General features: G+C 35.3%; 6 protein-coding genes and 1 pseudogene across 7 annotated transcripts; 5 read left to right on the forward strand and 2 right to left on the reverse strand.

Annotated features, from left to right (window-relative positions):
* The first annotated feature begins 14149 nt into the window (after positions 1 to 14149).
* Positions 14150 to 22267, forward strand: LOC133797728 (exocyst complex component EXO70A1-like). Its single transcript, XM_062235745.1, has 12 exons — positions 14150 to 14489; positions 14838 to 14933; positions 15519 to 15724; positions 16373 to 16627; positions 17288 to 17426; positions 17510 to 17722; positions 18656 to 18861; positions 19321 to 19521; positions 19627 to 19726; positions 20946 to 21055; positions 21167 to 21313; positions 21533 to 22267. Exons 1-12 carry the CDS (start codon positions 14328 to 14330, stop codon positions 21648 to 21650), a joined length of 1953 nt encoding a protein of 650 aa, XP_062091729.1. The 5' UTR covers positions 14150 to 14327; the 3' UTR covers positions 21651 to 22267.
* A 1749-nt stretch (positions 22268 to 24016) lies between these two features.
* On the forward strand, positions 24017 to 26795 carry LOC133797729 (mediator of RNA polymerase II transcription subunit 7a-like). The gene is made up of 6 exons (XM_062235746.1): positions 24017 to 24298; positions 24560 to 24716; positions 25106 to 25175; positions 25905 to 26071; positions 26226 to 26299; positions 26455 to 26795. The coding sequence occupies exons 2-6, from the start codon at positions 24582 to 24584 to the stop codon at positions 26513 to 26515; spliced, it is 507 nt and encodes a 168-aa protein (XP_062091730.1). The 5' UTR covers positions 24017 to 24298; positions 24560 to 24581; the 3' UTR covers positions 26516 to 26795.
* Positions 26796 to 28788: 1993 nt separating this feature from the next.
* Positions 28789 to 33881, forward strand: LOC133797730 (uncharacterized). 2 transcript variants are annotated; one of them, XM_062235747.1, is made up of 7 exons: positions 28789 to 29120; positions 29242 to 29350; positions 30379 to 30462; positions 31227 to 31266; positions 32396 to 32464; positions 32573 to 32682; positions 33320 to 33881. In XM_062235747.1, exons 1-7 carry the CDS (start codon positions 28877 to 28879, stop codon positions 33453 to 33455), a joined length of 792 nt encoding a protein of 263 aa, XP_062091731.1. In that variant the 5' UTR covers positions 28789 to 28876; the 3' UTR covers positions 33456 to 33881. The 2 variants fall into 2 exon arrangements, with proteins under 2 accessions (XP_062091731.1, XP_062091732.1); XM_062235748.1 differs by having other exon boundaries at positions 28797 to 29030.
* A 16618-nt stretch (positions 33882 to 50499) lies between these two features.
* Positions 50500 to 53867, reverse strand: LOC133797731 (protein SMAX1-LIKE 3-like). The gene is made up of 3 exons (XM_062235749.1): positions 52443 to 53867; positions 52053 to 52272; positions 50500 to 51959 (listed from the first exon to the last, which is right to left on the reverse strand). Exons 1-3 carry the CDS (start codon positions 53636 to 53638, stop codon positions 50754 to 50756), a joined length of 2622 nt encoding a protein of 873 aa, XP_062091733.1. The 5' UTR covers positions 53639 to 53867; the 3' UTR covers positions 50500 to 50753.
* Positions 53868 to 55095: 1228 nt separating this feature from the next.
* On the reverse strand, positions 55096 to 56775 carry LOC133795587 (uncharacterized). The gene is made up of 6 exons (XM_062233041.1): positions 56724 to 56775; positions 56521 to 56622; positions 55994 to 56071; positions 55848 to 55918; positions 55676 to 55738; positions 55096 to 55589 (listed from the first exon to the last, which is right to left on the reverse strand). Exons 1-6 carry the CDS (start codon positions 56773 to 56775, stop codon positions 55293 to 55295), a joined length of 663 nt encoding a protein of 220 aa, XP_062089025.1. The 3' UTR covers positions 55096 to 55292.
* A 13284-nt stretch (positions 56776 to 70059) lies between these two features.
* LOC133797732 (eukaryotic peptide chain release factor subunit 1-3-like) lies at positions 70060 to 73814 on the forward strand (annotated as a pseudogene).
* Positions 73815 to 114903: 41089 nt separating this feature from the next.
* On the forward strand, positions 114904 to 116215 carry LOC133797733 (transcription repressor OFP13). Its single transcript, XM_062235750.1, has one exon. The coding sequence runs from the start codon at positions 115138 to 115140 to the stop codon at positions 116050 to 116052; it is 915 nt and encodes a 304-aa protein (XP_062091734.1). The 5' UTR covers positions 114904 to 115137; the 3' UTR covers positions 116053 to 116215.
* Positions 116216 to 144179: the final 27964 nt, after the last annotated feature.

The following is a 144179-nucleotide window of genomic DNA, read 5'->3' on the forward strand; positions in this document are numbered from 1 at the left end:
ATGTCCAACCATGCCACAAGCAAGGCATGACCTCGCTCGGCATTCTCCCACATGATGCCTCTTGCACCGAGTGCACATATTGGACGATTTTTCCAACTTTCTTTCTTACTTGTTCCAATAAGTGGAGATACCACTATCTGAGCTCTATGCTCTCCAACACTCTGTTGCCCAACTACTATACTCTCAACAGCAAGAGCCTTCTTTACCACCTGAGCACAGGTAGAGACTTCATGCACTGGGGCAACTCTAACGCCCTGAGCTATTCCAGGATTCAACCCCTGAATAAATCTTTCCTTCCGAGCTATATCTGTGGGTACCATGTCTAAGGAAAACTTGGCCAACCCATCAAATTTAGTAACATACTCGGTCACTAATGCATTACCCTGAGCAAGACTCAGAAATTCATTCACCTTGGCAGTCTTAGCCATATCACAATAATACTTCTCATTAAACAGTTGCCTAAATTATTTCCAGTCCATCACAGCTGTGTCTCGTGTCTGGGATACTACCTCCCACCATGTCCGGGCATCATCCCGCAGTACACATGTAGCACAGATCACCCTATCGTGACCTACCAGTCCCATACTGTCAAGAATGGAGCTAATCATGCCCATCCATTGCTCAACTCTGAATGGATCTAGGCCTCCCTCAAAGATTGGAGGATAAAACCTCAGGAATCTTCCACAGAGAAATTCCCATTTGTTCACAACCCCAGGCTGAGCTGAAACTGATGCCACCCCTGGCATAGGAAAGGAAGAGGTACTACCCAACAGACTCCGTTGTTGCTTCAAATACCTGATCTCTTCTTCCTGCCTCTGCAATCTTAATTGCAAATCTGTAAGCGTCTGCTGAACATTCAAAGATGCAGACGAAGAACTGATACCCCGGCTGTAACTCCCAGCCCCTGTATAACTATCACCAGGCCTCATACTCTGCCTTGAATATAAACCTGCTGATTAGATCTGCAGTCAATAATTTTACCCATTAATCACAATAACCATATCAAGAGCTTTTCCCCACGGGATAAATCTTACCACACCATAACCATAATCCACTTGCAGTGCTACAAACATGCCCATGGCATTCATACATACCCATAATTCCTGCTCTTCCAATGCTCAAACCATGCTTCTAACCCCAGCATGCAATAACACAATTATATATATTCACAGAGAAGGTAACCATATGATCACAGTCATATATACATATATATTCACGGAGCATATAATCATATAGTCAAGAGCCAGGCTCTATCAGAATCTCATGCTCCCTAATACAATGTGCAGGTAAATCATTCACATTTTATTTACACAGCTATACACATAGCTACAGAATTAGTTACCATTCCTTGAGTGAAGCTATCTTCAGTGATGAGTGTACATGCCCAACTTGTCTTCAGGAACCATAAACCTTGGCTCGCTCTGATACCAAGTTGTAACGCCCCAAACTCCAGGGACCGCTACAGTGTGCCTTGTAAACAGTGCTAAACTCGCTAACTGAGTCATTTGGCCAAAATCATGAACTAAGTATGATTAGCGGTTTAGGGATTAAAAACTTTGGTTAAGATGCAACGTTTCACTAGAACGTTTAATATATACATTGGGATCCCGAAAATAAAGTTTCAGAGTCTATTATAGAAAATATTTACAACAGGCCGTTCTAAGCGGCAAAACAGGGTTCACCCCTAGTTCCACTTTAAACCTCGGCCGTGGTGGACGAGCAGCTGCATATGTACACGTCATCACCTAAGCTCTCCAACTCAAGGATGGTCCAGCTTCCTCTTGTCTTTACCTGCACCACGTAGCACCCGTGAGCCATAGCCCAGCAAGAAAACACAACAAAGCATGATATAATATCAACAACGATCATAATAACCGTTCAGGACTATCAGTCCAAGCATATAGGTGACAATAGCCAAAAGTCACAATAATGAGCATCGCTCCCCCTAGCCATGTGACGATAGGGTCACCAGGGCTTAACTGATAAGTGATTCTTTCATAAGTTTAATCAGGACAGGTGCATGGTGAATGGTCACTAACATAACCTTCCTCCCGACTCTAGAGTCGTGCTATGGACAACGTCCCCTAGCCATGTGGCAAACAGTCACCGGGGTCATATACCTTGGCTATAAACATCTGGTCATAGACCAGGCAAGTGCTTATAAGTTCTTCGACCTTAGAGTCGGTCCCGTATTAATGCCATGGAGCTATTCAATGCGTGATCATCGACCTTAGGGTTGGTTTGGCATTAGTGCCTTAGAGCCACTCAATGCGCAATTCTCGACTTTAGAGTCGGTCCAGCATTAATGCCATGGAGCCATTCAATGCATGATTCATCGACCTTAGAGTCGGTCTAGCATTAATGCCATAGAGCCATTCAATGCATGATTCTCGACTTTAGAGTCGGTCCCTTACTAGTCAGTGTCAAACACAAGTACGTCATGACACCAATCATATATCACATGTTCCATATCCATAAACAGGGTATCCAGCATGCTTACTAAACATGTATTAGTACAATTAGGACCATGCATAAACACAGAGGCTCAAGCTCTGGACGATATCATACTCAGTATACAAAGCATGTCCTAATCACATGTTTCTCATGCATCATATGCAATATATCCAGTAATCCAACATGCATCAATAACACCCATGCATGTCACGCTTAATAATCAACCAACATGCATCAAGGATAGCCATGCATGTCATACTCAATAATCAACCAACATGCATCATAATAGCCATGCATGTCATATTCAATAATCAACCAACATGCATCAATAACAGCCATGCATGTCACATATACACAGGGTGCAGTTTTCTTACCTCAAAGTCGAGCTAGAACGATTAAAAGAACGACCCTTGAGAATGATCAACCTTTAGTCCTTTAGCGGTCACCTAGTCATAACCAAATATAAGGTATCATCAATAAAAATGATCAACATAAGTTCCCAAACCAATATCTAGCCTCCGGGACATCAATCCCCACTTAACCGGGTACTAGGTTCAACCCCGAGGCCTATGGTAAGCATCCCTAGGCTAAAAACACAATTTTGGTCAAATCTGCCCTGATGGGCCGCGGCTCATCCCCCTGACAGAGGCATTTCTGCCTCAAAAGACACCTTAGGCCGCGGCACACAAAAGCCAGGCCGCGGCTCATTACCCAGATCAGCCAAAAATCAGCAACGCACTAGCTCGACCTCCCCTGCATATTCCCTTAGAACCAAGCCTTCAAACTAGTTCCAAACCTTCTCCAAACACTCAATTAAACCTCTAAACATCACCCATAACTCCCCCTCATCAAAACCCAACCAAACATACACAAAAACTCCCCTTGATTCCCTCTTTCTACATCAAAAATCACAAGCTGAAAACCAAAAGGAAAACAGAGCATAACTTGAATTCAATGGCTAGAACTCACCTTAAAAACGATTTTGAATCCCCTCAAATGTCTGAACCAAGTTCCCTAGCTCCCACCTTTGATCTCCTAGCTCAATTCCTCAATTTGGGCTCTCAAAAATCAAAGAAAAGTGAAGGGAGAAGCTTGTACGGGAGAGAAAGGCAGAGAGGATGAGGATAGCTCTGTTTTATTATATTTCCACAGCCTTCTAAAACTCCCAAGGCTGATATAAATCCTTAAGGTCAAAAGACCATATTGCCCCTAGGCCAAATAAACCCCTTTAAAGGCTTCAAAGGGTAAAATCGTCATTTCCCGCCTATCTCGTTAATTATAATTAACGCTCTCCAATTCCCGCTATTCTCAATATTCCCAAATACCAATAAATCATATCCCATTACCCTTTAATTCTCGGTAATGCTCTAATCATTAAATTCACCCCGAGACTCACCTCGAGCCCCGAACTTAAACCCGTTATGACTAGACCGAACACTTACATCTCATGATCGTCTCATGTCGATAGCTCGAACCAATCCACCTTATAATGTGCCTATATTAATTAATCACAATCACGCAACCAAAATATACAATTACGCCCACAGTGGCCAAATTACCAAATTACCCTCATAATTGACATATGAGCCCATATGCATGCATTCACCATCATGTAATAATATAATTCACGTGAACATGCATATAATCATTAAATACTATAATAAATCAATTATGGCCCTCCCGGCCTCCTAATCAAGGTCCTAAACCTTATTAGGGAATTTGGGGCATTACAGTTTTTGTGTTTACTAAGTCATTTCTGAGGGCTTCTAGTGACTAAGTCACTCCTTGAAATGAAAAGACTAAAATGCCCCCACTTATTTCCTTGTTCTCTAATGCCCTCAAGGGCAATTTAGTCATTTGCCATATTTCCCGCTAATCTCAATTAACACCTCCTAATTTCCCTATTAATTCCAATATCCTCGAGTAATCACCATAATTTCTCATTACCCGATAAATTCTGATAATGTACTAAATTACCAAAATACCCATGGGCTCACTCTAAGTCGGGTATTGGACCCCATTGTGACTAAACCGCTAATTTGCTCACTAGGATTGTCTCGTGCCAAGCAACCCACATAATAATGTAGTGTCAATCATAAAACACATATAGTTTCAAATATGCCGTCAAAATTTACGAAAATGTCATTCTAATAAGAAATGGGTCCATATGCATGCTTAATACACCTAACACATGCAAATATAGTCATATTATAATATAACTCACATAATTCACATAATCATGCATATAATCACATAATTAATTCAATTATTGCCCTCCGTACCTAGGCCTAAAACCAAGGCACTAAGTCTTACTAGGGAAATTGGGACGTTATAGCTAATCTATCAAGCAATCAACTTTTGTAACCACTCCACTAACTAGAAATGGTCACGTCAGCTTAGGACAATCGTTCAAGTGGGTTGTCTAACATTTTTCGATTTAATTATATAACAAATCAAATTGATGGAGGAACATCTCCAACATCACAAGGGGTCATTTGGTATGAGGAGTTCACAATTTTCATATTACTGTGAAAGTTGAGGAGGATAACTTGATTGTTTAGAAACTTGCATCACTGTGTTTGTTTGTGCATTGGAATTTAATCTACGATTCCTGGGAATATCACTTTCAGTATTTGGTTGTACATATGAATCTATCAAGTTTTCCTATTTTTATAAAATTAATATAATAATATATTTTATCAAAATAATAAAAAAAATTATAAATAACAAATGACATTTTAGAAAATTACCAAAATTTCTCAAAAATTATAATTTATAAATAATTTTACTTATGAAATATTCTTTTAACAGAATTTAAAATATATAGTTAATAAGTACTAGAATCTAGTATACTTTTTAAAAATACAAAAATACATTTATTTTATTTTTAATAATATTTTATTTATTATTTAAAACTAAAGTAATGATATAAAAACTTTATATATTAATTTATTTAAATAAACAAACATTATTTATCATTTTATAGTTTGATAAATGTATATTCATTTTTATATTATAAGCTTCAAAAGCAAATTAAGTCATTAACTAAAAAATTATTAATTTAAGAATATTTTTTTTTAATAATAATTTAAAAGTGTTTCACATTCTCATGTATTTGAAAATCACCTACCAGAAGAGTTTCATTTGAACCAAAAATCAGAAAAAGAGAAAACTACTGGAGTACAGTTTCCCGAGTTAGAAAATTTTAAACTTAGTACCAAACATAAGAAAATATTCAAATTCTCATTACCAGATCTTAAATGTTTTCGAAATATATTCTAAAGTTGAGTTGTTTAGTCTAAAATTATAAACCACATATTGTTAGGGGAAACAACATCTAAAATTATGTCTTATTTCCTATCTTATCACATACTTAGGGAAGGAACCAACTTTTTTTTTTTTAAATATTTTTCGCAAGAAGGCTTGAGCCCGGTCTCTAATTGTCTCCATGCCTACAGTATGTTATATATTTCGTTTATTTATCTATTTCATTTTAACTATTGCTTAGTCTTTCGCTATAGACTGAGTCCCTAACTAAGGTTAAGCCTATGATCTTCAAGTCACATTGACATATTTGAAAAACGACGTATTGTTTATACTTAATAAATAAAACAGGATTTGGTATTTTCACAACTACACTGAAACCTCTATATAAAAATAGTTTGGAGATTAAACTAATTATATTCTAATTAAGATGTTATAATTAAATAGATGTATTGATTTCAAAAGATTTACAAACACACAAAAGTATCAACTTTAACAACAATAACAATAAAAATTCTCTAATAACTATTACATATTTAAAAATAATTTCAGTAATTTATTATGGAAGAAATCTTTGATTTTCTCCTTTGAGTGCAAATAAATGATATAATATATATTTATTTGATTCTACACATAATTATTACTAGTATATTTTCTTAATAAGAGATTTAAAAAATGTATAACTAATTACATTTTAGATATTATTCTTATTTATAACTGACTTAAATTGATACCAAATTTTTTTTATAATAAAATAAAAATTATTCTTATAGATATTTTACTTTATAAAAAATGAGATTTTTAGCATGTAGCAAGAACTTTATAAATTATTGACCTATGAGTTCACGCTACTACAAAAAATGGCAATTGTGTTAGTTAAACGCGTCAGTCAACGTAATTGACTAACACTGTTGACAAAAAATTAGCATTTGTAACAGTTGGACACTGCCACAAATGAGGGGGCAATTGTGTCATTACATACACTGACGCTGTTTAATAAGGTCGTTTGCGTCAGTGACCCACTGACGCAAACTGGTCGTTAACGGCATCAGTGGCCCACTGACGGTAAGGGGACGTTTGCGTCAGTGGGGCACTGACGCAAACGCACATTACCGTCAGTGGGTCACTGACGCAACTGGCCCACCATTTCACTAAAACCCTCCATCGTCCCAACCGAGACCCATTTCCCCTAAAATTTCAGAAAACGCTCCTTCAAAAACCGGTGACGCCCCAACCGACTATTACCCATTTAGGTACGTTTTTATCCATTTTTTTTTTTCAATTTTAATGTAAAAAAAATGATTTATATATGTTTATGAAACTTATATATAGTTTTTTTTTTAATTTTTTGTATAGATTTTGTATTTTTGAAGATTATTGCTTGAAAACCCATAAACTTTCTTGATTTTTTTGAGTTTTCTACTTCAAGAACCCACATTGCTCAATTACCACAAGTAAGTGCAATTTTATTAATTTTTGTGATTTTTTTTATAAATTGACATAATTTCGGATTTTTTAATTTTTGGATAGTTTTATATTCATGATTATGTAATTTTTTTAGGTTTAAACTTTGCATTTTAATATTTGATTTTTTTAGAATTTTTTTATTATAATTTTTTTTTATTAACTTTTTTTAATTTAATTTAATTTCGAATTTACTTATATAAATGAGTATATATATATATATTAACGGATATATTTTGTATAAGTTTCATTTTATTAATTGTTTAGTTTGATTATTATTAGTAAATTTTTGTTTATATTTTGTTAATTTTTTAATTTTATTTTTAAATTTTGGGTTTAATTGGTTAATTATGTATATATTAAAATTTTTTATTTTTTAAGTTATATTTTATTATTGATTTAGTTAGGATATTTATAGTCGATTTTTCTTTATGTGATTTTTAAGTTTTTTTTAAAAAAAAAAAAATTATTTCGAATTTAAGTATATAAATGAGTACATATAACAAATTATTTGTTTTCTTTAAGCACTTTATTATTTATTTAGTTACAATATAGCTTTAATATATTTTTCTTTATATTTTGTTAACTTTTTCATTATTTTTTTGTTTATTGTTATATTTGAGTAGGTATTTTGTTGACAATTTTGTTGGTGAAATCAAACTTTGGAGGATTTTATATTAGAGGTAATATTTTAAACTTTAATGTATAATTAAGATATTGAACTTAGTAGAATGTACGAATTATAAAATAGTGGAGATAGGATCTGAGACTGTGTGCTGTGGGAATGCCAAGCGTTTGCGTCAGTGTGGTACTGCCACAAATGCCAGTTTGTGACAGTGTCCCACTGATGTAAATGACATTCTGGTTTGCGTCATGGGCAGTTGCGTCACATATCAACCTGACGCAAAAAATCAATTGTAACAGTTATAAATTGACGCAAATGACATTTTTTGTTGTAGTGTAATTTCACAAATGACATTCAAAAACTAGTTGTTTTACTACTTAGGCATGGGTTTCTTTCAACTTTGATAGTAGACTACATTACAATTGAGATGGCATAGAAGGTCTATTACTTTAATTTGACATGGGTGTCCAAAATACAATATAAATCAATGTATTACGTTATTATACATACAAGAATTGGATTAGATAATAAAATTAATAGAATATACATGTATTAATTGTGTATAAAGGTCAAATAATTGGTGAAAATGGACTTTTAAAAAAATATGAATTCATAAAATGATATTTGATAAAGTAGTATTTCCAAACATACTTGATATTCTATCAAATTGGCTCAATTATTTTATAAAATGACATTAAGTAAAAAAGCTATATTATAGGATCATAAATAAGTATTTTTCCTTCGTGAATCTATTAAGATAAACTTTATCACATAACTCTAAACAATCAATTTTCTATTCTATTTTTTACTGGGCGCCACATCCTTCTTTTGAATTTAGATTTTAGAAGGAAAAAAAAAATTGTGTATTAAAAATTAGAGAGTCTATACGATTTTTTTTTTTTTTTGAAATAGAGTCTATACGATTTTAGGTACATGTGTTTTAGTTAAATTTTACAATGGATTCTCTGTTATAAAAAATATATTTTTGAGTCATGGGTTTTATCAAATGGTTAAAAATAGCTCTTAACCAAAATTTAGTCAAAATATTTCAAATATAACCCTATACAGATTGATACCCGTCAAAGATCTACACATTTCTTAAGTTAATGATCCTGTAAATAAAGTCTCACATCAAAAATATTTTGGCATAATTCAAATTTAAGGTACCATTTTTAAATACTTGACAAACACTTAGTCCAAAAATATATTTTTTAAAACAATTAGTCCATCGTAGAATTAAGCTAAAACACAAAGACCTAAAATGGTATAAACCTTTAAAATAAAGTAGTTTAAATAATCAATGCATAGTTTTTCTCCTTTCATGCACACTTAGCTAGTGATGCACACGAGAAAGGAATTACCGAAGAATGTCTCTCGCATCCCCGTCTCTGCCCCCATCCTCACTTATTTCTTCTCAGGTGCAGGGTAAGGAATCCCCGTTGGGGGTAAAGAATCCCAATGCGAAACTCATTTATTTAAAATATAAATTAAAATTTAAAATAAAAATAGTGAATTATATAAAAATTAAAATATTACATAATTTTTTTGGTAAATCAGAAATTTATTGATGCCAAACAAAACCTTACAAATAAACAGCACCTAAAACAGGCATGGATATGTCAACTCTTTACAATATATGTCTTTATATTTACAAAGCTTCAAACCATTCCCAATCTGTACATGTAACTTTTCCCAGCATAATATTGTATATTCTACTCTTAACATCATTAAGTATAGCTTGTATTACCAATTCCACTCTCTTGACTTGTTGAAGCCATAACACCTCATTCCTAGCTTTCCACACCTGATACACAACGGCAGCAAGAACTTGCTTCTTGAACCTGTTCAATTTAGCTCTCGAAATCCATCTCATCAGGCTATAAATTGTCTTTGCTTTAGCTCTCCAACGCAGCCTTGCTTTGAGACTTTTAATACACCTGTTACTAAATGGGCACTTAAAAAATAAATGCTCAATATGTTCTTCACTTTGTCCACATAATAAGCAGCTGTTGTTTGGTACAATGCGAATTTTATGGAGCCTCTGCTTCGTTTTCAACCTGTCCAGCCTAGCCAACCACAAAATAACACTGTGCTTTGGTAAGTTAAGCCTCCCCCAAACCTCATTGCTCCATGAAACACGAGTTTGAGAAGGACACACCATCAAATACCCTTTTTTAATAATGTAATCAAATTGAACAAATTGACCAGCAGCTATGTAGCTTTTAAATTGCTCTTTGACAGCCACGATCTTCTTCCAATACCAACTGCTTTGTGTCGGGGCAGTATATGCCCACCAATCCGTATCTTTAATGTACACATTGTGCACCCATTTTACCCAAAGGTTGTCTTTCTTACTAGCCACAGCCCAGATGTATTTCCCAATGGCAGTAATATTCCAACTCAAAATGTTCCGAAATCCCATTCCTCCCTCACTTTTTGGTTTACAAAGCATGTCCCAAGCCACATTTCCCAGACCCATATAATCCGAAGTACCCTTCCAGAGAAAAGCTCTACAAATAGAGTTAATCCTTTTCAAAATTTCCTTAGGAAATATCATGATCTGAGACCAATAAGAATGGATTGAAATGAGCACTAAGTTGATCAACGTTATTCTTCCAGCATAAGACAAATTACGAGAGCTCCAAATTCGAATTCTAACAACCATTTTATCTAAAATACTTTCACAATCCTTGGCTGAAATTCTTTTGGCACAAATAGGGATCCCCAAGTATTTGAAAGGTAACTCACTTCTACTGAAACCAGAAGCTTCCAAGACTCTTTGTACCTCTTGCTCTGTCATACCACTGCAGTATACAACTGATTTAGCCTCATTTGGATGAAGACCAGATGTTCTTGAGAATAGCTTCAGACCTTGCAACATATAGTATATGCATTTAAAATAAGAGCACATCGTCTGCAAAACTCAGGTGGTTTAATTGCAAACCTTCACATCGTTCATGAAATTTAAAGTATGCTTTCTGTCCTATTTTCATCATGATACGAGAAAGATACTCCATCCCCAACACAAATAGAAGAGGAGACATTGGATCCCCTTGTCTTAATCCACGTTTTGTTGAGAAGAAACCGTGTAGCGATCCATTGAACATCGAAGAAAACTTTGGTGTAGTCACACATTGCATAATCAAATTTGTGAACTTTCTTGGGAACTGGAAAGCAGCTAGCATTTCTTCCAGGAAGTCCCATTCTATTGTATCATAGGCCTTCCGTAAATCAAGCTTGATCATACAATTGGCCTTTGTATGCTTCCTCCCGTAATGTCTAACAAGGTCCTGACAAACCATGATATTGTGGGCTATAAATCTCCCATGAACAAACCCCCCCTGATTTTGAGCTACTAGATCAGGAAGGATAAACCTTAGTCTATTACAGATCATCTTCGTGGCTGCTTTGTAAATAACATTACAGCATGCTATCGCCCTGTAATCACTCACCAAATTTGGGCATTTACTCTTAGGAACAAGAGTCAACACAGTAATGTTTACTTCCTTCAAAAGCTTCCCAGAATGTAAGAAAGAAAGAATGGCTTCACTTACCTCTTTGCCAACAATTTCCCAATTATCTTGAAAAAAGGAGCTACTATAGCCATCTGGTCCTGGAGCTTTGCTAGCAAGAATGGAGAATATTGCTTGCTTCACATCCTCCTCTGTATAGTCTGCTATAAGTATTTGAGCCTGCCTTTCCATTACAACAGCCCCTTGCATCACAATCTCTTTTATAACACTTCTTCTATCACTCATTTTAGTTGCCAGGAACCCTTCATAAAAATCGAGAAAGGCTTCTTGAACCTATTCAGGTTGATCTAACCACCTTCCAGATGCATCTGTTATAGAGTAAATTCTGTTTTGAGCTCTTCTTTCTCGGATACTTGCATGAAAGAAAGTCGAGTTTTCATCTCCCTCCTTAAGCCAATGCACTTTTGCCTTTTGCTGTAAAAAAGACTGGTATGCTTTTTTTGCTGCCACATACTAATCTCTAGCCTCCTTCTCTTTCTGAATTAAATCCTTATTCAAAGGATCTTGCTGTAAGGCTTCTTGAGAATCCTGGAGGTTCAACCTCATTCTCATTTCAGCACTAGGGATATCATGGAAATCTTTGTTATTCAAGTCTTTGAGCATCAACTTAACTTGTTTTAGCTTGTAGACCAACTAAAACATAGCAGTCCCATGAATTCCTCTACTCCAAACATTAGCCAAATTCTTTTTGAAATTAGGAGCATGACTCCACATTCTAAAGTACTTGAACGACTTCCTCCCATAATTCCTTTCCTGATAAACCGAAAGCAAAGCAGGTGAGTGATCAAACAGATCTTCATTCAGAAAAAAGACTTTTGCTTCAGTATAACAATCTAGCCACTTTTGATTAGCAAGTACTCGATCTATTTTGGAGTAAATACGATCATCACCTTGTTGCTTGTTACTCCAAGTGTAATAATTGCCCCTATACTTTACATCTTCTAATTAACAGTGCTCTACACATTTTTTAAATTCAACAGACTTCCTATACTTCACTCTAGCACCAATACGCTCCTTCGAATTCAATATCTCATTGAAATCGCCTAGTATTACCCACAGTTCCGTAGTACTAACTGCTTTTAAGTCAGTCCATAACCTCTTACGCTCCTCCTCCACATTAAAACCATATACAAAAGTTACTAGGAAACCACAACCATTCATAGGTTTAACTAGTAAATGAATCATCTGACTTGAGCAAAACAAAATATTCACATCAAACATCCTTGGATTCCAACTTACAATAATTCTTCCTCCACTATGCCACGCATTATTAGCCGTAAAACACCACCCAACAAACATTCTAAGGTACAAGGCCCCTAAATTCAAAGCCTTGACCCTTGTCTCAAGGAGACCAACCAATCTAGCTCTTTCTGTAGAAATTAATTTCTTAACCTCATTTTACATAATTTAAAAATACTAAATATTGTCCCAAATAAAATTTAAAATCTTTAAAAAGTTACTAATAGACTACAATAATACATAAAAAAGGTATAAAAACATAAAAAATTAAACAGAGCCCTATCGAGGGAAGGAGTGCCATCCATGCCTCAGCCTCATTTAACATTTGGAGACAGAAAAGTATCCCCATCCTCGCCTCGTTCCTTATTTAGACAGAGATTTCTCTCCCCATTTGGGATGGGTCCCTATGAGGCCCCATCTCCGTAGAGAAAATGTGCATCCCTGCACTTGACACTTACATAATGTTATAAATTATCCAAATTTTATAGAGTAGACACTATATTTTTATGAATGAATTTCATTTTTTCTCCTAAAAATGTATATTTCTTGCATACTACTATTTAGGGTTGCACATTGGATGAGTTTGTTGGGTTCGGGTGCATTGGGTTTGAGTTTGTTGGGTTTTAGATGTGGCAAACACATAGTGAACATGTCTGAATTGTGATCAGATTTGCATCGGGTTCGGGTTTGTCGGGTGTTGTTGTTCGGGTTTAGGTAGGATTTGCATCGGGTTCGGGTTGAAAACATAACTAAAACAAAATCTTAATGTGTCGTTGCTGGTCTGGTTGAGGGAGGGAGAAGCCAAGGCTCGAAGTTGAGGGCCCTCTCTAGGTCATGGTAAGTGGTCCTCCTCGTCGGTGTCGTAGGTGTGTGAGATTGAGAGAGAGAGAGAGAGAGAGCTTGAATAGAAGAGAAGAGGGGTTGTGTTGTCACATGTCGGTGGCCAGTGGTTGGTGGCCGTGCTTGTGGCATGGGTGTGTTTTCTTGGCGTCGTTGATGAGGGAGAGAGAGGGTAGAGGTAAGTTTTAGCCGTTTAGGAATTTAGAATTTTTAAGGTTCTGTTTTTAATTTTTTTATTATTAATATTTAAAAAAATTTACGAGTGGGTTTGAGTTACACACTCGAAGCCAAATCACCTATACTTGAACATTCGAACCCGACCTGATTGTGCGGTCGGGTGGATCCCAATCCAACTCGAATTCATAGCTTTTGTCATTTTTTCGGGCTTTATGGGTGCGAGTCGATCAGGTCCTTCAAGTGGCAGGTTTTGGGGTCCAGATGTGTAGCCGTGCTACTATTTGAATGTGTTTTGAGTAAAAATTTTATTATAAATTTTTTTCTCAATCTAGTTTGTGAAAATGATACTCTATTTAGTCATAAAAAGAAAAATGATACTGTATTAGTAAAAATATATAATATAATTTTTAAAAAAGAATAAAAAGAAAAAGACTAAAAAACCAAAATGGGGTAATTACTAGTAATTAGTAGTAAGATATGAAATTAGCAAGTAAAATTAGACTTAAGAGAAGACCAGCCAGCCAGCCTGTCAAACCATAGGCATCAAGACATTGAGACGAATAAGAATGTATTCCCAGCGAAACGTCAAACTGGGGCTTCTTCTTTGGTCCATCATCGGACTCACCATACCCAACTAACCACCATCTCAATATCTTCGACTTTAAGCTTCTTCAAACTACCATCTCCTTTTCTCTCTTCTCTCGTGCTCAATTCTTGGAAAGAAGAGCGAGATGGGGGTTGCGGCAATGGGGGCGGATCTACTGAGCGAGAAGGCTGCCATGATGAGAGAGTCTCTTCAGAAGAGCCAGACCATAACCGATAAAGTGGTCACCATACTTGGCTCCTTCGATCACCGTCTCTCAGCCCTCGAGACCGCTATGCGCCCTACTCAGGTGGGTTCCCTTTCTTCATCTTGGTTTTTTCTTTCAATGTTTGGTTCCTCGGAAAATATGAGTAGGAAACAGAAAAGGGTATGCAAAAAGAGGCAGTTTTTTTGGGAAGGAATTTGATCATTTGAGTTGCTCGTTTTGTTGACTTCTCGTTTACTTTCCCAATAGCAGCGAACCGAAAATATGGGTCTTTCAAATCGTTTGTTCTTTTTGCCTTTTTACACTGATTTATCTGCAATAAAATGGCAGATCTTGGGGAATGCTGTGTTGTTTTGTTTGCTTTATTTCATAGCTCCGATATTGCCGTTTATGGAGTTTTTATTGGGTTTGCTCTAATTCTGCCCTGTACAGATTAGAACTCATTCTATTCGGAAAGCCCACGAGAATATCGATAAGACTCTAAAGTCTGCAGAAGTTATATTGGCACAATTTGATCTTGCTCGTCAGGTTGGTACTTAAGATTTATCCGTGTTTTACTTTTCTGTAGCTTTGATTATTAAGATCATTTTCTTTTTGATGTTTCGAAGTCTAGATTTAGCTATCTTGTTTGTTTAGTTGATTTTTATGTTATCTTAATTTATAGTGGGGTTTTATACAAATGCACCTATAGAATTGTATATTGGAAGTACACGATTACATTTAAATCTTAAACTTAGCTGGAGTGACTGTTAAGACTTTCTTCAGATTGGTTTTCATAAACCTTGCTGAATAGGTGTCACTGGAACTTTTATATTATTTTATTAATATTTTCTATATGTATTGCTTGATGGATACTGAATGTTTTGGGATTTTTTTCTTTGTAAGATATCTCTGGTTTTGTTAGAGGTATATTGGGCTTTCTACTAGGTTTGTGTATATTTGACGTCTTTTGCAATCAAGAAATTTATTAAAAAAGTGTTTTTTTTTTAAATGATATGTATTCTAATGGATAAAGTTAAACTTCAACCTTACCACTTGACATGTAAACGCTCTTGTCAATGACGTTATGATATACATTTTATGAGATTAGTTGTTTTATTTTCCAATACACAGGCAGAGGCGAAAATACTCAGGGGGCCACATGAGGACTTGGAAAGTTATCTAGAAGCTATCGATCAGCTAAGAAAAAATATCCATTTCTTTAGTAGCAGCAAAGGCTTTAAGAGTACTGAAGGGGTTCTCAACCATGCAAATGGTTTACTGACAAAGGCTATTTCAAAGCTCGAAGACGAATTTAAGCAGCAGTTAACATCTTACAGGTTTGTGCTTCCACACTTATTTGCTTTTCTTTCTTATTTTATGTTTAGTTATACTACTATGGTATTGTCACCACTTTGTTCACCTTTCTAACTAAGTAGTCCAATGTTTTAAGAATAACAACTTTGTGATTTCTAGTCTGGCGTCTGATTTTGATCAATTGACATTTTGTATAAGCCGGTTTTATTGTTCTCTGGAAGAGGTTGCTTGTTTCTGTATTTTCTTGTGTAGTTAACGCGCAACATTCTTCATAATTTTAGGCTATTGCATGCATTTATAAAAATCCTACTACTTTGCTAATGATATTACTTCACCCACCCCTTTATTTAAAAAGCTATTGGGAATGGATGTTACACGTAAGTAAGTTTTTTAGGATTTTACTTGTTTCTTAGTAATATATATGCTCTAACATTTCTTTGGTCTATTGTTGCAAAAATGCATGATAAAGTTCTTATTTGAAATGAATGACTACTTAATAGAGGGAAAAGTGGCCATTTTCAGTGCTGGTCTCAACAATGATGCATGTAAATTTAACTGATTCAGGGAGCAGGATTAAGCTTGTGTGGTAGAGCAATTATTGCACTTTGTTTATCCCTGCAAGTAAACTTGATTTCTATTTTTCTAATATTTTTTCTATTCTGAATTTCTAGCAAACCTGTGGAACCTGAACGACTGTTTGATTGTCTTCCAAACTCACTGCGACCTTCAGGATCTCCTGGGAAGCATGGTGATTCTAGTGGAAATCACCACCCCCATAACCATTCAGAACATCCAAACCCTGACTTGGAAACTGCTGTATATACGCCTCCTACTCTTATTCCACCAAGGGTTTTGCCTTTGCTACATGATTTAGCTGTGCAGATGGTTCAAGCTGGTCAGCGACAGCAATTGGTGAAAATTTATAGGTAAATAGGTTATTTTGTTCTCAATTATTACATAAGAATTATTCTTCTTGTTTCTATTACATGAAGAGATGATGCAAATAAGATAAGTACACAAACACAAATAAGAATACATCGCTAGTGATGGATATACCGGCAATCAAGATCAATTGGAATGTTGATGATAAAATGAAACTAGTAAAAATTGTTGCAAACAACAGATATATATATTTTTATGGAAGACTTCTCAATGGTTACTACCCATAAATGAGTGCTAACAATTATGATGATGTGGCAATATATATATATTTATATTGAGAAAACTTTTGAAGACTCTAGAAAATGGCATATCCTTAATGATGCCATTGACTAATAATCTTCATATAAGTGTCTATATGACGAAATATGACTTGTAAGGTGGATGCATTGCATGGTTAGACAAATCTGACTTATTTTAGGGAAGACAAGTCTGACCTTAAACATGTAATCTAGGTGTGAAAAACTCTTTTTATTCAATATCGTAGCCTTCTTCTCTGTGAAATTGTGTGGTGTGAAATTGCACACCATGTCATTTTTCTAATTATTCTCTGTTTCATTTGATTCTCTAAGCATTCGTGTGTCAAATTAAAATCAAATAAGTGTCAAGACATTGCAAGAAGTTTAATAATTTTGCATTCTACTCAGGGATTCCCGCTCTTCGGTTTTGGAAGAAAGTCTTCGCAAATTGGGAGTTGAGAAACTTAGCAAGGAAGATGTTCAAAAGATGCAATGGGAAGTTTTGGAGGCTAAAATTGGGAACTGGATTCATTACATGCGCATAGCTGTAAGTACTCAGAATTTGATGAAATCTTAAGGCTTTTGTTTTTTGGGGTTAAAATATTTAACTAGTCTTGGACACATGGACAGGTGAAATTGCTCTTTGCTGGGGAGAGGAAAGTTTGTGATCAGCTATTTGATGGCTTTGATTCTCTAAGTGACCAATGTTTTTCTGAAGTCACTATTGGTAGTGTTTTGATGCTTCTTAGTTTTGGTGAGGCAATTGCTAGAAGCAAGAGATCTCCAGAAAAGTTGTTTGTTCTTTTAGACATGTATGAAATAATGAGAGAGCTTCATTCAGAGGTATCAATAATGCTGTCAATTTTTCTTTGCATCATTGTTTTTTTAAATAAATAGTATGTTTATTAGAATTTTTTTTAATAAGTAATGTGACGAGTTATAGAGCATTATTTTATAAAAAAATAATGTAAGGAGTAGAGGAAAAGTCTACTTAACCCTTTGATGAAATTTGAATGTTGCTAAATGAAGAATGATTGTATTGTATAGTCATAGTATGTCAGTATCCCTACTTTAATAATGCAATTTCAACCATTCTTGTTGGTAAGAATTTTTTAGTCATCTAAAGATGCTGCTAGAGCTTCATTACTTGGAACATGCTCGGCAGACTTAGGACTTTTAGGTTTCAATAGTTTTTTTTGTGTTAAAATAGGCTTCAGCCAAAACAAAAGAGAAACAAAATAACTGCTTGTTTTGCATGAAATTTTTTCTAAACGTTTTCATGCTAATGTTAGAGTGCATTGTGAAATTTTGTTAATTTTCATCCCTGAAAATGGTGAGTAAATATCTAGATACCATCAAACAAACTTGCCTATCCAATTTAAAAGGAGATTCATTTTTCCACCTACCATGGGAATAATTCTTTACCTCTCAGTTGACCACAGTCAATAAGAAATAAGAATCGTTACACAAGGGTTGCTTAAATGGTTAGGCATGTGGTTTGCTCCAATAAAGTCTGAGGTTTGAGTACCTCCCTAGCAATTGCTATAGTTTTCTGGTCCCGTAGTATTAGGCATGGAGCCTTAGACATAAAATAATATAAGAAATAAGAATTATTCTGTTAAGTAATCAGTGACTGATTTTATTGCAAGGTCATAATGCCAGTCATGCAGAATCTTATTCGTAGGTGTCTACTGTCTAGGTGGCCTTGCTTGCATGTTTAGGGTACTTTTGTTGCATGATAGGTTTATTCATTACCTTGTCTGAAATCATCTGCAGATTGAGACAATTTTCAAAGGAAAAGCTTGTGCTGAAATTAGAGAATCAGCATCAAGTTTGACAAAACGGTTGGCCCAGACAGCTCAAGAGACATTTGGTGATTTTGAAGTAGCAGTTGAAAAGGATGCGACCAAAACTGCTGTATTAGATGGAACTGTTCATCCCTTGACAAGCTATGTGATCAACTATGTGAAGTTTTTATTTGAGTAAGTTTGGTGGACCTTGCTTTCCCTATACTAAAGAGCAAATCTGTAAATTATAGTAATGAATCCACTGTTTGTAAAAACTGCCATGTATTTATGTGGTGAAATTGTTTATTCTAGTAATTTTTCTTATAACATGGAAAGTGTCAATCTGCTTTACTTGTGCCTTTAAGTATCTGTCTTTTGCTAACATAATTTCTTACCTCTTGCACCAAAAATTTAGTTATTCATTTTTCATTGAAACGGGGACATGACATATCTTTTTCTTTCATTTTTTGTTTCATATGATTTTTATGAATTTAGGCACGACATCTTATAACATGGAAACTGTTGCTTGGGTAATTTATTAAGAGTTGGCATGCTATATATTTAGTTTGGATGGATTGACCTTTATTTCTGTGTATCTTTTGATTGATGTGAAATTGCATGTCTATATGTTTGACATGAACTGTTGTTTTGCAGTTACCAGTCAACCTTAAAGCAACTTTTCCAAGAATTTGAAAATGGAGGTGAATCTGGTTCGCAGTTAGCCTCAGTAACAATGCAAATAATGCAGGCCCTTCAGACTAATTTGGATGGGAAGTCTAAACAGTACAAGGATCTTTCTTTAACTCACCTATTTCTTATGAACAATATCCACTACATGGTCAGATCTGTGCGCAGGTTTGTCTCTTGTTATTATGTTCAGAATATTTATATGGACTTTGCAAGCTTGATTTACTTACATAGTTCTGTTTCTTATTTTTATTTAATTTTATCTTGTTTTAGATCTGAAGCCAAAGATTTGTTAGGAGATGATTGGGTGCAAAGGCACCGGAGGATTGTGCAGCAGCATGCAAATCAATACAAAAGGATTTGTTGGGGAAAGGTGCAGTTTTCTTGACCCAATCATTCTGCAGTTCTATTGACTTTACTATCTAAATGTGTATTTTTTGTAATAACAAATCTGTGTTATAATCCACTTTGTTCTTATTCCTATTAACTATATTAAGTGTGTATTTATTCATTCATTGCTTGGTCACTGTCTGCTATTTGGTGCATTGGAAATTTGATCACTCTGAACAATTATGATTGCTCATGTAGACATGGTGGCACTGCACGTGGCTGTAAATATGTGTGCTTTTTTCATTATCTGTTGGAAGTATTAGACATTGTTGCTATTTTTTTCTCTTTTGGTTGTCCAAAGAAACCAGGCGTTTTGAGTTCTTACCTTCTTGGGACTCTAGTGCAGAATGACAACTAGGAAGGAATTTTGGGTAGTTGGGAGTTTTTGTTTGAAGCTTTTATTGACTCTTTTTTAGTTTTTATGATGATAGGTTCGTAACTCTGCTAGACTTTTGGGATTCTAGTAGAGTTCTATCATATGATTTTGATTATGTTGTGTCGTTTTAGGATATGATGGTCTTTTTTTTTTATAAATTTATTTTTAGGGTAACATAGTGTTTTGAAAAGGCATACTAGGCATGGACAACAAAAAAGGACTAGCTTTTACGAATCATATTTTGTATTTGAGAGGTTTTTTCTCTGATTTTCTTTCAGTGAATAAAGGGGTCATCCCCATCTCCTTTGCTGCATCTGATTCCATGCACAGAGTTCTTCTTTTATCATATGGACAATACCAATTTACTTGGTAGATCATATGGAGGATGTGTTTTGTACCAATGGACCCCTGGTCTTCATCTAAGTGCCTAAGTTTTGGCTTGTGATAGAAGTGTATGATGCTCATTGTATGACAATTGTCTGTAGATGGCGAAGAGATTACTTGCAGTACTTACTGAGGCTATCCATTTATAGCTTGTTTTCCATTTTGTCAAAATTAACACGCACAAATCCCATGATTAGGATCTTGGTGATCTTTGTCAAAATTAACACTTTTACATATTGCAATTTTGACTTTTTTTTTCCTCTTAAACATAGTTTTTGCTGCCATAACGTGGTTAAAAATAAGAAGTTTCAGTATTAGGGGGAATAAAATCTCGGTTTTGGAAGTATAACTAATTCTCTTAGCAAGAATGTCGCCTTCTAATTATTGTCTGGAAAGCTGGGTTTTGCCTGCAATTCACTGATGGTGTGTTCTCTTTTTCCAGATTCTGCAATGTCTCACTATTCAAGGTCTGACCTCATCCGGTGGTGGTAGCTCAGTTGGGGGTGATGGAGGAAACAGTAGCGGTGTTTCAAGAGCATTGGTTAAAGACAGGTTATAATTGGAATCAACCATGCAATACATCTATATTATTTTCCTTTTCCATTAGGCATGCCTGGTTCTCATAAATCTTTTGACTTATCTAGAGAATGTAATTGATTACAGGTTCAAGATATTCAATATGCAATTTGAGGAACTTCATCAAAAACAATCTCAGTGGACAGTGCCTGACACTGAGCTACGTGAGTCACTGAGGCTTGCAGTAGCTGAAGTACTATTGCCTGCCTACAGGTCTTTCGTAAAACGATTCGGGTATGCTCCGTTTAAACACAAGCATTTTGTTGGAGGGAATAATTACAAGTATTTCTACCTTGCTTACATGCATGCATGCATGCAATGAAGCTGGAAATTTATGGGAATATCCTGCATGTACAAAATTCATCAGGGTCATATGAACTCTTTATGACAATTTTAGGCACATTGCTAAGTTAACTGAGAAGATATGCATTGTTTATATTTTTTTATTTTCAGGCCTTTGGTTGAGAATGGGAAGAACCCCCAGAAGTACATAAGATTCTCAGCAGAGGATCTTGAGCGAATGTTAGGTGAATTCTTCGAGGGAAAAACTTTGAATGAACCGAAGAGGTAGATGGAGGTCTAGTTGGTGAGGCAACGCACTGACAGTGGACACCGACCTCCCTGAATGGCGCATGCTTCATCTTTTATTCTGAGAGTTTTTTTTTTCGCATTATTCCTTGGGTGGTATTTTATCATGATAAGGTTGCGGTATTCCAAGATTCATCTATCTATTGGTTGCTGAGAAGGGCTTGTGTTAAGACAAGTACAGGTAGGTGATGGTTTACTGCTCTGCCGATCACAAATAAAAAGGGGTCTGTTCTTTCACAGAATGCTATTGTAGTTCCTCCCTCTGGTGCGTGGCTATTGTTCAGATCAAGTGTATATCTGTATTAATTAGTGTAAGCAGGTGGTTTTGTATATTATTTTTTGTTGGGTTTAAAGTTTCATGAATACTTGTAGTAGTGATAGATGTTATATCAAAATCTTGCTCGGGTGCCATTGATTTGTTTGACAAGTGGACGGTAGATATTTATTTTATAGCTTTTTGAGTCATAAATAATAATAGAAATGGAGAATGGAGAGAGGGAGGAGTGTTGTTTGTAAAGAAACTCCATACAAAGGTTTTGCATTATTGTTGTTTGTTTTCTTGTCTTTTTTGTATACAAATAAACCTTCGTTCCTATGTTATGTTCCTTTGACAATCTTAGACGTGGAAAACAACTGACCTAAAAGTAATTGTTTTTATTATTATTATTATACTCGAACATTTAGTCACACAAGAAAATAGGAGGCTAGCAATGTCTATTAATCAGATTATGTAGCGCTTTAATAATCTTTTATATCGATAGATGTTAAGTGAGTGTGATATTGATGACTTGTAAACATGCACTTTGTTGTTGTTGGATTTTGGTTATAACACAAATAATGCTAGTAAATAAATAAAGCTTGGAGCACTCAAAATATATATATGCGAATACTTAAATAATAAGGTAATAAAACAAGAAATATATAGTGGTTTGGCAAACAAAGTGTCTACGTCCATTTGAATCTGAAATGTGATTCGATTCATCTTGCTTTTTGGATTGATTTGATTCATCTTGATTTTTGGATTTCCTATTTATATGCAATAGTGTTTCGTTACAAAATATAGTCATTATCTCACCTTACAGAAAATAATAAATAATACATTAATTATAATAATAATAATTTTATATTAAAAACATATGTATTAACTACATTTTTAAGGATGCTAGAAAGTTCTTGAAGTAGTGACACGTTCATGTAAGATGTACATTCGTGGCATATGTCTATATCCTCACAGAAATATTTTATTTTTCCTATAAATTATAGAACAAGCTAGATTCCCTAATAATCTTTGTACAATGCAAATTATTGGGTTGATATATTTGATAATTTCATTTGAATTTACTTTAATAAAAGGTTTATATAATGATTATATATGTATATATATATATATGATAGTTTATTAAGCATAAAAATAGTATCACGATACATATTATCTTCTTAATTACTTATAATTTGTTTCATATATAAGCTATATTGAAGTGAAGGTGCATGAGAGTGTAGTTATATCATGAATGTCATTATGCACCTGATTATTGAGGTTCATGATTAGTATGGTCTTTCTCTGTTATTAATTATTCAACTTATTAGTTAGCTTATAATAATTAATCAAAGTAAATCATACAAAATTCTAAAACTATCATTAATTTGAGCTCACTCTTGATTGATTAATGATTATCTATATGTCACCTTACATAAAATAATGAATACATTAATTATAATAATAATTTTATATACGAAACATTTATTGTATTGTTTAGTAACACTTAAAAAAATAATTTTTTATTTAATTAATTAAAAATTTGATAATTAAACATTTAGTAATTCTATTTTTATTTATTATTTTTTAAAATTTTAATTAAAATTTATTCAATTTTAAAAATAGAATTTTTTTCCTTTCAATTTTTTTTAAATAATTTTTAATTTTTTTTTTTTTTTAATTTTCTTCTTCAAATCAATATTTTATATTGTTAAACAAAAAATAAAAATTATCAAACGCGTTTATTATTTTTTATTTTTAAAAACAAAAAACAAAAATAATTATCAAACATATTTTTATTTTTTAAAAATAAAATATCATTTCCATTTTTATATTTAAAAAATTTAAAACAAAAATTTTACCAATATTAACTATAATTTTAAGGATGCTAGAGTATTATTAAATAAGATAAATATGTCCCTATCCTCGAAGAAAAATTTAATTTTTTCGTATAAATTATAAAACAAGCCCTTAATAATTTTTTAGCATCGCAAATTATTGTATGATATATTTGATAAATTCATTTGAATTTGCTTTAATGGAAACTAAAAAAGAAAAGAAAAAAAACAATGATACCATTCTCTAATCACTAATCCACCATTTTTGTGTGGAATGTTTTGTTTCGTAACGTACCAATTTAATATAGTGTAGAATTTGGTGCTCCCCACTTCATATTTCTCACCATTTTGGTACACACGTTTTTATATTTTGTACCAATATGGTGCAGCAATGGAAATACAATGGAGATTCTAAACCAAGGCTAGACTAGGGCTTTGGTCTGTTTGGTAGTCGAGAAAAAGAAAGTGAAAATAGAAGAGAAAGTTTTCCCTTTCTTTGAGCAACTCTCGTTATCCAAATTTTGTTTTCATCAGCAGGTTCGTCATTTGAAAATTTCCAGATAATTTCTATTTTTCTTTCTTGTTCGGCAATTCTCAGTATCCAAACAAAATGTTAAAAAATTACCAATAAATTTAGTTAATTACTTCTTTTACACTGAATTTTTTTTCTCTTTTACCATTTATAAATTAGGGGTTAGGGTTTTAATTGAAATTTACTTTTTTTTTTGAGGGATTGAACTTTACTTTTCTTGTATCATCTAATTATGAATTTTTTCATCGAACTTGATCGGTGCATAGGTTTGGGTTGCAAAACCTAGCAATGGCAGCAGCTACCTACCCGCCACCACCGCCATATTACCGTCTCTATAAAGATTATCTTCAAGACCCCAAATCGGCTCCGCCTCCTCCTCCGCCAGTAGAAGGAACTTACGTCTGTTTTGGGAGCTCCTACACCGTGAGAATTTTCCCACTTTTCTCTGTCTCAGATCTCAGTATTTTTATCTACTTTGGCAATCAGAACGCTATTTTTCTTTTTAGATTTTATCTCTCATTTATTATTTTTTAGGGGAAATAAGAACAATAAATGAGAATGATTTGAAGGATTTTTTTGGTGAATCTGCTTAGTATCCGAAAATTGTGAATGCAAATTTCTACTTTCAATTCTGGATAATTTGTGTTCTTAATGTGGTCGCAGATTTAGCTCGATTGGTAACTATACCGATTTTCAATGTTGAGGTTTTTAATTTGAATCTGAAATCCTTTAAAAGAAATTGTGTTTATAAACATTTTTTTTTGAAGTTTGATTCAATTTCCATTTTCTTATTTTCTTGTGTTATTGTGTAGACTGATGACGTGCTTCCAAGTTTGGAAGAGCAGGGTGTGCGGCAGTTATACCCAAAAGGACCAAATATTGGTAAGTAGTTTTTTTTTTGCTATGGGATCCTACAGCTTTGTATCATTATCACGGTAATTACTCCTACTTTTGAGAGCTCACGAAAGTTTGTTACTTAATTTGATATGGTTTATCTCCAAATATCTTGTTTTCCTATAGAGGTTTATTGAATTAGACTTGTTGATTCTCTTATTGGTTTATATACGATTCCTTTCATTAGCTACATTTCAGAACTTGGGAAAGTTTGTTTGGTATAAATATGCCCGAAACCATGTATGATCACCTAATATTTTGTTGTCTTTTAAAGTTTGGTTGAGTTTTACATTGGTTAAACCATGATTTCTTTGATCAGCCTTTATGAATAAGAAAACGTAGATATAAAAAGATGGATAGGGCACTGTTTACCATTGTTAAAAAATTAGCGTTCGATGCTAGTAATTTTTTTTTTGGCCTCATTTGGTTTTCAGACTTCTGTTTGATTGATAATGAATAAGTGGGGTCCGTGGGGAAGAAATGAGTAGCATATCTTATTTTTCAAACTGCAGCTCTTCTCTCCATATATATTTGATATATATATTTCTTACTGAGATATGAAAGCAGTTTTCAGAAAATGTGAGGCTGTGTTTGGTCTGTCCATTTTCTTTGTCATGGTTATTTTGGTGTTTTGCTCTTATTTACAACTAGATTATGTATTTGTTTGATATCTTTGTGCAGCTTTCTTAACTAAAATAAACTTTGATATCTTTTAAGATTTTAAGAAGGAATTGAGGTCACTTAACAGAGATTTGCTGCTCCACATTTTGGAACTCGCCGATGTTCTTGTGTCTCGACCATCACAGTATGCAAGGAGAGTTGAGGATATATCTCTTATATTCAAAAACTTGCATCATCTCCTCAATTCATTGCGGCCTCACCAGGTAAAATATTGTGAATATTTGAAAGTTGAAACATCATTTCTTGGCTTCCATTAGGACCATTACAAATCTCTTAGGTACCAGAACGTCAATTCTTGATCTGCATTGCAATTCATTAGAGAATCTACTTTATAATAGTGGTGCCATTAATCTGCAGGCTAGAGCAACACTCGTTCACATTCTAGAACTTCAGATACAACGTCGTAAACAAGCTGTAGAGGATATTAAACGGTATGGTTTCAGTGATTTACCGAGTTACTCGATTAGTACTTACTAAGATGAAAATGTTCTCTTCTTGTTATTTTATCAGGGGCATTGAAAAGGAAAGCTTTTCTTCCCATTATTATTTGTGAACTTTTTTTTTTCTTTTTCTGATACTTGTGTAGGAGGAGAGAAGAAGCACAGAAACTTCTCAAGGAGTCCCTAGGAGCATTCGAAGCACACTAACTAACAGATGAACTATGCTCTTATGGCAAATTTGTTTACTTCCATTGTTGTTCTGCTGACTTAATTGAACCTTCTTCTAGTATTAGGTGCGGTTGTTACATATCAATATTTTATGCATTAGAATTAGATGTCTTTCTTCTCTTCTCTTCTTTTTTTTTTTCTTTCTATCCTCTGTTTTAGAAAGTCGAGGGTTCCTTGTATATCAGTATATATACTCTTCCCTGTTTCCTTTTAAACAAGTTCAAAGTTAAGAAATGATATAGCATGTCGGTTAACCCTATTTTGACCATTTCTCCTGAATGGAGATTACTTGATGATTTATATTTCTTTTGAATTTAGATTCTTAAAATAGTTCACTTCTCTTTCATTCTTACGTTAAGTGTCACATTATGGGGAGGATATTTTATAAAACCACAGGTCTTGGATTCTTTTAAGTTCATTAATTGTCATTTTTTTTATCCCTGGTCGATTACCTTGTGTTCTCTTCTTGGTTTGTTTTTATTTTGTATCAAGTTTCATTTAAGATTAAACGTTTTCTTTGTAAGAATTTGGAGCAAATGATCAATAGATTCTTCCCAATGTGTGATGTCATAGAAATTGTGAAATAAGTTTTTGTGATGAGTTGCATTTCAAGTTACCATATCATTTTTGAGTAATGATGTGTGCATTCAAAATATGCACATAAATATTATACATTAGTTTTAATAAATGTGATTGGTTAGACTAAACTGTTACATTACTGTGTGTAATGTTTAAGTGGACGTATCATTACTCATATTTTTTTCTTTCTTGTGAGATTTATAACCACTTTTAGATTTAATATGTTTTTTTACTTTTATACTCCTGGGTGTAATATATCTTGGGCGCCTCATATGGCCGATTGAATTGAATGTTGGTATTCAATCTTTAGAAGAAAACATGTTGAGATGACTCTTGGGCGCTTTTTATAGGTCGATTGAATGTTGATATTCAATCTTTGAAGAACTTTCTAAGTTTCTCGTTGGTTTCTCTTAAGATCAGTAAAACGTCTATTGACCCAAATATTTGGTTGAACATCGAAGACTATTCGTCAAAAGGCTCCAATGGTGCACCATTTTCAAGAATGACGCGTATATTGATGGGATTAGCCAATGGTATAATGATCTTTGTTTGCTCACATATTTTCATTTAGGAATGAAAATGTAATAAGTAGCAAGACTGAGCATGGGTTTTGGCAGTTTTTTTTTTATTATAAATTTCAAATTTCGGTTTTCGGTTCGGATTGCTGCGATTTAAAAATCAACCGACCTACTTACAACACTAAAAAAAAAAAATTGATCGATTTATATTGCAGTTCAGTCAGTTAAAACCGCCCAAAGCGAACTTGATTTTTTTTTCTTTATTTATTTATTTTTTAAATAATTTTTAAGGAAATTTAAGTTTAAAAAAATGTAGATTATTGGAATCCATTTTTTTAGCTTTTTTTTAATATGAAATTGATTAATTTAATTTGTCAACTTTATGATTTGAAAACCTAAATACATGGTTATAATGTTATATCCACAAATTTTGAACCTAAGCATATTCGGTCGGTCTGCGACCAAATTATAAACCGATCGATTTAATGTCCGTTTTCGCCAATACGGTTTCAGTAGTTTTTGGTTCCGTCGGTTTCGATTTTTTCAGTGTTCGGGCAGTCGGTTTTAGCAGTTTATTCGATTTTTTTGGATTTTTTGCATAGTCTTAATAAGTGGCTCCATTTTTTCGGGTACTTTGTCATTAGATATTTTAACAAGTTTCTTGGACATTACACATTTTCTTTGTAAGAATTCGTAGGAAATGGTCAATAGATTCTCCCCCCAAACATGCTCGGTCAGCAAAGTGAAAGCAACTTTCAATCTAATATGGTGTTGTTTTCCTCATTTTGGAGTATAAGGAGTCGCACCAAATATTAGACCAACCGATATGACAATTTAAAAAGTAGTATTACATTAGTTGGTTTAATATTTTGATCAATAATTTTAGTATACTTGTCGTTATTGTTTGACATAAATACAAAAGAGAGTAATGATATGTGTACTAAAATTATGCATTAAAACATTACACCAACCAACTAACATCGCAGTTTTATTTTACCAATAACATTTATTTATGTACTATTTTAAAATTAGTTTGAAGTCATTTTGTATAAAATTTTAGTGAATAATTTTTGAGTGGACATGTCATTATTTAATACAAAATAGAGCGAATTTAGCATCAGAAAAAGCAGAAAAATAATAAGGACAAAGTCAAAATTTGATTGGCTTGAGCTTTGGTATAGTTGCGTATAGAACAAGAAGTGAACAATGGACAAGCACTGTCCACGTAGCGCGCCATGAAGCCATGACTCTTTTCCTTCATTTCCGTACGTTGACAGTTCCCCATGCCTCTTCTTCTTCCTTTGTCCATCTTCTGAAGCTTTCATCGTCTCCTTTCAATTTACAATATCACATTGCAAACCGTTTGTTCCTCGAGAAAGTTTCAGAATCCACAATGGGTATTGCAACCTCCCAAGCTTTGGCTGCTTTCTTCTTTTCCTATCTTTTCTATTCTTTACTCTCTCCTCCATCTACTCTTCATTTTGGATGTTGGTTTTTGTTCTCCCTTTCCCCCTTTTATTTATTTATATATTTTTTAGATTCTTCATCTAAAGATAAGTAGCAATAGTATTTTCATTAATGGTTTTTTTTTTTTAATTTTGATTAAAGGTAAAGAAGCTGAAATTGATCGAATGACAGAAGTCTGCACCAAGGAGACATGTGATTTCATCTCAAGAAAGCGCTTATCTGATGATATAATCCCTCACATACTGAATCTGTATGTCTAATCTCTCTCTTTTCCACACACACATCAGATATGTTCCTGTTTTTGGATCATCTATAGCGTTTGAAGAATCATATCTATTATGTAGGATGATTAATGAACACTTCTAGTAAAGGAACCACTTGGATCAACTCATTCTGATTATGCATTTTTTTTTTACAATTATTTGTGTCTTTGTCAATCTTCTCGATAAGTTAAATTATAATCATAATCATTTAAGATTTGTTGTTATGTGCACAATGAACTTAATTGAGCTGGTGATGGATGAGACCACTGGACAATAAGCCCAAGTTGAGATTGATAATCATTATTTTTGTAGAGGGATTTCAAAAAATTAAGAAGAAATTAATGGCTATCACATACTATTTCAGGAGGAAAGAAACGCTAATGATACTCTAGGTGAAAGATACTAATCCATGAAGAAAAGAATCATAAAGGGAAATGATTTTGAGAGGATTGAGAAGGGATACAAAATTATAATTTCCCCATTTCAATAATGAGTAATGCTAGGCACACACTGATGTGACATGTGTTTTAACCACATATGAAAAATTGCAGACAATTTTCATGATTATGTGAGACTTTCTTTACAACTTGTATCATAAACGTGTAAAAGAATTACCAATTGTTTTCTTCCCATTATGGTCTACTACGAGTAAGTAAATATGGTCCAAAATTCTTTATTTCTTGAGCTCCTCGTTTCTTTGTAATGGATCTTATGCCAGAGTAAGAAAAAAAAGAAAGTTTTATGGTTTAGGAGTAAGCAGATTATTTATAACAATGGAAGTAGAAAGCCTGAGCACAAGTCAAATTCCTAGAAGAACAGTAGGAAATGTAAATGGAATATGCTGATCTATTGCTAGACGTTAATGCATTTGTGGTGCTTTTGGGAGAATTAGTCCATTTGATTGTATAGTTGAATATAGGTGAGTTATCATGTTTAAGATGGCAATTAAACCAAATAAAAACTCTCACTAGTTTCTGTAAAGTTTTAAGGAAAAAATTGATTTTAAATGTTTCAGATATGCTTCCAAAGCAACGCCACAAGACTTCGAAATCTATGCCCCAAATGCTTCATTTGAGGACCCACTTATGTGTGCTCATGGGTATGTAATGTTATTATCAAATATTTGCTACATATATATAGAAACCAATCGTCTTTTGGATTGTACTTTCTTATGGAAAAATGATGTTCGAACTAGTCTTACATTAAGTTATTTTAAAAAAATATTGTTCTACTTTAAAAGAAGTATAGACATAATTTTGAATGAGAAAGCATGCTTTGTTTGTTTCATCCAAGTATTTCTGAAAAATGAGACTGTATAGTTGGTATATACTCCTTGCATTATTTTGAACTAGTCTAAGAAGCATGTTCTGAGATAAAGTGAGAGCATGGTTATTAAATCATTTTGAAGAGTTCTTTAAGCCTCGTAAATGCACTCACTAAAATTTTGAATATTTGCTTTGGTAGTTCTGCTGGAACCTTGACTTGAAAACACAAAATAGGGTGCTTCTTTCTGAAATGTAGACTTGTAAATAATCATGCATTACATTTTAGGTAAATTCTGATTGCTAACATTATGTTATTTGATGAAAAACACTTGATTTTAATAAATTAACATAATCTGTCCTCATTAAATATCTCTTAGGGGTCAGAAGTGCTATCTAAGCTGTTTCCTCGTGTTGCAGGCATTTTTGTAGTTTCTAAGAACATGTTACTTAGAATATCTCTCATGTAGTCATTAGTAGAAATACATTGATTGTTTCCTTCTGTTACCAATGATTGTTATATCTTTTTGACATCATTAATTTTGTGAGTCTGACATTTGTCATATAGTTCCTTACAAGATTTCTTATACTGTTTTTGCAGAGTGAAGCAAATCAAGTCAGCATTTTATTCACTTTCCAAGGTTTTACTCACGTGTTGAATTGATGATAAACAGTGAAATCATAATTGGAAACCCACCTTTCCTTATATGTCAATCTGATTAAAGCAATTTTTTTGCTTTTTACTTGTTCCAGCACCCACAAAAACCCGTAGTTTTACCATGGAATAACTTTTATTTACAACGATAAATATTACAATGAATATGAATTCTGCTGGCAGTATCAGCTATATTTGCAATAATAGCAATTGCATCTATTAGACTAGTTAAGTTCAGTATGTGTACACATGTCAGAGATACCCACCAGTTTCATTTGGTGTCATGGCTATTATCAAAGAAATGCTTTGATGAATCTCCTGACTTTTGGCTTATAAATCATTAAAGCAATAGCTGGATGATGGAGAATATGACAAATAGAGTTTAGATTATTGAAACAACATCGTGAACATGATAATGAAATAATAATAAGTCAAGGACATGAGGTTTTTATCTCTTCTAAGCCAGAATATTCATGATAAGCATCCAATTCTGTTCACTTATGTTAGAAGAAAGAAAATTTAAATGATGCGGTATTGTGTACTAAATGGACTGCTTAGTTGTTAGTTGCAGTCTCTTATTATGTTGTGTTCGGTTATTGGTTTTTGCTGAGGTAGCTGAGTTAAATGGGTGATATATTAGTAGCCAGTTAGAAGGGAAAGACAGGTAGTTCTTTTTTTTTGGATAAGTCAGTTTGAATTTGGGAAGAGGGAGGCCTGCGAAACTAATCTGTAATTTTCTAGGGTTCAATCTCAAGATTTGCCACATTTCATTGATGAATTGGAGCTGTTTGGTACCATTTTTATTATCTAGACTTGTCTATATTTCAAGAAACTGTAGGTGAGAAGAGTTCTATTTGTCATTGCTGCTAACTTTTATTTGAACTCATCCATAACTTCGGTCAAATTAATAGATTAGATGCTCAGTTAAATATTACAAATACATATTGATCACCCTTGAATGGTATACGTTTTGATCAGACAGAGCAATCATCATACTTTAAGTACACACCCCATGTTTTGTAAATTTCAGCGTTCTTTTAATTTTTTGTTAATGCTGTTGTCATTAAGTGTTTTCATTCATTTTACCTTCATCCTTATTTGTATGGACTTTTCAGGTCTTTGGCGAATCCAAAATTGTGGATTACAGTGTGAAAGAAAGTTTGACTTCACCCCAAAATGGAGAGGTTTGCATTACATTTGTAACAACATTAAATTTTGTTTCATTAATTTAGAGATGTTGATTTCTTGGGTTGAAATTTACCTTTTGATTTCAATTTGTGTAATGAATCTAGATATCAATTGATAACAAGCAACAGTATAAATTTTTGGGGAGAAACATAGATATGATATCCCTCATCAAATTAAATGTCGTGGAAGGAAAAGTTGTTCGCCATGAAGACTGGTAAGCTCTCAGCTGAATTCTACTGAGCTTTTACTGAATAAAAAAATATACTAAATCATACACAGTATATCTTGTTTCCTTTAATAAAATACTAAACACTGGCTAAACCTTTAACCCCACTAGCTTCCTTTTAAACAAGATAATGTACCAGAGCACTTACTTGATAATGGATTGTTTTGGTAACTTAATTAGTACCGCCTGAAAATTCTGTCCTGCTCTGTTTGACACCATAGATGTTATTTTTCTACGTCCTTGAGTGTGAATGTATTATAACCAGTGGCCGGGATTTGAATTTATCACATCGTGATACAGTATCAAAGTACTATGTGCACCTATATAACTTAGTTAAACCTGCATTATGGTATTGAAATTGGTCAGACTGCCGAGCTTAAGCTGTGTGCCAGTTTGGTTTGTTTTAAGATACTTGTGTATGTGGACCATGGTATGAGAGTGACAAGACATGCTTTATTCCAAGTATGATTATATCCAGTGTTAAGTCATATTATAAATTGCTAATTGAGTTGTTAAGCATATATTCTATCAACTTTTGGAAATATTACATAGAACTTTGTCAATAATATTTTTATCTAGAATTATGTTTGCCAGCTTATTGAAGTATAATATGATTCTACTGTAGGTGGGACAAGAAGCCTCTTTGGAACAGAGAATCCGTTAAGCTGCCACTTGTTGGTCGATTTATCGAAATTACTCGTAGAGGTTCTATGTTAGCAACTCATGCAATGATGGGGTTTGGGAAGGATCCAACCATGTAAAGTCACTTGAGTAAGATAAGATTCAAACTCTACCCTTTGCTCATTCAAAAGAAACATAAGCAATTTATGGTTGAGACCCTAAAGTTTCCATTTTCTGCTAAGGTTGTGCTTGTGGTTTGGGAACTAGACCAGCTGTTTCATGAATTAAACATTAGTTAATTAGGAATCTCATGAACTAGAATATGTAAGTAGTATATAGCATCCACAAATAGTTTTGATGCTTTAATTCAAACTAGTACACACCAGAGAAAAATGTCTTTAGAGATCCTAAAACTATTTTCACTTTCATACCATCTTTATATTTCTCTTTAGTCCTTTATTCCCCTTTTAAATTTGAAGCTAAAATGTAGTTCATGATTATAACTTGAAAGGTGTATTACGATAGCATTTTTATGATATAAATTTGGTGAATGTGTATGCCTTAAATTTATGAAAATGAAGTAAACTTCTTTTAGTTCTGGGAGTTTGGTTTAAGTCAGTCAATGACTCGGTGCACCGTGCACATGGCAGAATCTTTCACTCCCTCTAAAACTGCTTTAAAGTAAAGAAAATGACCAAACAATGATTGAAAGCAACATCATAACATGTAAATCAAAAATCTCATCACATTCTCCTCAACTTTGTGCCATCTTCTTCTTTTTGACTGGTCATCTATAACACAATACCTTTGCCTTTAAACTTAACAACCCACCAAGGATAGACTACCCTCTCTCTCTCTCTCTCTCTCTCCCCTTCTCTCTCCAATAATTTATTAATGCTTGTGATCCTTCAACTTTGTGAGAGAATAACATATGAATCTCATGATCATTAATAGCCAAAAAGTTAGAGAGTGAGGATAATTACATATTATTTCAATTATAGAATGATAATGCATATATGGTTTTGGGGATCCGAGCTAGAATTTCCCTTACTTTCATGCACTATTTTCTTTGTAACATAAAAGAAGAGCTTTTAAAAGATGATGCCCTTGTGGTAAACAGCCGTTACCTGCTCTCTCTCTCTCTCTCTCTCTCTCTCTCTCTCTGTTTCCTTCTTTCCACAAAGACTGCAAAAGCTTAACCTGTGGAAACTTTGTCTGCTTGCTATCTTTTGATAAAAGCCACAGCTTCTCTCTTTCTCTCTCTTTCTCTCTATGAAAAGTTTGAGGTGTGGAGTTTAGTAGTTTTTGGATGAGACAGAGTTGTAATTAAATAGAAAAGATGCACTGCCCTTAAAAAGTTTGATTATATATGTATTGATTATGATTTGAATACTTTTATAGCATTAATGAACCCTAAAAAGAATACAAGAAGAGAGGGGGCCATATACTTTTTTATATGTGTCTCTTTTACATTTACTTTTTCTCAATTGTAATCATTTCTAGATCATATTTCTAAGATCATATGTCGATGACGGCTAGACCCCATATCTTCTTTGTAATCAAACAACCTTTAGAGCCCATTTGGTATGTGTACTTCAATTATAGGTGGTTCAAGAAAAATAATGTATACATATACATATATATATATTTTATATTTACCAATAGCAAAAACTACAAGAAGAATGTTTTAGTGTCATATCCCTTTCGTTGCATCTTGTTGTATAGCAATGGCCCCTCTTGTTTCAAATCATAACAAGTGGAAAGCCAAAGGTATGAGCTAATTAATGTAAAAAAAAAGAAGAAGATAATTATGTATTCAATCAATGAAGAAACAAATTCACTTTATTTGTTGTCATGTTTTGATGGCATAGCCAATCATTTTCATAATTTAGATGACCACTACAAAACTCAGAAGTGATTAGTCCTTCTACGATATATGGTTAATTTTATATATGTAAAAAAATGTTGTTTTAATTAAATTTGCCTCGAGACATTCACTAAAGTTATATTTTGGTGTGGTTTGACATCATTAAGGTAAATATTTAATAATGCTTTTCTCATTATCGATTCAGATATTCTAACAAAAAGTTTAATCTTCCGAATAAATATATATTGTTGTATAAAACAAATCCTAGGTAGCACTTTGGTTGGTAACTAATTAATTAGCTGAAGACATAATTAAATCTTATAGCAAATAAACAATCTCCAAAAACTAAAAAGAGTTCAAAAAGGTGATTACATTTCAAACTCGATGTATTACAAATACGACCTCAAAACTCGTCTTAAATTTCATTTCTAAATTTAATAGTAAAAAAAAAATCACCAAAACACATGTGTATATTATAATTACAGCCATATAGGTCTGAAAGTCTGCGCAGAGCTATACATATTATATACAACAAGCTTTTCAAATGGAAGTTCATACAATACAATAGGTCCAATTATTTTTAGTTATATCATTATACTTTTTAAGAGAATTAATTAAACACACAACAACAACAACAACTACAAAGCTTCATTTAAATCTTCAATCACACGGATAATATATACCTATGATATAGCTTATTATTATAATTATTAGCTTTTAAATGAAAAACTCTATCTATAATCATTTAGTGGATAATAATGGGAACGAAGCTCGAGGTGTTGTCTTTATGTGACGATGGCTATACCAATTTCTATCCTATATTGCATTACAAAAAAGAGAGACAATATGATTGAGTATGTTTCTGGGAGCCATTCCCATTACTACTCTTTCTATTAAATTTAATAAATCTCTATTTATTTTACAATTTTTTATTAGTCTAAATAAAGGAAACAATACTTTTGAGTCTATGACATGATTAATTCTTAGCCTTGTATAGTTGAGATATTATTAATAAACAATATGAATGAAACCATCATGGTTATTATTATTGGGTTCCTATTTTATTACCTATATTGCATTACATGGTTTATCGTTGTATTTATATATATGTATATTGAACTAGAAATGAGCAAGACTTTGACTAATTAAGTTAGGTAAAGCATCTTGGTGGTATCATATATATTCAAAAGCTTCAGATCAAATCTTCACTGAGATTAATTAGAATAATATTAAAGAGATATTGATTTTGTAAGGCTCAATTAATAAATAAATATCATGCAATTTGTAAATTAATAATACTATTATAATGCATGTTACGATTGGTTAGCTAGAAAATTCTTTTAGGTCAATTACTCTCCTGGAACTTAGCTAAGAAATTACGTATTAATAAGCTATGGACCAGAAAAATACTTTTTTTCAATTATTTAGAGATAAACATAGTATTTCTTTTAACATTTATTATCGTTCATTTTTTAATCAGAAATTAAAACGAATTGTGAATATTATTCTCAATATGTTTGGTAAACTATACCAAGAAAATTCTATATTGGCCCGATCAGAACTATATGTTTACCCCTATAATAAGTGTTTGTGTATATATATAAATATAAATAATATATATGAAAAGTTAGTTTGGAGGTTTCTTTTGTTAAAGTAGAACAGTGAGATAGGGTATAAAGTAGAAAAAGGCTTTGGCTGGTTTAGGTAGAGCCGTACATCTAAGAACTCATCATAATGCTAGCGCTATCCACCCATTACACATTATATTGATGAGAATGTTATATTGGCTCCAGCTTAGATCAGATAGGAACCTAAACAACTGCTAGCATATGCCTTAGATGGATTGATTACTGTTCATGCCACTCTACATATGTATATAATATATGCAAATTCTTTGGTGTACCCCTATGGTGTTTTTGGCCCGTAAAATATTTTTGGTGAATTTTTTTATGATTGTGTATATTGTAGTTATTTAGAGCATCTTGTAAATTTTCAGAAAATTCTGAATAATTTACAGTACCAAAAATAAGGTTCAAACATATTACCTTCCACGCGCATAAAAAAAAATTAGTCACTCGTGCAATAATCTATTTTAAATCTAGTTTTCGACACTGTAAATTATTTATAATTTTTTAAAAATTTACAAAATATTCTAAATAATTACAATATATACTGTCATAAAAAAAAAATTGGCTCAAAATACTGCCGAGTAAAAAACACCAGGTAATGCACCACTGTAACTCTTTTGGGATGCATCCAAAAATTACCCTATAATATATATATATATATATACATACATGTTTGTAATCATGTACCTATATATTTAAAACAATATTATATATATGTATATATATATCTGCCCTCACTACGTATAGAGACGAAAGTATGTGAATATACTTTTATAGCAAATTAAATATTACAGCATATTGTTAATAATTATATAATTAGATTATAATACATGGGATCTTATGTAAAAAGCTTTGTGTACAACTTCTTAATTATTATATTAATGTATATGATAATCTATAGCGATTATTTAGTTCTGAATGTAACATATCCTATTTTATTTTCAAAATAAGAAATAAATTTAGGACTAAACTATTATATACTCAATTCAATCATGGGAAGTAGTTCTTATAATGATATGCTAAGCAATATAATAAGACTTAACAATTGATGGAGTAATTGTAAGTGCCATCCATGTGAAAAGTTAAATATTCTCCATTTTTTTCCAATTAATTATACCTTCTTTCTGACTTGATGTCATTCATATAAATATATATATATATATATAAATATATAACAATCTATTTGTTGTCATATAATTATTATTAGGTTTGTGCAAGCTGGTTCTAAGAAATATAGACTAAAAAAAATACTCACTTTAGTCACAAATATTGTGACAAGAGTTGAAGAATTCGTGATTTTATATTGTTAATTAATGATTTTTTTTTTTTTTGGAATTTAATCATTTGGTATCTTATATTTTTGCAAAGTATTATTTTAGTATTCTCTGTTTTCAATAATACTCACATAGTACTCTGTATTTTAAAAGTATACATATTTGATACCTTAGACTCAGATTTGATAGATAAAATTTTGTCAATATGATCAAACTGTCATCAGTTATATGTAATTAAGTAATTAAATTTAAATTTGGAACTTACATTATTGATAACAGTTTGATTAAATTAGTAAAATTTTATTAATTAAATTTGAGTTTAAGGTACCAAATATATATTATTTTAAAATACAAAGTACCATATGAACATTATTGAAAACAGAGGGTACCAAAATGATACTTTGCAAAAATATAAGGTACCAAATGATTAACTACTTTTTTTTTTTTTTTTTTGTGAAAAAAACATTTGTTGCTATTAAATATGTTTTAGTTGCAATATATCTTCCTTTCAAAAAAAGAAAAAGAAAAAGAAAAAGAAAAAAGAAGTTACAATATATATATATATATATATATATTAAAACATATTAAAATATGCGACCACATATATATTGATTATGATGTGTGATGAAATATTATACTGAAATGACAATATTAATATATGGTCAAAATAGTATGTGAAAATAATGTAACTATTGGTATGCAAGGAAAAAGGAAAAAGGAAAAAGCAAAATAATTATTATGTCGTTAAAGTGAGCAGAGTATACTTGGGAGTGACTTCAGAGGATTCCAATGGCTTCTATACTCTATTATTTAAAATATATATTATTAAAATTCTATTTTTTTTTAATTTTTATATACACCATATATTAAATGATTTTATTTTAGCTTTTAATAATTATATATTTTTTTAGTCTTTTTTATTCCTTTCAAATATGAAATAACGAGGAGAGAAAGAAAGATTGGAGAGGAGATATATTTTAGTAAAAAAAAAATTGAAAGAATAAATAATTATTTATAAATGTAGAGAAGACACTAAAATTATATATAAAAAAATGTAAAATTAAAATGGGATGAAGTGCCCTTTTGAATTGTTTTTTCCTTTATATATATATATTTTAAAAAAGATCTATTATACAGTTGTAAGTACCACCGACTAAAGATATATGACATATAACAAATTTTGTGTATAACAAAAAAAAAAAAAATTGCAAACCACAAATTTATTTTTGGGCCGTTTAGTACGAGGAGGTCACAATTTTCATATTACTAGGAAAGTTGAAGAGGATAATCTGATAGTCTGGAAACTTACATCATTGTGTTTGGTTGTGCACTGTAATCTTATCTATGATTTATGCGTATATCACTTTCTGTATTTGGTTGTGCATATGAATCTGTTAAGTTTTCATATTTTCATAAAATTAATATAATAATATATTTCATCAAAATAATTTATAAATAATTTTAGTTATGAAATATTTTTTAACAAAATTAAAAAAAATACATCTATTAAATATTAGAATCAAGTATAATTTTTAAAATTACAAAAATACTCTTATTTTATTTTTAATAATATTTCATTTGTTATTTTAAACTAAAGTAATGATATAAAGGATTTACAAATCATTTTCTTTAAATAAACAAATATTATTTATCATTTTATAGTTTGATATATGTATATTTGTTGTTATATTATAAGCTTCAAAAATAAAATAAGTTATTAACTAAAAAAATATTGGTTTAAGATTTAAAAATAATAATAATAATAATAATTTTGAAGTGTTTCACATTCATGGGTATCTGAAAACTACTTGTCAGATGTGTTTCACTTGAACCTAGAATCAGGAAAAGTTAAAACTCCTAGAGTACAGATTCTCAGGTTATAAAAACTTAAACCCAATACCAAACATGAGAAAGTGTTCAGATTCTCATTCCCGTGTCTAGATTTCTGCATACCAAACGACCCCCTAATGTTATGCCGAAGACATCATTATCATAGAGGTTATATATGTAAGAAAATTGTAAACAACTGTTGTTTTTTATTGTTATAAATGATATTATATATATAACTGTCTAAGTTTTTTCATATAAAAGTGAGGTAGTAGTGTTTACTTAAAATTATTTACGATTAAAACTAAAGATATTTGCAGTAAAAATATTCAATGTTTACATAATGTAACATTTAGATACTCAAACTTATTTTTTTGACGGTAAAAATACACAAAATTGCTAAAACGTTGCAGTTTTACTACCCAAATAGTTAAAAAAAATACAAATGTATTTAAAGTTGTAAAAAATCATTACAATTATATGAAATAGAAAAAAAATAGTCTAAATTAATTATAAAATTAAAGAATAATTTTATTTAATGAAAATAGTAAATAAATATTTTTTTTATTATAATAAAGTTTTTTAATAAATTTGTTTCTCTTTTAATAGTTTTTTAATTAGAGATATTTGCGACGAAAAAACCTAAGTTTTTCAATTTATAACACTTAAATACCTGAGTCATTTTTTTTGCGGCTAAAGTACATTCCGTTAACATTTCTTGGCATCCGTAGGTATCTGGCCTTAAGTACCAGGTAAGTGCCTACGTGGCACTTCTTGATTGGTCTAAGTGGAATTTCTATTTTTTAATTAAAAAATTCATTGAAATATTTAAAAATTAAATAAAAATCTAATAAAAAAATAAAAAATGATTTAAAATTCATATTTTAACTAAATTAAAATTAAATATCATTGATTAAAATCCCTAAAACTAAAAATCTAATTAAAAATAAAACAAAAATCTAATAAATAGATAATTAAAACATTATCAAAATTAAAATAAATTTAAAACAATTAAGAGCCAAAAAAGGAATTGTTTCTAGATTTACAAACCTAAGCTTGTTCATATTCACAAACCTAGATTTACAAGATTCAAGCTAACCCAAACTCAAGAACAATTACAAAGTCTGTATTCCCAAATCATAAAAAAAATTAACATTTCAATCGAACCACATAATCAAAACAAATTTCAAAATTCATAAAAATATACAAACAACTTAGATATCAGATTCTTCAAATGAACAAAATCAATTTTAGAATCAAAACTAATCTTAAAATCTGTACAAATCAATGCATTTATTTTATCATCATCAAACCATTGTTCTAATTATCTTCAACACTATCAACATCATTATTCATATAAAATCCCAAAACCATTTTTCATCTTCTTCAACAATTATTGGTACCATTTCACATACACAGAAAAAAAAAAAACTCCATGAACAAGTTGAGATCACTGCAGCTCTTCCCTTCCTGTTGCTTGCGAGCCTAGTCGCCCAATGTTCCCAGTCCATGAACCAACACCGATTACTCCAAGCACACTCAAATCTCGTTGAAAACCCAAATTCTATTGACTACCTAGAACACCTGATCCCATTGAACACCCAAATCACGTCGAACACCTTAGCTCCATGTAGATTTGTCATCACCAGCTCCAAATCCATATAGATTTGTCTTCTCTAGCCCCAACTTTGACTAGAAAAGCACCAACCCTACCAACTCTGACCATCGATCTAAGAAGCCCCGAACTCGACAGTACTATTGCCAAGATCTGAGAAGCTTGCAAGCCTTCGTCTCCGTCACACCATAACTCCACCTCGTTGCACTGCGAGTCACCCCAAAACTCCGGTGGTGGTGGACCTGAGAAGAAGAAGAAAAGGGAAATGAAGAGAACAAGCTTCGATTTTTCATTTTTTAAGTTCTTTTAGTTTTAGATTTTATTAGTTATTAACAAGATTTTTGTTTAATTTTTTATTAGATTTTTAGTTTTAGGGATTTTAATTAATAATATTTAATTTTAATTTATATATAAAAAATTAATTTCAAATAATTTTTAATTAGACTTTTAATGATTTTTATTTAATTTTTAAATATATAAATGGATTTTTTTAATTAAAAATATCCACTCAGACCAATCAGAAAGTGCCACATAGGCACTTACCTAGTACTTAACGGTCAGGTACCTACGGATGCCAAAAAATGTTGACGGAAGGTACTTTAGCCACAAAAAAAAACTTATGTATTTTCACTACAAATATCCCTTCTAGTTATTGGTTTTTTTTTTAACTATTTTCAATCAAAAATATTTTTTTCATTAAAAATACTATTTTTTTTATTTTAGAATTTATTTAAGTTATTTTTTATATATTTTTATAACTTAAAATACATTTATATTAATATTTTTTTAACTACTTGGCAATAAAAGTACAACTTTTTAGCAACTTTGAATATTTTTGCTACCTACAAAAAAAAAAATAGTATTTAAATGCTACATTTTAACAATTTTAGTATTTTTTCTGTAAAAGAAATTTTTTAATATTTAAATGTTACTTTAAATATTTTTGTCCCAGATATCCTAAAATTAAATACAAATCATTGTTAGTAATTAGTGTGTGCAATTTAGTTGTGTATCAATCAGTACTCTATAATTAAATGCATTAAAAAACAGTATTGAGAAGTCACTTCAAAAAGAAAAAAGAAACAGTATTGAGAAGAAAACTATAAGAAGTTATATTTGATAGTGGAAGTAAGTTATATTTAAATTGAATGCACAATATGATTTCTAATGTCTTTCTCTGTTTACAATTGATGGCATTATTATTATTATTTATTCTATTGACCAAAAGTTTCCACAAAAAATATATTTTTAGATTGTAATATCAACATCTCCAATGAATAGTATATAATTTGTTCTAAATTATGTGCCAATGATATATTCGGTTTATTTTTTGTATTTGTACTTTAATGCACTAGTTGTAAACTAGCTAAAAAATTCAATATAAGTAATAATATTTATTGAAAATATACAAAAGATAATTAATTTTTTTTATTAAAAGATAAATTAAAATTTTATATTAATAAGGGGCAAAGAAGTAATTTAAAAAATGTGATATTATTGTGAGCCAAATTTGACTCATGTTATATTTAGTGTCAAATTTGATACAATTTTTAGTATGTGCCAAATTTGGCCTATATTTTAGACCATTATTGAAATTCAATTTTATAAAAATGAGCTAAAAATTACTATACACTACTTTTATTGCACTACATTTAAAGCCCTAGTGTTACTAATAATTTAGTAAAAAGCAAATGTTGGGATGAGAATGTTGTCCTTAAATTCTCTGATTATATAAATATATAATTATATATTAAACAGTAAGGGAATGTTTTCCTCATTTTAATAATTCTTTTGTTTGAGAAAAAAAATGGTTTCTTTTAGGTTGGGGAAGGTATATTTAAGCTAGCTTCAAATTGACCAAGCTTTCTAAAATCGAAGTAGAACCGGACTTTTCTCTTTATCCCACTTTTTTCACTTTTCACTTTTCTTTTTTCTGTTCAACACTTTTTTTTTTTTAATTCAAAATTTCAAATTTTACTTTGTAACCACCTTATACCTTTTCCTTTTCTCCTTGGATCGGGAAGCATTTAATTACTTTATATTTATTTGTTATCACTTTATTATGCCATGAAAAAATGGTATTTATTACATCAGTACATTATTATTATTATTGACATTGGTCAGTGAAAAAGAAAAGTTGAATTTATTAGGTTATGATAGGTTATGAAATTGGTCTTTTATCAAAAAAAAAAAAAAAAGAGAGATCGAGAAGAGAGAATATATTATTGAAAGAAAGTGAACTACATTATAATTATGATCAGGTGCTTTCAAACTTAGGATTGATATTTATTGTTATATAAATTTCTTATAGAGTAACATGATCAGGTACTTTGAAATTCCTTCAGCAACATTTATTAATGTATCGTATAAATATAAATATATATTATATAAATATGGTTATATTTATGTTAACATATATGGAATCACTTTCATGATTATAAAGTTAAAATGTCTTTATGGTCTAAAGATAGATGCTTGTCTTTGTATCTACTCGATCTTCTTTAAGCTCTTTTATCAACTCGGCTACTTCTCTTTTTAAAGAAGAGAATGTTAGATTTTAATTAAAACAAACGAATCAAACAGAAAGTGCCAAATATATCTACTTCCAGTTCATAAAAGTAATTATATTATGCTATATATAGCTTCTTATTGTTTTTTCCTCAATAAATAACTTTATAAATTTTTTTTTCTTTTTCTTTTATTTTTAAGAAGAAAGTTATAAAGTTGAATTTCCTTTGCACAACTCTTACGTTTTGAATCGTACTTATTGCAACTTGTTTTTGTTTTTTGTTTTATTTATCATAAGATATATATTTATTTATGAGACGACGAAAAATGAATAACTCATTATGTATAGAAGTACGATATAATTTGCCATGAGTGTTGCCATGAGTGTTACATAACAGAATCATCTTTCTTCATTTTGAAAGAGAAGAAGAGAAATTTGAGTTTTTATGCTTAATGAAAGTAAAAAAAAAATACTAGGTATTTAAATCATTTAAAAAAAATACTAATTCTTTTGACAATACTCAAAATACATTTTTCATAATTTTTCCCATCTATTTCATCTTCTCTCTTCCTCAACCCATTCCTCTCAATTCTCTCTAGAAAAAAATCTACAGGCAAGGTAAAAATATAATAGAAATCAATGTAACGACAAATATTCTTCACTTAGGACACTAAAATACTACATTTCAAATAGATTTGGGCATGATTTTTTAGTTTTTTTTTGCGATTTTTTTCAGATCTGAAACTTTAAAATCTGCAGAAAATCAAAGTAGTTCGATGGTGCTCGATGCCAGCTCGATGGGGCCTTTAAAATCAAGATTTTCATGAAAAAATCGATGTTGCTCGATGGTGGTTCGATGGAGGTTCGATGGTGTTCGATGCAATTATTGCAAGATATGTAATTTTTCACTCGGGTGTCCGTTTGTGGTGATTTTTTTTTATTTTGAGTATTTTTTCAAGATCTACACGTATGAGATGTGTATATACATATTTGGGAAATGTAAATCTTGAAATAAATACAAAATGCAAAATGCAAAACATACCTCATGTTCAATATATGTTTTGGTATGTTTTTAAGTTATAAACTTTGAAAATGTGTATGTGAATATCTAAAACGAGTAGATCTCAAAAAAAATACCCAAAATAAAAAAAATCATTCCAAACGAACACCCGAGTAAAAAATTATGTCTCTTACAAGAATTACATCGAAAAAAAATTCATCCCAAACGGACATCTGAGTGAAAAATTATGTCTCTTACAAGAATTGCATCGAATCACCATCGAGCAACCATCGAGCAATGTCGATTTTTTCATGAAAATCTTGATTTTGAAGGTCCCATCGAGGTACCATCGAGCAACCATCGAGTTGAGCATGATTTTTGAGTTATTTTTCAAATTTTAAACTCTGAAATTTATAGAAAATTGATTTTGCTCGATTGTTGCTCGATACCACCTCGATTGGGCCTTCAAAATCAAGATTTTCATGAAAAAATCGACGTTGCTCGATGGTGGTTCGATATAATTCTTGTAAGAGACATAATTTTTCACTCAGGTATCCATTTGGGGTGATTTTTTTTATTTTGGGTATTTTTTTGAGATCTACACGTTTTAGATGTACATATATATTTTCAAGTTTAGAACTTGAAAAAATACCAAAACATATCTTGTACATGAGGTATGTTTTGCATTTGTCATTTTTTTCAAGATTTACATTTCCCAAATGTGTATATACATATCTCATACGTGTAGATCTTGAAAAAATACCAAAAATAAAAAAACAAATCATCCCAAACGGACACCCGAGTTTTGGGTATTTTGGGTATTTTTTTGAGATCTACACGTTTTAGATGTTCACATATATATTTTCAAGTTTAGAACTTGAAAAAATACCAAAACATATCTTGAACATGAGGTATGTTTTGCATTTGTCATTTTTTCAAGATTTACATTTCCCAAATGTGTATATACATATCTCATACGTGTAGATCTTGAAAAAATACTCAAAATAAAAAAACAAATCATCCCAAACGGACACTCGAGTGAAAAATTACGTATCTTGCAAGAATCACATCAAACATCATCGAACCACAATTGAGCAACATTGATTTTTTCATGAAAATCTTGATTTTGAAGGCCCCATCGAGCTGACATCGAGCACCATCCAACCACGTCGATTTTCTGCAAATTTCAAAGTTTCATATCTGAAAAAAAAAACCCAAAATCATGCCCAGATTTATTCGAAATGCAGTATTTTAGTGCCTTAAGTAAAGAATATTTGTTATTACTTTGAGTTCTCTTATATTTTACCTTACCAATGAATTTTTTTTTCTAAAGAGAGAGTTGAGAGGAATGAATTGAGGGAGAGAGATGGAAGAGAAAAGAGGAAGTGGATGGAAAGAATTATAAGAGTGGTATTTTGAGTATTGTTAAAAGATTTAACATTTTTTTTTAATAATTAAAAGACTCATTTTTTTTTATTTAGGACACTTCGTTAAGTGTAAAAACTCAAATTTCCCTTTTGAAATGTCTTTTTTCTTCTTCATTAAATATACATTTAAACAAAAATAAAAAAAATGTTTTATTATTAAAATAAATTGTTTACTACAACAACAGTACAATACACATTTTTTTTTGACAAACAATACACACAATTTTCCTATATTAATTAATATATTCTCCAAGAAATAAAACAACACAAGTTATACCACTACTATATATATCTCTCAACTAAGTGAAAATTCACTATCAATTAGAAGATTATATAATATGTGTGTGTGTGGATATCACATCACTAGTTAAGTTCTTCAACCTGTGAACCCGAAAGACCTTCTTCGTCGTATTATTAAAATCTTTCGTGTGATAACATAATTAAGCTCAGATATATATATATATATATATAAAATATAAAACAAACAAAATATCGATTTAGATTCTTATATATGTGTTACAGGAAAAACAAGATGAAAAGTATTTTATGGGAATAAAAAAACCTCATATGAAATGAACATTGGAAATCAAAAAATAATTACGAAATCCTATCGAACAGAGAAAGAAGATATAATAAAAAGAAGATAAAGTTTTCATGAAAAGAGTAGGAGGAGACTACGTATATAGACTTTTTCCCTGCTTATTTATATATATTCTAAGAGGCCATATAGCTTAGTGAAAAAATTGTCAGATTTCCAATTACATCCTTTTTTATATATGCATTTTATTTTCACACTAACTCTATTGATTTTTGTTCATTGTTCTACTTTAATATGATATATATGTATATATTACTTCAATTGTTTTTGTTATTATTACTTCAAAAAAAAATTCCTTTATTATTATTATTATTGAATATATGTGATATTAACATAGACGACCAATTCGTTCTAACATTAATTTTACTTATAATATATACTACTTCAATTCTTTTTTATTATTAGTACTTCAAAAATAAAATCCTTTATTATTATTATTATTATTGAATATATATATACGATATTAACATAGTTGACCCAATTATCTCTAACATTCTCCATAATTTTCAAACTTATATTTTCTTTTTAACTTACTGATTTTAGTGTGCGCTTATATTTATGTAATAGTCTATTTTAAAATGACGTGACTTAATAAATAAATTAACTTAATTTATTAACGGGCTTAATATTGTAAGTATGCTTACATTTTCTTTATATATTTCTTAATTGCTTTATTTATTTATTCAACTATTATTAACTAGAATGAAACCAAAATCATCTTCTTTTGTTTTTCATTTTTTTGTCTTTGAGAAATAGGTAAGGTATTTGCCCCTAAAATAATTTAAAAAATTAAATATATATAGTATTATAAATTTAAAATGTACTAATTTTAAAAGAAATGTATAAAACTTAATTAATTACAAATATTAGACAAAAATGAAAAAATAGTAAGTAATTAGAAAAATATATTAAAAAAGAATAAAGAAGAAGAAGGGAATATGTTGTTTTTATTTGTAACAATTTAGTTTTTTCTTTTGTTTTTTTTAACTTAAATGTATTTAAAATGAATTTTAAATAATTTTAGCCTTTTATTGAATTTTTTAATAACTAATAAAAAAATATATTTGTAAATTTTTATAATTAAAGAGATACAATTTAATAATTATCAAAATTTAAAGACAAAAATATTAATTATTTTATACAAATCTTAATAAAAAGAATGATAATATCGATAATTATGGAAAAAAATTAAACCTACCGTATATTTTATATTTTATGCACAAAAAGGATCAAAATTACGTACTGAAACTAATATCCCATTATTATTATTATTAATTTAAGACAAAAGTTAGTTGTAAATATTTCAAGAAATTAATAATGACACTTTTGTAAGCGCATGCGCATTTCAACGTTTGGAAAAAGGTGTGAGTACGCTGTTGATATCAATAAAATCGTCTGAATAGGTAGGCGCCTGCAACATATTTTTAACATATATAGCATTTACACTTTTTGGAGTAAATAAATAATATGGAATGAATATATATATATATATTTAGTAGAATTTCACTTTAAGCTTTTAACCACTATCCTTATTGTTACTGTTATTATTATCCATATTTGAATAGTTTTTGGTGCTATTTATAATTACTGTAGTTATTTAGAGTATTAATGTAATTTTTAGAAAATTCTGAATGGTTTTCGGCACCAAAAATCAGGTTTAAATATGTTGTTGCATGCGTGACTAATTTTTGTATGCATGTAGAAATTAACATGTTTGAATTTAATTTTTGGTACGGTAAACTATTCAAAAGTTTATGGAAATTTACAGATGTTCTAAATAACTACAATATACATGGTCATAAAAAAAATCGCACCAAAAACTGTTCACAGATTAAGAAGATAGAAAAGCCCACCGATATGACTTAAAATATATAGAAATTCTCTATATATTTATACTGAAAATATTTGTATATATACATGGACTGATCTAGAGGAGTCTACAAATATGTGTATATATATTATCTTTCGATGCAAAAGGCGAACCATGCATACAGCAAGGACTTCACTAGCTTTAGGGAACATTTACAAGTGGGAACACTATTTAGGGTCATATATATATATATATATATATATATACTCGTATTATCACCCTTTTCGAGCCTAAGAAAGCAGTATATACAACTCCACCCAACACAACTAATGATCAATCCAATCCGATCAACCAAAACAGTGTATATATTTGTGGCTGTGGTGGCCCATATATGAATTCATGTACACTAACACTTCCTCAGTACGTAGTACAAAAACATCTGCTCATAACTAGTTAATTAGATCTAGATGAGGCTATAGTTTTTTTTTGGGGGGGTTGGCTTGAAATGAAAGTAAAAGTACGTACAGCATGAAGAAGGGACCTGTTCTGTTCTGTTTACTTTGCTTTAGTCTTTATAAACAAGTTCTCACATTTTGTCACTATTTCATGCATATTATAATACACTATATATTAAATCAGACTACGTACGTAGTAGTCCTCTTCGTTTTGAACTCTCGTAGCTACTGTATATGCTTGCTGCGCGTGTTGAAATACTATTTTTACTCCAAATTTGAATGTAAAATATTCTCAAATCTATACCTTTTTTTTTATTAGTGTGTGCGTTGTATTAAAACCAGCATTATAGATTTTTAGCATCTTTTCCCCACCTTTTTCTTTTCATATATTAATTAATAGAGATTTAATTGTGTTTCTTTTAGAATAATGTTATGACTTTATGTATTAAAACACTTTCTAGTCTATTATATTACCACTAGATTTATATATATATATATGACATTATAATCTTTATTGTGTATCCATTAATAATAATTACTATGTATAAAAAGTACATTATTGGTCCAAAGCCACATATACATATATATTGTGTAGGGACGTGGCATAAAAAATTAGTCAAGGAAAGGAGTGTGTATGGAAGATCACATATTGGGATTAGTAATCATACATCACGTTACTTATTGTCAAAAAGAAATACAAGCTAGTCTTCTCTCTTCTGAATTAAAAGACTCAAACTGTGTTGCTTAATGCACTATCTTCCAACTTTATTTAAATATATGGTCCACAGTGGGATTACAAACTGTGAGTGACCACTACTAATCCTAATACTATTCATTAATATCTTTCATTTATAATCACCCATGATATATTTATATATATATACATTAATTACCACTCAAGATTGTAATGTATATGTTCCAAAGAACATTTTATAAATTATAGATATATTTTATAGGTTATAATACGAGAAATTAGTGAAAATTATATTTTTTTTAAATTATTTTGTATACTGACTTTTGATAATTTTTTGTAAAATAATTTTTGTTTAAAATTCGATTAATTGTTCAACATTCTAAAATTTTTGCCTAAAATACCCTTATAATAACGACGTGTGAGTCGAATAAAAAAAACATAAATTTGTTAAAATCTCACTTTCTATAAAATAAGGACGAGTAGAGAGAAATATACATATTGTCTTTAATTAATTACTCAGTCTATTTATATTCGTCACATGTTCTTCTGCACGTAAAAATACAAAGTGAACAACATTGTGTTTTCCTAGGTGAGTCCCATATACCATACCACCAACCAAGCACTTGTAATAACCTAAAATGTAATTCTTAAATTAAAAAGAAAAAAGAAAAAAAAAACTGCAATTAAAAGTTAACTGATAATAAATTAAATCCCATCCCTCCCTGTTAAAATTCTTAAACCAAGAAAGTAAATTTCCTATCAACAGCTTCCAATAAACCAACGTGGGAATCTGAATCCTCATCATGATGATCTTCTTCATCGTCATCATCTTCAAATGCAATATTCAAGTCTAGTGAACCACAGGGGCTTTTGTCCTCCATGTCAGCCCCATCATTATTATTCTGATCTGCTTTCTCTGTGATAATTACTGGATCAGATAATTTTTGGCCTCTTGTGGGAGAACTGGCCCTGGAAACTGAACTGAAACTTTCACAGCTGAAAACGACAATGGCGTCCTTGAGGGGAACAGTTTCGCCATCTGGAAGTGTTATTCTTCCACTTTCGATGGCATTCTTGATACCCTTTTGAGAATAATAGTCAACTTCTTCCAAATCTTCCATGAAGAACACTCTATGTGGATTCTGATTCACTGCTTCACCAAACCTTTGTACATAACTGCAACCCGATTCATTTCTAGTCCTTTTGTTCTTGGAATATTCTTCAGTTGAATCATCAGCTCTCGTTGATGATGAAAAGCTGCTCAGACCAATCGAGACAAACTCATTTTGAGAGCCAAAAACTTGCTTGGCCAACGTTCTTGCAATCTTTTCTTTCCCTTTGGAATCAGCACCAAGAAAGAAGAGCCAGCAGCTTTCTTCTTTCTCCTCCTTGAGTTTGAATTTGCCTCTCCTTTGGCTCATTCCTGACCGGCACTGAAGAATGGTTGTGGCAATGTCAGGAATGATACCTTTCTGCCATGGCACATTCTTCTCCATCTCATCACAAAGAATTCTCAGGTTCTCGGAGTTTAGCTCCTTGAAACTTGGAAGATCTTCGTCTTGGTCCTCCTCCATTACTTCACTTGAAGAAGCTGAATTTGGACTCGAGTTGGGATTTGAAAGGAGTTCAGGTTTAGCTGCAGCTGATTCATGGTTTCCTTCTGGAATGAACATTTTCACATTGCTTTCATAGCCATCGTCACTGTTTTCCAAAACCCAGAATTGGTACTCTTTTGGTGACTGTTTGGGCCCTAAAGTAACTGGCCCGCTCTGGTGAGACTGATCATGCAGTCCCAGGTCGCAATCGTGAGATGAGAAAGGCTTTGTAGGAGATAATGATGAAAAGTTGAAGGGTTTTTCAGCAAAGTTGGAGTACTTAGGGCCTGAACTGCAAAATGAGTTCCATTTCTTGCATAGATCCCCAACTGTGATACAATATTCCTGCTCAAGAGTAAACAAAAAGAACATTAGAATGATGATCATTTCAATGATATATAATTACCAACTGTGTAAATATTAAATTAATGTACAAACCTGATTTTTGCTAGTAGCGTTTCTTTTGCTCTCTTCTGTGCACTTTTGGAGCCATGAGGGTAAGGTTGAGACAGTACTGGAGTTGGTTTTACGTTTGTCAAGATTACAGGAGCAGTCGGCAGTACAGCAACTAATGTGCTTATTCTCTTCAGCAGTTTCAAGCAGTAGCTGACCAGACTTATCTTTGGATGCCTTGATACTGACCTCAGCTTCCACATCACTATAAGAATAACAACAATATATTTAGTATCAATCATACTTACACAAAAAGAATAAAAAGTAAATAGTGAAAGCTGAAATGTGTCCTATCTAAAAATTCTTCAATAATTGATACGTAAAAGTAAAACCTTAACTATGAACTTCAATAATCGTATCATAAAAAATTATTACCTCTCAAACTTGAGACTTAGGCTCAAGCTTCCAACTGGGATTGTAAGAGGATGAAGTTCCCAAATCGTCTCCAGTGAAGGATGGCCTGTTTTGCATTTCATGTAAGTTTGGAAGGTTGAGATTCCCATCAGCCACACTCTACCACTGGTGTCCCCTATTCCGGAGACCAATCTTTTAAGCTCCATGATTATATGCTCCATGGCAAAGTAGGAGGTTCTTCTTTGCTGGGAACAACTGGACCAGAACTCAGAAACCCATGAGAGATCACCTAAGTACAAGACAACCCCTCTTCCCATATAGCTTTTAACAACACACCTAAGCTCCATCAGCTTCTGCTCAACCTCCTCTTTTGAGATATTTCTTAAGGAGAAGAGAGGAAGACTGATGAACTGCAAGTACCTGTAATTCCCAGAACTATTTCCTCTCTCAAACGTCTCCATCACTCCCCTGGCTATACCCTCTGCTGCGGCCAAAGACTCTCCCACAATAACAGTGTTTTTTCTCTTGTTCAACATGACATTCAACACATTATTCACATCCTCTTGTCTAATTTGATCAAAGGGTTTGCTAACCGAGACCGGAAACTGACTAGAAGGTATGGACTGAGACACGTGAGAACCAAGACCATTAAGAGGCTTGACACTCTCCTTAGACTGACCATTACTACCGGGACTTTGGGAACAAATCTCCATAGAAACAGCTTGCTCTACTCTACTTTTCACCAGGGTACTAGAAAACCCAGCCTCTCTCATCACTCTACTAACACTCGGATCATCTAAGATAGAAATGATAAGCTGTTCCAGCTCTATCTTTAAAGCTAAGATAGGCTGTTGCTGGTTCTCAACAGAACCACGGCGCTGGTGAGCCTGAGCGCGCTTGAAGGCAGCAACCAAGGCGTTGGAGAAGGAAGGATTAACATAGTGTGGGGCTAACAATGGGCTAGGACTAGATGCCGGGAGGCGGTTGAGAGCCACATTGAAGCAAAGCTCCAAGGCTTTGCACTGAAGGGGGTGAGAATGGCACTGCAAACAGGCCTTCCTAAGAAGCCCTGTGGAGGTTGCAAGCATGGCACTCGCCACATGGAGAGGAGTTACTTGGGCATGGCCTCGCCGTTTTGCAAGGCTAACAGCTTGTTTTACTAAGCTGGTAGCCTCAGCAGTAAGAGCCTGCTGTAATGTGCAAATTCCTCCTCTCATTCTTTTTGATCAAATACTAGGTGAACTAAATTTTTTTTGGCAGTGGATAAACTAAATACTTGTATCTCCAGGATTTATGTGTCAAGGGAACGAAGGAGAAGAAGTACTATTACTAGTACTACTTAAATATTTATTGTTTTTGGGTTAATGGGGTTCATTTGGATATTTAAAGAAAAATGTGGATGTTGGGATATATTGTAAGTGAAGTGGCTATATGGTGTGTGTGTATATATATATGGTTTTTATATTAGCTCGAGGAAGAGTGAACGGAGTGGTGTAAAAAGATATTATGGGATGTGGGTTTTGTTCCTTTCTTGTTAGTGAGGGAAATTTTGGCTTTTGTGTGTGTGAAAGTGGCCTGCATGTGATGCAAAACTTTGCTCTTTTCTCTCTCTCTCTCTTCGCTCTCTTGATATAAAGTGTTTATTGGGTAATCAAAAGTTGGTCTTCTCAACATTGTGGGAACTAAATAATATATTTTCAAAGCACTAAGATTAAGCTTTAAACACTATGAAGGGAATAATCACTTTTACTTCTTTATAAAATCAAGAGTAATGTGTTTTGGAAGAATAAACTCAAAAACCCAGATTGTGCAGCTAAAGAGAAAAAAAGAAAAGAAAAACGGAAAAGAGAAAGGGAATGATATAAAGCTAAGGAATGGTCGTCCGCCAATTACGAGGACCTGACCAAAAAAGAGTGAGAAGACTAGTGTTGTCTCTTTGAAGGGATTGAGAACTGTAATGGTGTTTCCTCTTTTTTCCTCTCTTTATATTTTTTATTTATTTTTTTCTTTTCTTTTCCTCTTTTTTCCTTTTCTCTTTTTCTCTCTTCTCGAAGAAGAGGAATAATGGCTTTGATGATTGATTGTGGATCAGTTGATGATCAAACCACAAAATTGCATGAAAACCATGTAAACTAAAAGTATACTCCTCTATTCTACTCTTCCAAAAAGTTTGGCTTTCAGGCTTTCCATTGTTTGAAATCATTAGTATTTCTTTGCCAATCTCTACCTTCGAACGCATTTTCTTTCTTCTTCATTTCATTGTTAATAAATTCTGAATTTGCAGCACTTCTGTATTTAAATGCAGCCATTAATGATATGTACTTGTTAAGAAAATGCTGGTCTATTGATGTTAATAACACTTTTTGAGGTAGGCAAAGGTAAGTATCCACTTGGCTAGATTTTTACGATGTTATGGTATGTACTATGTCGACTAGTCAAAGAATTAGTAAACAACTATTAAGAATCAATTCATGTCAAGCCTCCTGACAATTTTTGGGCCCAATTGCCCGATCATGGTTGTGTCATCCTCTTTTGTTTTCATCTCTTGTTATGTCTCCTTTTTTTCTTTAATAAAGTTTTCATACTAAAAACAAAACTGCAATGCATTAACATTGTTGGATGGATGGCCAATATTTGTCAAAATCTAACGAATAAAATAAAAGTAATTAGTTTCTTACATATACAAGTTCAAAAAAGATGATGGATGAGACAAAAAGTTAACATGCAAGAGGTAGGTATACTTGTTGAATTATTGTACTAAATGTCTTGCCAAAATAATAATGATACTAATACAGAATAGGAACTGGTAATATATTTCAAGCACAAATTTCTACAAGATTGCATTTCAAATCCCTTCTAATTTTTTTATGACTACTTGAAACTGCAATGGCAATCCAATGCTCCATAATATTCTGCAATTACTTGTTTGCAGATATCCATATCAATAATCTTTGACTGTCTTTTTGATTTATTCCTTCCAATTTCATTGGAAGAATTATCTTTGGCAGACGTTTCCTCGTCATGGTCATTACTAATATAGTCACTGTCGCCATCATCCTCATCGCTGCTATCATCTGATTCTATTGGCTGATGACCAGCAGCAACTGCAGATTCAGCAGCAGCAACAGCCTCTGGTGTATGAAGATCGGCAATGCCCAACATCAAATCCTCTAAATTGAGATGTGTCAAGAGATTCAACTCAACTCCTAAATTCCTTAAGCAATAACAGCAGAGAAAGAGGAAGTGAGAGATACCATTTCAATGATTTGAGATTCATTTCCACTAAGCACTTCAATATCATAGTTTTCAATGTTGTCCTACAATAAGTGTTCAAGTAAATACCAAGTGGTAATAATAAAACATAAAGATATTGCTTTATCTTGTATTATAGAAATCTAGCCTCAATGGTAAGATTATTATGCCAACCTTTGCATCAACCTGCAATCTTTTATTAGCTTCTGATAGCACTCCCAGAAAGTCTTTTACCTTTCCCAGAACTGCAACAACTCAAACAAGCTAAGCAAAATGACACATATTCTTTAGAGGACCAATTATTAGCAGTTTTTTGGCACCTTGTGGTTCAATCAATCTGGTGATTGTAGAGTATAGAACACCACCAAAACCTTGATCACCACGAGGTGGAATTTCAACTTATACATGCCAAAGAGCCTCGCCAAACAAGTATATCCCAGAACCATCAATATCCTATTTTCTTTTGATTCTTAATTATAGAATTGCCACCTTTCATGAAAAAATATGCTTTCCCTGCAAAACTTCTGCTTCACTAATTTGGATCATACAGTTTTTTAGGCAGCAAATAAAAACCATTTTAGCCAAGAAAATTGCTGATATATAAGAATAATACTGAAACTTTGTCCAGAAAAACCATACACGTCAAAGTTAAGAGAAACCATAATCAGAAAATTGTAATTAACAAAAGATCATAGAGATCATAATATACTTCCATATAGACCTGTCTATTCATCTCAATCATCAGACGAAGTATCAACGCTACACTATGGCACATTCAATTCAGAAACTATTAGGCAACAATTTTCGAACATAAACTACTTATATACCAAAAAAAAAAAAAGAGTACCTTGGCTCGGAGGAAGAGGTGCAGTAATGGGTTGCCCACGAGGATTGGTTTTCTTTAACTGAGAAGTCAGTGGGGCATTTTTACAAATAAGTAGAGCGGGCTCTGTACACAGAAAAGAGAGTACCTGAACTGAATAGGCATGGTAATGAAATCTACAAAAACAGAGGTGGTACTGTGAGAGAGAGAGAGTAGTAATAGCTTACCTACGGGTATTTCGTGCTCCAAGTGGAGAAGCTCCTTGCTGGTTTTTTCCATCTCCGACGTCCTATAATGCAATTTTTGCGAAGGTGGTGGGAGAAAGGGGTTTTAACTTAAACCCCCACTCTTGAGTCTCTACCTACCTACCAATAACTGTATTTGCACCCAAAAAATATATATATATTAGGCAACCCATTAATTAAAAAAAATTAAAATTTATTTTTACACTTTTTCTTAATATTTTTTTTTGACATTCTTTAATTTCATTTTTATAAAATTCAATAATTTTATTTTATCTTGTTTTTATAATTTTTTAGAAAAAAAAACTCTTACTTTAACAAATTTTTATATTTTTTGTTTTAATTTTAATTTTATTTAAATATTTAAAATATATATTATTTATATATATTTTTTAGAATATGAAAAAGATTTTTAAAAAAAATAAACGTGAGCATTGAAAAAAAATATTAAATATTAATTTTTAATAAAAATAAAATGTTTTAATCAAATTTTAAAAAGCAAATATAATAACCATAAAACAAAAGAAAAAGGAAATAATTTATAGCAACCTATGCAACGGGGTTTGGTTTGGAATTGCTAGTTTTACAGATAATAACAAATTTCAAAATACTTATTTAACATTTATAATACTATAAGATTATTCTTCAATGCAACCCTTCAAAATGGTGGCAAATAGAGAAATTTCAACCAATTATTTTTTTTATAGTAGGCATTTCCAAAATTAACGGTATTATTGTTATAACTGCAATATATTGAGTTATAGTTTATTTATATGCGGAAAATAAAAATGATCCCACCTATGTATTCATTTCTAGAGGTTGCACCAAAAAAAATTTCAATACTATATTTATAAAATAAAAAAATAATACACATATAAAAGGATTTATAATTTATAAAATAAAAATATTTATATAATACATTAAACAATACAAATTTGGTGCAAAGCAAATAATACCGCCATTGTTTCCCTCGAATTTTTTTAATCAATAAATTTCTACCTCATTATCTATCCCATTTATTTGGAAAACAAAAATTACACTAATAAGAAATGTCATCAGAGTACATTGCCTCGTCGAATCAAATTGACATCTCTAAACATATCTCTACTCCCTCGCATCGAACACATGATATAACGTTAGGGATGTAAATTTTTCCTACGTAGATGGACCCCATGGGTACCCACGCCTATTGGGGCAATACGACGGGGATTCACTACCTAAATGAGGAATGGGGCAGGGAAGGGGCTATTTTCAAACACCAAATGTTAAATGGGGTGGGGACGTAGATAGCACTCCCCACTTTGATGGGATCCCGTTTGATTTTTTATTAATTTTATAATATTTTTAAAATTAATTTTACATATTTCTTTATGTGATTTTGTAGAATATTAGTAATTTTAAAAAATTTTAATTTTATTTTGTACATATTTAATACTTTGAGTGATTAATATAGTGTAATATATATTAATTTTAGGTAATATATTTTTGTTTATTTTATTTTTAAATAAATGGGTACCCGCGGGGATTCCCCACTCCAACGGGTATTCCTCACCCCACTTCCGACGAGGAATATGTGAAGATAAAGATTAAAATAATAAATGAGGATGGGGACGGGGACGGGGTGCACCCCGCCAATTACCTGTCTCATTTCCATCCATGTATAATGTGATTGATGATGTATCAATTTTTTTCTTCTTTATATATTTCTCGCACCTACTTAAAAAATGGTTAGCAATTAAAAATAATGTGGTTTAGAAATCTCACTTAGTTTTTATATACTGATATTACTAAACCAAAATCTTATAAAATGTTGAAATGATTTATTAATTTTTTAAAAAAATAAAAAACAAAGTTAAGTAATAAGGTCAATCTATATATAATAAGTGAAATGACTTACAAAATTAATTCAAACAACTAACTTAAATATTGCGAAAACATATATAACAAGTGAAATTACTTACAAAGTTAATTCAAACAACTAACTTAAATATTGCAAGTCATTGATGTTGTGGAATTTCAGTATAGCAATCGTAAACAAATCTCTTCTATATAAAAAGTGTGTAGATGATAGAAATTCTTGGTTTTGACGGTTTGTTTCATTAACTTTAATGAAATATTCTAAATATTTAACAGAATATTCTAAATATTTAACGAAATATACATTTAAAACTAATTAGAAATAGATATTTCTGAATTATATTAATATAAATTTAAATTAAAATTTTATAAAATATCATTATTATAATAATATATAATACAAGAATAAATATTTAATAATTATATTAATATAAATTTAAATATTATAAAATAGTATTATGATTATAATATGCAATCCTAATTTTTTTACTAATTATATTAATATGAATTTAAATATTACAAAATATTATTATGATAATAATATTTAATACAAGACTATATATTTAATACTTATATTAATATAAATTTAAATATTATTATAATAATATATAATATATAATCTTAATTTTTATTCAAAAAATTATCATTTATGTTTAAAAATCATATTGTTGACGTCGTTTTTCGTCTACTTCGGAGTTGTTTGGTTGCCTCTGGGTGCTTTCGGTCCAATGTTCAAGTGTTGGTTCCGAAGACCTTCTCCGAAAATGCTTCTCTTCTCCGATTTTGTTGGGTTGCGACAGATTCAAATGTGGGTTTTGAAAGTATTTTTGGTTCGGGACCGAGAGTGAGAGGGAATATAGAGAGACCAAGGGAGAAAAGAGAGAGTCGGAACAAATGGCAGGGGTATTTTGAGTACTAAGGTAAATAGTAGGACCAAAATGAGATTCATATAGGTGATAGGGTATTTTTTAAATACAATCCACTTATATGCATTAAAAGTCAAATTTTCACTAAAAAGTGATAAGTTGTTTATGCCCAATGATGAGATTTTATTTTTGTATTGATATGTGAGTACATTGATTTCATTTTGAGCCTTCATCTTTTCTGTTCCCACCATCATTGGTACACACCATCATCTCCAAAAGTCCTTTATAATATTGTTACTAAAATATTACACAATTACAATCATAATTAGTTTAGATTGATATTCCTTGGATCATATGCCTCCAAAGGCAAGTTGGGGTTTATCTGGTGAAATTGATAACTTTGATATGACTTTTCCATGTCATTTTGATAACCGTTGCAATGACGAGGTTCACTATGGCCGGGGTCCAAGCAAAGATGAGATGGCGGGATGGCCAAATCGGGCACCAATATTTTGTAGACCTCATGTTGGCTCATGTTATGTTGGATACTCAATGTGTAAGATAAAAAGTTATGCAAATATGTTATGTTGCAATTCAAATATGTAGTGGTTTTGAATCCATTTCTAGTCTTTTGAACAAGAAAGAATTGGCTTTGTGGCACTACAAAGTGAATATAAAATTAAGGCATTGCCTGAAATGCATGGCAAGAGGCTAGACAGAGTTCTAGAACAGCGTTGTTACTCAAAGAGGAAGTAAATCTAAGGTATAGTCTAGTGTGTTCGATATATTGATTCATTTGAGAAAGAAATGGTTAGCATTCTTAATTTTTAGGTGCAAGTATTGATTTTTATCATGTATGATTTTAGTTACATGCATATCCCATGCTTGTAGATTATTATGAGGAGTTTGAATTACTCAATGAAAGAATGTGTTTAATTAGCTCAAATCTCTCTCTGGCTTAGTTCTTATCTCTAGTTAAACTTCCTTTGCTTGTGGGGTTAAACTTTAAGTTTAGACTTTATTGATTTTGTGTTATCTCATTAATAGATATTAAGTATTGAAATTTGAGATTATTTGGATATTATTAATATGATCTTTTTTATTATAATTTTCTTATTTTTTATTTTTTGTGGTCACAAAAAATATATTTATTTTTTAGTTTAGAAAATAAAAATAAAAAAACATTTAAAAAAAAAGTTTACCAAACTTGTTTTTGGTGTTTACGCGCCGACGAAACCACCTTTTGCCGGCGCCTTCCACATAACTCGTTGACAAAGGTTGGAAAAATTTCCCGCTAGCACGCGCCAAATTTTGAGGGGAATTTTCCTGCGTGTTGAAAATGGAGCCAAAATTTTGGTGGGAAAGGATTTTGCTGACGCAATTTATTGCGCTGGCAAAAGTGTGTCGCACACAAAACGCTGCGTTTCCATTTATTTTTTAAGCAGGGACTTTTGTCGGCGCATCGAAACGCGTCGGCAAAACTCTCTCAGAATAAATCCCCAACCCGAGCCCATTTCTTCCTCCCCTCTTCTCTTTTCTCTTTATCTCTCCATTGGTGCGAAAACCTCCGCCTCCACCAACGGGTATGTCCCTCTAAATGATATTTTTTGAGTTTTTCTCCCTCTAAATCTATATTGCTTTGTCCCTATTTGTTTATAAATCTCTTAAACAAGTTTTATCATGCAGAAAATTGTTTGGATCCACATTTTTTGGGTTTTTTTTCCTCACCATTCCGACATTGCTACCGCCAATCTCCGCCCCTACTCTTAGGTATTACATTTTTTTATAATGTTTGTTAAATATTAATATAGTTTTCAATTTTTTGTTAAAAATCAATATAGTTTGTTATTTAAAAAAAATCAATATAGTTTTTTATTTTTGTTAAAAATCAATATAACATGTTTTATTTTGTCAAATGTGATATATTGATAGATTAGGTTGATATATTGATTGAATAAGTAAATAATATTGATAGATTTTATTTTTCTAAAATTTATTTTTTATTTGTCAAAGAGGAGATTGTGGTTAGAATTGAATTTGTAGTTTAATTTATTGACTTGTTTTTGTTTAAATTTGATTAGATTTTTTTTTTCAAATCTGTTTTTCATTAAAAGGAACAAAGTTTGCAGGAGTATTTGCAAATTTCATTTGTGAAAAAGTATGTTTCTATATGTATAATTTATTTTTATTATTGTGTTGAGTTGAAATTACTATATGAAATGTTAATATGAATAGCATGAGATAGGTAATATAAATAACATGAGATAGGTAATATGAATCACATGATCATAAGTAATATGAATAGCATGAGATAGGTCATATGAATACGTAATATCATGTTAGTATTATAATTGGTAAATTAATAGCATGAGATGGATTAAGTTTACAATAAAGTTGTAAGAAATATATCTATTTTTTGTTTATGAATGTCTTAATCTTATTTGACTTTAGAAATAAGAATATGAATATTATTCTTTGTTTAATAATATTTCAACTGTTAGAAGAGTTTGAATATCTTAAATATTCATCCGTAGTGAAGTAGGTTCTGAGATTAAATATTGTGTGTTGCCGTGATAACGGAAAATTTATAACTTGTGTGTTGCAGCGAAGTAGGTTCTGGACTTGTTTGTCTGCTAGAAGATATAAGGAGAAAATCTATTATAATTTTGTACTTGTTGTTTGTTGAATTGATAGGTACTTGTAAAATTTGGAAATTTTATAGAAACAGAGGAAACTCTGTCCAATTTTCTCTTAGGTTTGTGAACCTGATAGTGATGGAGTGAGTAGGTGGATTAGGACACATGCACATTTTTCCAGTTTTTGATCTTCGATTAATTGTTATATAGAAAACTATGTCAAACGATCAGAGTTGGATGACTGCAAACAAACGGTCCGTAGATTTTAGGAGAGGCATGGATGAATTTGTTGGAGTCACTGAAGCTCACCTTAATTCTTCTAGAGTTACTCGATGCCCTTATAAGAAGTGTCTCAGTGCTAAATTGCATATTCCACAAATAATTAAGATCCATTTGTTTGTAAATGGCATTCAACTACATCGTACACAGTTTGGTTTTATCATGGGGAGTCTTTTTCAAACCCGGTCGAGGAGGATGTAGAGAATGACGAAGACGAGATGGCAGATGTGTTGGTAGATTTATTAAGACAAGATCCCAATTTTGATGAATCAACCAACACACCTTATGGATCTTTTCATGATCCCCCATCGATGATAGTTGTAATGCCCCACGTCACTATGGCTGCTTCTTGGAATGACGACTGGCCCTACAAACCAACATAAGTTTGTCCAGCATGCTTTGTCCTCACTCGCACGCTTCCTAGGAAAACTTCCCAGGAGGTCACCCATCATGAGATTACTCCAGGTCAAGCACGCTTAACTTTGGAGTTCTCAAGTGATGGGCTACCGAAAAGAAGATGTATCTTGTTGGCATAGGTAGTACTGTGAAAAGAGACGTTCTTGAATTTTCTAGATAGAGAAAGGGAGATTTCAGGTTTGAAAGTTCTAGGAAATTTCTGGGTAGTTTTGAGTGCTTGAAATATCTTTCCTATGATCCAAGGAACGTTTTTGACGTGACAAAAGGGGCTAAAAATGTCGTTTTAAAAAATTACAATTTTTCACCATTAAAGTGGGTGTTATTGAATAATTTCAGATCTAAGGGAACATGAGAGGTTTCGGGTTTGTTTGAAGTGTTTAGAAAGCTTAGAAGGACCCTAAGAAGTGTTTTGGACGTGAAGAAATGGATCAAAAAGCTCTAAAACAAATTTTTTCATTTTGCCACCATTTTTGGCGGTACATCAGCGACGGGGAAGACAACCACGATCCGCCCATCATGGGTCGATTTTCTTGAGCTTCAAGAGTTTTTTGAGGTGCTGATATTTTTTGGAACAACTTCCAACCAGTTTGGAGTGTCATAAACAAGCGGAAAGAGGATTTAGAATCTCGCCGACGACAGAGAAGAAGAAGATTCCAACGAGGCTCCGGCGAACCCGATCTGGGTGTTTCCTGATGTGTTTTTTTGGTTTTTCAATCTTAAAAATTAGTACATTAATTTTAGAGCATTTTTCAACTGGTTTTATATCTTTATGATTTTTCTTTGAATTATTATGATTTATTAAAGTATAAATAAAGATTAATTATGAAAAATATTTTTATTGTTCAGAAAAATATGATTTTATGTTTGAATAATATCTGTATGATTTAGAATGGTTTTGTATGTTTAGATTTAAGTTTTGATCGTATTTGATAATTTTCTTTAATTATTTCTTTTAAATATGTGATTTAAGGAAATACATGTGGAAAAATTATTTAAAGTATTCTCAAAATTCTGGGAATTTTTGTATAAGTTTAAAATGAGATTCTAAGGCTCTCTGTAATTTTATCTCGAATTTTTATCATTTATATAATTTCTATGATTTATTTTGCTTGTTCTATATTTTAAATATGAAAAATATTAATGCTACTGTTCTTAATCCTAGGTAATGATTGTGTGTTACTGTAGAGTGTAGAAACCGAACTGTATGGTTAGATTCTATTTTTAATCATTTATGAATTTTCTTGAATTAATTTTTCTATTAAATTAATTAAGAAAATTAGTTATTTTGCCCAGAAAATTCTAAAATTATTTCTATAAGTTTATTTTAGATTTTTGAACAGTACTGTATGTTAGTTTGATATTTTTGGGCTGGTTGTATATTTATTTTGATTATTTGAATTTTATTTGGGAAATTGAGGAAAAATAATTTATAAATGTTAAATATTATTTTTCTTGTCTTATATGAGTCTTTGCTCATTATTTGGGGTTTTGGAAAGTTGTTTGTTAAATTTTTTTGTCATGTGATAATCTTTATAAATTATTGAGTCTTTTATGTAATTATGATATAAAAATGCATTTTTGTAATTTTCACATAAAAAGTATTTATATGTATTTATGCAATACGTCAGAAATATCATTGCTTGTGCATGTGACATGATGCTTTGAATCTTTGTGAAAAATGATTTTAATTTACGTGTCTTGCATGTTAAAATTTCATAGTTAAATTATTTTGATAATTAGGGTTTCGAAATAAAACCCTAACGTCTATTTTTATTTTCCCTGAATTGTCATTATGTAATTGGACATGTAGGAGCTAGCGGTCCTCAATGTGACACAACAAGTGGTTCGATACACGTCAGTGGACAATTTACTATTTAAGGTAAGAAGAGTGAACATCTGCGCACATGGTGTACGTTATGCATACAACCTTGATTTCTTATTTGGTAGTTATGTAATTATATTGTGACCTAAATTATTGCATTAGATTGACTAGCATGAGGATAGTGCTAGGGATTTTATTTAGTAGACATGCTTAGATGATAGAGTAGGTGTGCTACTAGATTCTAGCTGCTTGTGTGAGTATAACACTTGCATGAATTATCTTGGGTGTGTATAACTCAGGATAATAGGATGCCACCACGAAACTGCCGAGTGTGAGTACAGCACAGGCAGGGCAATGATGTCTCGAGGGAACGATCGAGTGTGAGTACAATGCAAGCTAGACTAGGTGCCGCCGTGGGAATGCCGAGAGTGAGTACAGCGCAGGCAAGGCAGATTACATTTCATGTCCGATCAACATGACTTGTTAGTATTTATGTGTGTGAGTGTAACACACATTATGTTAGTGTGATATGGTGCTTATATATCGCACGATGATTATTATGTTTATGATGTTTATTTTTTTTTTTTCTAGTTTGGAGAGTTATGTCCTACATAGATCTTCTTACTGGACGTTAGCTCACAGGTACTCTGTGTGCAGGTAAAGGCAAAGCAAAGTAGTGAGTGGTGCGGGCTCGAGGCATGAACGGAACATGTTAGAGGCTGGGCTCCAGTTATTTTATGTTTTTTATATTTTTAATTTTTTCAGACTTGAACGATTATTTTCTTTATGTTGTTTTTATTAAACTTAACGTCCAACATTTTTATTTTTAAATAATGAGATCTCGTTGTCTATTTTAATTTTAAATAAATATTTTCTTTTAGTGTCTTAAAGTATTTATTGTTTATTTTTTTAAATGGACTCCCTAAGTAACGTCTCGAGAAATCGGGGCGTTACTTAGGCTGGGAAATTGTGACAATCAGAATTCCGTGATCTGCAGGGGGAAAGACCGGGTAAAAGCTGTGCAATCCCACATCGCTTGGGGAAGGTCAAGTGTGATGATTCTAAGATTGTGTAGGTATGAGACTACACAGTTGAAGAAGACTTAAATGGAGTGATGGGTACTACCTATGCCAACAAGATGCATCTTCTTTTTGGTAACCCATCACTTGAGAACTCCAAAGTTAAGCGTGCTTGACCTGGAGTAGTCTCATGATGGGTGATCTCCTGAGAAGTTTTTCCAGGAAGCGTGCGAGTGAGGACAAAGCACGTTGGAAAGACTCGTGTTGGTTTGTAATGCCAATCGTCATTCCAAGAAACAGTCATAGTGATGTGGGGTGTTACAAATGGTATCAAAGCCTTGACCCAGCCGGAAGTGTGGCCGACGGGGACATCAGACCCCTAAGGATGGGTGATTGTGATAGTCAGAATCCCGTGATCCGTAGAGTGAAAGATCGGGTATAAGTTGTGCAATCCCATATCGCTTGGGGAAGGTCAAGTGTGATGATTCTAAGACTGTGTAGGTATGGGACTACACATGTAAATAGGGCTTAAATAGATTGATGGGTACTACCTATGCCAACAAGATGCATCTTCTTTTCAGTAGCTCATCACTTGAGAACTCCAAAGTTAAGCGTGTTTGACCTGGAGTAATCTCATGATGGGTGACCTCCTGGGAAGTTTTCCTAGGAAGCGTGCGAGTGAGGACAAAGCATGATGATCTGTTTAAGGAAATGGGCACTGCATTTTACCGAGGTTCCTCAAAATCGGCCCTCCATGCGTTGGTGAAGCTGATGCATTGCAAAGTTCTTAATAGGTGGAGTAATCATTCTTTCGATCAACTTCTTAGTATATTGATTGAGATATTTCTTGTGGGAACAAAATTACCAAAGTCTCATTAAGAGTCGAAGATGAAGTTGCGTAATCTTGGTTTAGGTTACGACTCAATTCATGCATGCAAGCATGATTTTGCACTTTTTTGGAAGAAGAACGAGAAGAAGGATGTATGTCTTGTTTGTGGGGAAAACAGATGGCAAAACAATAGCGGTAAAGACAAAAGGGAAAAATAAAAATAAAAATAAAAGTTACCAAACACATTTTTATTTTTATTTTCAAAAAACGAAAAACAAAAATGGTTACCAAAAGCATTTTTATTTTATAAAAATAAAAAAAAAACCTAAAACAAAAATATATTTTATTCTTGAGTTAAAAAAATTTAAAAACAAAAATTTTACCTAACGCAACCAATAAAAATAAAATGAGAAAAATAGATAAATGGATAAAAATAGAAGAAGAAGAAGAAGAAGAAGAAGAAGAAGAATGGAAAGAAAAAAAAAAGATGTTGGAAAAAATTGGTAGAAAAAAATGAAAAAAAAGGAAGAAAAAAATAAGCAAGGAAAAGAAGAAAGAAAAATAATAAAAAAATAAAATTATTTTCAAAATCAAAGCAAACATAACTATGATAAATAAAAATGTGGCTTAATTATATATATTTTCAAATTTTTGGAAAAAAAATCTCATAAATATGAACTTCCAAATCAAAACCTAAAAAAAAATAGAAAAATAAATGCCCATATTTTTGTAAAACAATCTTAAAATATCCATAAATATGAAGAAGAAAAATCCCTTGAATAAATTTATATTATGATTAAAAAAGAGAGATTAAAATGTAGAGATATTTGTGGTGATTTTTTTTTTTTTTAAATTAACTATTTGTTATATTATATGTACTAGATACAAGTAGCGTGCAAGACACGTTTCTTTAGTTTTATTTATAGAATTTATTAATTATTTTTATTAAATTTATATTAATGTCATATAAATTTCAAATAACTATCCTGTTTTAATTAAATAATTTATTTATTTTGAGAGTGACAACAAGATATTATATATTATATGTTTAATGTAATATTAAATATTATACATAGATTTTAAATTTAAGCTTCTTGCTAGTTTTTTTTAAAAAATAATTTGTTACTAAATGACAGTAGATTATATTATATGTTTAATATGATATTATTCTAATAAGTGAGTTTAAGTTTAATTAAATTTTATTTAAGTTATAAAACGTATAATTTTATTATTTTTAAATAATTATCATTGTAAAATATCTAAAAAAATCTCATATTTTAATTTATTTAATTACTTATTATTTTTAAATAATTATCATTGTAAAATATTTCAAAAATATCATATTTTAATTTGTTTAATTATTTATTTTATTTTATTTAAGTTTAAGTGATATTTACAAAATACCGTTAACTATAATTATATTCTGTTAAATATACAAATATTCTGTTAAAGTTAACATTAAAAAAAAAACCTTTAAATCTAAATTTTTTTTTATCTATACAATTTTTATATAGAAGAGATATTATTTTGTTATAAAAAATACATAATATTATTAAATTGGTGATGTAATTTTGTCAAAATAAAAATAAAAATTGGTGATGCCATGCTTTGTAGGTGTTTTCCAATAACCTTGATCAGCCTTTGCACACTTTGAAGCCGATATCCTAACAAACACAATAGGAATATCATATGTTTATTGTTAAAAAATAAATAATAAATAACTTTTTTGCCCCCCGAACTATGATATTGTATAATCGTGCCCCCTGAATAATTTGCGATGTTAAAAATTCTCCCCGAACTATACAAGTTACTAAAATATGAGATTTCTGTTAGATTTCGTCCTATGTGGCTAACAGATTGATGACGTAGTATATTGTCTGTTGATGTGACAGTGCCATGTGTAGAATAATTATCAATTGTGCCCCCCGAACTTTGACCACTACCAAAATTATACCCTTTTTATATAAAAAAAAAGATATATATGTGTTGACGCCGTTTCTCGTCAAACAGTAAAAGAAGAGCACGTAAACAATGAATGACAATGGCTAAACGAAATAAAACAAATCAAACACGCGATTTTTACGTGGTTCAGCAGTTAAATCTGCCTAGTCCACGAGTCTCTGTTATTAATCTTAAGATTATCTCTGAAAATTCCTTAGCATGAATTCTTCAGAGTTTTCTCTCAAGGATCAGAATTTCGGTCATTTACAATGGTGCATGGCTTCTCTATTTATAGAGAAGGATGCAGAATACTATCCCACATATTTTGGGTAGTTACTCTTTTGTGAATAAAATAAATGGCTTTAAATGCCTATAATCAGATATAAAAGGAAACGTCCTTGAAGACCAGGAAACGCATAACTGACCAAATAATATCTCACAATTCTTGGGGATTTACATTAATAAATGAGGATTACATCTCATATTTATAATACTTGTAGATATTCAAGGTGATTATCGCGTATCTCTAAGGCTTTAGCATCCCAGGTCTCACGTCATTGTTCGAGCTAATGGCATCTCCCGAGATCACGTGTCTTTCGAGATCGTACGTACATCTAGCTCGAGACCCCCGATCCGAAGTCGTCCCTGAAGATGAGTGTGTTCTCGGAGCTACCTTTCGAGATCGAGACCATTTCGAGCTCATATATATTTGAGGTCATATATCGTACTTTGCAGGCTCGATATACAATCCTGGAGCATACTTCAATCCTTACGAGACCATTTGTTGCGAATCCAACTTTCGATGTCATATTTACCATGGCTCGAAATCTGGGTATAACAATATATTTTTTCTTAAAAATAATAATTAAATCCTTAATAAATAAAATTTTTTAATTATCAACAAATAACTCTTTTTTTACTTTTTCTTTTACAATATTAATTAAAACTATTTTAGAATGAACATTTAAAATAAATACTAAAACAAATAAAAAAACTTTAATTAAAGAAGTGGATGAATTACTTAAATAAATAAATAAAAATTTTAATTTAAGAGGAGGACAAAAGGGAAAAAACTTTGTTTTAAGATTTATTTTTCAACTTTTATATTAAAATATATTTATTTTATATTATAAAAGAAAAGAAAAAATAAAAAAAATTATTTGCTATTATTATATTTTTATTTTTTGAGTATTTGAATTTTATTTAATTAATTTGAAACTTTTAGTATTGATTATTTTCTTAATTATTTAAAATGATTTTTTTAAAATTTTTTTAAATTTAAATTAATCTTAATAAAAATGACACAAGTTGGTAGTGGTCAAAGTTTGGGAGGCAAAATTTCTAATTATTCTACACAGGGCACTGCCACATCAAGAGACAAAATACTATATCGTTAATCCGTTAAGCACCTAGAACGAAATCTAACAGAAGTCTTATATTTCAGTAACGTGCATAGTTCGAGGGAAATTTTTAACATCGCAAATTATTCGGAGACACGATCATAGAATGGTAATAGTTCGGGGACAAAAATACTATTTATTCAAAAATAAAATAAAAAAATAAATATGTTTATAAGGATTAAGCAGGGATTATCACGCAAATAAAGACTATTAAATAAAATCCAAAAACAATAATAAAGACGTGCTCGCCAAGAAAGTTGGACTATAAATTACATGATTCTTTCCCTTTTCAATTTTCATTCTCTTGCTTGGAAAAGTCGAAAGCCTTAATTCTCATAAGCAGGTTTGTTTCGATCAATCTAATTGATACTTTATACTTCTATTAAATATTTATTCTTATTCTTTCTTTTTTCTTCCAGTGTTTTTAGTTGTTTAATTTGATTTATGGGTATTTTTGGTAAGATTCAAGTAAGAACAAGTTTAAGTGCTAGTTTCAAAATACCAAGAAGTACTTAATTGTTCTGATCAGATAGTGTAATTTTATATAAATTATCATTGCCAAAAAAATTATATAAATGTATATTAACCTGATTGTAACTTCGATTTTGTTTTAGCCCTATCAAAATTTTCTTTTTTTGGTTGTGGGGAAGTGTTAATTTTGACCTAGTTTCCTCAAAACCAACCTGACCTTATTTGTTCTGTGTAAACTAATTACATGTGGTAAGTATCTATATCATGTCTCATTGTACTCTTTGCACTTAGCCATATCAAAGTCATAATCTATAAATTTCTACATATGGGTATGCCGCATATGTCTTGATATCAAATGTTGACTTTTATATAAAAATCTATATATATTCATATACATGCTGTATGTGTTGGAGATTCTTTTGATTACTTGATCTTGTTTTTGGCAAATCTTTCTGATGATTGCAGATGATTTCAATTGCTTGATATGTATGTGAGATTGATACAATTCATATTTTTCCATTTAGATAAGCTTTCGGTTCAGTTAATCTCAGATATTCCAATGGCTGATTGTAACGTAACCGATAATTACATTGAGATTTGGAGAATGAAGAAGTTGGTTAAAACACTTGAAGCTGCTAAAGGAAACGGCACTAGCATGATCTCTCTTATCATATCTCCAAGTGATCAAATATCTCAACTTACTAAGTTGCTTGGAGAAGAATTTAGCAATGCTGCAAAAATCAAGAGCAGGGTGAACCGTCAGTCTGTGTTGGGCGCGATTAAGTCCGCCCAGCAGAGGCTCAAGCTGTACAACAAGGTTCCTCCAAATGGACTTGCCTTGTATACTGGAACAACTGTCACTGAAGATGGGAAGGAGAAGAAAGTAACTCATGAAATTGTACCTTTCAAGCCCATCAATACTTCACTATACATTTGTGACAAAAAGTTACATACAGAAGCTCTAACTCATCTCTTGGAATCTGATGACACTTTTGGATTCATAATAATGGATGGTGGCGGTTACCTTTTTGGGACATTGAGTGGCAACACTAGGGAGGTGCTTCACAGGGCCACAGTTGATCTTCCTAAGAAACATGGCAGAGGAGGGCAGTCAGCGCTGCGATTCAGCCGGCTTAGAATGGAGAGTCGCCACAACTATGTGACCAAGACGGCAGAGAAAGCAAGTGAATTGTTTATTGATCAAAAAACCAACATGCTTAATGTGGCTGGACTTGTTCTTGCTGGATCTGCAGACCTGAAGGCCGACCTTATGTGCTGCGTTTGACCCTCGCATTCGAGCCAAGATACTAAAGGTGGTAGACATCTCTCATGGAGGGGAAACTGGTTTCAATCAGGCAATTGAACTGTCTTCTGAGATTCTCTCCAATGTAAAGTTCATAAAACAGAAGCTGTTGAAGGAGAACTTCTTCAAACAGGTTGAGCAAGACACTCAAAAATACGTCTATGGTTTGGATGACACAATGAAAATTCTTGAATTTGGCACAATTGAAAAACTCATTGTGTGGGAGAGTTTAGATATAAATAGGCATGTTCTGAAAAATAGGCTGACGGAAGAGATTATTGTGAGGCACCTTAACAAAGAACAAGAGACTGACCTGAGTAGTTTTCGGGATTGGGCCACTTCATCTGAACTGGAAACTCTGGAGCGTATGCCTCTGCTTGAGTGGCTAGCCAATGAGCACAAGCAGTTGGGCTGCTCGTTTGAGTTGGTCACCGATAAATCACAAGAAGGTTCAAAGTTCTGTAAAGGGTACGGTGGCATTGGGGGAATTCTACGCTACCAGCTCGATATAAGCTCCTTTGATGAGTCTTCTGAAGATTCGGAGTAAGAACAGTACTGCTAGAATTGCTTCAACTCTGAAGTAGTGCCCCCTGGCGTGTTGAACAACTATGAGGATTTCAGGCCACATTAGCAGGATTGAATTTGCTCCATGTTCTGTCGTTATTTTCTGCTTTTACTCTTAGTGTGCTCTGTTTGAATCCTGTTGCATTTGCATCTTTATTCTGTTTTTGGTTTATGGTTCGTCATTGTTTAGATGTTTTCGATACTGTGTTTGTCTCTCCTATATTTCCTGTTCACTTGGACTGTGTTTCTTGTCTTGTGCCATGCACTGATGCATGAGTAAGTCCTGTGATGTTTTTTTCTCTATTTCGATAAAGTTGTCTCTGCGTTGCAGAGGAATTCACCAGCCAAAAAAAAAACAAGGTACCTTTTTCTCTTGTATGTTATATCCATATATGTTAGGTTTGCTCATTCATTGTCATCTTTTGTGATCTTAGGATTTTACGTGAAGTATTACTTTAACTTTAAATTTCAGGATCTTAATTCTCAATTTTCAAGAGTGTAGCTTTAGCACTAAACAAGCTCTGATAAAACAAAACGATATGAGACCAACATTTTATAGGACAGTTATGCTTAATAACTTCTTGGATAAATTAGATTTGATGATCATGCATTACCAGTGGCCATCTCGCTTCTGAGTTAGACGATTTGAATTGTGTTTGAAGATTTGCATATATTTCCATGCCTATTTTTTTTCCTTTTATGCTAGGATCTTTCCATGTTTTTTTCCCTTTTTTGGTTGGATCTTTTGATGTTTTCTACACTACTCTTCACATGAATACTTTTATATGCACTAACCTTTTTTTTTCTCTCTACACCCGTGATAAATTCTTTAAATTTCTTTTCATACACTTTTTAAATAATTTTTTAGTACAAAATTATCCATTAATATATTTTTTTATTTTCTTATCTTTATAATTTATTATGTAAATGAAATAAAAATAAATTTAGCACTAATTTTATTTTAAAATAAGAACAAAAATAAATAATTTAAAAATATTATCTTATTATAATCAAATTCATTAGTGGAATCACAACATTTAATATTTCTTATTGTTACACTCAGATTTCGAGCCTTAAGAATTGTGATCTCGAAAGCTGGATTCGTCAGGAATGGGCTCGTTATGTCTGGAACACGTGTCTGCCACCTAGGCACCGAACCTACAAAGCAGGGGCAACCTCGAAGATGGTAGCCTCGAAATCCTCACAAGCTCGAAAGACAGACATTGAAGTACGTCTATTCTCGGATAACCTCGGATCAGGGGTTCCAAGCCTGACATAAGTATGAGCTCGAAGCCACATGATCTCGGGGAAAATGCTATAACTCGAAAGTCATTAAGAGACCTGGGTTGACACGGCACTGACGATGTAGATCGATAACTTTGAATATCTTATTGAGTCATTTTGGAGAGACGCAATCTACATTTATTGTTGTGAATCCCCTATAATAAATGGATATTTATTATTCAATTATACGCCTCTTGGTCTTCAGGGAACGTTTCCTTGTATATCAGAGTTACAGGCTTTTAATGCCATTAAATTTATTTACATATACATAATAACTTCTTCAAATGTGTGGGATAGTATTCTGGGATCTCCTTTATAAATAGAGAAGTCATGAACCATTGTAAATGACCGAAATTTTGTGATCTGGAGAGAAACTCTGGAGAATTCATTCTTGAAGAATTTCTAGAAATCATCTTAAGTTCTAATAACAAAGACTCGTGGACTATGCAGAGTTAACTGCTGAACCACGTAAAAAATCCTGTTTGTCTTATTGTATTTTACTGGCCATAACTAATTATTGTTTACGTGCTCTATATTCACTGTTGACGAAAAACGGCGACAACAGTTTGATGCTTTCATTGAGAGCCTTAAGCATTCATTCCCTGAACAAGTTATGGCCGCTAACGTTCCTGAAGAAAACTATCCGAGACGCCCTGGGAAACAGCCAATGATGAACCCGGATGCTAAAGAGAGAAGCAAGTCCTCCGATTCTCGGGGACCACCCGCACCTCCAAGGGAAAAGGATATGTATTACAATCCCGAGCGGTACGTTCCCATTGTGGAACTTGAAAACCAGCAGCTGAAACAGCAGTTGGCAGAAGCCAACAAGCGGAATGAGGAGTTAGCAAGGATAGCTGCAGAGGCGCAGGCGACTCAGCCCCCGCCTCCGCGTGAAAACCAAGCTCCTCCTCCGAGGGACGTGCATGTTCCTCCCCGCAGGCCTCGTGGGCGCCCACGAAAGAATGCTGCCACAAGAAGGCCGGAACAACCTCCGGCACCAGCAGAGCCATCCGCTCCCTCGAGACCCTAAAGAAGTACCCGAGCTAGGGCCCCAGTTAATCCACCTGCGGAGGTACCAGCGGGAATTGAGAACAACCGAGCCCCTGCAGAGGCTTGGACTCAAGTCCCTGGGAACAAGCAGAATGCAACCAACCCATCTTGGGCAAACTCCGGACCGTCCAGACCACGAAATGGGTGGCAGCCACCGTCGGCCATATGGTTCCCTCCATCGCCTATAAGATATCCTTCACCTCCTCGCAGGAATGCTCAGCCAGTTCGAGATGAGGACGAAAGATGCGCGGGGAAGAGACAAGGGAACAGGGAAGCTTTCCGGGAGCGGAGGGGCGCCCTATCTGAAAAAAGTCAAACGTCCCGGTCTCGCACGACAGAAACGAGGCGGCACGAAAAAGACCCATCTCGAAATAATCATGCGACAAGTCTTACTAGTGACGACTCTGGAGATACCAGATTAGTCAGTATGCATGATTGAGGTCAGAAGAATACTGGGAGCCACAGGAATCGCTCCGACCTGCGGGAACATTTGAATCAGAATCGGGGTAATGTTAACCCGACGAACCAGGACCTGAGGGATCGCTTAAACAGGCGTAAAGACCCCCTGCGGAGGTGCAAACCTGGAATTGTGATCGACGACAACCGATTCCAAACAAGACCCCTCGCAGACCCGGTCCAGGAAAGAATTGATCAGTTAGAAAAGACCTTCAGACTCTTGAAAAATGAGCAAGGTTAGGGTCGATATGAAGATTCTGATAAGGAGCTTGAACCGTTTGCTCCCCATATTTCTAACACTCCATTTCCCCAAGGATTTCGGATCCCTCACGTCCCAACATTTGAGGGAAAGTCCGACCCGTACAACCATTTGAGTACATTCAATACCATAATGAGAGCAAGTAACGTGGGTTACGAGCTCAGATGCATGTTATTTCCAGCATCGTTGACAGGACCAGCCAAAAGCTGGTTCGAAAAATATAGAAGACAGTCAATAACTTCTTGAGATCAGCTGTCTAAAGACTTCAAGAAGCAGTTCAGAGCCATGATGGGAGTTAGACCAGAGGCAACAACTCTGACTAACGTTCGGCAGCAGCCAGGTGAGACATTGAAAAGTTACCTTACAAGGTTTAACTTGGAAATTTCCCGAGCTCAAAATGTGGATGACAGCGGTCATCTAATGGTTGTCCAAGCTGGAGTAATTCCAGGAAGTGCTCTCTGGGACGACATGCAGAGAAAACCGGTGAGGTCCTTAACTGAGTTTAACAAACGAGCACAGAGGTTTGTCAATGTAGAGGAAGCGAGGTCGACACTTAATGTGACTTCCCAGCTCGTAACTACAACGATAAACGTAAACTCTGCCTCAACCTCGACGGACCCACCAGCTTCAAAGCCTGCTGCGGAAAACCCTTCCAAGAGAAAAAAGAATGAAGGGAGTAACCCCGAGGCCGAGAGAGGAAAGAAAAAGAAGGGGGAGAGATATTTCTTCGTGTACAGAGTGTACACCGAGCTCAACGAGTCTCGGGAGAACATATTCCTGGCTAATGAAAACCAGGTCCTCTTCAGGCATCCAGACCCAATGAGAAATCATAAGTCCAAGAGGGACTCCAGCAAATATTGCCGATTTCACAAAGACACCGGGCATACTACTGATGAATGTCGACAGCTGAAAGATGAGATCGTAGGATTGATCTCGAGAGGTTATTTCAGACAATATGTCAAAAACCAAAATGCTAATCAGGCGTCTACGAGCCAGGGGGCAGCCGCGCCACAGCCTACACAAAACAACAATTCCCGAGCCAGGGAAGAAGATAGGCCCCCGCCGATCGATGGAGAAGACGTGATAACCATCTCGGGAGGGCCTCTTCTCGCGGGAGTGGGCATAAATTCCCAAAACAGATATGTGAACGAGCTAAGAACTGGGGACGGGTCTCCTTATGAACCCGAACCTAGAGCTCCTAAAAATCAAAAGATAGAGTCTCAGCCAATAATCTTTATTGAGGACGACGCGTCCCATGTTTAGTTTCCTCACCATGATCCACTGGTCATCACTCTCCAGCTAGCAAATAAGAGAGTTCACCGGGTTCTCATAGACAATGGGAGCTCAGTTAACATTCTCTATAAGGCAACCCTAGAGAAAATGGGACTCACTCTTCGCGACCTGAAAGCATGTGCGACAACACTGTACAACTTTTTAGGAGAAAGGACCGCTTGCATGGGATCCATCGAACTGCCCGTAACCTTGGGAGACTACCCAGTCTCAACAACCAAGATGATGGAGTTCGTGGTAGTAGACCTGCCTTCGGCCTACAACTTGTTGCTCGGAAGACCCGTCCTAGTAGGGCTGGGGGCAGTCTCGTCTGTTAGGCATCTCGCCATTAAGTTCCCTACTCCTAGTGGCATCGGAACTTTGAAGGGAGACCAGTTGGCCGAAAGGGAATGCTATAGCATCTCCCTAAGAGGAAAGAAACAGACGAATGCACAGACACTCGTAATTGTTCAAAATAAAGATGGGACAATCTTGGAGATAGATGAGGAGATCGACCCAAGGGTGGAGGAGAAAACTGACCTCGAACCATTAGAAGAGCTTGAAGAAATCAAGCTCGAAGAGTCAGATCCTTCCAAAACAGTAAAGGTCGGGAAACACCTCCAGGAAGAAACCAAATAGCAACTAATTTGCTTTTTGAAGAGAAACCAGGATGTCTTCGCATGGTCACATTCGGACATGGTAGGAATAAGTCCGAACATAACGAGCCACGCGCTAAACATTGATAAAAGTTTCCCTCCGAAGCAACAAAAGCAAAGACAGCTGGATGACGACAGGAAGAAGGCACTGAAGAAGGAGTTCGACAGGTTAAAAGCAAACCGATTCATTAGGGATGCTTTTTACCCTGATTGGGTAGCCAATCCGGTGTTGGTCCCAAAACCTAATGGGATGTGACGAACCTGTATTGACTATTCGGACCTCAACAAAGCTTGCCCGAAGGACTGTTTTCCCTTACCAAGGATTGACCAGCTCGTGGATGCCACGACGGGGCATGGACTGATGTTGTTCATGGATGCCTATTCTGGATATAACCAGATTCCCATGCATGCCCCCGACCAGGAACATACGAGCTTCATAACGGACAAGGGGCTATACTGTTATAATGTCATGCCATTCAGGCTCAAAAATGCTGGGGCCACATACCAGCGGCTCGTGAATATGATGTTTTTAGAGCAGATAGGGAACAACATGGAAGTTTATGTTGATGACATGCTTGTCAAGTCTCAACTTAACAATAATCATGTTGATGACCTCGAAGAGTGCTTTGGCGTGCTCCGGAAGTATAACATGAAACTAAATCCTCAGAAGTGCTCCTTCGGGGTATCTACAGGAAAATTCTTGGGTTTCATTGTAAACGCTCGTAGAATAGAAGCTAACCCAGACAAGATCCAGGCCCTGATCGACATGCCCTCACCTCGAAGACACAAAGTGTTAGGAAAATATTGTTTTGCCTCAATGGAAATGGTAAGATAATGTTACAACTCTATGCAAAATATTACAATGGACAAGATTGATTAAATAAAGTGTTACAACTCTATAACTGAAAATACAAATAAAACAAAGGAAATGAAGAAGATGATGAAGAAGAAGAGAATAGTAAAATACAACTCAAAACAAAAGTTACAAATAAAATAAAGTGTTTGGACCAAATGAAGAGATTGCAACTCTTAAACAAAATATACAAGTAAATAAAACAAGAGAATAAGAAGAAGAACAATAGAATAAAAGGAAGAACATAAACCACAAACAAACTCTCACTTACACAACCTAAGTGAAGAGGATTGGGGATCACCAACTTGAACAAGGTTTAAAACCTTTGTCCAAAAGCTTATTTCCCCCTAACCCAAGCACTAAGGGATCTCTCTCAGATTTTGGAAATGCTTTATGGAATTATCAAGCCGCAAGGTGTTTCTAGCCAAGTGCTTTAGTGGATAGAAATGGTGTGTCTTACAAGTGAGCATTAGGCTCCTATTTATAGAGTTTAGAGACACCCTTTGAATTTCAAATTCCACCAACCCCCATGGTTGTTACCAATGATTAATTGGGTGTTTTATGGAATTTAAATAGAGATTTGGGAGTTACTTGGTTGTTGGAAACGTTCAAAATTGGATAAAAACCTAATTAGTATGAATCTGTCAGCCACTAGCGCCTGGTCAGTTTCAGCAACCAATTTTTTAAGTTTTTTCCAAAACGTTCCAATTTATTCCCACTTGATTTTGTAACTTCCATACACAATATGGGAGTTAAAATCACATCTCTATCAGCCATTTCTCATATGGCTTTAAGAAATTCATCTCAATATTGTGTAACAACAAATCTACACAATAATGGGTGATATTTAGGAGTTACAAATTTGTGATGAATTTGTAACACCAAATATGTTACATGTTTGAATATTTCACATATATCCAAATAATGTAACTCTCTATTATATGTTACAATATGTGACACTCTATGTCACATTTATTTAATCTAAAACATTATATTATAAAATAATAAAATATTACATTATATTATAAAATAATATAACATTCCCCCACTAGATTAAATAGTCATCTATTGTAACACTTATTTAATCAATCATTATATTTAAAATATAACACAAAGATGTCCAAAGCTTGACCGGCAGGATAGCGGCACTAAGTAGGTTTATTTCGAAATCTACAGACCGTTGCCTTCCGTTTTTCAACCTTTTGAAGGGAGGCAAGAAATTTGAATGGATGGAAGAGTGCGAACTGGCCTTCCAGGAGCTTAAAAAGCACTTCGCAGAACCCCCCATCTTATCAAAACCTATTACGGGAGAAGTATTGTACTTATATCTTTCCACTACCGAACACGCAATAAGTGCAGTGCTCGTGCGAGAAGAAGAAAAGGTACAGAGACCCGTCTATTACATCAACAAAAGATTACTGGGGGCAGAGTCGAGATACCCCTTGATGGAGAAGCTAGCTCTCAGCTTAATTCATTCATCTCGTAAACTTTGACCCTACTTTCAGGCGCACCCCATCCATGTATTGACTGATCAACCACTTAGGCAAGTCCTGTCTAAACCGGAGGCTTCGGGTCGACTTCTTAAATGGGCGGTTGAACTCAGACAATTTGAGATCACCTACCACCCGAGGACGACCATTAGGGCAGAGGCATTGGCAGACTTTATAGTGGAGTGTACTGGCATGACCAACGATGAAGTTTTAACCCCGACCCACGAGTTGTGGAAACTTTACGTCGATCGGTCATCTAATGAAAATGGATCGGGGGCATGGGTCATTTTGATTACTCTCGCAGGGAGCAGATTTCATTCTGCCTTAAGATTTGACTTCAATGCATCGAATAACGAGGCCGAATACGAGGATTTACTGGCGGGACTTCGTATAGCCAAGGAGCTCAAAGCTAAAGCAATACATTGCTACAACGACTCCCAGCTTGTGGTTAACCAAATCTTGGGAGAATACCAGGCTCGCGGCACAAAAATGGCAGCTTACTTAGAGAAGGCAAAATCCGCATTGGAACATTTCGAGTTTTATGCGATCGAACAGGTTCCCCGAGAGAAAAATTCAAATGCAGATGCCTTAGCTCGGCTCGCTACTTCCGTCGAGAATGATGAACTAAACGTTGTGCCAATAGAACACCTCTCGGAACCTAGCATTAACGAGCCGGAGGAGGAAGACGTGTGTATGATTGAGTCCGAGCCTACCTGGATGACCCCGATAGTCGAATATCTCGAGACCGGAGTCCTTCCAAAAGATCGGAACCAAGCTTGAAAGTTAATGTATTAGCTTCCCGGTTACACCATTTTGGACGGAAAGTTGTATAGGAGGGGATATTCCATGCCATTACTTCGGTGCGTGACTCCACCCGAAGCCAAGAAGATCATTGAAGAAATTCATGAAGGGTTCTGTGGAGACCACACTGGGGGGCATAGCCTGTCCAAGAAAATCATACGCCAAGGTTATTTCTGGCCTACCATTAAATCGGATTCTTTCGAGTACGTAAAGAAATGCGATAAATGCCAGAGGTTCGCCACGGTTCCTCGAGCTCCACCATCCGAGCTGACCATGATGACTTCCCCATGGCCATTTGCGGTATGGGGAATAGACCTCATAGGTTCTCTCCCAACTGGCAAGGGCGGTGTAAAGTATGCTGTAGTTGCCGTAGATTACTTCACAAAGTGGACATAGGCTGAACCGTTGGCAACGATAACTTCCAAAAAGTTCCTTGACTTCGTGGTGAAGAACATCATATGCCGATATGGGATGCCGAGGAAAATTGTATCTGGCAATGGAACCCAGTTCGATAGCGACTTGTTCACCAACTTTTGCGAGAAGAATGGAATAATAAAGAGTTTTTCGTCAGTAGCTCATCCTCAGGCGAATGGCCAGGTCGAGGCTGTAAACAAAACTCTCAAGAGTTCGCTAAAGAAAAAGTTGGAGGAAGCAAAGGGACGATGGCCCGAAGAATTGCCCCAAGTCCTATGGGGATATAGGACTACAGCTTGAACATCAACGGGACATACCCCATTCTCTCTAGCATACGGTTGCGAAGCTATGTTGCCTATCGAGGTCGAAATTCCTACAATTCAAACTCACATTTATGACCAGAGCTCAAACCATACTTAGCTCGAAGAAACCTTAGACTTGATCAAAGAAAGAAGAAACGAAGCTCAGCTGAGGAATGCTGCCTACCAGCAACGAGCTACCAGGTACTTCAACAAGAGGGTTCGAGATCGAAAGTTCGGTGTGGGAGATCTGGTGCTAAGGCGTGTATTTTTGGCAACACGAGATCTAGCAACTGGCGTGCTCGGGCCAAATTGGGAAGGACTCTACCAGATAGAGTCAGTCATCCGCTCCAGTGTCTACAAGCTAGCGAGATTGGATGGGAGCCTGGTACCGTGAGCATGGAATGGCGAACACCTAAGACCTTACTATCAATAGTGTAGGAAGGATGTTGCCTGTAACCATGCTTGTGTTATCTGTACTGTTTTGCCTACTTTTGGATTTTGTTAAATAAAGAGTTATTTCGTCTGATATAATTTATTTTTGCAATCTCTCTTAATCTAATAACCTATGGTCACATTCATAGGATATTAAGGGGGCATCATTGGTATATATATATATATATAAATACCACCAGCTTGAAAAATAAATTAAGATATACGAAATACATAAATGTTTGGATATAACCAAATACGTGGGCTAAGACAATTTGGATATAACCAAATTATTAAAAACACAAGTGTTTGGATGTAACCAAATGCACGAGCTAAGGTAGTTTGGATAAAACCAAATTATCAAAAACATATAAGTGTATGGATTACAAACCAATCACAACCTTAAAAGGTTTGGAGCAAACCAGCTAAAACTAATCGACGATAAGTTGGAACATAAACCTACTTCGAGATAAGTCGAGATCGAGGCTGGAGTATCTTATAAAAAATAGTTTCGAACTCATAATCTCGGAGAGATAACTGAGGATGAGAAAAAGTAACTAAACAATAAGATATAACTAAACCGTTTGTATTACACACCATACAAGTACATTCGAGTTCATGGTTAAAGTAATATCCGACCTTGATGAATGACGAGATCGGAAGCGGATAATTCGAGCAAACGGTGCATGAATGCATTGAGCTTCGAGCCTAAATCCAAACTATGTTTGTACGAATAAATAAACATACGTGATTCTTTAATATAAAATGTGTAAAATATTTCAAACCAAGAAATGAAAAGCATGAGAAATTGTATCAGCCCTACGGGCATAAAATAAAACAATTACAAAAATAAGAGGACGTAGCCCCGAGGTGAGGTTCAAGAAGGAGCAGTTTCCTTGGCCTTCTCAGCATCAGTGACACTAGACCCCTCAGGACGAATAGCATGACTATCCTTCTGAGCAGCCTCCTTAGCGGCCTCCCGAGCAGCCTCCTCCGCCTCAAGCCGAGCATTCCACTTATCGAGGAGCTTTGCCTCAAGAGGACCTAGGAAGCTGGTATCGAGGTCTTCATTATTGGCCCACATTCTGTACATGGTCAAATCAACCGCCTAGTCTTTTTTCTCTTTGTACTCGGCAAGGAGGCGGGCCTTTTCACTCTCGATTATATCAAAAGTGGCGGCCTTGTCTTCTTCGAGCTTTTTATTGGCCTCCTTGAGCCGGGCGTTCTCCTTCTCAAGCTCCGCGAGCTTAGCGTTCCGCTTCTCGAGCTCAGATGTCTTGGCTTTAAGCTCCTCAGCTCCTGTCTCAACTTTTGCCTTTGTCACCTTCAGTTCATCACTCAGTTTGAGCTGATGATCCTTGGCCTCCTGAGCGTAGGATCTGCTCGAATGAACCTCATTGTTCAGATTATAGTTGAGTTGAGCAGAGACAGCAAGAGCCTGACATACAGAGAAATCAACATTAGCATACGGACCATCTATAAATATAGCCAGCAACGAAAAAAGAAAAGTTACTGCGGGGATGAGCTCGACACTCTTCTCGTAGAGTGTGTTGCTGTCTCGGGCCTCGGTCATAAATTTCCAGTGAGAAGCATCAAAACCGCTAAAGCTCTGGCCCACTCGGGACAAAACATCTGAGCCTAGTGTGGCCCCATGGGACCCAGCAGCGTTGTCAACTACATACTCCTCGACGTGAGTAGAAACTGACAACTTGTGGGTTCGGGAAACAGAGGGATTTTTGGGAGGAGGACCGAGCGTCGAATGAACAAGGATGGGAGGATGGGTCTCAACCATAGTGGATGTCCCGACCTGCGAAGTCGGTTCCATAGCGGAGCTCATGGCGGGCGGAGCTGGTGGGGGAGGTGGTGTCTTCTCAGTCCTTTTAAGGACCTTGGCAGGCCGGTCTATTTTTCACGATCCCCTGGGGCGCTTGCTCCTCTTGGCCCCACCACTCTCGAGAATACTGTCGAGATCGGAGTCCATCTCACCTACACAGTCACACGACAGTATGAGTCATCAAAAAAGAAAGAAAATATATATAAAGTAACTCAACATCACACAAGTATGCAAAGTGATGAAGAGGCGAGTGGAGAGAAACCTAACTGGAACTCTCCTTCGAGCTTGAGCTCGGAGACCATGAAATTCCCCCATCTTTAGAAGAGGCGGGGGGAGTACCTTTCCTAAACGTGGACGTCAACCTTGAAAGGTCCTTATAGTCATTGGTCCCATATTGGACGGCTATTCCATTCCATACCTCGTTCAGGCTATACATAGTATCGTATTGCCCGAGCCAGCTATCGAACCTATGAACCCGTTCATCTACCCAAGTCCACACATAGAAGTGGTTCCTATCGTCCTGGCACAACACTAACCTATCGGGTTTGTGTTTTAGTAAGGTGGGGGACGACTTTTTCGAGCTTAGGATGACTGTACCTTGATCATCCGAGTCCGAGCTCGAGGCTTCATCGTTGGCCTCATTCCCTTATTGTGGGCTCCTCCGGCGAATTGGAGGCGGGGGCCTCACCTCACTTCTCGAGGGAAGGGCGCCTGTTGGCAAGGGCACGAGATCCCAGCGGTCGTATTTTTTGTTAGACCAGTCCGAGGTGGACTGGCCATCTTCCAAGAGCCCGCAAGCTCAAAGTTTACCTTCATGCAAAATGTATGAGAGTGATCTCCTGCCATAAGGTAGTTGAAGCAGGGTCTCCCTACGCCCCTTCATCTCGTCAGAAGGAGTGGGGCGATGATAGTTGGCTGGAAAATAAAATACATTTCAACTAAGTATAAGCCTATAGATAAATGTTCGAGCACAGAGATAAAGGAGGTGGGACACTTACGGATCCGTCTGAACGAATATCATCGTGACGGAGACAGGCCATCCGTCCAGAAGAAGGCCTTCTTGAAATCAGGAGGATGGTTGGGAAGGTCCTCAAACATATTTTTCTCCTTTGGGTAGCTCGAGAGGTAATAGAAGCCATCTCCTCCCCGAGCTCGGGAGGGATTACTTTTCAAACAAAAGAGATACAAGATCTCTTCTGGCGTGGGTCCTTCCCATTTCAGCTCGTTGTAAATCGACTTCAGGGCAGACAGAACCCTATACGAATCGATGTTGAGCTGGAATGGAGCCAGCCCAACGAAGTCCGTGAAGTCCTTGAAGAAAGACTTCAAAGGCAGTAACGCTCCTGCCTTCATATGCTCCTGGCTCCAAGCCGCACACCTCAGCTTGTTATCAGGATTTCCATCTCCTGGGGCGCGACAGCTTCGCTCTTGGGAGGTAGGAGCTCGGCACCTCAAGGAGCCGGACAGTCTGAGACCATGGAAGGCCAGGATATCATTTATCTGACCTAGCGAGGTAACTAAGCTCCAGTAGTGCTCGGCCTCGAAGAACTCCCTCCTCAGCTGCGAGGTAGAGGGCTCCCCCATTAGTGAGAATTGAAGCTCTCCCGGGTTGTACGCGATGGTCACTTTTAGCCTAGGGTCGAGGGGGATCGGCCTGGGCCTTGAATCAGTTTTCGGATAAAGAGCCTCTCGAAGGATTCTCCTATTCTTTTCTATGACCTCGACGATTTGGCGGCGATAGTGAGCTCGGGTTTCATCCTGTTCGCGCACGAGATCGTATTCACGAATCAGACGTTGGTTCCGAGCAAACAGCGATTCTGAGCTCGGAGTTTTTGGCGAGTACGGAATTGCCAGCAGCGACCCCCATCGTTTTTCCAGATTCTGTGACATCTAGCGAGAAAGAAAAAATGGTGAGAGCCATGCATGCAAGGAGTCAAAAATAACGAGCTTGGCAAGACAAGCTCGGAAATGGCTTGGGTACGAAACGAGCTCGATCCTGGAAACCCGATTAAGGGTCAGAACGTGTATTCCACGAGAAAAAGGAGGGGAATGGATCTAATTTTTGAGAATTCCAAAATATCAGGAAAAAAGGTGACGGTTATTCAGAAATGGTAGTCTTGGGTATCGTGCATTCTTTAAAGCCAAGATTTTGTACTCGATATCTTGGTGTGCAAGATATATCTTTTAAATTTTGAAAACCCAGAAAAAAGAGACCTTGTTTGAGCTTGTTCCACATCAAACTGGATTTGGAACCAATGGCTTAAACCTAGCGTGGAAACTTAAACTTAAATGCCTATCGGCTAGAGCTTCCTAGCATTTCAAACTAAAAAATAAACGAGTACATTCCCAAAAATAAAAGAAGACAGACAGAAACCGGCATAAAGGAAAACGAAAAGATCATCAGATACTTACACAATGATGACGATTGCAGAGAAATCGTTGATTGAAGGAGAGGCTGCAGGTATAACCTTACGGTCTCGAACAAACTGGCAGTCCTTTGTTTCTTTGGCTGGGAGAACATGCAAAAGCAAAAAGCTCTCTGGGATGGCTTCTGGTTTTGTCTCTTTTCTTTTTTCTCTGATGAGTGTAAAATAAGAGGAAGAAGATGTCCATGGCCTTATATATAGATAGTAAAAAGTGGTAAAAAGGGATTAATCTGAGCCATTGGCCAGAATCCTTATAAAATCCGACGGCCAGGGACAAATGACAAGATGGTACCGAAAAGGTGGCAGGCGAACGATCGTGGGCGGATTTCCAAGGTACTCGAGTACCCTGGATGAGCAATACCCAACTGACACGTGTCCACCCTCAAGTATGTGTGACGGTGCAGTTCCCGAAGAAAGTAGTTCAAAAGTTTCCTTCTCATAGGATTCGAACAAATACTTTTGAGGGGGCAAAATGTTACACCCAGATTTCGAGCTTTAAGAATTGTGATCTCGAAAGCTGGATTCATCAGGAATGGGCTCGTTATGTATGGAACACGTGTCCGCCACCTAGGCACCGAACCTACAAAGCAGGGGCAACCTCGAAGATGGTAGCCTCGAAATCCTCACAAGCTCGAAAGACAGACATCGAAGTACGTCTATTCTCGGATAACCTCGGATCAGGGGTTCCGAGCCTGACATAAGTATGAGCTCGAAGCCACATGATCTCGAGGAAAATTCTACAACTCGAAAGTCATTAAGAGACCTGGGTTGGCACGGCACTGACGATGTAGATCGATAACTTTGAATATCTTAGTTAGTCATTTTGGAGAGACTCAATCTACATTTATTGTTGTGAATCCCCTATAATAAAGGAATATTTATTATTGAGTTATACGCCCCCTGGTCTTCAGGGGACGTTTCCTTGTATATCGGAGTTACAGGCTTTTAATGCCATTAAATTTATTTACATATACAGAATAACTTCCCGAAATGTGTGGGATAGTATTCTGGGATCTCCTTTATAAATAGAGAAGTCATGAACTATTGTAAATGACCGAAATTTTGTGATATGGAGAGAAACTCTGGAGAATTCATTCTTGAAGAATTTCTAGAAATCATCTTAAGTTCTAATAACAAAGTCTCGTGGACTAGACAGAGTTAACTGTTGAACCACGTAAAAAATCATGTTTGTCTTATTGTATTTTACTGGCCATAACTAATTATTGTTTACGTGCTCTATATTCACTGTTGACGAAAAACGGCGTCAACACTTATAAAAATTAAAATATGTATAAAAATTTTATCAGAAGTGATATATTAATTAATATATAAAGTGATATATGTTTTGAAGTTGTGTTAAAAAAATTGTATTATTTTTTAAATATTAAGGAGGATATTTATATTAACTTATTAAAATTATATATTTAATAATAATTAATTAATGAAAAGAAGGTGTGAAGAGAAAAATGGGGGTGCCAATAGCAACACCTTTTCCTTAATTAGGTCTATCTTTTAAGATTATCAATTTAAATTAATTTTAAAAATCACATTAAATAATAATAATAATAATAATAATAATAATAATAGGATATGTAATCATTTAGTAGTATGTGTTTTTATAAAGTATCGCTTCTGTTCCATGTGTTAGCAATAATGCTCATTTGTTTCCATATATTTTGAAATCGTACATATTTAATACTTTATATTACGAAATCGTACATATTTGTTATATTAAACTCAAATTTAATTAATAAATTTTTGTTAATTTAATCAAACTGCTCTTAATTATATGAGTTCCAAATTCAAATTTAATTACTTAATTACATAAACTGATGTCAGTTTTATCATATTGATAAGTTTTTATTTATCAATTCTGAATGCAGAGTACCAAATATATGTGATTTTAAAATACATGGTACCATATGACATTATTGAAAAAAGTACAAAAATAATATTTTAAAAAAATATAGGATACCAAAAAAATAAATTCTCACAAAAAAAGAAAGTAAAAAGGAATCAATCCGTGCGTATCAAGTACAAGGGGCAAGTTTATTTTCAATTAAATATATTATTTGATGACAAAAAATTTCCTTGTTGACTTGTTTCCAAATTTTAAAAAATAGTTGGCCTTTATTGTGTTAATACTGACAGTTTTTTTTTTTTTTTTGATATTATCTTGACTTTAATATTGTATATACACATATATTCTCAAAAAGGAATTTGATCAAATCCCTAATTGTCTATTTCATCTATTTTTATTCGGTCAACAACGGTCTAATTCTCTCACTTTCTCTCAAATCAACATCTTTCTTTCTTCCCCCTCTTTCTCTCTTCATCTTTTCTCTTTGTTTTTTATGCTTTGATTTTTTTGCAGCCATGGTGAAAATGCGTGGAAGTGCGTCACGGTCCCTCAAAGACTCGAAGGCTGCTCATATGACGACAACACCCTCATTCACCAAGAAAAAGGCTCGCAAGAGCACTTTGTCTTTGCCTGGTCTCAACGATGCAACAATCACCACGAGCAAAACCGTGGTGATTTCGGACCTTGAGGCCCCCAAGGCTCCAATAGACTCTCCTTCAACAGCGGCTCTGCTCGCTTCTATCCCTGGGTCTTCCAAAGATGCCCGAGCATCTTTCTCCATCGACGACTCTGATCATGAAGGTGCCTCGGCCAAAACACATTCGGACTCATCCATTTCCTTTGATGTTTTAGCACCCAAGAAGAAAAATAAAGAGTGGTTCCAAGTTTCCTCTTCTCGAAAAATCCTCTCAGTCTAAAGGCTCTATTCAATCTCCCACAGGCTCTACTCCAAGGTTCCCTCTCCCAGGGGTTCCACTCCTTTGTCCAAGTTTCGAAAGAAGGCTAAGAAGATACCTCCACATTGTTCTTCCTCTTAGTTCGACCCATCTGAGGAGTTTGTTCCCTTTGAAGAAGATCCCATTGAAGATGATGCCACTGCCAAAGATGAGGTTGCATCAGAAACCGAGTCTATCCCATCCTAGCACCTTTTTGTTTCTCCAAAATCTAAGGGCAAGAAAGCTGTGAAAATTCTAGAGCTACAATCAAAGGGACTCGTGGCTTCTAAAAATACCCCAGGTTCTGTTTTCAAACCCATTCTCTGATTGTTTTTACTTCAATGAAAATAAGGAAAATATGAAGCATTATTTGTGAAAAAATGTTTAAATTGTCTTTTCACAGTGTTTTTGGGGTCTTGCTTACCATTGAAAAACAGGGTTGGTTAGAGTCTCTTACTGATTTGGGGGTTATGTCTCTCGGGTGGTTAAAGAATTTTATGTGAATCTCAATGATCGAATTTTTATAAGGAATCCTTTATTTTTGGCAAAGTCTATGTCCGTAGTAATTGGTATGTTTTTACTGAGGCTGAGATTGCTAAGGCTCTAAATTTGCCTCCTAATATTGAATCTGACAAAGTTGATTTTTATTAGGATCTTGTGTTAATTGAAATGGTTGGTCAAAAGATATAGTGGGAGCCCAATACCACTCTTAAGATTTACGATCTCACTCATTTTTCTGTTGTCTTTCACAAGTTTGCAATCAACAGTTGGCAACCATCTACACATTCCTCTACCATCACTCAAGATTTGGCATTCTTTTTGTTCATAGTTGGGACTGGTGATCGCATTAATCTGGTTGCCCTGATTTTTTTATCAAATTATGGCTCTAGCAAATGCCAAGAAAAAGGGTCAGCATCTGGTGTTTCCATGCTTGATCTACAAAATCCTTGATTCCCAAAGGCCTCCAAAAATGGAGTATGAATCCTTGACTGTTGCTCCTACTTGTGCCAATTACAAGGTGAAAGAAGAATCTAGCTCCGCTTTAGTAAAAAAGATGAAAGGTATATCTCTGCAACATGAAATTCAAAATTCTGTGTTGACTGACCTTGCAGCTGTGAAAGTTGATCTCAGTTCAGTTCAGACCAGTGTTGACAACCTCGATCATTGTCTCAATTCCATGGAAGACTTGCAGCATGTAACGCCCTGGTTACCCCAGAACAGTTACGGTGAACAAAAAATTTGACTCACTACCCAAGTCCTTTGGTTAAAAACGTGCTTCTAAGTGTTATTAACAGGCTAAGGTGGAAAAACAATCAAAATGAAATGATATATTTTATTTAATACATAAAAATGTTCATGGGCCCATCAAAAACTTTTACAAGTTATTTACAACTCAAAATGGTCATTACTGTTTCAAATTTACAAACCCGCCGACCTAAGCGGCAAAAATAGGGTAAACCCCCTAGTTCCTCTGAGAACTCCTTGGCCGTGGTGGTCAAGCGGCCGCATATGTACACAACACCACCTAAGCTCTCCACTCAAGGCTGGGTGAGCTTTTCTTTTCCTTTACCTACACCAGATAGCACCCATGAGCCAAGGCCCAGCAAGAAAACACAATAACACATGAATATAATATCAACAATGATCATAATAATCATTCAGAGCTTTCAGTCCAAAATAGAGGAGTGACAGTCGCAAAAGTCACTAAGGTGGGTTCCGTTCCCATTAGCCATGTGACGATAGGGTCACTGGGGCTTTTGATAAGTGATCATTTCACTAGCTTAAACAGGTTAGGTGCATTGATGACTAGTCACGAACATAACCTACCTCATGACCATAGAGTCATAACCATGGAATCCCGTTCCCTAGCCATGTGACAAGCTGTCACCTAGGCCTTAGACTCTGGCTCTGAGTAACTACTCTTAGACTAGTCAAGCGCTTATAGGATTCATCGACCTTAGGGTCGGTCCAGCATTAATGCCTTAGAGTCATTCAACACTGATATCGATTAGATCTAATCTTCATTCGGCCCTGCGTTCGGGACGCTTATGCCGTTTCTGACTCTTAGGTCAGTGATACGCGACCAGTGCCGTCCCTGACTAATCAGTGCCATACACAAGTAAACAACATTTGCTAGCATTTAATATGCAATCAATGTCCACATTTATCAACCAACATGCCTCAACAACAATCATGCATGTCATATACACAAGGTGGAGTTTTCTTACCTCCGGTTCGAGCGAGAAATATAATAAGAACGACGCGTGAGAACGATCGACCTTTTGACTCCTTAGCAGTTACCTAATCATAACCAATTATAACGTCCATTAATGAAAAACAACAATGAAAGGGTCTTAACCTAAACCCCACTCTCGGGACCTCGAAACATGCCCACACGGTGAGTAGATTCGATCCCGAGCCTTAAAGTTTGAAACCCCGAGCCAAAAACCCTTAAAAACACTCAAAACGGGATTCTGGAGGAATAGAGCAACGCTACAACGCTGCTCCCTAGCGCCTAGGGCTGGCAATTCGTGTAAACGTGTCAGATTCGTGTCGACACGATTATGACACAACAACACGATTAGGTAAACACAAACACGACACGATTATTAAACGTGCCAAAAATACGAACACGACACGATTATTAAACGGGTCAACACGACACGAACACGATAATGACACGATTAATCATAAATATATGAAAAAAATCATAAAACCTATGTAAATGATTCGTGTTATCGTGTCTGACACGATTATGACACGACACGATTATTAAACGGGTCAACACGATTATGACACGACATGATTAAGGTAAACACGAACACGACACGATTATTAAATGTGTCAAAAACTCAAACACGAACACGACATGATTATTAAACGTGTCGTGTTCGTGTTTACCTTAATCGTGTCGTGTCGTGACCCAAATTGCCACCCCTACTAGCGCCCCAGCGTTATACTCAGAACCCCCAAACCGCCCACATAAATCCTGTGTAGCGCTATAACGCCCTCTGATGGGCGCTGTAGCGCTACCCCCAGAACAGTTCTCCCCTGAAACCTCTTTCTTCGACTCCTTCAATTCCAACCTGATTCCAATGCTTCCAAATCCCATTTTTGTTTCCAAATGAACCCAAAAAACATCCTCACATACCCCAAGCATCACAACCACAAGAACCCTAGCCAAAACTCCCAACAAAACCAAGCATCCAACCTAGAAATCTCAGCTGAAAACCAGAACTAAAACAGAGCAAAGCAGGGATTTTAATCGCTAGAAACTTATCTCAAGCTCAGCTTATGATGCTCTTCAATGGTGGAACACACTCCCAAGCTCACAAGACTTACTTCCCAAGCTTGAATCCTCAAAAATGGCTCAAAAATCACAAATAAATCAGAAGGAGAAAAGGTGCGGGAGAAGCTCTTGAAGTTACTCTGTTTTTCTACTTCTTTCTACAACCTTAATGGCTTATATCTATCCTAGGGGTGAAAAGACCAAAATACCCCTAGGTCAATTAAGGATTTCTAAAGGCTCCCAAGGGCAAAATTGGTATTTCCCACCTATCTCGTTAATCATAATTAACGCTCTCAAATTCCCGCTATTCTCGATATTCTTAAACACCAATAATTCATATCACGTTACCCTTTAGTTCTCGACAACGCTCTAAACATTAAAATCACCCCGAGACTCATCCCGAGTCCCGAACTTAAACCTGTTATGACTAGACCGCTAATTAATATTTCAAGATCGTCTCACGCCGAATAGCTCGAACAAACCCACAATATAATGTGGTCTCAACAATATGTCACCGACATGCATACAAATATACAATTACACCCTCAACGGGCTAAATTACCGAAACACCCCTGTCATGAAATGTGGACCCACATGCATGCATTTAATCATATTATAATATAATTCACATAAACATGCATATTATCATTTAATGGCATAATTAAACAGTTATGGCCTTCCCGGCCTACTAATCCAGCCATTAAACCGCATTAGGGAATCTGGGGCATTACACAGCAGTTCACTTTGGAACAACTCTCTGGTCGTCTCTTTGGCACCATAGTACCACCGCCACGAAAGTTTACGTTTCTTTTTATTTTTTGTCTCAAATAAATAACAACAAATTGTGTATGTTGTTTCTTCTCTTTATGTCTTTTGCACCTCTTGATAGACAAAGATGGGGAGTAGCTAGTTGTTGGTTATGTTTTGGATATTTGCCATGTTTGAATTTTGGATGTCTTGGCATTTCAGATATGCCTTGTTAAATGATTTGTTTTGAGTTAGATGTTGTTTGCAGGGGGAGTTTGCACATCTAACTGTTTCTTGCAGGGATCTTTTTAGCAAAATAAAATATATGTCCTTTGTTTATAAAAATGCCAAAATGGGGAGATTGTTAGGATCTTGTTTGACAAATATTTTTTCTAGACCATATATTTTATTTTCGAGTAAACAACCATTTTGTACCTTATGTTTTTATTGAAATAAAGACTTGATACCCTATATTTTCAACAATGCTTATCTGGTACTCTGTAATTTGAAATTGTACATATTTGATACCCTAAAATCAAATTTGATCAATAAAATTTTCTTAATAGGCCCAAACTGTTCTCAATTATATGTAATTAAGTAATTAAATTTGAATACAAAACTCATATAATTGATGGCAGTTTGGTCATATTGAGAAAATGTTATTGATCAAATTTGAGTCTAGGGTATCAAATATGTACGATTTAAAATTACATGGTACCAGATGAACATTATTGAAAACATAGGGTACCAAGTCTGTATTTCGATAAAACACAAGGTACCAAATGAGTATTTACCCTTTATTTTCTCATGATTTCTATGAATTAAGACTGGATTTTATGTGTTGTAAAAAATGTGTATGACTCATTATTGAGTTGTCAAGTTTTAACTCTTATATCTATATAAAAGGATTCTTAATATGGTATTTAAAATCCTTGAAGATATGGTCTTATATGATGATTTCGTGTAGATTCAATCACATATTTTCAGGATAATAATTGATCTGATTGTGATTTATTTTTTCAAATGAATCTGGACTTAAATCTGCACAGGTATAGAAATTACCTTGTCGGATGCTCAATATGTCAAGACAAAATCAGACAGACTGACAAATTATTTCCTTATAAAGAAATTCGTAAATCATTGCTTTATTGCTCAAGATTGCAAGAGAGCCTATTCTGAACGTACAATCAACTATAAATAGATAGCTAGAGCTCTTGAAAACTTGTCTCTCTTATCTTATAAAAATTGATAATATATTTTGAATTCTTTAGAGAGTATTTTTTGTTGTTTTTGTAAAGACTAAGCTGTTCACCTTAGTCCTTGGTATTGTGCCATGTGCACCTTTGTTTCGTGTATACTTCTTGTTCTTTGTAACAGGTTTTCGTTCTTGTGATCTTCAGGAGAAGATTTCTTCAAGACTCTCTTCAGGAGGAAGAGAGCACTCGTTATTCTTTGAAGGGAGTTCAAGAGAATCAACATTTAAACAAAATCAGATTTGTAAAGAAAAGTACAACAAGATTGCGACAATAGTTTAAGAGGGAGTCTTACATTGTTTAAGTCAACGTTTTTGTACAATATTGTTATTTACTAATTGGTTTATTTTCTGGGTGTGACCCCGTGGATGTAGGTTATCCGAAAGGATTTCTGAAACACGCACTACTACAAAAAAAAATAATTGTGTCAGTCAAAATGCGTAAGTCAACGCAGTTGACTGACACTGTTGACCAAGAATTAGCATTTGTGGCAGTTGGGCACTGCCACAAATGCGGGGGCAATTGTGTCATAACACACACTAACGGCGTTGAACGGGGCCGTTTGCTTTAGTGAGCCACTGCGCTGTTAACGGGACCGTTTGCGTTAGTGGGCCACTGACGCAAATGATCCGTTCAGTAAATTAAGCCCCATTTCATCCTCGACAGAGCCACATTAACCTAAAAACTTTCAGAGAAAAAATGGAGAGAACCAGCGGCACCCCATTCGGTTTTCCCTCATTTTGGTAAGCTTTTTTCATTTTTTTTTTCAATTTTAATATAAAAATAATGATGTATATATATTTATGTACCTTATACATAGTTTTTTTAATATTTTGTATAGATTTTGCATTTTTGAAGATTATTGTTGAAAACCCATAAACTTTCTTAGTTTTTTGGAGTTTTCTAATTCAAGAACTCATATTGCTCAATTACCACAAGTAAGTGCAATTTTATTAATTTTTATGATTTAAATTGAATTTTTGTGAATTTTTATTTTTATAAATTGACTATATTTCAGTGGGGTACTGCCATAAATGCCAGATTTGTGACACTGCCCCACTGACGCAAATGTCAGTCTGGTTTGCGTCATAGAATTTCGCGTCACATATAAAACTGATGCAAAAACTCAATTGTGGCAGTTATAAACTGACGCAAATGACCATTTTTGTTGTAGTGCCGTAAAATTCGCTTGTGTCGATTTTTACTTGCTTTCTATTTCTGTTTTGACAATTTGCACAAATGTGGTAACAAAACATTAATATGTTTAAACAACGTATTATATATTCCACATTTTACAAATTATTTATATTTAATCACTTTAGGTATAAAATACGGAATTTCAGTTAGAAATTTAAATAATGCGGTTTAGATAAAACTTGAGTTTTTATATACAAATATTATTTAACCAAAATCCTAAAAAATGTTTAAATGATTTACTAATTTAAAAAAAAAAAAATAATAAGCAAATTTCATTAACAAAGCCAGTCCAACTACGTACATAATAAAGTGGAATTTCTTACAAAGTTAATTCAAACAACTAACTTAAGTATAACAAGTCATTTCAGTACGCAAGTGGCACAATCGTAAGCAAATAATAATAATAATAAAAATAAAGTTCGTTCCTACAAGAATTATTGATATACTTGTTTTTTTTTAATAATTTGTTTATATATAACTTTTAATATATTGATAATATTTCATACGAAATTAGATTTCAAGAGATAATTGTTAAAGAAGAAGATGATGAAGATGATGATGATGATGATGATGCAATATGTACACAATTGGGCATTGTGTAAAAATGTAAAGGTTCTTTTTGAGATCTTTGGCAAGCTGAAATTAAGATGAATTTAGGGACTCCGTTGATTGTTTATTTTTATTTTTTTGGGGTAGATTTTATTATGTTGATGATCTAGGTAGGTAGTGTGGTTTATCAATAGCTAAATTACTATAAAGCCAAACAACGGTGGCAACAACAATAAATTTGCTTCAATGGATGCTTCTCCTCGTGCTCCCATTGAAGATTCTAATCATGCTTACTTTCTCAGCAATAGCAATCATCCTGGGGTAAACATGGTTTCTCATCCTTTGATCATCAAAATCAAAATTTATAATTCTTGGGAGTCGGTGTTATCTCCATGGCTCTTGTCATGAAGAATAAGTTTAGGTTTAGGTGAAATTACACTAAATATAAGATTTTTTTTTTAAATTTTGAAAAATATGGCAGTTTTTTATGTTATATTTTTCTTTTACATTTTTAGTAGTTAGTTTTGAGATTACTTTTATAATTTTTATCTATTTGTATTATTTTTTATCATTTATATTTTATAAAATATTTTTTTTACATAATTCTTTGAAGAAAAAAATCTGATACCTTCATCACCATACTTTTTATTATCATTTCTTATTATTTTCTTCAATCAACATTTTATCCGCAATAACTGGTTACCACTATCAAAATAATTTTTTTTTTTGTGATAGTAATCCTGTGTCATTGTTAATTTTTGAGTGATGTATGGTGTGATTATAACAATAAAAATCAGTTTTATTTTTTAAGTGGTGTTGTACCATTATCAAATGAGTTACAACTATAAAATAATTTTGATTTTTTTAGTAAGAAAAGAGAAAAGAGAGAGAAATATCGTGAGGGAGAAAAATGAGAGAGTGAGAGAGAGTTTTGTCTCTTTATGATTATGGTAATCTATAGAATTATCATATTTTAAATTTTTTTTCTTCAAAACTTATCATATTTTGCATAATTAATTTTTTCCCATAATTATAGAAACTGTATTTATTTTTATCATATTTATGTAAACCTCTCTTAGGTTTATTGATGATATATATACTCAACCTTACTCACCACATACTCTAGACATAGGCGAACCAAGCCTTTGCCTAGACCCCTAAATTAGAAGGTCCAATTTTTTTATATTAAAAGATGAGAAAATTACATTTTATATGAGATTTTCAATAGAGTGTGCAAAAATGTGGTTTATAAAAAAAATCTATGACTTTTTCCAGAATTTTTACTTTTTATGGGTTTATTTTTCCATATTTTTGTATAAAAGTTGATTTATGTCATAGTTTTACTCTTAATCAAGTTTTATTAATTTGGATGGGTATGTCTGTCATTTGCTTATTATTTTTTTAGTTTGTTTATTTTTTTATATAAGTAATTTTATATTAAATTTTTCGTTGGTTGTTTAGCAATTTGTTTTTGTAATATGAATTGTGTTTTTTATTTATTATAAACATTTTTTCCATTTTTTTAGATTGTACGTTTCTTTTTCAAATCCTGGGTAAGGTAACCAGTTACTTAATTGATATTTGACAGTTATGTAAAAGAAAATCATAGAATTAGGTTAAATAACATGTACCGGGAGGGGTAATCAGTACCATGAGAGGAGTAACCTTTTGTCATAAGAGGGGTAACCAGTTACCATAATAAGGGTGACGAGTTACTTATATTAAATTTGAAAAAGGAAGAATACTCCTTTAAAAGAAACATCAAATTTGAAGGAAAAATAGGAAGAATACTTCATTTAAAAAGGAAGAAGAAGTAATTATGATTTTAGTAACATAAGTGACCAGTTACCATAAAGAACCCAGAAATATACACACATCAGAATGTAAAGGTAACCAATTACCCCCATAAATATACACATAAAGAACAGGAAGGTAACCAGTTACCACAGACCTGAAGATAGAAAAAAAATCAAATCCACCTCGTTTCTCTCTCTCCCATCTTCTTCTCTTCCCTCACCAAGAACCCTAGCCGTCGTCTGCCTTTATGCCGAATGGGTTTGTGTCTAAGCCACCTCCTTGCATCACCTTCGAACACGAACCACCTTTCTCCTTCGCCCCGTCGTTTTGGATCTTGGTGCGCATTGACACCACGACCGTAGCTGGAGGTGGTTCGCTGTGGAGATGGTGGTGTCGCACCTGGGCCCATGCTCAAATGGGGCTACCGAATGGAGATGGTGTCTTGGATGGGTGGGGCTCGGGTGAAGCTGGAGTCTCGAACAGTTGGGGTCTCAAACGGTTGGAGCTGGGTTCGGATGGTGGGGCTCGGGCGGAGCTGGGGTCTCGAACGGTTGGGTTCGATTGGGGTCATGTTGCTCAAAGCAATTACTTAGTGTATACAAATCTCAACTACCTCAATAACATAAATTTTTTGAAGTGTGTTCATAAACAAAGTCTCAATAATATTGACTACAATGGATGTAGATCTCATTAAAGGCCGAACCACTATAAATTTTTGTCTCTTTAATTTATTATCCGCATTTATTCTCTTGTTTATCCCAATATTTCCTTTGATATTTACGTACAAAAAAACTCCGTAATTATTATTATATTAGTTGACAAAAATTTCAATCAACAAGTTTGAGTTTGGTTATTTATTTTCGGTGGGTTATGTGGTTTTTGGATTTTGAATATGATATTGGTATAGTGTGGGAATTTTTGGATTTTTACCTGAACTCGACCAACTCTATTTCATATCCAAATTCAAAGGCTTTTCGTAGAGGTTTCGATGATATACATTCCTCTAACTCAAACTTTGACAAATCTAGATCCCAAAATCTCAAACTTGAAAAGCCCAACTCATGTACACCCATAACTACTATCCCAAAAAGTGGGAGGGATATCTATATAAAGCAAGAAGTATATGAAAGTTTTGGATGGGTTAGAAACCATTACAACAAAAAATGTAACTATAACATTATATTAGAAATGAATGAAACGACCATAATTTTTCTTAATATAATATCAACACAATAACATAACTAACAATAAGATACTCCGGTTAAGCCAGCCAAATCCATCAAACTCATACTCAACATAAAAGCTATATTCATCAACATTTCTCTAGTATTCTTTTAAGGTTTTCGATTTCGACCTACATAAACAATCCAAAATTGAATCTGAAAAAGTGAATTTAAGAGGTAACAAAATCGATCTCAAATACTGGTAGGCAACTATTTGCTACCCTGCGTTTTTGCAAAGTATCATTTTGGTACCTCTGTTTTCAATAATGCTCATATAGTATCCTGTATTTTAAAATCGTACATATTTGGTACCCTAAACTCAAATTTAATTAATAAAATTTTACCAATTTAATCAAACTACTGTCAATTAAGTAAGTTCAAAATTTAAATTTAATTACTTAATTACATATAACTGATGACAGTTTGATCATATTGACAAAATTTTATTTATCAAATCTGAGTCTAGTGTATCAAATATGTATAATTTTAAAATACATAGTACCATATGAGCATTATTGAAAACAGAAAGTACCAAAATGATACTTTGCAAAAACATAAAGTACCAAATAAATAAATTCCCCTAAAATACCCATAAGTTAAGGCACAGAAAGAGATAATATAAAAGTGATAGATTTTGCATATGTAGATTTTTTTTGTGAAAATTATATTTTATATGGGTTTTTTAATAAAGTTTTAAAAAATATAGCTTTTTTTTTTTACAAGTATTATTTTATGTCTTTTTAAAACTTGTATTCCCTTTTATGGGATTTTTCCCCATATTTTTGTAAAAAAATCATTATTATGCCATATTTTTGTAAAAAATCATTATTATGCCATTTTTTTTTTCTCATAATCGAATTTTTTTTAATTAAATTTGTCCATACAAACTAAGAAAAGTTTAATTACCATATTTTTGCATATTAATAGCTAAAAAGCCATATTTATGAAAAAATCTTTTTTTTGACATTAATCTTTTTAGATCTTAAATAATTCGTATATAAATCTAGATTGTCTAATTGATTTTTTAAAGAAAAATCAAACATCTTTAAATATATAATTTTGCTATGCCAGGGGAATACTGTAGAAGAAGATATGAGTATACATGGAGAATGAAGAAGAGTTAAAAAGAAAAAGAGTCACAAAAAAACAAATTGAATTTTTTGTCTTGTGGCAAATCTTAACACGTGTCAGATACATTTGATGTGAATGTGTGGGGATAAATTTCAAGCGTGCTATCATGTGGAATTGTTCTTATTATACATATTTGTAAATTTTCTGTGCATTAATTATTTTCATAATCATGCACGTTTATCCCATATTAATTACTTTGCACCATTAATTAATTTAATTTCATTAAAAATGTCTCACCACACATGCATGTTATAAATTCAACTACTTCTTCAGACACCATTAATATTCTTCTTAATTCACAACCGTTTTCATTAAGTGGTTTATAATTTTGCATGTGTGAGCGTGTGTTTTATTTCATTTTATTTTTTTGAAAAAGGAATTTTGCATGTGTTTGGTACATATAATTATTAAAAATGTATTGTACATTATATTTACAAGATATGCAATCTAATTTATTAGTTTCATTTTTCTTTTCTAATAAAACCAGTATTAATTTATATATTGATCGTGTAAGAAAATTACTAAATAATTATAACATAATGTCGACTAATTACTCTCTAATTACAACATAATGGGTGCTGTAATTATTATTTTTTCCCTTAGAAGCTTCATATTCAAAGGTTATCAGAAAGTTTTTTAACTTCTCTTCCTCCTTTGGCACTACGTACTATACTACTATTCCTTCTGCTTCACAACATGTATTTTGGCATGTACCAAATAAGTACCAACTAGCAACTTTGGAGATCCAATATATATTGAGATTCTAACTGAATCAATCTCATTTAATTACGAGTCTATTCTTCTGTTTATCACGTGATATGAACTATATAATACCAAAAAATTCATACGAATCATTGAAACAAAATTTCGTCATTTAGTGACAAAGTCATCACAGACAAAAATTGTGAGTACAAGTAACATCAAAACATAGTTTATTTACGTTATACTGATCAAGCGTTTATTATTGATAAAACTTTAGATAAATTGTTTTGGCAAAAGCAGTATGTTTAGTTACACTAAATCACATTTTTACATTTAAATACTACCTTCTTTATATTTTCAGGAGCTTTTAGTCACACAATGTGCTGTGACTAGTGAATATACATATACTTATGTTGATGCAACAATTTCGTTCTTTTTATTTTGGAAGGTACTTGGTGACGAACGATGATTCTCTGATCTCTTTCCGGCAATGTGGGAGGCTCAGGTGATCATCGAATTGTCTGGGTGTACCTGCAAGAAAGACACTCTGATGCTTAAGTCAGTCTCTCGTTATTTTTCTAGCAAAATGATATTTATAGGACAAAAATACTAAGGAGTTAGTTGTTCAATCTACTTCCTAATTGGTTACTAGAATAACCGAATTTTCCGCCCGAATGTTTATGGACTCTCCTGTTTTGCAGAGAACAGAGGCAGAGCTCTCCTTTGATCCGTGACTTCTGACCGCAACTTTTCTGTTCGTGTAAGGAATTGTGGTGACTCATAGGTGCCTTTTGGTCCATTTTATTTATCTCTCTCTCCTGTAACCGTTTTCTGGTACAAAGTACTGGTTTTTCTTTCTCTGTAAATTGGTGGTGTGTATATTCTGTTTTCTTGGGATCCTTTGCCTAAAATTCAAGGCGGTACCTTTCTGTTATTGTATTCTAGAATATTCCTACTTTCATGTAAAAATTTGAGTATAAATAGAACAGTTTTCCCTCAGTCTCAAATTGAGCTGAGAATTTATCTTCTTTCATATTGCAAATTTTGTCTTGGTATCAGAGCACTGCTAGGCGAGTGTCTATGGCTACTCCTACAGAACAGTCAATGTCCCCCGAAGGTCCAACTGGTATCCATGGTGATAACCAGTCCTCCTCAGCTCCGCAAGAAGGATCAACAACTCGTGTGGTTGCTCCTACTCCTGTGCCAGCACCTCCACTGCCCAACGTGGTGGTTCCCCAGTTTGGTAGCACCTTGAACCAGCCATTCGCTCTCAAGCTCGACAGAAACAACTTCAACCTCTGGAAGACAATGGTGTCGGCGATAACTCATGGTCATCGATTGGAAGGGTATCTACTTGGAACTAAACCACGCCCTGAACCACTCATTCCTGATGCCACGATAGAAACAGGTTTTCGAATCAACCCAGGTTTGGAACAATGGATCGTGAATGACCAACTTCTCCTTGGATGTCTGTATGGGTCTATGGCAGAAGGCATAGCTACAGATGTTATGGGTTTTGATTCCTCTGCAGCTCTTTGGCGCGCACTTGGAGGACTTTACAGAGCTCATTCCAAGGCCAAAATGGATGAGTATCGAATAAAAATCCAGACACCAAGGAAAGGGTCTTACTCTATGATCGAGTACCTGCGACAGAAAAGAAATTGGGCAGATGTTTTGGCCCTTGTAGGTGACCCTTACCCTGAATCTCAATTGATTGCTAATGTTCTTAGTGGTTTAGATGCAGAATATTTACCTCTCATTCTGATTGTGGAAGCAAGGTTCTCAACTTCTTGGCAAGAATTGCAAGACTTGTTACTAAGTTTTGAAAGCAAAATAGAGAGGTTAAATGCAATCTCCGGAAACAACAAATTACTCAGTGGTCTTGGCTCAGCTACTGCCAATCAAGCAAAAAAAACATCCAATAATGGAGGAGGTCGCGGACCTGGATAGTCAATGGCAGGTGGTTACGGAGGAAACCAACCAAATCTTCGGGGTCGAAATCGTGGCCGTGGAGGAAGGTTCAGTGCTCCTATGCTTACTTGCCAGGTGTGCGGAAGAGCTGGTCACTCAGCAGCATACTGCTACAACAGGTACGATGAAGCCTACATATACCAGCAAGAAACAACAGTCATACTAAAAGCTCACCAAGTGCTGCTGCCTTCATTGCCACACCTGAAATGATTGAAAATGATGCCTGATATGTTGATAGTGGTGCCAGCAACCACATAACAGCAGGAACTAGCAATATGAAGGAGAAAGTTGAGTATAATGGTAAGGAGAGTCTCATTGTTGGGAATGGAGAAAAACTAAGCATCTCTCATATTGGTACTGGATCTCTACAAACCATGAATGATATACCAATTGTTTTAAAAGAAATGTTGCATGTGCCTGAGATTACTAAAGATCTCATAAGTATTTCGAAACTGACCAATACAATAATGTTGTTGTTGAATTTGATTCAGTGTTTTGTTTTGTGAAGGACAAGGTGACAAGGAGGGTGATGCTTCAAGGCAAACGTAAAGATGGATTATATCAGTTCAGCTTTCCCCATGTCCAGTCATCTTTAAGCTGCGGCTATAGGAGTCATCCTAGTGTCTTTACTGGTGTTTCTGTTTTATCCAAATCAAGTGTATCACATACCCCAAAGTCTTTAGTGTCAATCAAGGAGAAATGGCATAGGAGATTAGGCAATCCCTCCAATCGAGTCTTGAGTCATGTTTTGAGTCGGCTGAATGTAAAAACTTCAAGTAATGAAAAAGAATTTTGTGATGCTTGCCAACTTGGAAAATCCCATTCCTTACCCTATCAACTCAGTAACACTAGAGCAAAAAATATACTTGAACTCGTTCACACCGATGTTTGGGGCCCTGCCCCCATAATGTCTAATTACAACTACTGGTTTTATGTCCACTTAGTGGATGATTTTAGTAGGTTCACGTGGATCTACCCTCTCAAAGCTAAGTCAGAGGCTGTTGAAGCCTTTATTCAGTTCAAGTCATTAGTTGAAAACCAATTTAATACCAAAATTAAGAAACTCAGAACCGATTGGGGAGGAGAATTCCAAGCTTTTGCCAAGGTAGTTGCTCAAAATGAAATTGATTTCCAACATTTATGTCCACACACCTCAGCTCAAAATGGTCGAGCTGAGTGCAAGCATTGTCGCATTGTTGAAATGGGGCTAACACTTCTAGCTCAAGCTGGAATGCCATACAAATACTGGTGGGACGCTTTTCACACCTCAGTATTTATTATCAATAGGTTGCCAACCCCTGTCCTAAACAACAAAACTCCTTTTGAATTGATCTATTATCGACAACCAGACTATAAATTTCTAAAAGTATTTGGTGTAGCCTGCTTTCCGTGTCTCCGACCCTACCAAACTCATAAATTTCAGTTTCATTCACCCAATGTGTTAACTTGGGATACAGTGAGCATCACAAGGATTATAAATGTTTGAGCTGCACGGGTAGAATATATATTTCTCGGAATGTTATATTCAATGAGAATGAATATCCATTCCAAACTAGTTTCCTAAACACTCACAAACCAGAACAGCCAGTACATGTTTACGTTCCCACCTGGTCTGCTGTCATAAATACCAAACTCAATTCTTCTAATCCTTTTTCTGGCAATGCAGGTCCCCTATGTAACCAAAACACATGCTCTAGTACTCTAGAAGCATCACCCGAATTGGATCCTGTTCAAGATCAAGAACACACACAAGAGGTAATACATTCTGACCAAATACTTACTGAAGCTGATATTGATGTAACCTCCTGCTCAGTTCAGGTTGATCAAAATGCCTCAATAAATGAAGACACTATCTCATCATCCATTCTTCATCAACAACCAGAAGATAGAGCAAAAAACACACATCCCATGATAATAAGGGCCAAAGCCGAAATATTCAAGCCCAAAGTTTATGTTGGACAATCTAAATGGGACCTTATAACTGAGGAGCCAAATTCAGTAATAGAAGCATTGGAACATCCTGAGTGGAAAAAGGCTATGCTAGAAGAGTACACTGCCTTGATGGAAAATAAGACCTGGAAACTTGTTCCCAGAGATGCAAGCATGAATATTGTGGGAAACAAATGGGTGTTTAAGATAAAAAAGAATTCGAATGGCAAACTTCAGCGGTACAAAGCGTGATTAGTCGCCAAAGGTTTTAATCAAAGACCTGGAGTGGATTTTGGGGAAACATACAGCCCAGTTGTTAAAGCTTGTACAATGAGGGTTGTTTTAAGCATTGCTGTGGCTAAAGGATGGGAAGTCAGACAATTGGACATCAATAACGCCTTCCTAAATGGGCATCTAGATGAGGAAGTCTTTATGCGACAACCAGTCGGCTTTGAAGACAAAGATAAACCGGAGCATGTATGCAAGCTTGAAAAATCACTCTATGGACTCAAACAAGCACCAAGGGCTTGGTTTGAGAAACTGAAGTCTACACTTCTCAGCTAGAATTTCAAGAACTCTAGAGCAGATTCGTCACTATTTTTCTACAAAACAGCTACCCAAGTAATTTAAGTTCTCATTTATGTAGATGACATTATTGTCACTGGTAACAATGTTGACAAACTACGACATTTTAATACTCGACTGAATCAGATTTTTGCCTTAAAAGACTTAGGCTTGCTGCACTACTTCCTAGGAATTGAAGTCCATAGAGATGAAACCGACATGTACTTATCTCAGGCAAAATATGTGGAGGAACTACTGTTAAGAGCTAAGATGCATCACGTTAAACCTGTTCCAACACCAATGACAGTTGGTAAACTGCTATCCATTACTGATGGTGAGCCTATGCAAAATCCTACTGAGTATTGAAGCTTAATAGGAGGGCTGCAATACTTGACACACACTAGGCCGGATCTCTGTTTTGCAGTCAACAAGCTAAGTCAGTTACTCAAGGCTCCCACTTCTGCACACTGGAATGCTGCGAAACAAATCCTTTGATATTTAAAAGGAACGCCTCATTATGGAATTCATATTAAACATTGCAATCAGCTGAACTTAACAGGTTACTCAGATGCTGATTGGGCTTGCAATCCCGATGATCGGCGATCAATAGCTGGATATTGTGTTTACGTAGGTGATACACTCATTTCCTGGTCCTCCAAGAAGCAAGGAGTTGTTTCCCGCTCAAGCACCGAGTCCGAATACTGAGTTCTTGCTCAAGTTTCAACATAAATCAGTTGGATACAAGCCCTGCTCAGAGAAATTGAGTTTCCTCTTTCCCGAATACCCTTTGTCTGGTGTGACAACTTAGGAGCCAGTGCTCTTGCTTCCAATCCTGTTTATCACGCAAGGACGAAACACATTGAATTGAACATTCATTTTGTCCGAGATAAAGTCCTGAACAAGTTGTTAGACATCAGATACATACCTTCCTTCGACCAAACTACTGACTGTCTCACTAAGTCTTTATCTCACAGTCATTTTCAATTCCTAGTTGACAAACTGGGTGTCTTTCCTTGTCCCACGCCCAGTTTGAGGGGGACTGTAAGGAATTGTGGTGACTCATAAGTGCCTTTTGGTCTATTTTATTTATTTCTCTCTCCTGTAACCGTTTTCTGGTACAAAGTACTGGTTTTTCTTTCTCTGTAAATTGGTGGTGTGTATATTCTGTTTTCTTGGGATCCTTTGCCTAAAATTCAAGGCTGTACCTCTTTGTTATTGTATTCTAGAATATTCCTGTTTTCATGTAAACATTTGAGTATAAATAGAACTGTTTTCCCTCCGTCTCAAATTGAGCTGAGAATTTATCATCTTTCATATTGCAAATTTTGTCTGTTCGGACCTAAACGCTCTGTTTCACTTGTCTAAAAAATATATATATATATTTTGGCTTAATATTTTGAGCCCAACAACTTATTAGCTGCATATGTATGCATATGTAGTAAAAAATGTAAGAAGGGCAACAACATGATAAGTAATTTTGTTTATTGATAATTAATATTAACTGTGTATAGTTATATATCCATAATATATATATATTGTAATTAATTTATTCGACATATACTGACAATGCATGAACAAATACTCGACACACAAACTCAAGATATAAAAGAATCACAAGGGTTTTTTTTATTTTTTATTTTGGGAGCAAATTTTTAATTATATTATTAGTAGACATTCGTTTCCTAGTCAGTGGTAAGTACAATGAATATAAATCACATGTTAGTATTTGACCCACATGAACATGGTGTACTATTAAATATACATATGTATATATATGAAATGTTTATTGTATCATGATGAGTTTGCAAACGTTGACCATTTTTAATTCTTTCTGTAATTATAAATAATTATAGCTTCTAATTTCTTCTAACTACATTTGATAAAAATACAAATAATAAGAAGAAAAGAAGGGGATGCACATAAATATATGTGTACACAAAATATTTTGTGTTTCTCTTTCTAATAATTTTATTTGGATATGACAATCAGAACCCTTGTGCTTGTTCTTGTTCTTGCACCAATTAGTACAGCCTGTTCATATTTCCATGTTCTTTCCACTTCCATCTCTCCCTATATATATATATATATATATATATATATAAGAAAAATAATTAAGGGCAATTTCTTAAATAATAATTAAGTTGGTACTCTTATATATATATATATTTTAAATCAGTGCACCTGTACTGAATTCAAATGCATATATACGTGTATGTTTGGGAACCAATATATAATAGTAAAATCTATATACCAATTTAATAATTAGGATATATAACAAAATAGTAAACGAATAGTCCAAAAGAGAGATGGCATGGAAACTCTGTTCTATTAAACTAATAACTGGCTCGAAGTAGCATAGAATTTGCTTATCGAAATTTGGACGGTCTCTGGTTCCTTAATTAAAAAAATAGTTTTTTGTTTTTAAAAGTTAAATATTGTTTTTGAAAACAAATAAGGTTGTTTCACATTGTTTTCATAAAATCATTTTGAGAATTTACTTATTTGATACTTTATGTTTTTGCAAAATATCATTTTGGTACCATCTGTTTTTAATAATGTTTATATGGTACTTTGTATTTTAAAATCGTACATATTTGGTACCCTAAATTCAGATTTAATAGATAAAATTTTGTCAATTTAATCAAACTGCTGTCAATTATGTAAGTTACAAATTTAAATTTAATTACATAATTACATATAACTGATGACAGTTTGATCATATTGACAAAATTTTATCTATCAAATCTGAGTTTAGGTTACCAAATATTTACGATTTTAAAATACATAGTACTATATAAGCATTATTGAAAACAAAGAGTACCAAAATGATACTTTGCAAAAACACAGGGTACCAAATAAATATATTCTCAATCATTTTTAAAAGCAAAATTACATAAACTGAAAATTTTGAGAACGATAGAAGTTGTATTCTATTGTTCTTAAATTTCATTTCTTTATTTTTTTTTCCTTACATCATTTTTTTACTTGTTATTATTTCGCATCATTTTCTCTTTCAATAGTTTCTATCTTCTTATTTTTTCTCACATTACTTTCTCTATGATTATGACTTTCGATCTTTTAATTTTCTCTTTCCTTATATTTTATCTCATCACTTTCTCTCTCGTTATTTTCTCTATCTTCATTTTCTCTTTCATAATTTTCTCTCTCATCACTTATTATATCATTATTTTATCTTTCATTCACCTACTATATCCTCATTTTCTTTCTCATCACTTTTCTCTCTTCACTTTATTTCTCACCATTTTCTCTCTCACTTTTTCTTTCATCATCGTATTCTCTCTTCTCAATTTCAATATAATCGGTTAATATTAATTGCATGCGCTGGCGATTACATTAATATATACTTATCCAATTATTATTGCTCCAATTTAATTCACCTTCTTCACGATGTGTCAGTTTTTCCAGCACTCGTTCATTTATTAATCAATTTTTATAATAATCATGTGTGTGGCTACATAGTCACCACACCATATGTAATGTGTGTTTATATAAATTTCATGTCCGAATATATATATATATATATCTGATTTCATCATCTCCAATATTATTAATTACGTACACTTGTTCTGGTGGTGCATGGTTTTTAGCACATCTACTCTATCTTTTATTTTGGGACCAAAGAAGAAAAATAAGCCTAGTTAGGCCATTGTTTGCATGCAGTATCAAAAAAGTAGGTGCCTAATTGGGACACAGATTTTGACTCGACCTTCTGGTCCAAACTCAATCGACCTGTAATTGTTGTTATTATTATTTCCACCTATTCGTATATATTAGGTTCAATATTTCACTATTATTATCATTATTATTAAGCATTTCATATAGTACATCCCATTAATATTGTATATGTATAGGCTGTTGTGTCTTTTGCTTATCAATAAAAGCCACACTTCGATGTCTAGTATGTGTATTAATTAACATTTAACCAATAATAATTAATTTATTATAGTGATATATTTGAGTTTTTAGAAAATGTGATTATTAATTTAAATTGTAAGCTTCAAATCAATCATTGGGAGGGTCAATGGTGCATGTGCAGTGGAAACCAATATGGTGGTATGAACCAATCATATGAATAATATTTATGGTAGATAGGGAACAAAACAGTTCACCCTAATCAATTAAAAATGTATTTTATGTATATAGATAAATATATATTTATATTTATCCTCTTCAAGGACCCATGATTTAAAAACGACACAATCTGCATATATATCCCGACAAAGTTATCCTCTTAGTTGTTTGAGCATGATGAGATGTATTTATATACATAATAATTAATGTATCATAATTATATAAGGTTATAATAAAATTTATCATAAGCACAACTTTTCGAGGGATTTGTTTAGATTAGAGCAAATACTCGAGTACTTTCGGGTCAATTAATTATGTGACACATATTTTTCCACGATACTCGCTATATTCACTCACCAAGCTTTAATATTAAAGAAAAAAAACTAAAATTGATTAACTATTAGAATAAAGTATTAATTATACTCTCTCTTGAGAGTACCTAATTATGATGAATCTTTATGTTAATGGGAAGCCTTCTTTGGGGTTATACAATTATCTATGGATATTACGCTATAGAAGCATGAAAATATATTATGAAACTAACAGTATTTTCAATGGAAATTCTACTCTATTCTTTAAAATAACTTACGAAATTACGACTTTATCAATTTTACTTTAAATTTTTATATTACACCATACATCAAGTTTCTCTATATTATTTAAATATTATATTTTTAATATATTTTATTAATTTTAGATATTTTCTTTATCTATTAATAATATCATTATATTTATAATATTTGCCTATATATTTTCTCAAACCTTGTAATACTATTATAATATAGATTATTTAAATATATATATATATATATAAGACAATTCTTCTATAGTGGCTTCACTTTAAGCCCTATCAGTGGGGCTCTCAGTGTTGCTTGACCCGTGAATAGTTTTCGGCACGATTTTTTTATGACCGTGTATATTGTAGCTATTTAGAGCATCCTGCAAATTTTCAGAAAATTCCGAATAGTTTACAGTACCGAAAACTAGGTTCAAACATGTTGATTTCCACGCGTATAAAAAAAATTAATCAAGCGTGCAACAACATATTTGAATCTAGTTTTCGGTATTGTAAATTATAATATAAATTATATATATCAGTAATCAAATCAAATTAAAAATAATAAAATATTAAAAATTATTTTTAAAGGAGTTCTAAAGCTTAACTACATGTGGAGATGTACTATTAATTTATGAGGTAAAATATTGATGTATTAGCTCATTCAATGAAAATACATTTTAAGAGTTCCGAGCTATATTTTAGCTAGAGCACTCTCAATTAGTACTCTACTCTATCCATCAAAATACCTCATCAATACTCTACTTTTTTTTTATTTTACCTCATAATTTTATATTACACCATACATCAACTTCTCTATATTTTCTTTTACATCATTTAAATATTATATTTATAATTATTACTTAATAGTTAAAGTTAAAGAATAAAATTAAAAAAAAATAATAAAAAAATTTCTTAATGGGAGAGAGAAAGGAATAAAAGATAAAAAAAAAAGTATTGATTGAAGCTCAGCTATATTTAGTGTAGGAATTATTAGTTTTAGTACAAATGTATTATACATAAATATATAAAGAAGATGGCGGAGGTCATATTAAATCTTTCAGCTTTTTTTATTTTATTTTTATTTTTTATATTTGGACTATTTTCCAGCACCCATTGGTGCTCTAACTATTATAGCTTTGCTCTAAGTTTTAAAAGATATAAAAGCATATATTTTGGTGAAAGTTTGAAAATTTGAAATGAAACGTTAACACATATATAATTAAAGGAAACTTCGTTTCGTGTGGTGCTTCACAAAGATTGGAAGCTTTGTTTGCGTGGAAATGACAAAAAGAAAATACCACGAGTGATATTACGTATTTCATGTGGGAGAGTACTTTTAGTTGTGTGGTTTTTAACGTGTACTTCTTGTTCGCAATTCCCTTTCATGAAAAATGCTTATATATGTCGTTTTGTAATTCAGAAAGATAAAAAGATAATAATAAAGACAACTTATCCCATTAATGTGAAATAGTGCTTTTTTTCAGAACAGTACGTGGTACTTATTTGCTTTGCAGTCTTAGCTTAAAAACCAACAAGAGCGTGATGCACTTTAGAACAAAAGAAGTAAAAACATTTCCCAATTTATTGTACTTAAATTCTGCATATAACTTTTATATAATAATAAAGAAGAAGAAAAAGCACTCACACACACATATCACCAGTTTGTTAAGCTTTTCTTAACATTGTTGGTCTTATTGTGAGAATAATATATATTTTTGTACGTAATTCTTTTATATATATATATATATATATATAGAAGAGCTTGATTTGATCACACAAAATAACAATAATAAAAAAATTTAAGATTTTCATCTGTTGAAAAAAGTACTTCGAATTTTTATACAAATCACTATTAGCAGATTCTATAAATCGCTAAATTTTGACATGCGTGTGTATATAATTATCTAAGTTGAGAAGATAATCATGTCATTATATAACAAGTTTAGCAATTAATGAAAAATATATGTATAAAAAAACAAATGTATCAATTTGAATGATAAGAATTTAAAATTTTATTGTGTGATAAATTTAAAATAAAATAAAATTTTAACTAAGAATTATATGATATGGCTTCATATATGGATTGGGTCTGGATCTGAAACATATAAAGAAAGAAAGAAAAAAATTAGAGAAGAGAAGAGAAGAGAGTGAGGGCTCCACCTGCTTTGGCATTTGTTTAATGGCTTACTTCACATTTTGTTGGAGTGAACCCCACTAATGTCACTCTCAGTCTCATGGTGAACGATTTTCGTACAACAAAAACAGCTAATTAATTGGGCCCATTCTCACATGGATTTCAAACTCCAACGTACCATTTGGACCGATGGATCAACCGAAAAAAAGCAGAGACATCTACTGCTACTACTACTGCTCTCAGTACTGCATGGCAATTCCACACTTTTTTTTTTTTGTGAAGACAATGGTCCCAAAATTCCTAACCCCAACAAGATGACCTATATTTATATAATTTATTCCTATTATTATTACTTACATTAATTTTTTATGTCATCAAATGGATTGGTAGCCGTTGGATCAACTCTCACTGTTTTTGGAACTACCAACATTATGTTTTGTCCCTTTTACTTTCTCATTATTAAATTAATATTGGAATGTATTTATTAGTTATGTATTGTTCTCACCTGTTCTTTTTAATTTATGTTTTGATTAAGAACTTGAAACCGTCAACCGTTCATATGGGACGGCTTGTATTCTTTAAAGAATACCAAAGCCATTACTCGTGCTCATATGCTATAATATTATGTATAGAGAGGAGTGTTAAGGTTACATTTTTACTCTAGGAATAAATATATATATACACATCATAAGGGTGAATATTAGTTTTGCCAGTAATTTTTTTTTAATGATTTCCATATAAAATATAGTTTTCAGTTACAATGCCAAAAAACCTCTTAGGGGGTGTTTGATACGGGATAATGTAAAAGTGAGAATGAGAACTTAAATCATTTTTTTATGTTTTGTTCAAATTTTAAGGAGTAAAGTTAATAATTTGTGTGAGCCTCACATGTATTTTGAAGATAAAGTAAACTCTTTTATCTACAAGAGTTTAATATTACATACATTTTAAGTCCCTTTACACTTTCTAAAATAACTCAACTACTCAAAACAAACATCTTCTTAGTAATTTTGATTGCTAAATTTATTTTCTTATGACAATCTGATGAATATGTAAACATATAAAAATTAAAAATGGGCACTATATATAATTTTAAAGTATTAATACTTTCCTATATATCCTATGATTTAATTACATGGTAGAGTTTCTCAAAAAATCATTTCAGTCAATTTGTCAAGAAAACATATACAAGTAGACAAATTATTATTGATAAACTAGTGTTATCAGTTGGCACATCCCAACTAATGCATATTTTATATCCCCGAAGAAAAAAAGAACAATTGTCCAAGAGATATTTCCGTACCCTCTTAACTATATGTAAGTATGAGCTGTACACATATATAATATGTAACACAATAGATGCGTTAAAATAATTGACTTTTATTTATTATTATTTATGAAAAAAAACGGTTAAATAAAATAAATTTGGCATCTTTCTTATTGTTTAGGGTAAGGTAAATAATTTTGTTGTCGTTTTGTTGGAGAGCCTCACGAGGGGTATGAGTGATTATAATAATATGGTAAAATGAGGAAGAGAAGGCAGAAGAAACAAAAAGGGATGATACTGTGGTATAGTATAAGTATGTATATAGTATTCTCAAAAAAAAAAAAGTATTTATATAGTAAGTAGTAAGTATTACTATTTGGCATGAAAAAATATGATATGCTTGTGAAAATTTTTATGCTCGAATACAAAATGTAAAAATTAATAATTCATTAATGTTGATTTGATATTTTATTAAAAATATACAATGAGTAATGCTAATAGTTAAAGATAATAATAAAATAATAAGATAAAAAATCTAATATTTAATGATGATTAAAATAATAAAAATGACATAAAAGCAATTAAAAAAATATAATATTTGTGATGATTTAAAATATACATCATGCTATATTATGTGTTAAATTTAGTACAAATTTTAATAAATGTCGAATTTCAACACTATTAGCACATTATTAGAGTATATTTTTCTTTTGTATGGAGTGTGTTGTATTTTAACAATGTATCACTAATTTTATACACTATTAGAAAATATTCTTATATTATTATTGCTATAATTTAATATCTCGTTTTACTTAGGTATTTAAATTTAATAATTATTAGTAATATCATTGGTGTGTTATAGCAATGCACAATAAATAATGGGAGTCTATCCTACTACCACTCGGATTTTAACTTTATAACTTAACTTGTCATAAATAAAAGGGTGTTGGAACGTATAACTAAGCGTGATCCAACCGTTCTCTTAAATACCTCACATGAGTTTTGCTCAGCTCCATTACTAGTTATTGTCATCATTTTCTTTTGCAATGTTTTTTCTTAATACTGTGAACCCATTAAATACTATTTTTGTGAGGATAAGCAATAATAATCATGATCGTTTTCATTTATATATTTGAGGACAGTATTTAATGATGATATTGGTTATTTAGGAATAGTCTTTAAATTACACTTTTTTTTCTTTCCTGTTTCAGGACTTAAAATTTGATAACTTAATATTTATGTATAAAAATATATTTAAATCTAAGTGAGAATGCGTGAGAGAACAAATTTAAGTAAATAACTAATTTATTAAATTTTGAATGATGGAACAAATAAAAAGTCTATAGTTTAGAGACGGATAACTTTATTCATTATTTGTCGAAAAAAAATTACATCCTTATTTCAGATTAGACGAATTATTTCTTAAAAACTAATAATTGTTATTAGAAAATAAAATGTCACTTTCTCCCTTTTCAATTATTATATCGTAATTAACAATTTAACATAATAATAATAATAATAATAATAATAATAATAATAAGGAAACAGACCAAATTATTAACACATTAAATTCATCAACTAACTAAACACTCGTAACCATAATTGACACACTAATAAATATATATATTTTAGTAGTAAAAATTGACCTTTGACACATTCAACCATTATCTAAAGAGCAAGACTATTAGTGAGAAAACGTGTATCTCATAAATTTAATGAGCAATTAAATTAAGTAATATTGTGATTAACATGTGAAACTAGTATTAGGACTCCTAAATAAATTGGTCAAATCCTCACATACATTCATATATTTTAAGGTAGGTCAAACCATAAGTTTGAATATTTGGTAAACAACTTTTACCAATAAGAGAAGGCTGTAATAAATATGCACAATTTACACTCAATACAAAAAGAAAAATAATGAATGAATGGAAAAAATAGATGGTGACAAAAGTGATGAATATATTAAATCACATTAAATTCTACAAAAATAATAAACTAAATAATAAATACACACATGAAAGGTCCCACTTCTCCCATTTCCTTCCCATCTTCCTCTACGTACTCTCTTCTTTAAATATTTATAAATATATACATATATAACACTACTCTCTCTGCAACTCTCTCTCTCTCTAGAGCATGCTTAGTTATAGGATCTCATTAATACCAACACCAACCCAAGAACCAAAATCAAAACCAACTTTCAATCAAAATCTCCCAAAACCCTAATCCAAAATAATATATTATTTCTTGGATTTTTCCAGTCCAAAACATGGGCAAGAAAATGAAGCTCCCAACTTTTCTGTTCAAGTCCAGTAGTAGTAATAGTAGTACTAGCAGTGGCACTAACAGAGGAATCGATACTCAACAAAGCAACAAACATAACGGCAACACGTGGCGCCAGTGGCCGTCTTGCAACCACCCCAAGACCATTTCCTTCCGCCTTTCCGACGACATATACCGCACCGTCAACTCCGTCTTCTTTGACTCAAACGACGTCGCTTCCACCGCCGCTGCAGCCGTCGTCGAGACCCCCGAGTCATGGTTCACCAACTCCTCAGAGTCCGCCAGCTTCTCTACCGAGTCGGAGGAGTACTTCGCTGGCGAGTCGTTAGAGACCGTCGTCCGGGCTGCCCGTTCGGAGCGGCTTTTCTTTGAGCCCGGAACTTCCGACACCAGCTCAATTCTCGAGAAGACTAACTCCGATGTTGGCTCTGGTGCTTCCGGCTGCGGTGGTTCTGGTTCCGGCGATGTGCTCCCGTACAAGGAGAGCGTGGTGATGGCTATGGAGTCCGACGATCCTTACGGGGATTTCCGGCGGTCTATGGAGGAGATGGTGGAGATCCACGGAGTTAAAGATTGGGAGTGTTTGGAAGAGCTTTTGGGATGGTATTTGAGGGTGAATGGAAAAAACAATCATGGGTTTATAGTCGGAGCTTTTGTTGATTTGCTCGTTGATATCTCTACCCGAGGTGGCGGCGGCGACGGTGATTCTGGTGGCTGTAAAGATTCTCATACTACGACGACGATGACGACGGCAGCGGCGACATCTTTCTCTTCGGCGGTTTCTTGTTTTTCAGTCAATTCGAATTCAAATTCTTCTTCTTCGATAATGTGTTGTTCTGATCATATTAGAGGTGAGATTGTTAATGAGATTGATGAGGAAGAAATGAAGTTATCGCTCTAAAAATTGACATTAATTCGCTAATTAACTAGATCATTATTATTTTTGCTTCTTTTTTTTTTTTTGTAAATTAGTAGGCTTAATTATTTGTATAATAACTACAATTGATTCATTATGTAACTGAAACTAATTAATTACATAATATTATAATGGTATGTACTCTCTCTGTGGTAGTTTATATACATCCTTTGTTCATTACTTCCCACATGACGTACGTACCAAAGTTCTGTAACTAATAATACCTGACTATTTCTTAAATTAGTCTTATATATTTGGCAGCATATAAAGTCTTGAAACATTTGGGTTAAATTATTTACTTAAACGAAATTAAAACGATTCACAAATCTGATACAACGTTTTGTTTTTTTATTAAAGGTACCTAATAGTGTGTAATAGCTCTTTCAAACAGTCAAACGGCATTATTGCACATTGCACACCAACCAATTATTAAGCTCATTTATTAAGTAATGTGATATTGTGATTGATCTTATACGTACACATCTATGGCCTAAGCTAAGAATAAATAATGTATATGTGTTTCATTTTCATACAAGCAAAAGAAAAATCGAGTAGTTCCTTCCTCCTTCTCTGGCGGTACATGCATTGGGGGACAATTATTAATTGCAATTCACCACAAAAAATGGGTATCTAAGTTAGAAAAAAAAGGTCATTGGGAAGGCTGACCCTGACATTTCAATACTAACATATAACTACACTTTCTGAGCCAGCTCACATGAGATGATAAGACTTTCTCGCCCCTTCCCACATAAACCCAAATCTTCTTAGAATATTGTCATATACAACAATTATATGATATGTATTATTATTATTATTATAGAGCTGGTATATGGTTCATATTGGATCACTCAAGGTATGTTTTCTCTCACCCACCAATTATGGTGTGCCATTGCCTGTTTTTTTAGTCTAAGAAACTAATTTTAGGGTAACAAAGTCAAATGTGCATGGCATGTGACAGCTAAATGTGCACGTAACAAGTTATATAAGATATGGGGACTTCTTAGGGATTGTCAAAAATATATACTAATGCACTTATCTTATATATTTGGTATATACACATAATTAAATACGAATAAGTAAAAATTTCATAGATTTTTTTATTTCCCAAATATATCCCCATTTTTTGGGGGTGTAGTAGAAGAAGAATATCCTTATAAATTTGTTTATTTCCTTTTTCCTCTATATATACTCAATATAAATTATATATGTATATATATATATTTGTTTCTTCTTAATCTTTAAAAGATAGGGATTAAACTTGTTCAAAGTATATAAAAGATAGTGCCACTTATTTATACAAAATCTACATTACTAAATAAATTGTGATCATTTTAGTCACAACACAATGGAAGACTGAAAAGTAACTCTTGGGTGGGGTGGTGGGGCCTTGGTCATTAAAGCCAAGGTTGGGTTCAAACCTAAGCCAAAAAAAAAGGTATATTATTATGTATATATATATTATACATTGTCCTCTACAATGGTAGTAATTGATGTCTTCTTCTATGGTGGTATTGCTGGTCCCTCTAGGATCATGTTGTTCGACATTTTTTCTTCCTAGGGTCATGTTGAAGTATTTCCACTGATAAGTTATGTTCAACTTGGGAAATTTTAATAAAGAATTTTGGAGTTCATCGTAGCATATTATGTACTACATTGTAATATATTTAATTTGTAACATATAATTCTCAAAAAAAAAAAAAAAAATACTGCAGAGATATAAATAAAAATAAAAAATGCAAAAGGCATTTGGTTGATAAACATAAGTTTTTATAACATGCAAGTTCCTATTAATGCAAATAAAATAAATAATAGAAGATAATGTGTTTTACATTCAATTAATTAAATTCAACTACAGAATTTTTTATGGTTTATTATATCTAGTTATTTCTTGACATTCACACAAAATAAGACAATTTACTATAGCATGGTCATTGCACGTGCAACGAGCCTTCTAGTGCACTACTAGAAAATAAGTTTCTTATGGTTGTTAAGGTACAAACATTACTTATTATAAGTCAAAATCTCAAAATAACACGATAAACCGACGTTAAACTTTTTTAATTTATTTTATAATTCAATTATAGTTTTATTAGCATCAGTTTTTTCTATTCAAACCAACATTAAAATTAACGTTTTTAGGTATTTTTCAGGTTATTCAAATTGTGCCCTATGAGATTGAGAATCAATAGTCTTGGCCTTTGGTGCCTATGGTGGGATTCAATTTCTTCATTCTACAATTTGTTGTTTTGTATCTATTATGTTTTGTTCTATTCTGTTTCATTTTTGTAAGACAATATGAGATTTCGATGGACTCGGAAGATGGCAGGAATTATAAGATAAGTTTCTCTTGATAAATTGAGATTTTAATTTTTTTACTTTCGTAGTGGATATTAGTTGATAATATCAGTACTATAAAGAGTATTTCTTTAATTTTTTTGTTAGGTAATTTTAATATTGATTGATTTATATTTACTAGTTATATGTTTCTTTGATAATTTTTTTTTTCAATTATAGTTTTTTTCTTTTACAAATTGAATTAATAAATGTTACTTGTCTTATCAGCTTCTATAACGCCCTACTACCTAGGGACCGTTACGGTGTGCATTTTAAACAGTGCTAAACTCGCTAGACAAGTCATTTGGCCATAATCGTGTAATTAAATGTGATTAATGATTTAGGGTTAAAATTTTTAGTTAAAGATACAACGTTTCACTAAAACGTTTACTATATACATTGGGATCTCAAAAATATATTTTAAAGGTTAATTACAATAAAAGATTTACAACCAGCCGACCTAAGCGGAAAAATAGGGTTTAACCCTAGTTCCTCTTTAAAGCCTCGGCCGTGGTGGTCGAGCAGCCGCATATGTACACATTGTCACCTAAGCTCTCCAACTCAAGGATGGTCCAGCTTTCTTTTGCCTTTACCTGCACCACAAAGCACTCGTGAGCCGAAGCTCAGCAAGAAAACTCAATATGCTCATGAACAAGTAATAACATGTCACTGAATCATAATAGGCATGCCTAGCAATAATAGCTATATTCATGCATGCAAGCAAGTCCAAATAAATGATTACGGAGCTCTGCACCCTGTATAGATGACTATTGAGTCCATATTTGAATAGGTGACTAATGAGTCACACACTGTATAGGTGACTACTGAGTCACACACTTGGGCTCTGCACCCTAGTCAGATAAGTGACTAATGAGTCATGCGCCTGGGCTCCGCACCCTAATCAAATAAGTGACTAATGAGTCTCGCACTTGAGCTCTGCACTCTAATCAGATAAGTGACTAATGAGTCACACACTTGGGCTCTGCACCCTAAGCCACCTGACGTTATAGTCACCTGAGCCTTTTGGCCCTGACTCTAAGTAACTAGCCTTTAGACTAGACAAGCGCTTTAGTTTTCATCGAAATTGGGGTTGGTCAAGTATTTAATGCTTATGTTGATTAGATCTAATCATTTCAGATCTGCGTTCAATACGCTTATGCCGCTCTTGACTCATAGGTCAATTCCATACGACTCATGTCGTTTCTGACTAATGAGTCAGTACCACTCACAAATAAGCAATGCACCCAGGCATATATCATATGTCAAATATTCAAATATAAGGCATTCAACATGCTTACTCAACATTCGCTAGCATAATTATGGTCACACGCATTTACAGATACTCAAGTTCTGCTCAATCTCATATTCTACATTCATGGCATATCCTAATCACATGTATCTTATGCATCACATGCATTACATACTGGGTGCAGTTTTCTTACCTTTGGTCCAAGCATAGGCTACCAATAAATGAGCCACAAGCACGATCCTGTTTCCAAGCCTCTAGCAATAACCTAGTCACAACCATAATATAAAACTTCATAAAAAATGAGTAAATAAATACTTCCAGACCCAACCCAAGCCTCTGAGACGTCGAATCCTACTCAACTGGGTAGTAGGAACGATCTCAGACCCTTAGAGTTAAGTTCCCACGATTGAAAACCAAATCTAGGCAAAAATTCCCAAGCCGATCGCGACTTGGCCTAGTGAGTCGCGACTTGCCCCAAGTCAGAGAGCCCCTTGCCTGGGCATTAGGGTGGGCCGCGACTTGACCCCTCTTGGGTCGCGGCGCGCCCCCTAGGCTTCCTCCTCCTAGCTTTTGGCTTCATCCAAGTCGCGACTTGCTAGACTAAGGTCGCGACTTGACCACGAAACCAGCCATTTCGTTCGATTTAAATCCTTCCAAAAACCTACCCAAACATATCAAAATCCCAAAATCAAAGTTCCTAAACATCCCAATTATCCAACACCAATAAAACCCAAGCCTCAATTCATCCAAAAACTCATCAAAACATAAAATCCAATCAAAGCTTAAAAACCTTAAAAACTTAGAACTCAAAACTTGGATTACCTCCGATTGAGTCATTTCCCAAATAAATCCTTCGGCTAATAAGCTTCTCATCTTTCCTAGAATCGCTATGCCTTGATCCTTGCTTGAATCCGAGTCCTAAAACTCAAGTTTTCTTCGAAAATACAAACGGGTGTCGAAAAAGGAATGGGAGGGAGAGAGAACGTTTGGAACTTTCTTTATAATTCTGACAGGTTACGTCAAGCTTAAGTAACCTCAAGCAAATCCTAATGCTCGGGGTCCCGAAAACGCCCATGTGGGTAAAATAGTCAAAATTCACAGAATTTCCCCCTAATCTCACTAACTCCCAATTTATCATCAAATATTTATTCCCATTACCCAATATCCTGGTAATGTGCTAAATACCCATTGACTCACTCCAAGTCAAGTATGGATCTCATTGTGACTTTCCCACTGGCTTGCCTCCTAGGATCGTCTCGTGCTGAGTAACCTTAGCATAACCAAATAATAATGAAGCACCACACACATACCACATATATGCCAAATATACCAAAAACGGGCCAAATTATGAAAATTGCCCAATTGAATAGAAATGGGTCCACATGCATATTTAATACACCTAAACATGCACATTAAGTCATATTATAATGTTATTCACATAATCACATAATGATACACATAAATATCACATAATCATATAATTCCAAAATTCCCTAATCAAGGCCCTAAGCGTTATTAGGAAAATTGGATCGTTACAGTTACATTTTTGTATGTTCTCATTTAGAGTTATATTGTTTCTTGTAGGGAGTTTCTCTATCATCCAGCTAGAAGTTGTAGCTTTGATGGTGGTTTTGGATTGGTCTTTTCTGCTCAGCCTACCACAACAACAAAATAAGTAATTACCGGCGGAAGGCTCCTGTAACGCCCTACTTCTTAGAGCCGTTACTAAGTGAGTTAAAAATGTGTCATTAGCTCATTAATCGAGGTTTTAGGTTAAAAAGGAAGCTAAACTGTAATAAAATTCGTTTGAAGGCGTTTAATATAAAATGTGGTCATTAATTGAAAACGTAAATAATTAAACATTTGGGATCCCAAAATACTGTTTAGAAAATACTTTACATCTCAAAATACATTTAAGGACGATTTAGGCGACAAATCTACCAATACATTACATTTTCCCAAAACAACCTTGGCCATGGCAGCCAGGTAGGCAGAACATGTACCCATCACTCCACGCTCTTCGTACTCATGGTTGGTCGACATTTCCTTTGCCCTTACCTGCACCATAGAGCACCAGTGAGCCGAAGCCCAGCAATAAAACTCTCATGTAACATATAACATATAACATATGCACAAAAATCAACAATATACAACAAGACAGCCAATAGGCTAAACACATAGCAGCCAATGCCGTCCGAGGCGCTTAACTGGGCCTTGGGTTCGCGGTCTTCACCGAGAGGATGACTCCAACATCCTACGAGGGTCTCACCCTAACGGCCTGGACTCAGCGTGCTTAACACCAATCCTAGCCTTCGTCATTCTCGGCCTTCGTCGTTCCCGACCTTTGCCGTTCAATCACAAACATGGGTGACATGGCATAATAATCACAGATAAATTTAAGCACACGTTAAGCACAAGTATTAGGGTCGTGCCATGCAATACAGACAATGGGGCCATGCCCTGCTCTATGGGTACAACAATTTCCTTACCTGTGTCCCTAGCTATTTGAGCACCGCGATCACGAGCACAACCCTCTATCCCGAGCCTTGACGAAATCCTAGTCACAATGCATTTTAAATAACCATCCATAAAATTCTATTCCAATAAATAACTTTGGAATGTAAATCTAGCCTTCGGGACCTTAGATTCTACCAATCCGGGTAGTAAAATCCGTCCCGAGCCTTAACATTTGAGTTCCCGAGCCTTGAAACCATATTCCCCCTTATTTTTCAATTAGGGTTGCGGCATGCTCTTTAGAGTCGCGGCCCGCTACTTGGTCAGAGAGATAGGCCCTCCCCATGGAGGACATGGGCCGTAACCAGCACCCCCAGGGTCGCGACGCGCCTGAAGGACAGAGGCCTCCCCAGGCCTTCACGCATATACGGGCCGCGACGCGGGTCCTAGAAACCCAGAAATTAGCCAATTACTCAAGTTTTACCCTCGATCCTAAACCCATTTTCATACTTCCAACATCAATTAAACTCATAATTGAACCTGGATTCCTTGTCCACACAACCTAGACATCATATCCACTTAAGAACAACTCCCTAATCCTAACTAACACTCAAAATTCAAATCAAAACTCACTCTCATGCAAACCTCTAATTCCAGGAGAATTCAACATGAAGATCAAGAAGAAGAGCTTACCTCTGAATTGTACTCGACCCTGAGCTAATTTCCTAAGTCCTCAAGCTTCCAATCCACCAGTTCTTCAGCCTAAATCCTCAAGGTTTCTCCAAAATTCTCAAACACCAAAGAAAGAGAGAGAGAGAGAGAGCTAGGATAGACTTCTGTTTTCTTTCTAAATGGCCCTAGAACCTCATCTGCCTAAGTGATCAAACCCCTCTTTAGTTAAAAGTTCAAAATACCTCTTAAGCTTATCTAAATCTTCAAGTGTCACCAAGGGCAATTCCGTCATTTAACATATCCCGCTAACTCCTCGAGTGTTCCTATAAATCTCCGTTTAATCCCAACATGAAAAAATCATTGCTAAATTATTACCCGTTACTCGATAAATCCCAAGCACACATTACGTTCCCAAAAGACCCATTGGCTCTTATTGAGCCGGTTATTCGACCCCGTTGTGACTTTCTAGCTAAACTGCTCCCTAGGACCATCTCGGATCGTGCATCACAAATATATCACCACTCATTCGTGGCTTCAATCATAATTAACACATATATCACATTTATGCCCTCAACAGGCTAAAATTACTAATATGCCCCTAATAGCCAAATGGGGCCCACCTGCATATTTAATTAACCTAAACATGCATTTCTAATAACATAATCATCAAATTCACATATTAACATAATTAAATTAATTATTTCCTTCTTGGCATGCCAATCAAGGCATTAAGCCTTATTAGCAAATTTGGGACGCTACAACTATCCCCTCCTTACAGAAATTTTGTCCTCGAAATTACCTGAATAACCTGGGATACCGATTTCGCATATTTGTCTCAAGTTCCCAAGTCCCCTCTTCCACTTTGATGTTTGTCCACATCACTTTCACTAAGGCGATGGTCTTGCTCTGCAAGACTTTATTCTTTCACTCGAGAATCTGAACTGGCTTCTCTTCATACGATAAATCCTGATCCACCTCCAAGTTCTCATAACTCAGCACGTGCGTAGAATCTGATACATACTTCTAAAGCATGGATACATGAAACACATTGTGAACCTCTGATAGACTTGGAGGCATCGCCAATCTGTAAACTACCTCTCCAACCGGTTCCAAAATCTCAAAGGGGCCAACAAACCTAGGGCTCAGCTTGCCCCGTACACCAAACCGTTTCACCCTTCTCAAGGGTAAAACTTTGAGAAACACATGGTCACCGACTTGAAACTCTACGCTCATGCATCTCAAGTCTGAGTAACTCTTCTGGCGACTCTGGGAGGCGAGCATTCGAGCTCTAATCTTTTCAATCGCCTCATTGGTCCTCTGAACAACCTCAGGACCTAGGTATCTCCTCTCACCCGTCTCATCCCAATGAATGGGTGATCTGCACTTCCTCCCATATAACATCTCGTACGGAGCCACTCCGATAGTCACTTGATAGTGTTTATTGTACGAAAACTCAATCAAAGGGAGATATTGTAATGCCCCGAATTCTCCGATATGGTTTAATGGCGGGATTAGTAGGCCGGGAGGGCCATACTTGTTTAATTATACCATTAATCGAATAAATGCATGTATATGTGAATTACATTATTATATGATGTTAAAGGCATGCATGTGGGTACACATTTGATAACAGGGGTGTGATGGTAATTTGGCCTGTTGAGGGTATAATTGTATGCATGTCAATGATATGTTGTTGAGACCACATTATAATGTGGGTTTGTTCGAGCCATTCGGCATGAGACGATCTTGGATTATTTAAAATAGCAGTTTAGTCATAACGGGAGTAAGTTCAAGGCTAGGGGTGAGTCTTGGGATGTTTTAATGATTAGAGCGTTGCCGGGAATAAAAGGGTAACGGGATATGAATTGTTGGCATTTGAGAATATCAAGAATAACGGGAATTGGAGAGCGTTAATTATGACTAACGAAATAGGTGAAAGAAGACGATTTTACCCTTGGGGAGACTTTGGAAGCTTTAAATGACCTAGGGGCATTAAGGTCATTTGGCTTGGGTTATATATGTTTTAAGTTGGCTGTAGAAGCATACATAACAAAACAGAGCAAGCTTCCCCTTCTCGTACATCATCTTCTCCCTAATTCCCTTTGAAGTTTTTGGTCCCAAATTGAAGTAGCAAGCTAGGAAATCAAAGCTTGGAGGTTATAGACTTAGCTCATCTACTAAGGAGGATTCAAAACTAGCTGGAGGTAAGGATTTGTCCATGAATTTCAGGTGTTACTCTGTTTTTCTTTTAGTTTTCAACCTATAGATTTTGATGTGGAAAGTTGGAATCAAGGGGAGATTTTGTGTATGTTTGATTGAGTTTTGGTGAGGGGGTGATGTAGATGAGGTTTAGGGGTTGAGTTGGATGTTTTGGTAAGGTTTGGGGTTGGTTTGGAAGGTTGGTTCCAAGGAAAACGCAAGGGAAGAAAAACCAAGGTGTTGGCTGAATTGGGGCCAAAGGGCTGCGGCACTTGGGGAAGGGCCGCGACGCTTGAGGCTGAGGCTGAGGCGTGAGGGGATTGTTTCTGGTTCGGGGAAGGGCTGCGGCGCTTGAAAGTCATTTTGGCCAAAAATGTGTTTTTGACCTAAGGATGCAAACCTTAGGCCTCGAAATCGATCCTACTACCCGGTTTAGTGGGATTCGATGTCCCGGAGGCTAGGTATTAGTCCGGAAACATTTCATTACTCAATTTATTGATGGAATCCCATATTTGGTTATGATTAGGTGACCACTAAAGGACTAAAAGTCAAATCGTTCTCAAGGGCCGTTCTTATTATTAATCCTCGCTCGAACCTGAGGTAAGAAAACTGCACCCTGTGTATATATGACATGCGTGATTGTTATTGAGGCATGTTGATTGATAAATGTGGACGTGGATTGCCTATTAAATGCTAGCGAATGTGGTTTTACTTGTATATGTACTGACTAGTCAGGGACACTGACCTAAGAGTCAGAAATGGCATAGCGTCATGAACGTCGAGCCAAATGAAGATTAGATCTAATTGATATCAGTGTTGAATGGCTCTAAGGCATTAACGTTGGACCGACCCTAAGGTCGATGAACTTATAAGCGCTTGTCTAGTCTAAGACTAGTTACTAGAGCTAGGGCTTAAGGTCCCAGTGACTGTTTGTCACATGGCTAGGGAACGCTGTTCCAGGGTTATGACTTTAAGATCACGAGGAGGGTTATGTTCGTGACTAGTCACCATGCACCTATCTTGTTCGAACTAATAAAGGTTCACTTATCTATAAAGCTCCGGTGACCCTATCGTCACAAGGCTAAAGGGAGCTGGACCCATTCTAGTGACTTTTGCGACTGTCACCTATTTGTTTGGACTGATGGTCCTGAATGATTATTACGATCATTGTTGATATTATATCATGCTTTATTGTGTTTTCTTGCTGGGCTTTGGCTCATGGGTGTTATGTGGTGCAGGTAAAGGGAAAGAAAAGCTCACCCAGCCTTGAGTGGAGAGCTTAGGTGGTGATGTGTACATATGCAGCTGCTTGACCACCACGGCCAAGGAGTTCTCAGAGGAACTAGGGGGTTTACCCTATTTTTGCCGCTTAGGTTGGCGGGTTTGATATTTTGAAACAGTAATGACGTTTTTGAGTTGTAAATGTTCTTGTGGGCCCATGAACAGTTTTATGTATTTAATAAAATATATCCTTTCATTTTTATTGATTTTCCACCTTAACCTGTTAATGACACTTAGAACACGTTTTTTAACCAAAGGACTCGGGTAGCGGGTCAAATTTCCGGTTCACCGTAACTGTTCTGGGGTAACCAGGGCGTTACAACTTGGTATCAGAGCGTGCCAAGGTTAAGGTTCCTGTAGACTGGATGGGCATGTACACACATCACTGAAGTCAAGCTCGACTCATGGTTTGGTAAATATTTACGTAGTTATTTGTATAACTGCTTAAATATAGTACATATGTTTTACCTGAATGCATGAGGCACTATGTTAAACTTGTGCCCTGAAATATTATAACCTCAGCAACTGTGTGCTAATTAGTACTGGGATTGCTGGAACATACTTATAAGTATGGTTTATTATGAATTATTATGTGATACATGCTGAGTGCTAAATGCTATAAACATGTATCTGCTTGTATAACTGAATGACTGTGGAATATGATAATTGTCTGCTTGTTCTTGGACCGTAAGGCGGCAAGAGGTTTAGTTATTACTACCTGACTGGCCGTATTGATCATTATTTCAGCAAGGTAACAGATAAGAATGAATCCAGGGCTGACAGACACTTCAGCTGGCCAAAGTGATCAGGGCCAGAATAATAATAATAGCCAGAGTCAGAAGAATGACCAGTCTCAGATTCCACAGCCAGCTCTTGCAAACTGGCAGCAGTTGTTTAATGATTTGCAGGCAACAGTGTTGAAACAGGGAGAAGAGCTTCGTTTCCTGAGACAGCAACAAGTGCCTGCAGTGGCTAGTGTTTCAGAGGCACCTCCTGTGTCGGTGCCAGCAGCAGAGCAGCTGCCTGATGTTGGAAATAAATGGGAGCCTCTTTATGAAAGGTTCAGGAAACAAAAACCTCCAGTATATGAGGGTAGTGCAGATCCTGCCAAGGCAGAGCAATGGATGAGCATGATTACCACTATCCTTGACTTTATGAGGGTAACTGGTGAGAGAGTGACCTGTGCCACTTATATGTTTCGGGAGGATGCCCGGATTTGGTGGGAGGTGATTACCCAGACCAGGAATGTAAATGCCCTGAGTTGGGAAGAGTTTCAAACTCTGTTTAATGAGAATTATTATAATGATGCTATCAGGGCAGCTAAAGCTGAGGAATTCATTAGGCTACTTCAGGGAGGTTTATCAGTCACTGAGTATGCCTTGAAATTTGGCCACATATTCTACCATATCCTTCTTCATTCTCGGCCACCAATACAGAATCCTCAAATCTTGGTACATCTTCGTCGTACTTGGATGTAAAGAGTAGGGAGTGGTATGAGACTCATCCAAGATCCCTCGCCTGATACCAGAATCCATTAGAACACAAATCCAGCCTTTGTACTTCAACAATCCCATCTCCGAGATAGAAAAATCTTTAGTCGCTCCGGCTAAGAAGCCTTCCTTATGCTCTCTCAACTGGGGATCATCCCCCTATGCCTCCTTGATCCTCTTAAGAAGCGTAGACTGAAGAGTGATGTTGGCTAACTGACCAACCACCAACTCTATATCTCCTCTAGTCATCTCTTCAGCTAACTTATCTGATATCTACATTGAACTAAATAACTGTTATGGGCCTTTCTGACTCAGCGCGTCGGCCACCATATTGGCCTTCCCAGGGTGATATAGAATATCACAATCATAATCCTTTACTAATTCCAGCCAACGTCTCTGACACATATTCAAATCCTTTTGAGTAAAGAAGTACTTCAAATTCTGATAGTCGGTGTATATTTCACACTTCTCACCATATAAATAATGTCTCCAAACCTTAAGTGCAAATACCACCGCTGCCAATTCCAGATCATGTGTGGGATACCTTTGCTCGTATTCCTTCAACTGTCTCGACGCGTAGGCTATTACCTTTCCAGCTTGCATCAGTACACATCCCAAACCTTTTCTGGAAGTATCACAATAGACTACAAACTTCTCATTGCCTAACGGCAGACTCAATACTGGAGCGGTGATCATTCGCCGCTTCAATTCCTTAAAATTGTTCTCACACCTGTCTGTCCATACATACATAGTCTTCTTACTCGTCAATTCGGTCAATGGTGTGGCTATCCTAGAGAATCCCTCGACGAACCGCCGATAGTTCCCTACCAATCCCAAAAAGCTTTTAACCTCCGGTACACTACTCGGCCTGGGCTAATCCCTCACTGCCTCAATCTTTCTTGGGTCGACCAGAATCCTCTCCTTACTGACAATATGACCCAGAAATGTTACTTGCGGTAGCCAAAACTCCCACTTACTGAACTTAGCATATAACCTATGCTCCCTCAACTGTTGTAATATCTGGCGTAGATGCCGCTCGTGCTTTGTCTCTGACTGAGAGTACACCCGTAAGTCATCAATGAACACGATCACAAACTTGTCCAAATAGTCCTTGAAGACCCTGTTCATCAAATCCATAAAGGCTACTGGGGCGTTGGTTAATCCAAAAAACATAACCAGGAATTCATAGTGTCCAAACCTCGTGCGGAAAGCGGTTTTTGGTATGTCCTCCTCTTTAATCCTTAACTGGTGGTAGCCTGACCGAAGGTCATTCATAGAGAACACTGTCTTCCCCTGTAGCTGATCAAACAAGTCGTCGATCCTAGGTTGTGGGTACTTGCTCCTAATAGTCAACTTGTACAACTCTCTTTACTCGATACACATCCTTAAGGATCCATCCTTCTTCTTGACGAACAACACTGGAGCACCCCATGGTGAAAAACTCGATCTGATGAATCCCAAATCTAGTAACTCTTGCAACTGAATCTTCAGTTCCTTCAATTCTGCTAGAGCCATTCTATAAGGTGTCTTAGATACTGGATCTGCCCCTGGTGCCAACTCTATGATGAACTCAATCTCCCGGTGTGGCGACAACCCTGGCAAGTCTGCAGGAAACAAATCAGGAAACTCACATACCAGTTTGGTCTCACCCGGTCCAACTGACACAACTCTAGAGGTATCCACAATGTTTTCTAGGAATCCTACGCATCCCTCCTGCATCAGGTCTCTAGCCTTCAGTGCCAAAATCATAGGTTCTCACGGTCCACTCACTATCCCCACGAATACAAATGGTACCTCCCCTTCTGGTTTAAAGGTCACCATCCTGCGCTTGTAATCAATCGTCGCCCCATACTTTGATAACCAATCCATCCCTAGGATTACATCAAAGTCATCCATTGCTAGCTCAATCAGATCCACAGACAACTCCATACTGTCTATCTCTACTGGTAATGCTCTAACCCATCTCCTAGAGACTATCAATTCCCCAGTCGGCAACAAAGTCTGAAATCCCCTAGCATACAAATCACTAGGTCTACACAGGTGATTTATCACTCTAGCATAAACAAACGAATGAGTAGCCCCGGAATCAATCAATACAGTAAAATAAAAACCAGCACTAGAAATCTGACCTGTCACAACCGAGGGACTATCCTCAGCCTCAGTTTGGATCAAGGTAAATACTTTGGCAGGAGCAAGGCTGTCGCTCTGTCTCGACTCTTCCTTCCTGGCTTGTGGGCAGTCCTTCCTCATATGACTAATGTTCCCACAACTAAAGCAGACCCTGATCCTGCATTCTCCTTGATGTCTTTGTCTGCATCGAGGGCACATTGGGAAATTCCTCTAGTTGTCCCCCCGCCCTGACGGCCACTGAAAGCACCCCGTGCCCTTCTATCCGAGCCAGGAGGAACAAAATAGTATGGGGCCTTTCTCTTTAGCTCACTGGGGCCACTACCCCGACTAAGTCCAGTAAAAGGAGGCACCGTCCTCCAAGCATCACTCCTAGCAGTGCCCTTTCTCCATATCTAATCCTCAGCCCCCTCAGCTGTAAGGGCCTTGTCCACCACCTGTGCATAAGTGGTAGTCCCCAGATCCAAAGTTATCTTAACGTCATGAGCGATCATGACATTCAATCCCCGCACAAACCAATCTCTTCGTGCCATGTTAGTCGGCACCAAATCCAGCGCGAAATTCGCTAACCGGTCAAACTTCAAGGTATACTCAGTAATCGTCATTCGATTCTGAGTCAGGTTGGTAAACTCATCAACCTTCGCAGCTCGGACTGCGACACTGTAATACTTCTCATAAAAAATATTTCTAAACTCTTCCTAGGTCATAACTGCAATATTCTTTCTCTGAGACACAACATCCCACCAGATGCGGGCATCTTTTCTCAACATGTAGCTGGCGCAGGCTACCTTCTCTGTAACGACCCTAAATTCGCTAATGAGGGTTAAGGGCTTTGATTAGTGTGCCGGGAGGGCATAATTGGGTTAAATGTGATTTGAATGATTTTATTGATTTAAATGCATAATTATATGATTAATAATGCTTATATGATTATATTGATGTTAATGTGATATAAATATATGGAGATATATTTGAGGTTAGGAAGTCTAGGCGGGAATATTGGGGAATTTTACCGTTTTTCCCTCAGAGACGGCTCCAGCACCCCGAGCCTCGGGATTGACTTAACGGGATAAGGGTAAACTGAATTATGGGAAAACAGTAGAACAAAAATAAGACCGACTCTTTTCTCAGCCTTTTCTCTTTCTTTTCTCTCAAGGGAAACACAGGAAAAAACAATGAAAATTTTAGAGGAATTCAACTGGAATTCAGTGGATTGAAGGAGTGATTTAGAGGCTTAGCTCAAGAATCATCCAGGAAATTTAATCAGTACTAAGGTAAGCATTGAATTCATTTCTTTTTGGTTAGAAATTCTGAGTTATGGCTGAGTAGTGAGATAGTTGTGGTTTTGATGTTAAGGGCAAAATTAAGGTGGAAAAGCTTGGGAATTGACTTGGATTTTCCTTAGAGAAGTGGTTCAGCAGAAGAGGTAAGCTCTAATTCATGATTTAGAGGGTTCAATCTGAGTTTGCATGGTTGGTTTTAGTGTTTGAAGTTCTTGAGTTTCAGAAATTGAAGTTGGGATTTCCATGAGTTTCAGGTTGAGTTTTCAGTTGAATTATGTTTTTTAAGTCATTCTATAAGTGTTGGAATTAATTGGTTTTGAATTAGGAAGCATTGGGATGATTTTAAATAAGGTTTAGGTGTTGAAAGTGGTGGAATTTCTGGGCACAAAGGGATGGGTTGCGGCTCTGTTCTTGAGCGCTGCGGCCCTAGGATGCAAAGGAGCCAGGGAGGCTTGGCCAGGGGTAAGCGCCGCGGCGCCCAAAGCAAGGGCCGCGGCGCGTGTCTTCTTCTAGGGATGCCTTAGGTTCTATTTTAGGGTAGGGCCACGGCTAAGCTTCAAGGTCCGCAGCCCTTAGGTGCACACTTGAACATTTGGGGATTTTAGGCACGGGAATGTGGTCTAGGGTGCTCAAGATCGATTTCCCCACCGTGCTTGGTGGAATTCGATGTCCTGTAAGCTAGTGTTGTATCCGGAAACCCTTATCTAAATACTAATGGAATCCTATATCTTGGTTGCGACTAGGTGTTGAGGCTAAGGCTCGGGAATAGATCGTGCTTGAGAAGCGTTGCTTGTAATCAGTAACTGCAAAGATCAAAGGTAAGAAAACTGCACCTGGTTGTATATCTATGATGGGACTAAGGGTTCCCTATTGTGTATGCTTGAAAGGATGGTATTATGCCATGCAAGCTAATTAGTGAACCAACGGCCTAAGGGTGCCAAGAGTTACACTAGCGCGCAGGGTGCGGCTTGGCCACTGGTAGCCGAGGACAGCTTATTATGCACTGAGCTCGGTTTAAGCAGGCCGGAGTTAGTAGGTTAAACAGGGGGTGCGGCCTAAGTCGTCGGCCCTGATTATTGTGTATTCTAGCTATTAAAGATGATTAATGTGACTTGTTATCCAAAAAATAGGCGTGGATGACGTGGCAGACATTTTTAACACGTGGCTGACACCTGGCAAAGGTTCTGTTCGACTATCGACCAGGGAGGTTCCCCTGGCATAACATTTGGATTTTATATACGACCAGCTTAGTCGTATACTCCGTATATTTTGAGAAGATCTTATGTGATTGTAATCATATCCGAGATTATCTCCCATAATTCCTGAGTATCCAATTATTTAGGAAAGAATATCTGTAACAAATTTATGTAATCCTCCTTGAGCCTATAAATAGAGAAGAAATAGCTCAAGGGAGGGACTTTTACCTTTTTGTTAATTCTGAGTTTATGCTTTACAAGAGAATTATAGCCATTATCTTTCGATTGTATTGTTTATCCCTCTACGGCTTGTGAAACTCGGAGAACCCTAGTTCTTTGATCACTCCTTTGAGAATCAATATCAATAAGAGCTTAAGTGGATGTAGGTCATTACCAATTCGTGGGGCCGAACCACTATAATTTGTTGTGTCGTTTACTGTTCTTTCCATTAGATCTATTTCAATACCTTCCATCACATCAAGCATTTGACTCCGTGTCAGTTGACCAAAACAAAGGTCAACACTCTGGTGCTCTCGTTGAGAGTTGAACTCAAGGTTGTTGAAGCACTAATGCCAACGACAAGGAAGACTGGGTAGGTGGCTGGTGCTGCACCATCTCAACCTCCTCCTCCAAACGTGGCTGAGGATGAGCCACACTTGGAGTTTGATGAGGAGGAACTGGACTACGAAACGCTGAGAAATACTCTAAGAGTATTGCAAGATGAATTGGCCAATCTAAGGGCCAATCAAGAAAGTGCTGCGGAGACCATGGCGCGACAACAACAAGAAATAGAGCGTCAGCGCCAAGAACTGAGTGAAAGAAAGGCGGAGATGGACCATTGTCAGAGGGAGGCCATGGCAACTCTCGAAGCAACCCTCCAATTGGCTAGGAATTAGGCTGCACCTGCCTCGCAGCCTAATCAACCATCAAATGGGCCACCTCAAAGGGGTCTCAATCCTAGCCCTCAAATCCAGCCAACGAGCCCTCAAAGGCCGGAGCAGCCACCAATGCCTTAGGATGATGTCCCACCTAGGGACCCTAAGATGCAGCCTCCATCCCAGGCTGGTTGAGGCAATCCCCCATAGCCTAGGAAGAATAGGGTCGGGCAGCAGCCTTAGACGCTAGGGGGTGAAGAGCCGCACCCACCGAGCAGGGGACAGCGTCCTTCTGGAAACAGAAGGAACTCAGACACAGGATTTGCGATCAGGGGCCCCCCACGGCATGATAATGCACAGGGACCTACCGACCAGCGAAGGCCTCCCCCTAATGCTCGAGAAGTTTCAGCCCGAGGAGGCAACCGAGGAGACAGTCGGTCCCACCATAGCCAATCGAGGTTCAAAGATGGCCATGGCTACAATGAGGCCGACTCAAGTAGAGGGAATGATGGTCGGAGGAATGAGGAGAGAGGTGGAGGCAGAAGCCCACCACCTAGAGAAGACCAACAAGCGAGACGTAATGCTGGGGGGCAGCCCAGACAAAACAACGTCTTTATCCCGCTCGGAGCTAGCGAGCAACGGCGGAGAGACGATGACTTAAGAGATGTACTCAATGACCACCGAGAACGGCACGACGAGTACATTCCCCCAGCACCAGAGGCCCCGGCAATTCCTGAAGCCGTTCAGGCCCAAATAGATGCCCTGAACCAAGCAGTGCAACAGCTGGTCGGGGGAAGAACGTCTCACATCGAGTACGACAGGAGAAGGGGCACTCCTTATGTTCAGAGGATTGCTGTGGCAGAGACTCCCAGTAAGTTTAAAATGCCCACACTTCCAAACTTTGATGGGTATGGTGACCCGGTATCTCATGTCAACAAATTTGAGATACAAATGGACATTCAGAAGGTGTCCGAAGACGCTCGGTGCAGGATCTTTCCTGCAACACTTTCTGATGCTGCACAAGAGTGGTTCTTTAAATTCCCTCCTGCAAGTATTGAATCTTGGGAGATGTTCGTAAAGGAGTTTTACGGACAATTTCATGCGGGTCGTGTGCACCCAACTGAGGCAAACCAGCTGGTCGAGATACGCCAGCAAGAAGGAGAACCAGTGAAAGACTACGTCCAGTGTTTTATGCGAGCCGCAGCTGGAGCCAAAACAGTGGGAGACGAAGGCAAAATGATGGCCGTAACTGCAGGAGTTAGGTGTCGTACGCCTCTTTAGAGTAGCCTCAGGAAGCATGGGGTTAAAACTACCCAAGAATTTTTGGATCGAGCTGATCGATACATTAAGCTTGAGGATGCGATTGCCAGCGAGGGAAAGACCCCAAATAAAGATAAGGGAACTGAAGACCCCACCAAAGCCACCAATGGGTCAAAGCCCAATGGCAACGGCAACGTCAAAGGCAATGGGAATGGCAACGGTAAGAATGGGGGGAAGAGGCCCCATAGCGAACCCTCTACTTCCAAGAGCAAGCACGCCAAGGGAAATTGTTATGACCCAAGGTTCAGCAACTACACTGCCCTTGTCGAGTCTCGAGCAGAGGTGTATCAGGCCACAAGTTCTAGTGTGCCTTACAAAAGGCCCGCTTCCATTCGAAAGGATATTTCGGAAAGGGATACCACTAAGTTCTGTCATTTTCACAAGGACTACGGACACGATACGAACGAGTGTAACCAGCTGAAGGATGAAATCGAGTTCCTTATTAGACAAGAACGCTTGAGGAGATACGTGCGGGCCTCGGGAACTTCCCAACGAGAGGCTCCAGGTGGCAACGAGCAGGTGCCTACACGCCAACGCTTGCCACCTCTACAGCCTGACCTCGTGGCTGACACCTTACTCACCATCTGCGGAGGCCCGCATCTTGCGAGAAACAGCGGAAAGGCAAGGTAACGATATGCTCAGACCCTACGTCACGACCAGGACATCGAGATGATCTTGGATGAATCGCATACCACTCCCTATTCTTTGCACCCGGGTACAACGAAGATGTACCAGGACTTGAGAGCTCTATATTGGTGGTCGGGCATGAAGAGGGATGTGGTGGATTATGTGGCTAAGTGCTTAACTTGTCAGCAGGTTAAGGCTGAGCATCAGAGGCCAGCGGGGTTACTGCAGCCTTTGGGGATCCCAGAGTGGAAGTGGGAAGATATTACTATGGATTTCATAGTTGGTTTACCGAGAACTGTGGGACAGCATGACTCAGTGTGGGTGATTATGGATAGGTATACCAAGTCCGCCCACTTTTTGCCTGTTAAGACAACTTATACTGTGGGGCAGTACGCTGAGTTGTATGTGAAGGAGATTGTTCGACTACATGGGGCTCCGAGGTCGATAGTGTCGGACAGAGACCCCACCTTCACTTCCAAGTTCTGGGAGAGTTTGCAGAAGGCTATGGGCACGCAGTTACGGTTTAGTACCGCTTATCATCCTCAGACGGATGGGCAGTCTGAGAGGACGATTCAGATATTGGAGGATCTGCTGCGAGCCTGTGTGCTTGAATTTGGGGTATCATGGAGTAGGTATCTCCCTTTGATCGAATTCTCATACAACAACAGTTATCAGGCGACCATTGGTGTGGCTCCGTACGAGATGCTTTATGGAAGAAAGTGTAGATCACCTATTCATTGGGACGAAACAGGTGAGAGAAGGTATTTGGGTCCAGAGATAGTTCAGAGGACCAATGAGGCAGTTGAGAAGATTAGAGCGTGTATGCTCGCCTCCCAGAGTCGACAGAAAAGTTATTCAGACCTGAGACGCAGGAGTGTGGAGTTTCAGGTTGGTGATCATGTGTTCCTTAAGGTTTCACCCATGAGGGGTGTGAAACGGTTTGGTGTTCGGGGTAAGTTGAGCCCCAGGTATGTTGGCCCCTTCGAGATTCTAGAACGAGTTGGAGAGGTAGCTTACAGATTAGCGATGCCTCCAGCTTTATCAGGGGTTCATGATGTATTCCATATATCTATGCTCCGGAAGTATATGTCAGATTCAACGCATGTCTTAAGTTTTGAGAATTTGGAGCTTGATCAGGATTTATCCTATGAAGAGAAGCTGGTTCAGATTCTTGACCGAAAAGATAAGGTCTTGAGGAATAAGACCATCGCCTTGGTGAAAGTGCTGTGGAGAAACAACAAGGTTGAAGAGGCGACGTGGGAACTTGAGTCAGAGATGTGGGAGCGGTACCTTGAGTTGTTCAGGTAATTTCGAGGATGAAATTTCTGTAAGGAGGGGATAGTTGTAACGACCCGAATTTGCTAATCAGGCTTAGGGCCTTGATTAGTGTGCCTGGAGGGCAATAAGTGGTTTAATATGCTTATATGTGAATTTATGTGTATATTTGATTATGATGCATGTTTAATTGAGTTAAGTGTGCATGTGGGCCCTGTCTGGTATTAGGGGCATAAGTGTGATAAATGAGATAAATGTTGTATATGTGTGATATGTTTGTACAGCACGATCCGAGACAGTCCTGGGGAGCGGTTAGCCTGAGAGTCACAGCGGGGTTGAGATTTGGACTCGGGGCGAGTCGAGGGGTAATTTGGGTATTAGATGAGTTATGGGATTATCAGGACATAGAAATAAATATTTGGAGATATATTTGAGGATAGAATGTCTAGGCGAGAATATTTGGGAAATTTACCATTTTGCCCTCGGAGACGTTTTGGTACCCCGAGCCTTGAGGTAATCCTTTAGACTTAAGTTAATAAAAACAAAGGAGGGAAATTTTTTAGAAGACTTAGAAACCGACTCACCTTCTCCCAGCTGAAGATAAACCTTATCTCTTTTTCTCTTTCACTCCCTAAGACAAAACTCAAGGAAAATTTGGTGGAAACTAGCTTAAGCAAGGAATTGGCTGAGGAAACTTAGGAGTTTAAAGCTTGAGGATTGAGGATCAACTTTTGGGATTGAGTTCAGCAAGGTAAGCTCTAATCATTGGAACTATGTTGAGAATTGTTGCTGGTTTGCTAGAGCATGCATGTTAGTTAAGCTTAATCTGTTTTTGGGTATTCTAGTTGGATTATGGAGCAAATTTCTGGTGGGTTTTAGTGTTGATATTGAGCTGGTATTCATGTGTTATTTATCTGGGTTCATTAAGTAGGTTTTGAATGAGTTAGCTTGAGGAAAAGGTAAGGAAGAAGATGGGAAATTTTGGGTTTAGAGGTGAGAGCCGCGGCCCTAGGAGGGGTGCGCCGCGGCCCGTGTGCGCGCGCGGCCGTGGGAGGCCGAGAAGCTCATGCGCGTCGCGGCGCCTGGTGGGGGTCAGTGAGGTGCAAGCCTCTGTTTTGAGGCTAGCCGCGGCTCTTGTGGGTGGGGCCGCGACCCTTAGTGCCAGTGTGAGATTTTAGGGTATTTTTGGGCTTGGGAACTCAAGGGGTAAGGCTCAGGATGGATTTTATCACCCAGATTGGTAGAATTCAAGGTCCCGGAGGTTGGGGTTATGGCTCGAAGTTATTTATTGGATTAGAATTTGATGGATGGACGTTGTTAATGTGTTGTGACTAGGATTTCGGCGAGGCTCACGTTAGAGGACTGTGTTCGGGGCATCGGTGCTCAGGAAGCTCAGAACTCAGGTAAGAAAACCCCTATTTCCATAGAGCTTATGTGCAGGGCTGAGCCCAATGTGTTTGAATGGAAATGATATGCAGGGCCGAGCCCAATATGCTAGAACTGCTGAGTGTAGCTCTTTATCTGTTTATGCTAGAATTCTGAACATGTTGTTATATCATGTATGATATTATGTGAGTAATCGGCAAGAGCCGGGAACAGTGTAGACCGAGAACGGCAAGGGGCCGGGAGCAGTGTTGAGCATGTGGGGTGCGAGTTGCCAGGGCGAGTCCCTAAAAGGATACCTGGGATATCGTCATGGTGTGGTCTGCGAACCCAGGGCTTGGTAAACGCCTGGGACGGCTAGGTCGTATGTGTTTAGCCATTGGTGGCCTAATTATATGCTTGACTTATGTGTTGCATATGTTATTTGTTTGTGGGTTTTCTTACTGGGCTTCGGCTCACAGATGCTCTGTGGTGCAGGTAAGGGTAAAGAGAAGATCAACCAACCATGAGTACAGCAAGCGTGAGGTGGCGTGTACATGTTTGGCCAGCCTGGCTGTCACAACCAGAGGATTTTGGGAGATGCTTGTAAATGAACTTGAATTTTTTCGTTTAGCTGACTTAGTACAGTTTTATGTTGTAAATATTTCTAAACTGTATTTTGGGATCCCAGGTGTCAAACCTTTATGATTTACCACGAAAGATTACTATTTCTAAAGTTTTTCCTCTGTTTACGGCTTAATTACACTGTTTGACCTAAAACCTAGATTAGCGAGTTGAAAGCACATTTTAAAACTCACTTAGTAACGACTCTAAGGCAGTAGGGCGTTACAACTGCGCAATTAGGTTTGATTTCACCGCTTCAAACAATGAAGCCGAGTATGAAGCCCTACTCACTGGGTTAAGGTTAGCCAAAGACATGAGCATAAAAGTGCTGGATATTTACAGTGATTCACAGCTGGTAGTGAATCAGGTCTTAGGGGAGTATCAAGCACGAGGTTTGAAAATGGTGGCCTATCTGAACAAAACTAAAGATTTGTTGGCGCAATTTGAAAAATATACCCTCCAGCAAATACCAAGAGATCATAATTCAAATGCAGATGCCTTAGCCAAACTCGCGAGTGCAAAAGATGCTGACACTTTAAATATAGTGCCAGTTGAACGGCTACGCGAGCCAAGCATACGAGCAGACGAAACCAATATGGAGGTCCGATTAGCAGATACATGGATGGCACCATACTTGGAGTATCTCACGAGCGGTATACTACCAGCAGATAGAAACAAAGCCAGGACCCTTCAGAGGCAGGCTGCTAGGTATATACTGGTCGATGGTGTTCTTTACCAAAGAGGATACTCAATGCCACTGCTCAAGTTTGTTACACCAGAAAAGGCTAAAGAGCTGATGAAGGAAGTACATGAAGGCTTCTGTGGAGACCACGCTGGGGGGCAGAGCTTATCAAAGAAAATTCTAAGGCAAGGTTATTTCTGGTCGACCATGAATGAAGACTCGATGGAATTTGTGCAAAAATGTGACAAATGTCAAAGGTTTTCCAAGATCCCTCGGGCGGCTCCTAATGAGTTAAAGCAAATGCAAAGTCCATGGCCCTTCGCAATATGGGGTATTGATTTAATCGGGTCCTTGCTGACAGGAAAAGGTGGGGTGAAATATGCAGTTGTGGCGGTCGACTACTTCACCAAATGGGCCGAGGCTGAACCACTCGCGAACATAACGACAAAGAAAGTACTTGATTTTTTCATCAAGAACATTGTTTGTCGATATGGATTGCCAAGAAAGATTGTCTCAGACAATGGCACCCAGTTTGATAGTGACATGTTCACAGACTTCTGCGAAAGGCATGGCATAATCAAGAGCTTTTCTTCAGTTGCTCATCCATGAGCAAATGGGCAAGTCGAGGCAGTAAATAAGACATTGAAGGATACCCTAAAGAAAAGGCTCGAGGAAGCTAAAGCCAGAACAGCTGTCTGAAGTACTCTGGTCGTATAGAACTTCTCACCGAACAGCAACAGGTCATACCCCGTTTTCCTTGGCGTATGGGTATGAAGCTATGTTGCCTATCGAGTTAGATCCGCCCTCACATTGCAGAATCACATACGACCAAGACCAAAATAGCCAACTATTGATGGAGTCCCTAGACCTGATACGGGAGAAGTGAGAGAAAGCCCAACTCCGAGTAGCTGCGTACCAGCAAAAAGTCGCTCGGTATTTTAACTCCAAAGTAAATGAAAGAAAGTTCAACGTCGGAGACTTAGTGCTTCGAAGAGTTTTCTTAAACACCCGCAACCCAGCTGCTGGAGTACTCAGACCAAACTGGGAAGGACCTTACCAGATTGAAGAAGTCCTTCATCCAGGCATCTATAAACTTGCACGCTTAAATGGAGATCTTGTTCCACGTTATTGGAATGGAGAACACCTGCGCAAGTATTATCAATAAACAGTCCTTCTTAAAGGACTAGCTTGTATTAATTTTTACTTTTTACAAGTTTTGAAAAAGGGTTAGTCATGTTATATGGTTGATCGCTTATAAGTGTAAGATCTTTCAAAGATCACTCGTAAAGACATGTTTAGTCCATTTAAATACGAGAATTATAAGGGATTGTCTACAGCCAGTCATTCTTGCCAAACTTTGTAATTTTTTACAAGTATTTGTTCATTACATGTGTTGTTTTGCTGTATTATAAGTTTTCCATTTTATACCGAGCAGTAATGTTCGTACAGGTCATGGTCAAGGTACAGGTTGTGGTCAAGGCAAGTGACCAAGGACCTAAAGCTCCTTGATCACTTGGGGGCATATAAGGCACATAGAGAGCAAAGCATACCAAGAGGTATGTAAACACATGAACAAAATAAGTGAAAGCATACTACGGTATTTAGAGTATTTTTCAAATTTTATATTTTGTTAAATCAAGCCAAAGTACTATGCTAGGTTCAGTCATGCGAGCATATATTATAATAAAGCAGAAATATTATAATGTCAAAGGAATCATTTTACACCGCGAGCAGTACTGCTCGGATGTAACTATTCAAATAAAAGTAAAATAGCTACCCTTGCTGCAATAAAAAATATTGTCTTTACATCATGACCCGTGGGTCGTGTAGTTGAGATAACAAAAAAAAAAGAATTAAGGAGCTGGAGGGTCTTGCGGAATGTCTTGGTCGACGGTTGTGCCAGCTTCAGTGTCTGCACCATCTATCCCTGCTGCCAGGGAAATCTCTGGGGAGGCAGGCACTTCAGCCCTCTCTTCTTCTTCCAGGCGAAGGGCACACTGCGTCATTAAAGTCCTCCTCAAGCGTTCAGACAGATAGTTGAAGTTGGCCTCCCAGTTGTGCTTCCAGAACTCATAGAAGCAAAGATGAGTGGCTTCCTTGTACTTCTCCAAGTTCTTAGCTCCAGCGTCCTTAAGCTCTGTCACTTGTTTTCTGAGTTCCTCCGCCTCCTGCCTGCTTGCGATTAGATCAAGCTCGAGCTGAATAGCTTGTTGATAGTTGAGTGTGGCGCTTTCCCTGAATTTTTCCCTGGCCTCGTTGGCTTTCTTCAGGGCGTTCCGGGTTACCAGCAGCTCCTTGGTCAGAGTAGCTTTTGCTCGAGCAGTTCTTCGTTCTGCTTAGACATCTCCGTCTTCTCCGCAAGCAACTCGTCATTCTGTTTGGTAAGCTCGTTGTTTGTAGCTTCGAGTGCTTTCTTGGCCTCGGCGAGCCAGACATCGAAATTCCTGCCCCGAGACACCAACGCCCCAGCACGGCGCCAGCCAGCGGTTATGGTCCGTAGTCCCTGAAGTCAGATAGAAAAAGATAAAGTAAAGGCAGGGAATCGAAAATAAATGTTACATCATCAGGAGTTGACTTACGTTGACTATCTCGTTCAGTCCTCTATTGAGAACTTGATTAGCCTCCATGGAGGAAGTTTCAGTACTAGCAGCTTGACTGCGTCAATGCTTGGAGAGCTTGTATATTCTCTCCCTGGCAGAGTTGACCACGAGGCTAGGCAGGGAGCCTTCGGGCGGAGTGCGCAATGTATGGCTGCTAGGAGCCTTAGGAGAAGGCTGCTGGTCGGCGGGTGTGGCAGGATTGGAAGCTTGGTCGACCGAAGGAGTTGAGGTCGGCTACTCGAGAGGCGATGGAGGTGGTGAGTTCTCCATCGAAGGGGTGGTAGCCGGAGGGTCGTCAGTTCGGGCCTTCTTCGGGGCAGTTTTACTACTCTCCCCCCAAGCCCTCTTGCTGTTCTTCTTCTGGCCAGAAGAGGCGGCAGCAGCCCTGTAGTGCTCGAACACGTCCTCAGAGTCCATATCTGCACAAAGGAAACAACACAAGCAGTAAGACAAGATGGTCACATAGGGCCAAAAAATGAAAGAGAAAAGATTACAAGTAAAGTACCCGCGCTACAACTATTGGTCACTACATTATTTACTGAACTACTTACTGTCTGGAAGAAATCTGAATTTAAGATTGAAGCATTCTTAAAGTTGCCATCCCCGTCGAATAGATGACAGGGAATCGACAAATTGTTTAAAAGCGAAATTACTATACCATTATCATCCGATGAGTCGTCAGAGAGTTCGGTAGGCTCGGCGGCCTTCTGCTTTCCTTTTCCTTTGGGAGCCGAGGGCCTCTCTGCTCGAGGAGTGCTAGCAGGTTCCCTGATTGTAACCCCAGTTGGTCTCCTCTGCGGAGGAGACACCTGAGGTTGCTGCTCGGGTTCCCCTTCGTCGCGAGCACTCCCTGTTGAAAGCCCCCTCGTCTCTGATTGGAGGGCCCAAAGGCCGGCCAACCTAAGGTTAGCCTCAGTAACCAGAGTCTTGACACTCTTTTCAGCATCTGGCATGCCAGCTAAGAGTGCTGCCCTCGACACCATTCCCGGAGTTGGGTTTGGTCGCAGCCACGGGCCTAGAATACATCAAGAGTTTAAGATATTGCGGAGGAAAACACCAAGAGAAGAATTCAGCTAGTGATAAGAAAGTTTTACCTCCACGAGCGAAGGCCAGATTGTCCGTGACCAGGTCAGGCGTAAGGAAGAACTCCTGGTGGTACCTCCCCACGTTCGAGATGTGGGTTGTGTCAGTCAGGAAAGTGCGCCCGGTTTCCTAATGAAAAAAATGGAAGAACCCCGTGCCTTCTTGGTTGGGGTTAGACTTGAGGTCGAACAGGTAGTTGACCTCATGTGGCGACGACACAGGCCATTTTTCTGGCTATACAGGATATAGAGTGCAGCGAGCATTCTATATCTGTTTGGGGTAATTTGGAAGGGGGCAACTCCAAAATAATTGGCCACCCCATGAAAGAATGCATGAAGAGGCAAAGTGGCTCCTGCCTCAACATGAAACCGCGACCAGGCGCTGTAAGCACCAACAGGAAGATTATCCCTTTGGTCTGGGATAGGTTTGACTAGGGTCACCCTTGTCAGATTGTATTTGTTTAAGTAGTTGGCGATCATTCTGATCGTCACCCTACTTTCAGAGACTACATGCCACTCGACGTACGGCTGAGTAGCGTGTCGAGGGCGGGCATGCCTTTGCATATTTGGATCGGGGGCATTTTCGTCTCGACCACTGGTCGAGGGAGCATCAGTAGTAGGCTGATGAGAAGTGTTGGGAGTTTTTCTTTTTCGAGATTTGTTTTTGGTACGAGCCATATTTTGAGTCAAAACTGGGGAAGTGTTTAGGTTAACGCGAGAAAAAGGAATATCTGATATCAAGGTTGAAGGGTGTTCTTCATCTTCAAGCAGTTGAACTAAGAGATCGTCGTCGATGGGTCTTTCTCCTCCCCACGGGTCTTGCATATGAACTGCAAACAGACAAAGGAGGAGATAAGATGCACAATTTGGGAGCTTATGTTGAAAGTTGGAATAACGTTGCTCGCGTCTATCAACCAGCAGCATTCTAACCGAAACACTAAGTTTTATGCTAGCAGTTTGAAAAACGGATCAAAAAGTGAAAGTAAAGAGTTTTATGAAAATAAGCTTTTTCAACTCCAAAGGGGCGGGAAAAAATCGATTTTTCAACTAGCCTAAAAATCAAATTTTTACGTCGATTTTACGCCCTAAACCTATGATCCTGACTATCAAACTGATTCCTAACTTATATAGAGCAAAAGTACACTACCCTATCAAGCATCAACGGCATATACAGAATCCTCACAAATTTCTACTCAAGAGCGCAAAAAGTTTCAGAACTCAAAAGCAGTATGCATGGCATCTCAAAGAGTTTAAAAGAAGAAGAAGTTTACCTGGACGAAGGTTGAAGATTTTGAAACGGGACGACTTTGGGCGTGCAAACAAAGAACCCTTAAGCAAAATGACGGGAGACCTTCGAAGTTCTGAGTTCTGGGATGGAGT

The sequence above is a fragment of the Humulus lupulus genome, chromosome 8 (assembly GCF_963169125.1).
Source record: "Humulus lupulus chromosome 8, drHumLupu1.1, whole genome shotgun sequence".
Classification (NCBI taxonomy): Eukaryota; Viridiplantae; Streptophyta; class Magnoliopsida; order Rosales; family Cannabaceae; genus Humulus; species Humulus lupulus.

Bases quoted from the DNA above. Each gene is read 5' to 3' on its own strand.
- LOC133797728 (XM_062235745.1), top strand. From the start codon at position 14,328: ATGGGGGTTGCGGCAATGGGGGCGGATCTACTGAGCGAGAAGGCTGCC. The intron at 17,427-17,509 runs GTAAGTACTCAG...ACACATGGACAG, and splicing joins TTCATTACATGCGCATAGCT to GTGAAATTGCTCTTTGCTGG. The intron at 17,723-18,655 runs GTATCAATAATG...AATCATCTGCAG, and splicing joins TGAGAGAGCTTCATTCAGAG to ATTGAGACAATTTTCAAAGG.
- LOC133797731 (XM_062235749.1), bottom strand. From the start codon at position 53,638: ATGAGAGGAGGAATTTGCACATTACAGCAGGCTCTTACTGCTGAGGCT. The intron at 52,273-52,442 runs GTAATAATTTTT...TTATTCTTATAG, and splicing joins CTAAGTCTCAAGTTTGAGAG to TGATGTGGAAGCTGAGGTCA. The intron at 51,960-52,052 runs GTTTGTACATTA...ACTCTTGAGCAG, and splicing joins ACGCTACTAGCAAAAATCAG to GAATATTGTATCACAGTTGG.
- LOC133795587 (XM_062233041.1), bottom strand. From the start codon at position 56,775: ATGGAAAAAACCAGCAAGGAGCTTCTCCACTTGGAGCACGAAATACCC. The intron at 56,623-56,723 runs GTAAGCTATTAC...TTCTGTGTACAG, and splicing joins GGAGCACGAAATACCCGTAG to AGCCCGCTCTACTTATTTGT. The intron at 55,739-55,847 runs GTTGGCATAATA...CACTTATTGTAG, and splicing joins GATTGCAGGTTGATGCAAAG to GACAACATTGAAAACTATGA.
- LOC133797729 (XM_062235746.1), top strand. From the start codon at position 24,582: ATGGCAGCAGCTACCTACCCGCCACCACCGCCATATTACCGTCTCTAT. The intron at 24,717-25,105 runs GTGAGAATTTTC...GTTATTGTGTAG, and splicing joins GTTTTGGGAGCTCCTACACC to ACTGATGACGTGCTTCCAAG. The intron at 25,176-25,904 runs GTAAGTAGTTTT...ATATCTTTTAAG, and splicing joins CCCAAAAGGACCAAATATTG to ATTTTAAGAAGGAATTGAGG.
- LOC133797733 (XM_062235750.1), top strand. From the start codon at position 115,138: ATGGGCAAGAAAATGAAGCTCCCAACTTTTCTGTTCAAGTCCAGTAGT.
- LOC133797730 (XM_062235747.1), top strand. From the start codon at position 28,877: ATGACTCTTTTCCTTCATTTCCGTACGTTGACAGTTCCCCATGCCTCT. The intron at 29,121-29,241 runs GTTGGTTTTTGT...TTTTGATTAAAG, and splicing joins ATCTACTCTTCATTTTGGAT to GTAAAGAAGCTGAAATTGAT. The intron at 29,351-30,378 runs GTATGTCTAATC...TAAATGTTTCAG, and splicing joins ATCCCTCACATACTGAATCT to ATATGCTTCCAAAGCAACGC.